Genomic DNA, 144,179 nt, shown 5'->3' with positions numbered 1-144,179 from the left:
ATGAGGGCCAGTAAGGATAAGTGATGATTGGGAGATAGAGACAGAGAGATAAAGACAGAGAGAATCAGAGGCAGAGAAAGACACAGAGAGAGAGAGAGAGAGAGAGAGAGAGAGAGAGAGAGAGAGAACATCGTAACATTGTTAGTATTGAGCAGAAAGAAGCAGAGCTACACTAGTATGAGAAGGAAGGGAGCAGGTGAAGCCATTGTTGAGGGAGAACACAATAGCATTTTTACTTAATGCCAGGACCATAAGCAGTAAGTGCATTAAGCTGGAAAGACAATGTTGTCCTTGCTAGTGTATGAGAGAGAGGACCCTTACAATTCAACCATAAGAGAGTGAAACAGTGTCAAGAATCAGTGATAAAGAATAAGGTGGGGGGGGCAGCTAGGTGATGGGGGCAGCTGGGTGGCACAGTAGATAAAGCACCAGCCCTGGATTCAGGAGGACCTGAGTTCAAATCCAGCCTCAGACACTTGACCCTTACTAGCTGTGAGACCCTGGGCAAGTCACTTAACCCTCATTTCACCACCAAAAATTAAAAAAGGCAATGGTAAGAATAAGGGAGGACTCTTTGTCTATTAAGATCAAAGTTTACAGTTCTACAGGGTTCCCTGGGGGTGTTTCCTTCACAGTGGATAAAGCACTGGCCTGGGAGTCAGGAGGACCTGAGTTCAAATCCAGCCTCAGTCATTTACTAGCTATATGACCTTAGGCAAGTCACTTAAACCCAATTGCTTAAAACATCTGGGGCCATCTCCAGTCATCCTGTTCTATATCTTACCACTGGACCCAGATGTCTCTGGAGAGAGAGTGAGGCTGGTGACTTTGCATGGTCCTCCCTCACTTAAATTCAACTCAGTGCAAGGCATGACATCACCTCCCAATGTCATGGTGCTCTTTGAGAATGAAGTACCAACAGCAACCTTCTAAGTGTGTAGTTTTCTAATGCAGTGGGACTTTCCCCCTCTTGGGAAGGTAATCCAGGGATGACTCTGAAACATCTATATTTGCAATGTCATAGAGGGAAAGAAAGAAGCAATATCATAATGAGCAAACTCTGCAGACAGGCTGTCAGAAGAAATAAGTGAACAATCAGATTTCCCAGGAAAATCCAAAGTTGGCTTTAATGCAAGTTATAGTAGTGAGGCATTGATGGGGTCTGGGGATAGGGATAGAGGTATCTCACTCTGTTCCAAGTAGAATATTGAAATAGAACACAGTGCTCCCCAACCACTGAGAACTCTATACCTCTTGCCACTCTTCCTCCTTTGCTACTTTGTTCACATTTACCGTGTGTGTTAGGTAATCAGTTCTGAAAATCATGGCAGGGGCACCCAGCCAGCATGGCACTGCAGTAGAATATAAGCTTGAAGGAAGGGACTGTTTCTGAATTTTTTCCCTTTACTCCCTGGACACTTCCTCACCAGCTTCCATGCCACCTGGGCCAGTGACTATGATGCAAAGGATTGAACCTGTTCAGCTTTGGAAGCCTTGTCCTGGACTCTCCGATGTCCTGATTGGGATTGTTTCAGAGAACCCCCAGTGTCTAGGCTGGCTTGCATCAGGCTGGATTTTACTCCCTTGTCACTTTCTTCACAATCAGCTCACGGGCATCCTCTGTTCCTCCACTTTTTCCCACCACTTCTAGAATTATCACTGGATCTGTACTGTAGTTCCTCCTAGAAATGTCTGTTGATCTACTCCCCTCTTATTCCATTCACTTTCCCTGTAGTGTTCCAAATAAAATACCTCTTTCTGACCACGATTCCTATATATGTGTTTTCTCCCCCATTAGAACATAAGCTCCCTGAGTGTAGTGGCTCTTCTTCTGTGTTTGTTTCTGCAGAATTTATCATAGTGGTTACTGCACAGTAAGTACATGATAAAAGCTGCTTTTATTCAATTTTTCGTATCTTCAACATGTAGCCCAGCGCCTCACAGTTATTATATGTTCAACGAAGGCTTGTTGAATTTCACAGCATGCAGGCAGCATCAATCCAAGAGTAAGAGCAGTTATGATGTAAAAGTAGTGTATATAACAAAGACAAAAATTAAGAAATGGAGCCATTTTCCTCTTTCTTTTTCCCCAGGTTTACCTGCACTATAAGTTTCCTCAGAGCAAACATTGACAAAATAAGTAGCCAGGGTGACAATGACTCTCTCTTTTGCCTCCACCTCAAGTTCACCATTGTGCTCTGTTCAAAATTATTTGGTTTCCTCAACTTTGCCTAGTCTTTTTTTTTTGCAGTCACCAGTGCACAAGCCCTATACATTTCACAGTGCTCAAAGGAGAAATGAGGCACCTTTGTGTCCCAGGACTCCCTTCTCCTCATCCCCTTCCTTCAGGAGTTGCATCTCCCACAAGGTCCTGTCAACCTCTCATCATCATCTGGTATATCTCTTTTTTGAATCACCACATTCTGGCAGGCATAAGAGTACATGTGAAATGGAGTCTGTGGTGTGAAAGGAAACTCTAATATTTCCCCAATGCCAGGTATTTGGGAGGAGGGGTGGAGAGAGCAAGTATTGGCAGAGAGCCATAAACATGCATAGCTTCAGCAAATGTTGGTTGAATTCAGTTGATTTAAGGAGGTACTGGTTCTGGCTATGTAGGACCATTCTCAGGGAGGGAGCTCTCGGGTTGGTGGCAGAGTGAAAGCCTGACTTCCCAGTGATTCCATACTCTGATGAGAGACAAACAGTCCCTGTCCTGAGGAAGTCCATGGCCTGATTCTATTGATGCTGACCATTCTTCATCTGGAAATGTTCTCCTTCACCTCTGACTTCCGATTTCCCTGAATCTCCTCAAGACTCAAAAGTGTCTTTTTCTGTATCTCCAGGCTTAGAACAGTTCCTGACACCCAGTATGCACTAAAATGAGATGAAAGATCTATTGCTCTGATAGAGGAGTGAAGAGCTTGATGGGGATACATAATCACTGCCCTCAGAAAGTCACCAGGCAATAACCAACAGAGGCATCTGATACAGGAAAATGACATATGTCTGCGACTTCTAGAGAAACACCAAGTGAAAGATTTGCCTACATTTCATGAAAGTACTTGATAAAGTGAGTCAATCTATTGTTATGGATATGCTAGAGAGAGGAGCCGAATTACATGACAGATGGAGTTAGAACTAGATGAGTGGTAAGACAGAAAGAGAAGTCAGTAATGACTGTGTTAATGGAGGAAAGAGCACGAGAGGGATTTTTATATGGTCCTGTGGCATTCAACTTTTTTTATTGATCACTTAGGTGACCACATAGGAGGCATTGTTGTCAGATGAAATGGTGACAGGAAGCTGGAAGGGATGTTATTGTTGTTTGTTTGTCCTTTGTTCTTAAATAGGACCATGGCATCCAGGTGATGTCATGATCTCCAGTGAATTGGATTGAAGTGAGGGAGAGCTGTGCAAGGTCACCAACCTCACTCTCTCCTCCAGAGCCATGTGGTTCCAGTGGCAAGATACATATCAGATGGAAGCAAAAGATATTGCATAGTCAGAATTGACAACACTTAGTGATAGATAGCATATAGGGGGTGAGGGAAAGAGTCATGGGATGATATAATCATAGATTTAGAGATATAAGGCAGTGGTGTCAAATTCAGGTAGAAATGGGAGCCAATAAACATATACATAAGGGAAAAAAAGATACATATCAGAATGACTGAAACAGACATGACGACTTTTAAGGTAATAGGTAGAAATCCCTGATGCCTAGAAATGTTTAATGACAAAGCTGGAGGAAAGAAGATTTTGCATGATCACTTGCTGTTTCCAAGGAGCAAAACAGGCTTTTGCCTCTGCTGTCATCTCCTGTCTGAGTGATAGAAACTTCAGAATGCACCAAATGATCCAAACTGGCGAAGTCTTCAGATTCCAGATTAGGAGCTTTTGTTTTTCCTGAAATATGTAATAGTACCTCAGTACCCCAGCAGAACATGAGACTGAGCAAAGGAACTAGCAGAGAATTGCCCTACACAGAAAGAAAATGAAAAGGCTCAGAAAAGAAGCTAGTGAAGAAACAGCCCTGCCCCTCAATGAATTGTTCAGACTTTCCCTGAAGCAGACAAAAGACATCAAGCCTATGGTAGAGAGCTTTGAGTGAACCTGAGAAAAATGTTTCTTGAGTACATGCCTCTCTACTATGGTTCATTATACCCACTCTCTTCTGTAGACAGCATGCATTTGGTGATACAAAATACCCCTAGTTTACAAATGGAATGTTAAATTATTAGTATATTTGCTTTGTCTTTTGCTGAGTCGATCTTTCTGATTAAGAGTCAAGTTCAGTTAGGTAATCTATTAAATAGGAAGCACACCAGTGGGGGTTCAGGAATAATAGAAAATGGCAACCCTGAGAGAGTGAGTTTGGTGACAACTGCCATCTCTGTGATTTCCTCTGCCTTGCTGGTCTTAGCTCAGGTTGAGTAAGTGGTCCAACCCAGAGAGAAATGAGATTTGATTTACATGCTTGCAGTACACAAAAATCAAATGGGTATGTATATCCTTAAGGAATAGTCAGGAGGAATATGTTAACTCCCTTGAAGTATGAAGAAAGGATTGCATTGTTCTACTTGCTTGCAGAGGAAAAATCTCAGAATGCTGGGTGGAAATAAGAGAAAGGTAGATTTACCTTCAATTCAAGAAAATGTTCTTAAAGCATGAACATTGTTCAGAAGTACAATGGGCTCACTCCAACAGTAGTGAATTCTGTCTTCAAGCAAAGGATGGATGACCACTTACTGATAAAACAGAAACTGGGGGCATCTAGAAATGTTTGGATTCTCACATCCTTACTGACACTGAGATGGTGTGATTATCAATTTCCCTAATGTATGAGTCTCTTGGAGATGACAAATTGAAGTTTCCTTCTGGAAAGTTTTATATAGTCACTGTTTTTATAACACTTTTATTCTATCAGGTCTATGACCTGATATTTTGGGGAGAAATTACATTTCACTCTTCAGGGAGAGTCTTGTTCTGTTTACTTGATTAAATGATGAATGAAGAATTTCCTTTGAACTCCTTCCATGAGAGAATGACTTCACCCTATTTCTTTCTTCCTTTCAGTTTTCTTTAAATAATAGAAGAATTTCTGCATCTTCCAGTCTTTCACATTTATGTAAGAATAGCTAGGACATATAATGCATGAAGGTCTTTACAAAGCATCTTACCCATATTCTCTTTTTGTATCCTTACTATCCCTATTTGGGGAATGTATAGGGAATTCAGGGAGGACTACCTATGGTGTGAGGGCTGCTTATCCCTTTTCAGGGTTGCTCATCCATCTTTGGTATCCATCAGTCACTCAACTCTCACTTGTGGCTCCAAGAAACTATATCATACATTGGGGCCACACCCTAGTAAAAACCATCTCATCAGACAGGCTAAACCAGGTTGAGGGTAGCCCACAGGCTTAAAACTTGTTGGTGCTCTAAGGGGATATCTACTCCAAGCATGTGAAGATTTTTCCCAGTGTAACGGGCAGACAAGAACAATTTGTTCCATCAGCCATTAAGGTAGCTGAAACAAGCATTGTGAAGCACTCAGAGCTTAAGACATTGAAGATTCCAGGTTCATCCACTGAATCCTGGGATATCACCAGTCATCCTTACTTTTGTCTTGCCACTGGAAGAGAGAGTGAGGCTGATGATTCTGCCCAATTCTGCCTCACTAAAATCCAACCCATGCACAAAATGAGACATCACTCATCACGATGCCACTTTTCTTCAAAATCAAAGGATGAATAACAGCAACAACAATATCCATTTTACAGAGGAGAAAACTGAGTCAGAGAGAATTTAAATAACTTGTTCGGGGTCACACAGCTAATATGTATCTTCTGACACTGGATTTGAACTCAGGCCTTCCTGCCTCCATGTCTGTCATTTCACCCTCTAGCTTCCTTATATGTATTTCCCAGGAGTCAGAAAAGATCCCTTACCCTAACTGGAAGGGAAATAGGAGTTGTATAGGGCATGCAGATGGCACAGTGGATAGAGGGCTAAACCTGTAATCAGAAAAATGACAAAATCCACACTTGGGCTGTGTCACCCTGGACAAGTCACTTAACCTATATTTCCTTCCTTTTCCTCACTTGTAAAATGGGGATAATAATAGCACCTATCTCCCAATGTTGTTGTGAGGATTAAATGAGAGAATAATTGTACCCCACTGAGTCTGGTGCTTAGAACATAGTAAGTGTTATGTAAACGTTATCCAGAAATATTATTTCTATTATTACTACAGGGTGCAAGGCCCAGAATTCTGGTCACTCAAGAGCCACCCTGGTGTGGACAAAATTTGCTCAGATTTCCACAAAGCATTTATCAGAATCCCTCATGTTATTCTTGTACACAAAGGGGAGAAGTGTGGGTGAGATGATTATAAATGTAAGGCAATTTGGAACTAGTGCAATAAGTAAAACCAAAAATTTCAGTGTGAACTTGAAAGGACATGTTCAGTGAATTGACCTAGGGATCTGTGGCTGGCTCTGGGCTCTTCAGTGTTTTTAGTAACAATTTGGATGAAGGCATGCTGGTGAGATGTGTAGATGATTCAAAGCTGGGAGAGAGAACAAATGATTTGAATGACTGAACCAGCATCCACAAATCAGTCAATTAATTAATTAATTAATTAATGTGTATCCCAGAAAGCGAGTTCCCTGAAGGTAGAGACAGGGCTTTTGCCTTTCTTAGTAGCATTTGTGCTTTGCACAATGCCTGACACATAGTAAGGCCTTAATAAAGGCTGGTAGACTGATTGACTATTAAACTTGGGGGATGCAGGAACAAAAATGAAATAATCATGCTCTCAAGTAGCTTATGTTCTATGAAGGCAGGCAACAGGTCCACATGTATAGATCCCATATCTTACACATAGTAGTTGTGTATTCCTGGGCAAGTCCTTTGACATCTAAGAGCAGCTGGGTGGCCCAATGGATAGAGAATCAGACCTAGAGTCAGAAGGATCTGTTCTACATATTTTTTCCAGAAAGCTGGTTGTTAAACATTTATGAAAAGACCCCTGTTGGGACTGTTGCAGGTGAATAGCAGCAAACATGGCTTGTTTGGATGGGCTAAAGAATATATGAAGGAGGAGTAGCTAGGTGGTGCAGAGGATAGAGCACTGGCCCTGAAATCAGGAGTACCTGAGTTCAAATCTGGCCTCAGACACTTAACACTTACTAGCTGTGTGACCTTGGGCAAGTCACTTAACCCCAATTGCCTCACTAAAAAAAAAAAAAAGAATACATGAAGGAGAAAAATATATTGACAGGCTGGAAAGCCTTCATTCAGCCCCTCAATAAATGCTTAATAATCACCAAGTATGTACTGGGTATTTTGAAAAGTTCTGGAGATAGAAAAAGAAACAAAGGAGTGTCCTTGCCCTCACAGAGCTCAAAGTCATTTATTAATAAGTTTGGACCAGGATCTCCATAAGCTAGAACAATAGCAGAATCAAATATGATTGAATTTGATAGGGATGAATTTAAACAGTGATATGCTGGTAAATGTTTAACAACCAGCTCCTTGAAAGAACAGGACTCACTTTTAAGCTTTATAGGCATTATTAACATTTTTGTCGTCACTTTTTGAAATCTAGAAAATTAATCAACCTATAAATTAAGTTGTGATTTGTAACATTTGTTTATTTCTAAGGTGTAAATGCTTCAACTGAAAGTTAAATAATCTATGTAGCCCATGAGACGTGGGCTCAGCATACCCCTACATGTGTGGTTTTATGTTTGGCTTCCAAAAAATAACTATATAGGGAGCCTCAATTAGACAAAATATCTTAGGAGACTCAGGGCTTCAGTGGACTACAAGCTCTATATGATTCAACAATGTGATATGTTGGTCAGCAACAGCTAGGCTGTTCTAGGCTGCACTATTACAAAAAGACATCCCCAAGTAAAGTCAGAACACATGTAGAATACCATATTCATTTCTGGTTACCCCACTGAGAAAACACACACAAAAGAGGACAACAAGGACAGTCTGGGGAATGAACACTCTGCCGTATGAGTATTTACCATAAAAAGTGGGGGTACTGGTCTTGGGGGCACATGGAAGCTGTCTTCCAGAATGGGAAGCTCTGTCATGTCAACGAAGGATTAAGCTTGCTTCCCCTTCACTCCAGTGGGCAGAATTAAAAGTGATAGGTGGAAGTTGGAGAGAGGCCAATTTAGGGTGGGGGTTAGGAAGGCCTTCCTAATTGTTATTAGAGCTGCTCTAAATTGGAGTGGTCTGCCTGGGAGAGGAAGAATATGAAGACTGAAGATTACGTTTTGCTGCAAGTGGGATACCTAGTTCTTCAAGCATTCAAATGTGAATATCCACTTCCATTGGAAGAGCTTTAGATGGAAGAGAAAGAAAAGGAAAATAGTATGCTAATAAAGAAGAAGGAATACTAAACTTTAATCTAAAGGCCCCGCCCTTCATTAGGATCCCAGGAGGCAACACTTCTTTGCTACTGATAAGAGTTGACAACAATTTCCTTCCATCCCTGGATGAATAATGTTAGGATCCTATAATTGTTATCTATAATGAGAATGTTAATATGCAACCTCTATAGAAAACAAGGAAAAACTAGGGAAGGAATGAACAAGTATAGGAGGATGTAACTGTCTCCTAACTTGGAAAAACTACTTACACTCATGACATCATGGTTCCATTAGACTAAAGAACCAGGGAGAAGGTGCCTTTGAGCAGACACTTGATAGGAATAGGAATAAGAACTGATATTAGCATTATGATTACATTGGTATAGGAATCTCTGGAATGTACATTCACTCTATCAATAAATCTCAGCATCTTCCCTGTGGCTTATTAAAGTAGAGGGTTGCATAGGTTACTGAGGGTAAATGACTTGCCCAAGGTCACACAGCCAGAGATGGGATTTAAACCTAGGTCTTCTCAGCTTTGAGCCCAACTTTCTATCCACATCACCATACTGGATTGGTAGAGAAAGTCTTATACTTGGATTTAAAACCCAAGTATAAAATCTGAGAGACTTGGTTAGACAGCAGGTGTTCTGGGGAAAAAAGATGCAGGGGCCTTAGTGGGCTACAAGATCAATCTGATTTGGCAAAGTGATATAGCAGCCAATCATAGACAACATTATAAGGGCCATAACTTCCAACAATAGGAAGGTGATAGTCCTACCATCTCCTCAGATTTCTCCTGGAGAATTGTGTTGGTTCTGATTACCACAATTTTAAAAAGGACACTGATCATGGGAAGAGTATTAGGAAAAGGAGGACAAGAATGATAAAGATTATTCAGTAAATGTCATGTGAAAATCCATTAAAAGAAATAAGGATAGGGGCAGCTAGGTGGCACAGTGGATAGAGCACCGGCCCTGGAGACAGGAGGACCTGAGTTCAAGTCCGGCCTCAGACACTTAACACTTACTAGCTGTGTGACCCTGGGCAAGTCACTTAACCCCAATTGCCTCACACAAAAAAAAGAAAAAAGAAAAAGAAATAAGGATGTTAAGCAAGGAAAACAGAAAACTATGGAAGAAGGGAGGCATGATGACTGTCCTCAAGTGTTTGAAGGGCTATTATCTGGAGTAGCAATTAGATTTGATCTGAGACCCCAAAGAGACCAGAAGCAAGGGCAATAGATGGAAATTATAAAGAAGCAAATTTAGGCTTTATGTCTAGGAACAACTTCCTAACAGAGCTATCTGAAAGTGAAACGGCTTGCTTCAAAAGGTTGTTGACTTCCCTTCCTTGCAAGTCTTCAGTCAGTGTGAAAACTACTTCTCAGGTGTGTTGGGGATTCTGGCCGTGTATAGGTTTTACTATAAGGTCAATGAAGCCCTTTCCAATTCCAATTTCATCATTCTGTGACATACCCTTGTGAAGCATTATTATCATTTTTAGTTTGCAAATGATGAAACAGGTTCCTAGGTAGGTTACAATACTTACTCATGGTCAGAATGCTTTGTAGGGACAGGGTGAGGAAGATTAAAACTCAGATCTCTTCTGAATCCATGTCCATCATTCTTCCCACTATACCATGCTGATTATAATAAAATCAAATTTAACAAGAATAATTGTGAAGCCCTATTCTTACATTACATGAGAATTTTACCTCAAAAGTACAAGATAGAGTATTTTTTCTGAAAAAGAACTGAGGCTTTTAACAGACAGGAAGATCAATGTTAATAAATAGTGCTGTCTCAAATTCCTCTCTTAGATTAAAAGTAAATTTGGCAGTTTGAGTAATGGTTGAAAATGTCTTACTGTGAAATACTTCTTCCTATAGAATCTGAGAGTAGTTCTTCCTATAATACTTTCTTCCTATAGAATCATGTTTTATCTGTGATCTGTGAGGATCTATAAGAACTCTATGGAGAAGATACAGAGGAAAAAGTTAAAGTAAAACTTTTTCTTCATCAGAACTACCCTAAGGATTATATCACAAAGAACCATTACAAAGAAAATTCTATAAAGAGTCTGTTAGGAGCTGGCAAATAAAATAAATTTTGTAAATATTGTTTCATTTGATTTTTGAAGCAACAAAGAGTAATTTAACTTATTTCCTGAGTGACTAAATTTTACTTTTGCCTTAAAAAGACATAAAAGCACTTGGTTGGGGGGCGGGGGGTGGGGGTGGGGCTAAAGTGAGCTCCATAATATTGGATCATATTCTTCAGAGAAGTGAAGAGAGTCATCAAGCATACTGAGATTTGCTGGTAACTCTGGCTGGACCATTAATTTAATCCAATTATGGTAAATAAGTTGCTTTGTTATTGCTTTCAGTTGTTACTAAATTATATTTGAGTAACTTATGGTGAAAGGTGACTTCTCCAATAATTAAATTATCAATATTTAACAAATTAGACAACAGCCTTGTTAATTCATAGAAGTTAATTATTAATGAGAAATTGGTTGCAACTTAATTAATAATAAATTATTTGTTCTTAACCATGTAGCTCAGGAAAATAAAAATTAAATATACAGTAAAAAGGCAGTTGGCAGATTGATGTAAGACATACAAGCAAGTGTGATGAGTCCATATGAAAAACCTAATGTTATTTCTAGGCTTCATTAAGAGAATAAGAATAAGGAGACGATAGACTCTCTGTATTTTTCCTGGTCAGACCACATCTGGAGTGTCATGTTCAATTCTCAGTGCTACACTTCATGAATGACATATCCAGAGAAGGTCTCTTCTGGTGGTTGAAAGAACTAGAAACTCATGGCAATGGCTGAAGATACTGTCAATTTTTATCCTGGAGAAGAGTGGACAGAGGAGACAGGTAATTATAATACAAGTATTTAAATAACTGCGATGTGAAAGAGGTATTTAACTTGACCTTCCTATAACCAGTAAAGAGAAGTAGGAAAAATCAGTGAGCATGCTCAGAGACAGATTTAGGTTTGATGTCACAACTTTCCTAAAAGTCTAAAAGTTGAATGGACTACCCTAAGAATAAGCAAATTCCCTGTCATTGGAGGTCAATGAGATGAATCTAGATGCTCATTTTTAAGAAAGTTGTACCAATTGAACTAGAGGCATGATCTGCAGTCTTTTCCACCTCTAAGTCTCTCAGAGACTGTCATTCTGTTTACAAAGAGCTTTCCTCCTAAGAACTCTGTGAGGCCCAGGGACAGTGTAACATCCTCACTCCTTATGACATCTGCTCCCTATCCCTTTCTCTCCTCATCTTGCCCTTGCACAGTTTTTCCCAATCTCTTATCACAAACTACCTGTCTTCTTCTTCCATATGATGAAGATCCCAGCACAGCTCAGCACCAGAATGATAACTGTTAGGAGACCCAAGGTCGTGACCAATGGACAGTGGGTTTCTCAGGGATTGTAGGGTGTGAAAGGCAATGAGTAAACAAGAAGTGTTTTTGAGAGGAGAGGCAACTGGAGAGCATGTCTAGTGAAAACTCTGCCCTGTGGAACATTACTAGGAGAGGGAAAAGGTTGACAACATTCCACTCCATGGCCCACATAGCTTGGGAAAACACTCATGGAGATACACAGCTGGCACCTGCAGCTTACTGTGCTCTACCCCACAGGTGTAACCTGTCCCTGAATCACTAGGAGGAAGTTCAAGTGTAATTTGGAGGTAGAAGGTGGCATCAGCATTGTGCAAGGTACTACTGAAGCTCTCTTGCCCCCACACACCCAGCTGCCCCCCCTTCTCCCAATACATCAGGATAGAGCAAGGGTAGAAGCCTGTGGCTGTTCAGTTGAAGGTGACTATCATCTGGAGCATCATGGTGAGAGACAATCACCTCAGGGGCCACTGAAGAGAGAAGTCAAGAGAGAAGGTACTAATTCCAAAGATCAGTAACTTTCTGTTGTTCCATTGTAACTTCTATACTCTATCTCATTTCCCATCCTTCCACATTATTCTATCCTCTATTTTTCTCAACCAACGATTAACTTTGGCAAACAATAGCTATTACTATTTTGGCTGCTGCAAAGGTGTCCTTATCTCTAGGACCAGTTTCTCAAATTGATGTCTCCTTTACTTCAATGCCTTTCACACATTAATAACAATTGCTTGCTGCTATTTGCAGCACTGTAAGTGTAATTGTTCCTGTGCTCACAGATCATATGTGTTCACTCCTTCTGAACCTAGAGATTTCTGAGATCATTAAAGTTTATGAATCCACCATCTCTGACAGTGTAACAAGATTTAAATGGATGATTCTAAGGCATCCAGTTGGGTTGGAAAAATTCAAACCTGCTGCCATGAAAGCATGCTTTAGATAAGGGCTTCTTAAACTTTTCCAACTTGTGATCCTTTTTTGCTCAAGAAATTTGTGCATGACCCCGGGTTTATAGGTATATAAAATAGATATACATGACCTTTTGCTGTTGCCAAATTTTTTGCGACCCTCACATTCAGTTACACAGCTCCATATGGGGTCACAACCCACATTTTCTGAAGATTTGCTTTATAGTATGTGAAGCCCAATGCTTATTTGTTAACATTGGCACCAGATGGTCCACTGGAAACCCACTACTTAAAATGTCCCCTTCAGGGGCAGCTAGGTGGTGCAGTGGATAAAGCACTGGCCTTGGATTCAGGAGGACCTGAGTTCAAATCCAGCCTCAGACACTTGACATTTACTAGCTGTGTGACCCTGGGCAAGTCACTTAACCCCCATTGCCCTAAAAAAAGTCTCCTTCCTTTTATTGCCTCCTGATTATACCCTAACCTTTACCCATTGTTTCCCCCAAACCCAGTATAATTTGATCCTGAGATCTATGTTCTTCTTCCCATATGTTGTGGGCTGATTCCTTGTAATTCCCCCTACTCACGTTTATATACTCTCAGAATGGATATGATTGTTCTCAGTGATCACTTGGGTTATCAGAGAGTTACAAACTGCAATCCTTCTGGTAAAATGGGTAATCACTGGGCTTTTCCAGTTTCACTTGCACTAAGCCCTACAGCCTATGAAGCCTGTGAAAACATGCTATGAACCCTTGGACCTTGCTGTCTGTCCTAATGAAGAATATTCTTAAATGTGCTATGTTCTCCAATTAGATAATGAATTCCTTTACAGCAAGGACTGTTTTGCTCTTATATTTGTACCCCACCCCTCCCCCTGCAAGTTTAGCACAGTCCTTGGCATATCATAAACACTCGTCAAATGCTTTTTCTTTCCTTCTTTCATGAATTCACTTATTCATTCTCCCATCAGATTCAAGGGACCCCTAAGCCACTTGAAGACTAGGGTAGCAACTTATACTTTGTACACTACTCAGTACCCAGGACAGTGCTTTGCATACAGTAGACTCTCAACAAACATTTGTCAAAAGTGATCCCTAAATCAATGCTTCTAATAGGTTAAGAATAGAATCTTGAATATTTTAGTACATGAAAGGATTCATGATATCATCAGTGTGGGTAATTTCTCACCTGTTACTGATTACACTCTTTCCATACCATAGCAAATTCATCTGCATAAGTTATTGTAGACTAGAAGAGTCATTGCCTGGTGTGATGAAATAATGGGATTTAGCAGATACTCAAAGACCCACCTGGAGATTAATCTATACTGATTGAATCAAGTGAGAGTGATTGACTGCTGATTAAGCCTACTTCAAGTTAACTGGATTGTAATCACACCTGGCTAGCCCTTAAGAAGGTATTGTTCTCAAAAACTAGACTGTGAACTCAAATTGAGAACACCTTCAAAGCCAATGGATTTGGAGGACAGCAACCAATCACAAGTATCTGTTACTGTCATACTAGATAGAGAATTCATATATAAGATAATGTGTTTACTTGCTAAAAGAAGGTTATGTAATAATGTCTAATATTATCAGTCATTTACATTCATTTATCATTTACATGTCATTGTGACTTTGTATACTGTGGGTATGGTTTCGGTTTATTGTATATATTATAAAAGGCGACCACAATTTAGATTTTAAACATCACACTGGTAAACCACTTCACTGTTGATGAAAATCTCCATATGTAGCCACACTGGTCCTCTGACAAGAAATGTCTCCCCCAAGCCCAAAGTTTTCTCAGCTTAATAAGACTGACCAGAGCCTGTTCTTTTCTCTCATAGCCTTAGAGAACCTTGTGCCCTGGGCAAGTTACTCACTTCTCTGGACTTCAGGTACATCTTTCAAAAGAAGTCAGTTGGTCACAGAGGTGCCAAAGAAGTTGCAGCAGACCACAAATCAGCTGTTATACTTCAGAGTTTGTCCCAGACCATATTGAAATGTAATTGAGAAATGCTTAACACAAAAAATAAAATTCAATATGCATAATGTTAATTTGTGGCTTTCTAAGTCAGTTGTGGCCTGCAGAGATCCATTGCTATTTGATTTTGATAGCCCTGGATCCCTAATATTCCTCCTACTCTAAGTCCTCTTGCTCTATTACTCGATAATCCCTTTTAGCTCAGAGCCCTACAGGGCATTGGAAAGCTGCTTTTACTGATTCTTGGGGAACTCTGAGAATGAAGATTCCCTAGCTGCTTTCAGCCATGTGACTCAGCACTGAAGGACTTGTTCAGCAATGCTGCTAAGAAATCATCGAATGACCCTACTGATGATTTTTATCCCTCATAGGTTGAAATGTTCCGATGTCTTGTTTTGATAATTAAAGGAGCATAGGTTGCTGAAGATGTTTTGCATAACTGCGCATGTATGACATATTGAATTGCTTGATTTCATAGGAAGGGCTGAGGAGAGAGGAAGGAAAAAAATTTAGAACACAAAGTTTTAAAAAATCAATGGGAAAATTGTTTTTTTTTTAACATGTAATGGGAAAAATTCTAAATATTTTTTTTAAAAAAGAAGATCATAAATGTAAAAATTCAGAAATAATTTAACTCAGTGAGGATATGTCCTCTATATTATACATCTGCCACTTAATGGGCAGCTAGGTGACACAGTGGCTAGAGCATTGGACCTGGAGTCAGGAGTTCACATATGGCTTCAGACACTTACTAGCTATGTGACCCTAGATGATTCACCTAACCCTGTTTGTATTAGTTTGCTCATCTGCAAAGTGAGCTGAAGAAGGAAATGGCAAACTGCTCCAGTATCTTTGTCAAGAAAACTCCAAATGGGGTCACAAAGAGTTGGACATGACTGAAAGGATGGTACAACAACATGCCACTTAACCTTTCTTTGTTTCAGTTTCCTCACCTGTAAAATGAGGATCACAATAGTACCTACCTCCCAGGGTTATTGTGAAATCAAATGAAATAATATCTGTAAAGTGCTTAGCACAATGCCTGGCACATAGTATGTGCTACATAAGAGCTAGTTGTAATGCTGATGATCTGAATGTCAGAGCAGGGCTCTTCCATTTTCCTCTTTACAATTATGGCACTGAGCACAGGGATTTGTACATAATAGACATTTTTCAAATGTTTATTATTAAATTTGAATTGAAATTTGAACTGGAAGGGTTGGGCCTTCCTGGGAATGCTATGAAAATTTTAAAGGATTGGGAATAGAAGGAAGATAAAAAAGCATGAAGACCCATTCTTCAGATAGCAGGGATGCTAATGATAAAAGATAGTTTGAAGGACCTCAACTTTCATTTTGTGTGTCTTCTCTACCTTAGAGAACCATCTTTACAAATGAAAGGATAGAATAAATTGGATAAGCATCATTGAAACCCAAGATAAGTGAGATGATAAGAGCATCCCTGGCTGTTCTCAATGGGTTAAAGTCATCAGATCTGGACAAACCACACCCCAAGTTTAACAAATAAATCTCAGGTGGCCTTGCTGAGCTTCTATCTGTAGTCTCTGAGGGATCATAGAAAATGGGATAGGCAAAACAGAAGTGGAGATGCATAAATGTCCTGATTTTCAAAAAGGGGAAGAAAGTGGTTTCTTACACACACACACACACACACACACATATTCCAGTGAACTATAATACACTTGAGGTAATATGTAGAATTAATTTTTCAAAGGATAGTTTAACAGTTCAAAATGGAAGTAATGACCCTGACAAGTCAATGTGGCCATAGCCAATATAAATCATGTGAGGCTAAGTTCATTTGATTTTTTTCTAGCATTCTGAGGATGATGGATTAAGAGGAAGGTGTAAATATAGTATGCTTAAACTTCAGTTGGATATTTGACAATATTTTTTATGTCATCTTTGAGGAGAAAATGGATAGGTGTCTACTATTGGATTCAGAACTCAATAAATGAATGGACCCAAAGTGTTGTCTTAAACTACTCAGTGTCAACCAGGAGTCAGGTACACCGTCCCAAGATTTTGTCTTTGGCATTATTCTGTCTGACATTTTTATCAATGTTTTTGTACAAGTGTACAGATAGCATTCTTATAAAATTTCAAGATAATATGGCACTGGGTGGTAGTTGGTATCCAATATGATCTAAATGGGCTATGGCAGGAGATAAAATTAAGTCAAATGAAATTTGATAGAGAAATATGCACACCTGTGAAATGGGGATTTGTGGGTGGTGTATATTGGGATAACTGAGAGTATAATAGTGTTCCTCTGGCCTACAATACTACTGAGCAAGAGTTAAATATTGCTATTTCCAGGTCCTTTAACTGGCCTCTATTCCCTAGGGGCCCACACAGATGTAGAACTAGGTAAGAAAGGGGCAGCCTCCAGATTCATTGTATGATGCCACAAGTTTTGAAAGGTCTCAGCCACATTTCAGGGCTATTTTATATATTGCCAGTTGCCTATTGTTTCTCTTTATCTGGAATCTGAGTGTTTGAGGTTGGTCTGAGTCTTATAGCCAGCAAGGAGGAGCACAGTCACAGTAATAATGATGGATCTGAAAGCCAACTCCAGCAGACACAACAAACCCAGAATTGTTCCTATTTCCAATGACTTTCTCTCTGTCTCCCACACACTTCCCTTTATAATGGAACTGGTTTCCTGCCAGCCATCTCCACAATCCAGAAAACAGTGCAAATGTGCTTCATTCCTCACTAACTCTAAAGAAGCACACCTGTCTTGTCCTCAGAAGTAATTACCACATACTTCTTCTCCCTGGCCCAAGAGAAACATTTCCTTCTAGCTTGCCTTGGTTAATCACTCGAGATACCTTAGGGTCAAAAAGTGATAATAAAATGGTGAAGGGGTGAGGTAACTAGTATTTTTAGAGCACCTAATATATGTCAAGCACTGTACTAAGCACTTTTTTTTTTTTTTTTTTGGTGAGGCAATTGGGATTAAGTGACTTGCCCAGGGTCACACAGCTAGTAAGTGTCAAGTGTCTGAGGCTAGATTTGAACTCAGGTCCTCCTGACTTCAGGGCCGGTGCTCTATCCACTGCGCCACCTAGCTGCCCCTGTACTAAGCACTTCTTACAGTTATTGTCTCATTTGATCCTAACAAGAACTCTGTGAGGTAGATGCTATAATTATCCTGATTTTAGAGGTAATGAAACTGAGGCAAACCAAGGATTTGCCCAGGGTCATGCAACTAATAAGTGTCTAAGACTAGATTTGAACTCTGATCTTCCTGACTCTAAGACTAGGATTTTATAAACTGTGCCAACAGTTGCTGATGGAGGTCCTGGTCAGCACCCTTTGACATTTCTGCTCTCCAGATTATCCCTAAAGTTTGTTAATCTCTATCTCCTTAATTTTTATCCTTAATTTCCTTTAAAACCTCTCCCAAATCTGGCTTTCTTAGTTCCAGTACATTTTAGGAAGCTCACTTTTGTTTTGAGGAAAGATTTTTCTAATTAACTCCACTTGGTTTAGGTCACTTGCAAACATCCAAAGCTCTGTTCAGAAGTTTGGATTTTATTTTTAATCCATCTACTTATATACTTGTGTCTTCTCTCTTTATCCTATGTCCCCATATGACCTATCCTTCCTGGGCACAGGGGCTCTCTCTCCCTCATAAGACCCCAATCTCATTTTGTCTGTCCTCCTTCCTTCATTCCCTTATATTTACTTACCTGCTTGGAGCTCATTCAAAGCAAACACACCTGGCACAAGCAGCCAATATGTGAATGGTTCCCTCTTCCTTCTCCTTTTATTCTCCATTTCTATTTGTAGACAGCATTTTTGTCTCAGCAGGAGTTAGTGGAAGTAGTGTCCAAGTACATATACACAGTGTTTCCCCATTCCTCATCAATGCTCAGATGGGTATTGTTGCTTCCAACACTCTGCCCTCCTGTCAATGCAAACCAGGACATTTGTCACTGGGCAAAATCCATTTTGGTCTGGTAGATAGAGGAACTGAAGGGAAATAGAGCCTGTGGTTAGGGCAGTTAACCTCAGAGTCTAATCCTCATCAGGTGTTGTTCCCCAGAATGAGGACTGGCACAATGCCATCCACATTTGTAAAGGTCAATTGAATTCCAAAGAAGAAGACAAGACATATCTTAGGGGATTACATGGTCCAATGAAGGAAACACATTACCAATATCTTTATGGAACCCTCGGTTTTATGAATGAATGGAAATAATTTATTAAGGGCTCAAAGCCTCGTTCTACATGTTGTGGATAAAAATAGAAAAATAAGACAAAACAGTAACATTCTAATGGGGGAGACAACACACAGGAGCTGTCATCTGGAAGTCAGATGGAAGGGTCCCAAGATCCTTGGAGTACAGTGGTGAAGCAGATGGTAATGCCTCTTCTTTGGTATAATTTCCGTTGATGAAATCATAGCCAATTTTGATGTCAAAACACCAGACAGTGCCGAGGGCTTTGGTGATTAAAGCCTTCATTTCTGAGTCTTCAGTATCTGTGACTGTTGGAAGAAGGGGGGTAGAACCTACAGAGGTGTTTGACAAGTCTCCACAGTACAAGATGTTTATAGGGACTGGGGTATTAGCTGAGTTGGTGGTCTGGAGAACATAGTTATTCCCAGTGCTATTGGGCTTACCTGTCCATCAGTGGAGGAGATGCCATCGCTCCCCTAAGAGGAGCCTTAATGTAAAACCATAGATACTTTTAGACATCTTTCCATATCTAACCATTTCTGCCAGCAAGGGACTGTGGCTCATTGATGTCAGCCTTCTAAGCACTGATGCTATAGAAGCAGATGCTGAGTCATCAGGGAAGGAGGTGCCAAATTAGTTTTACTTCTGAAGCCAAAGGTCCCATGGCTACATTGGATTCTAGTCAGTTTAATTCAACAAACTTTAAGCATCTACTACAAGCCTCAGTAGGCACATTGATAATAGGCACAATTATAACTAGAGGAAGCTCTCTTGCCAGTGCTCATTATTCCTACAATATGGGGTCTTTAAATAATCGGGTTATTTTCTAGGGCTGGACACTGAATCTCACAGGTAATGTTTGGAAGCTGACATCTCTTAGATGTGCAGTATGTCTCATGCTCATATCTACATCTGAGTGAATGCTTGGGCCTTAGGTGGCCCAAGTTACCTAGAGAGACTTGTCTCCTATTTGTCCCTGGGTTTGGCTACTACCTCCAAGCTGGTGATCACCTTCTCTATGTATTCACCTCAACTCCTCCATGCAGTGCAGTGCCTCTATTTCTAACTGCCTTGTGAGTATCTCTACCTGTATACCCCAGATGCTCTGCTCATGCAGATCAATCAACAACCAACCATTAAGCATTTGTTAGGCACTTAACACAAACCAGGCACTGTGCTAAGCACCAAAGATACAAAGGAAGTCAAAATAATTGCTACCTTCCTGAAGGTTACATTCTAATGGGGTAACAACAATATAAACCAAATCATATTAGGCAAATACAGAGTCAATGGAAGATTATTATTGTTTTTCTTGTTCATCCTTCATTCTCAAAGAGGACCATGACATCACCAATTGGATTCAAGTGAAACAGAACTTCACAAAGTCATCATTAGAGTGGATAGCACTGGTGACTGAGGGACCAGGAACAACCTCCTCGAGGATTGTTAAGGGATCCTAGAGATGCCAAGAGTCAGAAGCTGGGAGGATGGAAGATGGAATGTCATGTGCAAATAACAACAATGAGACCATTGTGGCTGATCATAGGATGTCTGGAATGTAGTGGAATGTAAGAAGTTTAGAAAGGCAAAATAGGGATCAGGTTATGATAAATATTAAATGGTGGCATATTTATATTTTTTCCTAGGAGTAATAGGAAACCACTGGAGTTTATTGATCAGAGAGAATTGACATAGTCAGACCTTTAGGGAAACACATGGACAGCAGATTATAGGAGATTTCCAAGTAGGAAAAGGCAGGGAAACCAAATGGAAGGCTATTGAAATAGTTGAAAGGAAAGGTGATGAGGGTCTGAACTAGAGTGGGGCAAGATTTAACAACGTGTAAGAGGGAGAAATCAGTTATGACAAATTAAGGCCCTGGATGATAGAAAGAATGAGGGTGTTCTCAGTAGTAATAGTGAAATTCAGAAAATGGGAGAGTTTGGGGGAAAGGTCATGAATTCTGGTTTGGACAAGTTGAGTTCGAGATGACAATGGGATGGGGCAGCTAGTTGGTGCAGTGGATAAAGCAACATCCCTGGATTCAGGAAGACCTGAGTTCAAATCTGGCCTCAGACACTTGACACTTTACTAGCTGTGTGACCCTGGGCAAGTCACTTAACCCTCATTGCCCCCTCACAGAAAAAAAAAGAGAGAGAGAGGGGAAAAAAAGAGATGACAATGGGATGTCCAGTAGGATGATGAGTGACTGGTGCACAGGACAGAAAATGTATGGGAAAACAGATTTGAAAATCATTTGTATAGTAACATAGGAGCTAGTGATAAAAGAGGAGCTAAAACAGAGGTCTGAGAGACATCCCCAATTATTGTGCATGACATAGATAAAAATTCAGCAAAACTTAGGAGTAGTAGTATAACAAGCAGGAGGAGAACCAGGAGAGAGGGAGTCACAGAAACCTGGAGAGAAAAGATTCTCAAGGAGAAGAAGATGACCCATAGTGTCAGAGGCATCAGAGACATCAAGAAACCATCTGAGTCAGCAGAGTAGAAGAGGAAGATGAATTTAATGTCAAGGGATCTGTATTCAAATCCCTATAGATTTTGAGTGTTTACCTGGATGTTTGCCCCCTGTGTAACCTCAGGCAAGCAACTTAACATCTCTGGGCTTCAGTTCCTCATTTGTCAGATAGGGGAATTTTCTAGATGACCACTGACACTCCTTCCAGCTCTAGATCTCTGGTCCTTTTGTTATTGTTGTTGTTGCTGCTGCTGCTGCTGCTGCTGCTGCTGCTGCTGCTGCTGCTGCTGCTGCTGCTGCTGCTGAGAAATTCCGGTCATGTCCAATTCTCCACGACTCTATGTGGAGTTTTCTTTGCAAAGATACTGGAGTGGTTTGCCATTTCCTTCTCCAACTCATTTTATAGATGAGAGACAAAAGCAAAAAGTATTAAATGACTTGCCTAGGGTCAAATAGCTAGTAAGTAAGTGTCTGAGGCCAGATTTGAACTCAGGAAGATGAGTGTTCCTGATGCCCTATCCCCTGCACCACCTAGCTGCCTTCTTTCATTTCATAGTCTCATAAATCCATCATCTTTAAGGCAAAACCTACTTCTCCTAACTTCTCTACTCAAATTGTTGGAGTCGCCAACCTCCCAGACTCATAAATCAGGAGCAGACTGGCAATTCTTCCTCTCAACCACCTCAATTATTCAATCATGTAACATGTTGGCCACCATGATATTCTGCAGGTCTGACCATTCTCTGACCACCTGAATTCCAAAAGCCCTTCTTCAACTCTGCATCTCATCTCACTTATTCTTTTGGAATGGTCTCCTGATAGGCTTCCCTACCTCTGTCATTCCTCTCATCTTACCATAGGCATTGCTGTGTCATCTTCCTTATATTCCACCCCATGCAAGTCATTCCTTTAACAAAAAGCTGTGGGGAGCTACCCATTAAAATGACTAACTCAAGCATTCAAGGTTTTTTTGTGGGGGCAGCTAGGTGGCTCAGTGGATAAAGCATTGGCTCTGGATTCAGGAGGACCTGACTTCAAATCCAGCCTCAGACACTTGATGCTAGCTGTGTGTTCCTGGGGAAGTCACTTAACCCTCATTTCCCCACCAAAACAAAAGTTTTTTTCTAGTGTAGTTTCAGTCTACATTTCTAGTCTTTTTACTTTCAGTTCCCTTTCACACATAGCATTTTCCCATATTGTGTTCTCATGCTGCCCTCTCCTGTTACTATATTTTGGCTAATGTTGCACTCATTTTGTGGGATGTATTCCCTTCTTCCTCCAATTTATATCTTTTGAGTGTCTTCCTTTCTTTACAGATTGAACTCATGTTCTACCTGTGCTGCCTGCCCCTAATACTGACTGAATAAAGGTGATCTCTCCCTCATCAAATTTCTCATAGCACTTTCCCCAGACCCCTTATACTTTCTCACTTTCCTTCATAATATAGTTATTTTTGTGCATCCTTTTCCCCTCCCTCCAGTAGGAGTCAAGTGACCAACAAGTGACTCTGAAACAATGTCAGAATTTTCTAGAAATTCCCTTGATCAATTCTTCCTCCTTGGACTTCCTCTTTGTACTCCCTGCTTAAAGCCTTAGATCTGACTCATCCCACAGCCACCTACTTGACATTTGGTTTTGGTCACTTCCCCAATAGTGGCCAACGATTGGCTCACCCCTAAAAGGCTTCTCTGTGATGCAATCCCCAACTCCTGGACTGACTCTTCAGTGTGAGAGTATAGCAAGAGCTCCAGGGAGCACAAAAACCCAAAAGCTTCAAATTGGAAGAGAAGTCTACATACCTACCTAGTAGATTATGTGGTAAAGAAGGGTAGAGGAGTATTAAGGAATGAAATAATTTCTTAGTGGATCAATGGATGACTGGGGATTTGAAGGCATTTTCTGTGAACTCTCTCCCCCTCCTTCAGAACCCATCATGCATGAGCACATCACCCTCCCCAACATCAACATAGGTTTGTGGTTTGAAGCAATGGAATTTCTCTCTGGAGATGTCTGGGCACATTGAGTGTTACTTATACAAAGTCTCTAATAGCCCAGTATGATGAACAATCATTCCTGAAGCCTATGACTATGAAACCAATTAATCATTTCCTGACCACATACTGTACTGTTGGAACTGAGCTAATTGCTTTAGGGGATATGAGAAAAAAATCAGTCCTTGTTAGTGATTCCCTTTGAATACATTATTGACCAGTGAGCATTTATTAAGCACTTATTATATTTCAGGTGCTATACTAATGCTGGAGATAGGCAGAAAAAAGCAAAATATAGTCCCTGCTCTTAGAGATTGCATTGCAATGAGGAAGGCAACATGCATAAGTATATAGAAAATAGTAGTAACTAACATGTATATAGTGCTTTATGGTTTACAAAGTGCTTTACAAATATCTCATTTGATCTTTACAAGAAACTTATGACATAGATACTATTATTATCCTCATTTTACACATGAGGAAACTGGGGCAAACAAAGGTTAAGTGATTTGCTCAGGTGCACAGAGCTATGAGATTTAAATTCAGACTTTCTACATCCACTGAGCTACCTACTTACAAAGTAGAATTGGGATAACCTTAAAGGGGAAAGCACTCATATTTAGTTAGTTTTTGATGCTTTGCTGTTTTTAAAATTATGTTCTTGTAGTCCCTAAATAAATTGATTGCCTGGTTCTGCTTACTTTACTTGACATCAGTTCATATAAGTCTGTCAGATTTGAGAAGACCAAATAGGCTGATTTCCAAGGAAGGCAAAGATGAGTTCTTCAAATGATTTAGTTCAATTCTTAGCAAAATTCTACAAAGTACAGGAGTTCTTAAAATTCTTAGTGTTATTTAAACACCAAGATTTTTGTGACAGCTAGTAATATTAAAGTGTAACATGTGGAGGCACATCCAACTCACATGGTAGGCTCTTCAGCTAAGCTACCTAAAGTTAAAGGTATTCTGTGTTTCCATTTCCATTCAAAGTCAGAGTTTGTGAACCCCCATCAATGTGATTACATTTACTAATCAACCAGAGGGAACATGTAGTTCAAAACAAAGGCATTTAATGAAAGTGCATAGTAAGAAAAGATGTTCTCCATAAAGTCAGGGCACATTTTCTCTCTCTCTCTCTCTCTCTCTCTCACACACACACACACACACACACACACGCACCGGAAAGAACCCATATAGAGAGCATATGTAAGGACACATATACACAGAATATACATGTAAAAGGAACATGAGTGGTCAATCACATTCAAGAAGAGGTGATCCATGACTAATGCTACAGTCATTTGTGTGTCCTAGTGAGAACATCATGTTGCTTTCCTGAGTGGCACACACTGTCTATTGTTTTTATCACCTCTGCCAATGAATAGTCTTTAATAAGTATTGGTGCTTGGTGATCCTGTGAGGCTGCTGTTCCTTCTTGACCCACATGTCCTCTGGACATTGTCAGTTGCTACCCACTGAAGTTCCACCATACATGTGCCTCTCTCTGCCTCCAGTTTCTGACTTTAGCTGAAGATCTCAGGTGGGCTGTTACCTCTTCCTCGTTAAGTGGATAAATACACTCTTCCCTTTCACTTTCAAATGTTTCAAAGGATTTCTTAAATGCCAGAAGCTTTTCCACAAAAATTATATTAAATAGGCAAATATCAATCTATCAATCAATCAACAATCATTTGTTAAGTACTTACTAGAGTGTGAGCCAGGAACACTAAGTGCTGGGGATGACAAGAAAAGGTGAAGATGGTCTCTGCCCTCAAGGAATAGCAGCTCTTTATATCACTAATAAAAGTGCACCTTATTGCTGGACAAGCCGTTTAACATGGACAGATATCGAGAAGCAACCACAATTTTAAATCAAGTACCCCTGGAGAACAGGCACTGCATCTTTCCCATGAGACCAAGGGCTTTCTAAATGTAATGGAAGGAGGACTGGTCAATGAGGGTTCAGTCTTTAAAAGAAGCACACCAGGGGCAGCTAGGTGGCACAGTGGATAGAGTACTGGCCCTGGAGTCAGGAGGACCTGAGTTCAAATTCAGCATCAGACACTTAACACTTACTACCTGTGTGACCCTGGGCAAGTCACTTAACCCCAATTGCCTCACCAAAAAAAAGAAGCACACTGTGCTCTGCCTGGTGCCACAGGGAGGACTGATGAGCTGTCTCTAACGAATGCACAATGGAGGAACACTTTCCTGGATTCATAGCAGTCCTAAGCATTCTATTACTTTCTTGATGACTTACTCCTTGGAGATGAAGTCTTTTAACTGGTTACTGATCTGGTTAGAGTAGGATATAAGAGGTTAGATGAGATGAACTCTACTTTCTTGGTGTTGAATGAAGCCAGAACTACTATGAGCTGTTAGTTGGGAAACAAAATGGAGGGGAGAATGTCCATGATGATATTTGAGAATTCTCAGCCCCATCAACTCTCCAGAGCTACCCCTCCAACCCTGATAGGAATAGGGTCACATACCCTATGAGGACCCAAATTGCCTGTACAGTGGTGGTTCAAGAGTTGAACATAAACATTAACCCAAACATTAGAACTTAATCTTCCTTATTAGATCAAGACTACTCCAAAGGCGTATTTTTCTTCCTCATCAACCCTGGGAATTTCCTAGGTAAATTTATTTCTACTAACATTTTGAAATACCATTAATGTTCCTGGAACTACATTAGTTCCTACTCTGGGTCTCTGAGGGTTTTCTGCTCTTCCTACAGGCTCCATTTCCACTCTCATGAGGAGGCTAATTATCTCTGGTGATGAGATGTCCCTTCTGGCAATGACAGGAGCGTATTATCCTGCTTGAGCCATCACCCACTAAGATGAGGATGAGGAATCAGGAGCCCTCAAGAATAAAGGAAGCACATTTCCCATGTAGACAATACTTGGGCTTCAAGGTTTGAGGATAAGCACTTTCCCTAACTGGAGTATTGATAAATAGGACAGAAAATGACTGTCGATAAAGAGCAAAGACTGAATCTCTTCCATCACAACCAGAGTTCAATATTTTAAATTGCTCCTCCCTTTTCTTCAGTGAAGCTCACCTGCCTCATTCTCAGAGCAAATATCCTTCGAATGAGGTGGCAGCATAATAATGACCCTCTTTTTTGCTTTCTTTTCTAGCTCACCACTCTCTTCTGTTGGAGATTGTTTGGTTTTCTCAACTTCAGGCCACTTGTTATAGCCACCAGTGCACAAGTCCTGTTCCTCTGACAGTGACTGAAGGGGAAATGAGATTCCTTTGTGCCCCGGGGCCCCCAACTCCTTATTCCTTTCCACCTGGGGTTGCCCTCTTGTCATCACTAGCTGGGACATCTGGGGTTAGAAAGAACCTGCCACATGGTGAATGTTTAAGAGTAGAAGTGAAAATGAGCCTGCGGTGAAGAGAGGAAACCATCCAACATAACCACCAGGTGTTTGGGGGAGGGGGGAGCACAGGTGAAGAGCAAGGACTGGCAAAGTGCCATGAACATAGGTGGTTTTTGAAAATGTTGGGAGAATTAAGTTGATTTGTTGTCATTGTTGTTGTTGAATTAGTTTTTTCAGTCATGTCCAACTCTACATGACCCCATTTGAGATTTTCTTGGCAGAGATACTTGAGTGATTTGCCATTTCTTTCTCCAGGTCATTTCACAGATGAACAAACTGAGGCAAACAAGATTAAGTGACTTGCCCAGGGTCACACAACTACTAAGTGTTTGAAGCTGAATTTGACCTCAAGAAGATGTCTTCCTGACTCCATGCCCAGAAATCTATGCACAGTGTCACTTAGCTGGCCTATAATTGATTTAAGGAAGTACTCATTCTGATGGTAGAGATCCATTCTCAAGGGGTTCTCAGTTTTGTGCTGAGCAAAAGCCTCAGTTTTCAGTGAGTTTATTCTCTGATGAGGGAGACAGTCCCTGTCCTAAGGCATCTTATGACCTGATGGTGGAGTCACAGTCTGTGACTGACTCTTCCTGAAAAATGGTAATCCATCTCTCTACCCTTTCATTTACTCTGGCTTTCCTCCATGTCTCTGACTTCAAATTTCTGAATTTCTTCAAAATTGAAAACTCAAATTTTGCCTTCTACAGAAAGCTTTGCTCAGCCCCTGCACCACCACTACCCCTATCCCTGGGTGATGACATTTACATTTTGTACATAATAGTTATTTGCAAGTCATATCTTACATTAGAATTTGAGCTCCTTGAGGAAGGGAGTTTCTGGCTCCTTCTGTGTCCCCAGGATTGAACATAGTTTATTACACTTAGTAAGTACTTTTAAATGCCTATTTTGGTGAGAAAAAATAAAAGGTCTATTGCTATGACAGGAGAGTAAAGTTCTTGATGGGGGCACTTAATCACTGCCCTAAGGGAGTAACCAAGCTAAGGCATTCAATATAGAAAAATGATAAAGTCTTAAAATTCTGATTAAAAGGGAAACACTCAGTGAATGGTCTAACTAGATTTCATGAAAGTGCTTGGCACAGTGGGTCATTTTATATTTGTGGTGTAACAATTGGAATGACGCCACCTGCTGGAGACTTACTGTAGAAGAGTTCCGCCCATGAAGCGAAGGTCTTTGAGGGCAAGACCAGGAGTCTTTTCTTTGGCGTCAGGAAGTGACGCGGGCTAGTGGGAGGAGGAAGGAAGAGACTGGCGTTCAGTCTTGTGCTCTTTCCTTTGGACTCTGGTGGAGAGCAGAGCTAGAAATGTGCTCTCCCTTTAATAGATAGGAATCTAGGCCTTTCTCTCTCTCTTTACCAAACTCTTATTCTCCTTAATAAATGCTTAAAAGTCTAACTCTTGCTAAAACTTATAATTTATTGGCGACCACTCATTAGATATTTTAGACAGTTTAGCTAGAATTTTAGCCCTTAACAGTAGATAATATAGAATAGTGTTTAAGTAAATTAAAGAAGTTAGGTGCAATTAAGAATTTTTTGAATGACTAGACTCAATGAGTAGTTACTAATCCCTTTCATCTATTTTAGATGTGGACAGCATAGCTAATGGAAAGAGAACAGAAATAAAGATTGTGAGAGAAACACACACACACACACACACACACACACACACACACACACACACACACACACAAAGCAGTTCCAGAGAAAAGGACCTTGTTCTAGGTAAAGATAGTAAAAAGTCCTATTTCTCAGTATCTGATTTGGATATGACCAGAGGTGATGGTAAATATTAAACAGCCAACTCTCTGAAAACTCACAACTCAACTTTAAATTCATTATGCATTATTAGCAATTTCTTCATCATTTTAAAGTCTAGGCAATCAAACAACAAATAAAGCCCTGTTTATTGACTTCCTGTGAATAATGCTCAAACTGAAAATTTACCAATTAAGTCTTTTTTAAAAATTTCTGCATTACTCATGTTGTGAAAGAAGAATCATAGCAAAAGGGAAAAACCCCCCAAAATGAAAACAAAAGTAGAAGCAGTATGGTTCAATCTGCTTTCAGAATCCACAGTTCTTTTATCTGGAAGTGGAGAACATTTTCCATCATGAGTTCTTTGGAATTGTCTTGGATCAACCAATTAAGTTCTGTGAGCCTATGTGCGTGCACTGGCTCCAGTGTATCTTTGTATAAAATTAACATTAAGACTTTGGAGGTAAGAGATAGAAAACTGATTCCTAGAATTGTTTTGTGACAAGGGGACAAACGTTTATTTCAAATTGTGATGTGATTGGCAGGACTGTGGTTTTTTGATTTATCACCATGATAAAGAGGAGAGTCACCTCAATGAAGAGATCCTATTTTTTGCACTGACATCTGTTGCTTGGAAGAGCAAACTGGAGGAAGAGATTTTGCTTAGCCACTTGCTGCTTGGGAGAGTTGCCTGGAGCAAGAAAGGCTTTTCCTGTGCTGCCAACTACTGCCTGAATAGTAGAAATTTTCCAAAGTCCAACTAAGTGAGCAGACCTGGTGAACTCTTCAGGTCCCAGTTTAGGGAGGTTTGCTTTTCCTGAAATAAGGTCATTGTGCTTCAGTAGCCAAGCCAAATAATGGTGACATCAGAGTACCTAGTAGAGGATTTACCCTGTTCAAAAGGAAAATGGAGAAGCTCAGAAAAGAAGTTCAATTGATATACCTAATAGAGAGATAGCCTAGCCCTTCAATGAATTTTTCACTCTCCCTGAAGCAGACAGAGGACATCAAGGGTGATAGTACAGCATTATCAGTTGACTTAGGCATATATGTTTCCTATACATGTGCCTCTCTGCTATATAATTCAGCATACCCATTCTCTCTCATGGACAATGTGCATTGGTGATACCGAACATCCCCAGTTTATACATGGAATGTTAAGTTGTTAGTATTCTTGCTTTTCTTTTTTTAAGTAAATGCTTCTGATTGAGAGTTGATAGCATTCAGTTGGCTAATTTGTTTAATTGGAAACACACCAGTAGGGGCTCAGGAACAATGGTAGACATCAATAAGAGTAGATTACCCCAATCAAGGTTACCTTTAGAACCCTGAGAGAGTGAATTATAGTGGTCGCTGCCATCTCTGTAACCTCCTCTTCCTTGTTAGCATCAACGTAAGTTGGGTGAATGACACAACACGGAGAGAAAGATAAGGGGTTTTGGCTAACATGCTTATAGTACACAGAAATCAAATGGAGATGCTTAAAAACTCTTTTGAAATGTTTGAAAGGAAGTGTAATGGAATCACTACAGAGCTTGTAAGTTCCTCCTTACTGGAGGTTTTCAAGTAACAGATGGACAAGCACTTGCTGATATTATAGAAATTGGAAGCATCTAGAAATGTCTGAATTCAAATATCCTTACTGACTCTGAGATAGTGTGATTATCAATTTACCTGAAGTACAAGGATTCTTATAGATAACAAATTGCAGTTTGCTTCTGGAAGGTTTTACAGTCACCATTTTTTTTTACCACTTTTATTCTATCAGTTCCATGACAGATATTTTAAATGGGCATAAATTACATTTTACTCTTCAGGGAGAATCTTGCTCTGTTTACTTGACTAAATGATGAATGAAGAATTTCCCAAGAGCATGACTCAATCCCATCCCTCTCGTCCTTTTACTTTTCCTTGAATAATAGAAAATTTCAGCATCTTCACCTTTCACCTGTAACAACTGGAGTGATGCCACCTGCCTTTTCCTCATGGCGGAGCTTTCCTATAGTGACTCTCCAGCAGGTGGTGTTACTCCAATTCTCACACACCTTTATATAAGAATAGTTAGTACATTTAGTGCAGTAAGTCTTTACAAAGCACTTACAAATATTCTCTTTTTGTATCCTTATATGTATTTTGAGGGGATGTGGGGTGTTCAAAGAGATCTAGCACCTCTGGTATGAGGACTTGCTGTGCTCTTTTCAAAGCTGCTCACCCATCTTTTATGTCCACCTGTCACTCAACTCTCACCTGTGACTCTAAGAAGCTGTAGCATGCACAGTGGCCACACCCAATAAAACCATCTCATCGGATAGGTTGAGGATAGCCTAAACACAAATCCTATTGGTGATCTAGGGGGATGTCAAGTCCAAGCATGTGGAGACTTCTCTTAGTGGAATGCAAAGAGGAGAACAATTTGTTTCAACATCCATGAAGGCATCTGAAGCATAGTGGAACACTTAGAATTTAGTAAGACATCAAAGATGCTATGGTCAACCACTCCATCCTGGGTTATCACCGGTCATCCTTACTTTTGTCTTATCACTGGACTTTGAGGACTCTGGAAGGGAGTGAGAGAAGCTAACAATTTTCCCCAACTCTACCTCACTGAAATCCAATTCATAAGCAAGACAACACTCATCATGATATAACTGGTCTTCTTCCAAAACAAAGGATGAACAACAACAACAATCTCCATTTTACAGATGAGAAAACTGAATCTAGAGAGTTTAAGTAACTTGTCCAGGGTCAAATAGCTAGTAGTGTCTTCTGAAACTGGATTTGAACTCAGGCCTTCCTGCTTCGATATCTATCATTTCACCACCTAGCTTCCTTAAATGTATTACCCTAATTGGAAATCGAAGTTGTAAATGGGGCATCTAGGTGGCACAGTGGATAGAACGGAGTCAGGAAGACTTGACTAAAATCCAGACTCAGACAATTATCTTAAGGAAGAGATTTAGGGCTTCAGTGGACTACCAGCTCTATATATTTCAACAATGTGATGTGTTTCTCAGCAACTTCAAGGTTGTTCTAGACTGCATTACTAGAAAATGATATCCCCAAGGAAAGTCAGACCACATACTTATTTCTTGTTACCCCACTGAGAAAACACACACAAAGGAGGACAATGAGTACAGTTTGAGGAATGAACACTCTGCCTTGTGAGTATTTACCATAGAAAATGGGGGTACTGTTCTTGGGGGCATGAGGGGCACATGGAAGCTGTTTTGAAGAATGGGAAGCTCTGTCATGTCAATGAGGGATTACTCTTGCTTCCCCATCACTCCAATGGGCAGAATTAAGAGTAATGAGAGAGACCAATTTAGGGTGGTGGTTAGGAAGGCCTTCCTAATTGTTATTAGAGCTGCTGCTCTAAATTGGAGTGCGCTGCCTGGGCAGGCAGTAGCTTCCCTTTCTAGAGGTCTTCACAAAGTGACTAGAAAAGGACTTGTCTTTCTTTTCACATAATTTCAGGTTTGGAAAGAACCTCAGGGGCCAGCAATCCAATCCATTCTTGGAAAGGAACCTTTACTCCAACATGTCTAACAAGTAGTCTGACATGGTCTAGAGAAGACTTTTCAGGTTCCTTTCAAAAACTCTTTAGATTTTTAGATTCTCTTAATGGGTCCCACAGGAGATGTTTTCAGCTTCTGTTCCCAGATTCCAGTGAGTCCAGGAAGGTGCTCAGTGTAATGAGAGAGGAAGAATATGAAGACTGGAAATTACATTTTTCAGCACGTGGGATGCCTAGTTGTTCTCAACATCAAAATATGAATATCTACTTCCAGTAGAAACATATTCATTGTCACAGTTTTAGATAGAAGAAATAGAAGAGAAGGAAATATTCAGAAAATACTAAGAAAGGAAAATTAAGAATAAACTTTAATCCAAATCCCCCACCACTCACTGGAATCCCACAAAGCAACACTTCTCTGCTGCTGATGAATTCACAACAGGTTCTGAAGATGTTCTTCTTGGGTCTGTTTTCAGACATCCAGATTTCCCTGATCTTCCTACACAAGCCATCCTTGACCAAAATTCCCAGGGACACACAGAGAGTGAAAGAACTCTGGGGCTCCTTTTTCTTACTGATTTCATCCTTCTTCAAGGATGAAGGGAGTGAATCTTCCTCTTCTCTTAAGAATATAATATTTTCTGCTACCCATATCCAGAGAAAGAACTATGGAGTCTGAATGCAGATCAAAGTAGACTATTTTCACTCTTTTTTTTTTTGCTTTTCCCTTTTTGTTCTATTTCTTCTTTCACAACATGACAAATGTGGAAATGTACCCAACATGATTGCACATGTATAACCTGTATCAGATTGTTTGCCATCTTGGGGAAGAGAGAGAGGAGGGAGGAAGGGAGGGAAAAAATTGGAATTCAAAATCCTATAAAAATGAATGTTGAAATCTTCTTATAATTTGAAAAAATAAAATACAATTTACAAAAAAAGGAAAATAACATGTTCTCAGATTCATTTTGGATATCCTGTCCCTACATTCCCCTTTACATTGATCATCCCTATTTCTTAGTATTATCATTTGGGAACTACCACCAGCATTTGAAGAAGTAAAATACTCAGTTCTCTAGAAAAAAGAAAAAGATAGAGACCACCAGTTCTTCCATTCAGCACCAAGGAGATCACAATTCAATTCAGTACTTTTCAGTGAAATTCAATTCAACAATAATTTATTGACCACTAGTTGCCAGATGTTGTTGTTCAATAATTTTTCAGTCTTGTCTGACTCTTTGTGACCCCATTTGGAGTTTTCTCAGCAAAGGTAATAGAGTGGTTTGACATTTTATTTTCCAGATTATTTTATAGATGAGAAACTGAGGTAAACAAGGTTAAGAGACTTTCTCAGGGTCACACAGCTAGTCATTGTCTGAGACCAGATTTGAATTTAGGAAGATGAGTCTTCCAGGCCAAGCACCCTATGCACCATGGTGCCACCTAGCCATCATATAAGATATTAGACATTAAAAAATTAAAAATACACACACACACACACACCTATCCCCAAGGAGTTTACATTCTTCTGGGAATTTGAGATGTGAAAATGAAATGGAAAGAGCACTGAGCTGGCCTTGGGAAACCCTATCCTTAGCACTACCATGTATGCCCTCTGTGACTTCTAGTGGTCCTGTCAATAGAAGCAACTGGTTGGGCTTCCTTATTGAATAGGGCAGCTAGGTGGCACAGTGGACAGAGGGCCAGTCAGGAAGACATCTTCCTGAGTTCAAATTTGACCTGAGACACTTATTAGCTATGTGACCCTGGTAAAGTTGCTTAACCCTGTTTGCCTCAGTTTCCTCATCTGTGAAAGGACCTAAAGAATGAAATGGCAAAACATTCCACTATCTTTGCCAGGAAAACCTCAAATGAGTTTATGAAGAGTAGGGCATGACTGAAAAGCAACTAAACAACAGCATTGAATGGAGATGCTATACCAAGCTGGAGCCCAGAGACTTGGGTTTCATTCTCAAATCTGTCCTCTCAACTTCAGCATTCCTTTACTTTGTGCCCAACTATGTGTTTGGACTCTGGGGACACCAGTGAATGTGTAGCCTTTATCCTTGCAGAGCTTAAAATCCTTGGGGGATGGGACTAACCAAGACTTCTCTAACAATGAGGGTACCGTCAAAGAAATTCAGTTATAAGGCCAAGTTGAATATAGGAAATCTGATGAGCTATGGAAGACATAAATTCCCACAGCTTGGGATAGAGAAAAGTTAAGCAATATTGAGCAACATTAGGAATATTGAACTTGGATCAGTGGAGATCTCTACCTCCTAAAGATAGCTGTATGATGCTGGGTAGGTACAATAATCTCTCCTGAGTGTCAGGTTCATTTTCTCTAGAATGAAGGTAACAAACCTAATATTACAGACACCCTAGGTCCGGTGGGAACATCAAGTGTGTTAAAAATAGGGTTAGAGCCTAGTCCTGTGTTTTTGCTGGTCTAAGGAACTCCCCTCATTTGACAAACAAGGAAATTAGGTACCAATGGAGGGAGATGACCACTTCAAGTTCACACAGCTAATTAATGAAAAGCAATATGGCACAAGGGAAAGAGCATTGCTGTTTGAATTAGAGAACCTGGATTCAAATTCTGTTTACTGGTGTGACCTTGTACAAATCATTTAAGCTCCAGGAGCATCAATTTCTTTTTTTTTTTTTTTTAGTGAGGCAATTGGGTTAAGTGACTTGCCCAGGGTCACACAGCTAGTAAGTGTTAAGTGTCTGAGGCCGGATTTGAACTCAGGTACTCCTGACTCCAGGGCCGGTGCTCTATCCACTGCACCACCTAGCTGCCCCAGCACCAATTTTTTCATCTGTAAAATGAGAAGTGTTGATGTAAATGCATCTGAATTCCCTTCTATTCCTAGATTGCTAATGTTATGAACCTATAATTGTTACCCGAATCTCCCAGTAAAAGACTCTTGACAAAACCACACTGGGCATCCTATGAATAGAAAGTGCTGAGGAATTGTTAGGGGAGGTAGAGATTTACATGGAGTAGTGAGAAAGCCAGCAGAAAGAGAACAGAAGAACGGTCTGGAGTCTTATCTCTGCCCTCTTACTTGTGATGCAACCTTAAGAAAGTGTCATCACTACACTGAGCCTCAGTCTCCTTATTTATCAAATGGAGTTAAAGCTTGAATTATCAACTTTGTAAACTGTAAGGCTTTATATAAAAATGAATTGTTATTATCATGATGAGATCCTCTATAGAGGATCTAAGGAAAAACCTGAGCAGGAATAATCTAGTGTAGGGGGATATGTCTATCTAGTGACTTGGAGGGACCACCTATACCCATGATATAATGGATCCATTGGATTAAAGAACCAGGGAGAAGGTGGCTTTGAGCAGAGACTTAGTAGGAATAGCAATAGGGACTGGGATTGGCACCATGACTACACTAGTATAGGAATCTCTGAGAACAAAATTCACCCTATCAATAAATCTTAGCATCTTCTCTGTAGTTTAGTGAATTAGAGGGCTGCATGTGGCACTGAAGGGAACTGATTTACCCAAGGTCACACAGCCAGGATGTGTTAGAGGTGAGATTTGAACCTATATCTTCTTAACTTTGAACCCAGCTTTCTATCTACAACACTGTGCTGTCAAGGGGCAGCTAGGTGGCACAGTGGATAAAGCACTGGCCCTGGATTCAGGAGAACCTGAGTTAAATCCCACCTCAGACACTTGACACTTACTAGCTGTGTGACCCTGGGCAAGTCACTTAACCCTCATTGCCCTGCCAAAAACAAAAAACAAAAAAAAAAAACAACAACACTATGCTATCTCTCTAAAGATAATAATAAATCACATTTATGTAATGCTCTATGGCTTACAGAATTATCTTCCTCACCAGAACCATGTGAAATAGGTAGTGTTATATTATTTTCAACATTTTATAAATTAGGTAATTGAGTCTCAGAAAGGCTAAATGAGTTGTTGATGGTCACCAGAATAATCTAGATCTAGGATGAAGACTTATACCTCAGCTCTTTTTTCCACTTCGGCAGCAGCAGCAGCAGCAACATAGTGCTTTAACATTTACAAAGAGATTTATGAATATTATCTCATTTGATCCTCAAAATAAGCCTGGGAGATAGGTGCTATTATTACTTCCATTTTATAGATGAAGAAATTGAAGTAGGCAGATATTAAGTGACTTACCTATGGTGACAGAGCTAGGAAATTTCTGAGGGAAGACTTGAACTCAGGACTTCCTGAATCCAGGCCCCGTGATCTATTCACTGAAGGAATTCCATAAACTTGAATAAGCAGCATTGAAGGAGGAAAGGTCACCCAAGTGGGAGCTGAAAACACAGGGAGCCTGATAGCAGTCTGGCCAATGTCAAGGGACTCTTTTATTTCCAGACAAAATCTTCTCCTGTCCTCCTGGTACAAGTTAACAGCTGATATATTGATCCATTGATCTACTGGGTCTCTGAGAACAGAAGGGCCATACATTTCAATATGCCTGAGTATTGTAGGGACCAATTTTTAATTGGGGAGTGTTAGCTATGTGACTCGCCACAATATTGGGGCAAGGAAGGAGACCAACAGCCTCCCTCAAAACTGAACAGGATTTATTAACAAGAATGAACTTAAAAAAAACACAAACAGGATCAATAGGATTAAGGGAAAGGAAATAAAATGCAACCTGACTAACACCACCACCAAGGAATCAGCTGAGAACACACAGCAGCATCCTGTCGTCTTCCAGCTTCAAGCTAGAATGACGAAAAACCTCCCTTCTTCCCAGCAGACCCCAGGCTGACAACACATAGCCCCCAGCCAATTGGCTGGCTGCTCTGACAGTCATATGACTGCCCTCATTGGGCTTCCAGTCATTATAATTTTGCCAGGCCCATGTAGACATTGGTGAGTGATGATGATGTGAGGTGCTAGCGCCATGGAGATGGCTACAACCAGTGGGTGAAGCACCGTGCAGTTTGCAGAGGCACTGTGTCTGAGCCCCAGGCCAGTTGCAAGCGCCAGGGTTTTTAAACTTCTAGCCAAAAGATAGGGTCATAAAAACTTCAAATAACAATTAATTCTTTACAGTATCCATATGAATACCTAAAAATACAGAATTTTCCTTTGCTTTATGGACATACAATAATCTAAACTCAAACAAAGGTTAAGAGCAAGACTTCATTTCCGTGTTCCACTTTATATTGGGAGACCTATCTTGATTACAGTTTAAGAGAGAGATAACAATTTTTATAAAATAAATGATAAAATGTTTTCACATATAATTAGGGAACAAACTAAAATGTTATTTTTTTTAAAGAAAGAGATCAGAGGAGTAGAATTTATATATGTGCCCATAGAGCCTCTTCAGTGCTCTTCCCCATTGATGGCTTTCTTCATTGTACAAGTCCCAACTCCCTTTATAGGGTCTTTTCACCATTCACTGTAGCATGCTCATGGATTCCATGACCTGAAAGAAAAATAAAGATAAATATAGAAGGCCTACAGGTTGTGAGGTGTCACAATATTAGAAAGGATAACTAATATGCTATGTAATGAAGCAGGGTTCTAATAGGCTAAAATATTGGGTGAATATAAAATGAAATCCAATAGAAAAAATATGGAGTCTCATACTTAGGTCTAAAATATTAACTTTTTAAGTATAAAATTTTAAAGGCATTGTTGGACAGCAGTTGTGTGTGTGTGGGGAGATTCAGGGGCCACAGTGGACTATAAGCCAAACCTGATTTGGCAAAATAATGTAGCAGTCAGTCACAGACTACATTATGAGGAACACAACTTCCAGCAATAGAAAGGTGATAGTCCTACCATCTTCTCAGATCTCTCCTGAAGATTTGTGTTCACTTCTGATTGCCACTCTTTTAAGAAGATTATTGATCATGAGAAGAGTATTAAGAGCAGGGGAACTAGAATGATGAAGGGTATTGAGTATATATCATGTAAGCATGCATTGAAAGAAGTAAGGATGTTAAGCTTGGAAAAGAGAAGACACTATGGGAGAGGGGAGGCATGATAATTATCCTCAACTCTTTGAAGAGCAATCATCTGGGGAAACAATTAGATTTGACCTTTGGCTGGAGAGAACAGAAACAAGGGCAGAGAATGGAAGTTACAAAGAATCAAACTTAGGCTTGGTGTCTAGGAACAAACTTCTAAATAATTAGACATATCTAAAAGTGAAATAGTTTGCTTCAAGATATTGTTGATTTCTCTTCCTTACAGGTTTTCACATGGAGTCTTGAAACTACTTCTCAGGTATGATATTGGAGATTCTTCTTGTGTACATACTGGACTACATGACCATGGTTCTTCTCACTCAAATTTTGTGATTCTGTGACATATCCTTGTGAGGTAGTATTATCACTTTTAGTTTGAAAATGAGAAAACTGAGGTTCAGGGAAGTTAAGCTATCCATTAATGGTCAGAATGTAAAAATATTTGGGACAGGATGGGTTGGACCAAAGGACAATTAGATGACCATCACATAGAGCACTAGGTCTGGAGTCAGGAAGACTCATCTTCATGAGTTCAAATCTGTCCTCAGACACCTACTAGCTATTTGTCCTTGGGCAAGTCACCTAACCCTGCTTTATTCAGTTTTCTCATCTGCAAAATGAGCTGAAGAAGGAAATAGACAACCACTACAATATCTTTGCCAAGAAAATCTGTCACAAAAAGTAGTACATGATGGAAAACAACTTAAGAGGAAGAGGGGAGGATTAAAACTCAGGTCTCTCCTGAATCCATGTCCAGCATTCTTTCCACTATACCATGCTGATTATAATATCAAATTTAACAGGAATAATTGTGAAGCCCTATTCTTTGTTGTTGTTGTTGTTTTAGTGAGGCAATTGGGGTTAGGTGACTTGCCCAGGTAACACAGCTAGTAAGTGTTAAGTGTCTGAGGCCGGATTTGTACCCAGGTACTCCTGACTCCAGGGCCGGTGCTCTATCCACTGTGCCACCTAGCTGCCCCATGAAGCCCTATTCTTGAATTAAACCAGAAATTAACTGCACATGTATGAGATGGAGGAAGTACTTGATCTGAAAAAAAAAAAAACCGAGGCTTTTAGCATACTGCAAGATCAATGTGAACAAAGAATGCTATCTCTAATACCTCTCTCATATTGATTGCAGGTCTGTGTGGCAGTTGAAAATGTCTTATTATGAAGTACTTATCCTATAGAATATGGGAGAGGGAGCATGTTTTACCTATGAGGATCTATACAACCTCTATGGAGAAGATAAAGAAGAAAAGGGTGAGGTAAAACTTCCTCATCAGAACTGTCCTAAGTGTTATATTACAAAGAGGATTGTAAAAAGAGTCTGTTATTAGCTGACAGATAAAGTACATTTTATAATTATTGTTTCTTCTGATTATTGAAGAGGCAAATAGAAAAGAATAATTTAACTTAATTCCTGAGTGACTGAATTTGACTCTCCTTAAAAATACATAAAAATGCTTTTGGGGAGAATATTTGGACCTGAATGATATGGGATCATTTTCTTCAGAGAAGTGAAGATTGTTATCTAGTGTTATCTTGAGATTTGATGGTGAGCCTAGCCATGACCATTTATTTAATCAAATTATTATAAATAATTTTCTCTGTTTTCTTACTGCTTAATTGTATAAAAGTAACTATTATGGGGGCAGTTAGGTGGCGCAGTGGATAAAGCACTGACCCTGGATTCAGGAGGTCCTGAGTTCAAATCCAGCCTCAGACACTTGACACTCATTAGCTGTGTGACCTTGGGCAAGTCACTTAACCCTCATTGCCCCGAAAAAACAAAACAAAACAAAACAAAAGTAATTATTATGGTGGAAAGTGATTTCTCCAGTTAAGTTATTAATATTTAATGAACTAGAGTACAGGATTCATGAGAAATTGGTTACAAGCTTATTAATTAATAAGAAACTATTCAGTCTTAATCCTGAGTTATGTATAAAAATTAAATGTATAGTATAAAGGGAAGTGGCAGATTGATATATGACATACAAACAGGTGTAATGAATCCATATGAAAAAGTGAATGTTATTTATAGGCTTCATTAAGAGAATAGGAATAAAGAGATGATAGAGTCTCTGTATTCTTGCTGGTCAGACCACATGTAGAATGTCATGTTCATTCTCAATGCTACATTTCAAGAATGACATATCCAGAGAAGATCTACTCTGATGATGAAAGAACTAGAAAAAATGTCAATGGCTGAAGATATTGTTAATTTTTATCCTAGTGAAGAGAAGGCATAGGAGGTGGGTGATTGTAATATAAATATTTAAGTAACTGCTATGTAAAAGGGTATTGATCTTCTTGTACCTGGTAAAGAGAACTGAGAGAAATTTGATGAGGTTGCTCAGAGGTAGGTGTAGACTTTATTTCAGGAAAACTTTCCTAAACGTATAAAGGTTTAATGGACTAGCCTAGGAAGATGTAAATTCCCTGTCAGCAGAAGTCAATAAGATGAGTCTAGATGACCATCTTTCAAGAAAGTTGTATCAATTGTACTAGAGGTAAAATCTCTGAGAGACCATCATTTTGTTTAAAAGGGCCTTCCTCCTAAGGACAATGTGAGGGCAGTGTACCATCCTCATCCCTTGTGATATCTGCTCCCCATCACTCCCTCTCCCTTTCATCTTGTACTTAGGCAGTTAGTTTTGCCCCCTCCCTCTTCATATACATACCTTTCTTCTTCTTCCACATGATGAAAGCCCCAACACAGCTCAACACCAGAATGATAACTATTAGGACACCTAGGGCCACAACCCACGGCCTCATCACAGTGGGCTTCTCAGGGACTGCAGAATGTGAAAGGCAACAAGTAAATGAGAAATGTTTTAGAGAGGAAATACTGAAGAGTATGGGCAGTGAAAAGCCTGCCCTACTCAAAGAGGAAAGGGGGCAAAACGGATGACAACATTCCATTCCATCACTTAGTTTCTGGAGAATAGACCCACATAGCTTAGAAAAAAAACACTCACCAGGATACACAGCTGGTGTCTTCAGAGTACTGTGCTCTACCACACAAGTATAACCTATCCCTGAATTGCCAGGGGGAAGTTCCAGTGTGATTTGGACGTAGAAGGTGGTATCAGCATTGGGCAAGGTTCCAGTGGAGCTCTCTTGCCCCCATACACCCAGCTGCCCCCCCTTCTCCCAACGCAGCAGGATAGAATGAGGGTAGAAGCCTGTGGCTGTGCAGTTGAAGGTGATTCTACCATCTGGAGCATCATAGCGGGACACTGACACCTCAGGAGCCACTAAAGATAGAAATGAGGAGAAAAGGTCTTACCTCCAAAGTTCAGTGACCTTGTCTTGTTCCATTTTTATTTCTGTACCCTCTCTCACCTCCTTTATTTCCACATTACTCTATCCTCTATCATTCTCTACCAAATAATAACTTTGCCAAACAGTAGCTGTTATTATTTTAGCAGTTCCAAGTGTCATCTTATCCCTAGGACCACTTTCTCAGAGTGTTGTCTCCCTCACTTTAATGCCTCTTTTCTCACACATTAATAAGTCACTTGCTGCTATTTACAACATTGTAAGTAGAAATGTTCCTGTGTTCACATATCATATTCCTTATTAGCCTAGAACCTTCTGAGATCAGAAAAGCTTATGAACCCAATATCTTTGACAAGTTGACAAGGTTTAAATGGATGATTCTAAGACAGCATGTTGGGTTGGAGAAATTCAAGCCTCCTCCCACAAAACCTTCCTTTAGATTATGTGGGATCCAATGCTGATTTGTTAGTATTGGAATTAGATGACTCATTGGAGCCCATCTTCCCAACATTCCTGCCAATATCTCCTTCCATTTATTATCTCCTTACTGTTCACTGACCTTCACCCATTGTTTCCCCCAAGTGATGAAGAGAACCTAGAGCCCTGGGGCAGCTAGGTGGTACAGTAGATAAAACACCAGCCCTGGATTCAGGAGGACCTGAGTTCAAATCTGGCCTTAGACACTTGACACTTACTAGCTGTGTGATCCTGGGCAAGTCACTTAACCCTCGTTGCCCTGCAAACAACAACAAGAACAAAAAACCCTGGAGCCCCACTATAATCTTATTCTTATGCCTACTCTCATCATATCATATGTTGTGGGCAGGTTGCTTGTAGTTCCCCCACCCACCCACTTTATATAACCCCAGAGTAAATGTGTCTATTCACAGTGCATGATCAGGGAGTTACAAACTACAGTCCTTCTGGTAAGATAAGGAACTACTGGGCTTCATCAATTTTCCTTCCTGTAGCCCTACGGCCCATGGAACCTGTCAAAGCACACTACGAACCCTTGGGCCTTGTTGTCTGTCCTAACGCAGAACATTCTTATATGTGCTCTGTTACCCAATTAGACCATGTGTTCTTTGACAGCAAAGACTGTTTTGTTCTTCCATTTGTGCCCCCAGAGCTTAGAAGTCCTTGGCACATTATAAACATTGATAAATGCTTTTTCTTTCCTTCTTTCATTAATTGACTTATTCATTCATTCTCCCCTCAGAATCAAGGGACCTCTAAGCTCCTAGAAGGCTAGGGTAATAACTTATGCTTCTTTGTACACTACTCAGTACCTAGGACAGTGTTTTGCACATAGTAGACTCACAATAAAAATTTGTCAAAAACGATCATGATTATATCACTAGATTCTTAATAAACTGTTCCAATGGGTTAAGAACAGAACACATCCTCATGATTTATTTTGAACTGGATGAGTTATCAACTGGTGACCACTCCACTGTCGATAAAAATCTCCACACTTAGCTAGACTGGTCCTCTGATAATAGACAGTCTGACCCAAGCTCATGCTCAGACTTTTTCAGCTTGATAAGAGTAATCAGAGCTGATGCTTTGCTGTCATGGTCTCAAAGAATCCTATAAGGAAATGGGGAGGCCTGGGAACTTACCTTTCTCCTTCACGCTTGAGTACTGCAGAATTTTCCTCATCATGACAAAACAATATAGCTCCATAACTTTCTCTATCCTTTTGATGCCCATCATAGTCTCTGCTAAGGGTCTTAAGTACTCTGCTTCAGGTTTCATGGCAATCCAGTGCTTAGTCTGCATATCTATCTTCATAAAATCTTCACCATCCATGGCAAACTGAATATGGTTGTCCATCTCAATGTCATTATCCAGTTCACAGTCTGCAAATAACTGTATGGTGTGATTCTCTGTAGAGAGACTAATGAGTCAGTATGATATAAAACAATCAGGACTGAAATTGAAGTTAGAAGAGCCAACAGGAATTTAATCTGCTATACCAGCTAACTATATAACCTTGAGTAATTCAGTTAAAACCTCAAAGTTCATAATGATGACGATTGCTGAACTGTATATACCTTAATATTTTTAAATACAGAGTATTATATATACATTATATACACAGTTATATATATTTATGTGTGTGTATGTATATGCACAGCCACACATATACATACATACATAAACACACATACTCTAGGCTCATATGCAATATGACATGTGAGCACAGGAACATTTTAAAATAGAGAGTATAATTATTGCTGATCTTCACAAGATTCTGGAGAGACAAGTGTTAGTATTATATTCATTTTAGAAATGTGGACCAGAGGCTGGATGATGTTAAGTAATTTTCCCAATGACTTGCAATGCAGCTAATACGTGTCTAAATTGGGATTTGTGATGAAATAATGGGATTTAGCAGATACTCAAAGACCCACCTGGAGATTAATCAAGACTGATTGAATCAAGTGAGAGTAATTGACTGCTGATTAAGCGAAGGTATTGTTCTCAGAAACTAGACTGTGAATTCAACTTGAGAACACCTTCAAAGACAATGGATTTGGATGACCCAACCAATCACCTTGAAGCAGTGTGTAAGGACCGCCTCTGTTCCAGACCTATAAAAAGCTTCCACAAACAGCTTGCAGAGGAATGCTGATTAAAACAGGCTGGTGAAGGAGTTCCTGATTAAGACAGGCTCGTTGAGGAGTTCCTGATTAAAGCAGGCTTGTGGAGGAGGACTTCAGGAAGAACCCAACCAAGCTGGAACTCTAGGCTAGGTAGGACTTCTTTTTCATAACCTTCTGAACTCTTTGTAAATATCGGTATGCTCTAATAAATGTTTAATGCCCAAAGACTGGTACTGAAGCCTTTTAATTTTTGGTGACCACAATTAAGATTTTAAACATCACAGATTCAAATACAAATCTTCCTCATTCCAACTCTAGAGCTCTCTCCAAGACTCCATTTTCCATGTTGCCTCCCAATGTATTTTAAAATGTATGAAATGTGCTTTGTATACCTTAAAATGGCATAATTATAACACATCACAAGGTTGGGTGGATAAATTTAGTTAGCATATATAAAACACTTTGCAAACCTTCAACTCCTTGGTAAAGCATAAGACTATATAGCAACTATATAACTATTATGCTCACATATATATTCCAAGTCTACCTTTATCCTCTAATAGTCAGAAGTATGAAAAACACCACCTATGCCCCTAAAGTATTAAGTTGGGATTTTTTGTTCTGGTCCAGACTGTAACTACAAGAATTGCTAGAAGGTGTGGGGACCAATTTTTAATTGGGGAGTGCGAGCTAAGCGGCTCGCCACAATATTGGGGCAAGGAAAGAGACCAGCAGCCTCCCTCAAAACAGAACAAGATTTATTTTAACAAGAACGCACTTAAAAAAAAAAAAAACACAAACAGGATCAGTAGGATCAAGGGAAAGGAAATAAAATGGGGAAAGGGAAATTATAATACCTGAAAAAATACCACTGCCCAGGAATAAGCCGAAAATATGCAGCAGAACGCCTGTCACTTTCCAGCTTCCACCTAGAATGCCCAATTCTCCTCCCCCAAAACCTAGAAACACCCCACACAGCCCCAGCCAATGGGATGGCCGCTCTGACAGTCACATGACTGCCCTCACTAGGCTTCCAATCATAATTTTGCCAAGCCCAAGTAGGCATCGGCAAGTGGCGATGATGTGAGGTGCCAGCGCCATGGCAACAGCTACAATCAGTGGGTGGAGCACTGTGCTGTTTGCGGAGCCCCAGGCCAGTGCTCGCAGAGGCATAAAAACCTCAAATAACAATTAATTCTTTACAAAGGGGAATGTGATGGAACAAAGAATTAGAAGAGATCTTAAAAACCATCCATTCCAATGCCCTCCTCATTTTACAGATGAGAAAGTTAAGGCACAGAGAGCTAAAATGAATTGCCTGTAGTTGAGCAACTAGTCAATGTCACTAGTGGGATTTGAATCCAGTCCTTCCTGACTTCCAAGTCCAATCCCCTATCCATGATACCTCAAGAGACAGAAGACTTTTTTATTGTTTATGTCAAGTTAACAGTTATCTATCTATCCACCTTAGTTACCCTCTCATCAGGGATTTACCAACTACTAGTACTAATCTTTTCTTCCTCTGGCCATTACTTCAAAATTTTATACATAATGGCACCTATGGAGTCATTTCATCATTCCCTTGAACACAAGATGCTTCAACCTCCAGAGATGGTTCAGGTACAGTGGATAGAAAAGAAGCTCCATATCCATTAATTGCATGGCTCCACTTTTAAAAAGCTTTATTGGAAGAAAAAGTAGGATCAAAGAAGGGATAAAGCCTTTTGGGGGGCAGATGGCATAATGGTAACTGATAAAAGAGAGAGAAGGTAATGTTCAATTCATATTTTGTTTCTGTTTCTTCTTCAAAAGAGAATGAACTTTAGGGGCAGCTAGGTGGCGCAGTGGATAAAGCACCAGCCCTGGATTCAGGAAGACCTGAGTTAAAATCTGACCTCAGACACTTGACAATTACTAGCTGTGTGACCTTGGGCAAGTCACTTAACCCTCATTGCCCTAAAAAAAATAAAAATAAAGGATCATAAGATGGCTGTCAGACATTACAAACTAAACATAGATTTGTGACAGACTGCATTTATTTTCTAATTTGATAGTATTACTAAACTTATGAAAGAGGGAAATGTTGTAATGTAGTTTATTTAGAGTTTGGAAAAGTTTTTTATTAAATATCTCATGCTATTCTTGTGGAGAATATGAAGCGATATGGATTATACCATAATGCAATCAAATGGATTCAGAAGGTACTAAATGGTCAGACTCAAAGAGTCTATTCAGTGTCAATGTGACAGGAAATTTTTTTTTAAAAATATTTTGTTTTGTTTGTTTTTTATTGTTTTTGGTTTTTGCAGGGCAACGAGGGTTACATGACTTGCTTAGGGTCACACAGCTATTAAGTGTCAAGTGTCTGAGGCTGTATTTGAACTCAGGTCCTCCTGAATCTATGGCCAGTGCTTTATCCACTGTACCACCTAGCTGTCCCCCTGACAGGAAATTTCTAGTGAAATACTTCAGGGATTTGTTTGGCAATGTGCTGTCTAATAATTATGTCAAGGATAAAGTCACAGAATGTATATTTATCAAATTTGCAGAAGACACAAAGCTGGAAGGGTTTAATTACATAATAGATTGCAGAATCAGGATCCACAAGGATCTTAAAAGGTTAAAGTACTGGGATGTGCCCATATAAAATCTTGTACTTGGGTACAAAATATGAACTACAAAAATATAAGTTGAGAGAGATACAGTTAGATAATAGTTTTTTAAGAATGTCAGGATTTTAATGAACTTCAAGCTTCATATGAGTCACTGGTTTGATACAACAGTCAAAAAAAGGTTCATGTGAACTTGAAATGTAGTACAAAGGACATCTATTTCATGAATAAAGAGGCGACAATGCCAGTGTATGGGCAGCTGGTGACACATTAGATAAAGTTCTGGGCCTGTAAACAGCAATTCAAATCTGGCCTGAGACACTTACTATCTGTGTGATTCTGGGCAAGTCACTTTTCTGTTTGCCTCAGTTCCTCATGTGTAAAATGAGCTGGAGAAGTAAATGGCAAGCCACTCCAGTATTTTTATTTATTTATTTATTTATTTAGGTAAGGCAATTGGGGTTAAGTGACTTGCCCAGGGTCACACAGCTAGTAAGTGTCAAGTGTCTGAGACCAGATTTGAACTGAGGTCCTCCTAAATTCAGGGCCGGTGCTTTATCCACTGCGCCACCTAGCTGCCCCATCCACTCCAATATTTTTGCCAATAAAACCCCAAGTGAGATAAGAAAGGGTTGAAGCCAACTGAAATGACTGAATGAAAACAACAAATATCATTGTGTTCTGTCCTAGTCAGTCCTCATCAGAAATATTGTGTTAATTTCAGGGCACCATGGTTTAAGGTTATTGATATTCTGGTGAGATTCCATAAGAGGTCAACTAGGATATTGAAGGAACTGGGCATGTTATGCTTGGATAAAAGACTTGGTGGAAAGAGGAGGGACATGATAGTTGTCTGAGAATTTGAAGGGCTGCTACATTGAGGAGTGATTAGATTTCTTTGGTTTGGAGGTCATAATAAGGAGTAATGAGTCAAAATTGCAAAGAAGGAAATTTAAGTTTTTCCTAACAACAATTACTGTGGTAGAATGAGATGCTTCAGGAGATAGTGAATTCATCCTTCTAGAATGTTTTCAAACAGGGGCTGGACAAGCACTTATTGGGTATGTTATAGCACTTATTGGGTATGTTATAGCACAAGCACTTATTGGGTATATTCATGAATAGATTGAACACATGGCCACCCAGGTTCCTTCTAACTGATTGTGTGGATTCAATTTGTCTCACTTACTTTCACTCTTGGTGACATTCTGTATAAAGAACTTTAGGAGCCACTGGAAATCCTTCTCCAAGTTTGCAATAATTCCCTTCTTATGTTCAATGTAGTCTTTCCCTAGTGCTTCAGTGATCCATGCTTTACCGAAAACAGTTTTCTTCTCTTTATCATAGTAGTATACCTTCACATCATCAATAGCATGAATTATGCTGAAGTTGAAGAGAGAATATTTTGTGCCCACTCCAGTGGAAAGCATCTCATGTATGTGGTGGCCTGCATGACAAGAAAGAAGAAAAAAATAAGGAGACTTCCATATATGGTCCTCCAAACTCCATTATGTCCTCCCACTAATCTCTTTTTCCCCTCACTGTATCAGTAAGCTAACTATGACAATTGCCCCTGGGGAGAATCATGAAGCATGACTTGGTACTTAGGATTGTACTGAGTACATGGCAAGGCTAGGTAATGGATCTCTTAACAGATTGGTTCAGACATTATTTCTTGGTGTTATAAGTACTTTTTCCAGTCCTAGTCTTCTGCTTTACCAAGGAGTAGATTGGGCTTTGTATATATCAGAGGTGTTAGTGCAGACAGAATGGTAACCAAGCATATATGTGGGAGTGTTGAAGGAGCAGGCACAGGTAGAATACAGCAGCATTTTCACCCATTCTGGGCTCATCTACCACCATTGAATTTAAGGATGAGAAGCAATGCTGGTGTACAAGAGACTAGCATATTGCATTCTGCAGCTATAGATTAATGAAGTCTGGGGAAACAAAGGGAAAGAATCAGGCAGGACTCTCAGGGCATTCAATTAACATACCTTGCAGTGTTTTGGGTTCTTCGGGGTTTTTTTCCACAAGAGTAGGTTCTTGTGCCTTACTAGTTTTTTTTTCCTCTGAAAAGAGAAACAAGGGCATGTTTCATTAGTGATTCTTCCATACATCTCATAAGCTTACAACTATTTCTCTAAAATATCTAGAGCTTTGAACCTAAAGGTCCCTCATTATTCCCAGGACCCCAATACTTCAGTGAGTCACTGAATTAACACTCTGTATATTAAATTTCCACCCTCACAGAAGGAAACTACATCTTGCTAAAAGGTACTATAGATAATGAAGTAATATCAATACTAAACATGTATGCACCAAGTGGTATAGCATCCAAATTCTTAGGGGAGAAGTTAAATGAGTTACAAGAGGAAATAGACAGTAAAACAATACTAGTGGGGGATCTGAATCTTTCTCTCTCAGAATTAGATAAATCTAACCACAAAATAAATAAGAAAGAAGTTAAAAAGGTGAATAGAATATTAGAAAAGTTAGATATGATAGATATCTGGAGAAAACTGAATGGGGATAGAAACAAATATGCCTTTTTCTCCATGGTATATGGCACATACTAAAAAATTGACCATGTATTAGGGCACAAAAACCTTATAGTCAAATGTAGAAAGACATAAATAGTAAATGAATCCTTCTCAGACCATGATGCAATAAAAATTACATGTAATAAAGAGCCATGGAAAGGTAGATGGAAAATTAATTGGAAACTAAATAATCTAATTGTAAAGAATGAGTGGATCAAACAACAAATCATAGAAACAATCAATAACTTCATCCAAGAGAATGACAATAATGAGGCAACATACGAAACCTATGGAATGCAGCCAAAACAGTGTTTAGGGGAAATTTTATAGCTCTAAATGCTTACATGAATAAAAAAGAAAAAGAGATCAATAAATTGGGCATGCAACTGAAAAAGCTAGAAAAAGAACAAATTTAAAATCCCCAATTAAATACTAGATTAGAAATCCTGAAAATCAAAGGAGAAGTTAATAAAAGTGAAAGCAAGAAAACTATAGAATTAATCAATAAAACTAAGACCTGGTTTTACAAAAAAGACAATAAAATAGATAAACTTTTGGTCCATTTGATTTAAAAAATGAAAGAAGAAAGCCAAATTACCAGTATCAAAAATTAAAGTACCACCAATGAAGTGGAAATTGAAACCATAATTGGGAGCTATTTTGCCCAACTGCATGCCAATAAATTTGACAATCTAATATTTACACAAATACAAATTGCACAGGTTAACTGAATAAGAAATAAAATCCTTAAATAGGCCCCTTTTAGAAAAAGAAATGGAACAAATAAACTCCCTAAGAAAAAATCTCCAGGGCCAGATGGGTTTACAAGTGAATGCTACCAAACATTTAAAGAACAATTAATTCCAATACTATACAAACTATTTGGAAAAATAGGTGAAGAAGGAGTTCTACCAAGTTCCTTTTATGACACAGATATAGTGGTGATACCTGAACCAGGCAAAGCCAAAACAGAGAAAGAAAATTACAGACCAATTTCCCTAATGAATATCAATGCAAAATCTTAAATAAAATATTAGCAAGGAGATTACAGCAAGTGATCACCAGGATAATACACTATGACCCGGAATGCAAGGCTCGTTAAACATTAGAAAAGCTATTAATATAACTAACCACATCAATAACAAAACTAACCAAAATCATATGATTATCTCAATAGATGCAGAGAATGTGTTTGACAAAATACAACACTCATTCCTATTAAAAGCACTAGAGAGAATAAGAATAGGTGGAGCTTTCTTTATAATAATAAGCAGTATCTACCTAAAATCATCAACAAGCATTATATAAAATGGAGATAAGTTAGAGACATTCCCAATAATATCAGTGGTGAAACAGGGATGTCCATTAACACCTCTATTATTTAATACTGTACTAGAAATATTAGCTATAGCATGCTATAAGAGAAGAAAAAGGACTTGAAGGACTTAGAATAGGCAAGGAGGAAACAAAACTTTCACTCTGTGAAAATGATATAATGGTATACTTAGAGAATCCTAAAGAATCAACTAAAAACTGCTTGAAACAATTTACAACTTTAGCAAAGTTGCAGGATATAAAATAAACCCACATAAATCATCAGCATTTCTATACATGACCAACAAAGCTCAGCAGCAAGAGATAGAAAGAGAAATTACATTTAAAGTAATGGTAAACATAATAAAATACTTGGGGGTCTACCTGCCCAGACAAACTTAGGAACTCTATGAACACAATTACAAAACACTTTTCACAAAAACAAAATCAGATCTATGTAATTGGAAAAATATCAATTGCTCATGGATAGGCCAAGCTAATATAATAAAAATGACAATTCTACCTAAATTATTTACCTGTTCAGTGTCATACCAATCAGACTACCAAAAATGATTTTACAGAGTTAGAAAAAATAATAACAAAATTCATCTGGAAAAACCGAAAAGTCAAGAATATCAAGGGAGCTAATGAAAAAAAAATGCACAGAAGGGTGGGCTAGCCATACCAAATATGAAGTTATACTATAAAGTGGGAGTCATCAAAACTATTGGGTACTGATTAAGAAATAGAGTGGTGGATCAATGGAATAAGTTAGTCACAGGAGACACGGTAGTAAATGACTATAGTAATCTACTGTTTGATAAACCAAAAGACTGCACCTTCTGGGATAGGAACTCAGTATTTGACAAAAACTTCTGGGAAAACTGGAAGATAGTATGGCAGAAACTAGGTATAGATCAACATCTTACACCTTATACAAAAATAAGGTCAAAATGGCAGCAAGATTTAGACATAAAGGGTGATACCATAGATAAATTAGGAGAGCAAAGAATAGTTTACCTCTCAGATCTATGGAGAGGAAAACAATTTCTGTCCAAACAAGAAATAGAGAATATTATGAAATGCAAGATGAAAGACTTTGATTACATTAAATTAAAAAGTTTTTTGTACAAACAGAAGCAATGCAGCTAAAATTAGAAGGGAGTCAGAAAACTGGGAAACAATTTTTACAGTCAGCATTTCTGATAAAGGCCTCATTTCTAAAATATATAGAGAACTAAATCAAATTTATAAGAATCCAAGTCATTCCCCAATTGAGAAATGGTCAAAGGCAGTTTTCTGATGAAGAAGTCAAAACTATCTATTGCCATATGAAAAAGTGCTCTAAATCACTATTGAGCAGAGAAATGCAAATTAAGACAACTTTGAGGTACCACCTCACATCTATCAGATTGGCTAATATGACAAAAAAAAAAAAGGAAAATAATAAATGTTGGAGAAGCTGTGGAAAAATTGGAACACTAATGCATTGTTGGTGGAGCTGTGAACTGATCCAACCATTCTGGAGGGCAAATGCTCAAAGAGCTATGGGCCTGTTCATACCCTTTGACCCAGTGGTACTACTGATAGTTCTGTATCCCAAAGAGACCATAGAAAAGGGAAAAGGACCCACATGTACAAAAATATTTATAACAGCTCTCTTTGTGGTGGCAAAGGATTGGAAATTGAGGGAATGCCCATCAATAGGGGAATGGCTAAACAAGTTATGGTATATGAATGTAATGGAATACTATTGTGCTATAAGAAACGATGAGCAGGAGTTCAGAGAAACCTGAAAAGACTTACATGAACTGAGGCTGACTGAGAGGAGCAGAACCAGGAGAACATTGTACACAATAACAGCAACATTGTGTGATGAAAATGGTGATAGACTTAGCTCTTCTCAGTAGTGCAATGAACCAAAACAGTTTCAAAGAACTCATGATAGAAAAGGTTCTTAACATCCAGAAAAAAGAACTGTGAATTATGAATGCAGATTGAACCATACTGTTTCTACTTTTGGACTGTTTTTTTCTTCTTTTTTGAGGTTTTTTTCCTTGTTCACTGATTCTTCTTTCACAAGATGACTAATGTATAAATATGTTTAATGTGATTGTACACATACTACCCATATCAGACTGCTTTCTGTCTTGGGGAGGAGAGAGGGAACGGATGGTGGGAGAAAAATCAGGAACTAAAAATCCTGTGAAAACAAATGTTGAAAACTATCCTTATATGTAACTGGAAAATAATAAAATACTTTAAAAATGTAATTGAGAAATGTTTAACACAATAAATAACAATAAAATACAGCATACACAATGTTAATCTGTGGTTTTCTAAGTCAATTGTGACCCTCAGGGATCCATTGTTACTTGAGTTCAATATCTCCACATCACTTAGATTCCTCCTATTCCAAGCCCTCTGGCCCTATGACTTAATATATTTTAGGACCCTTTTTAGCTCAGAGCCCTACAGGCATGTACAAAACTGTTTTTATTGATTCTTGTGGAACTCAGAGAATGAAGATCCCCCAGTTGCTTTCAGCCATATATGACTCATCACTTAGCAATGCTGCTAAGAAATAATCTAATGGCCCTACTGATGATTTCATGTCTCATAGGTTGAAATGTTATTACATATCTGATTTTCATCATTAAAGAGGCAAGGGTTGGGGCAGCTAGGTGGTGCAGTGGATAGAGCACTGGCCCTAGATTCAGGAGGACCTGAGTTCAAATCTGGCCTCAGACATTTAACAATTACTAGCTGTGTGACCCTAAGCAAGTCACTTAACCCCAGTTGCCTCACCAAAAAGAGAGAGAGAGAGAGAGAGAGAGAGAGAGAGAGAGAGAGAGAGGCATGGGTTGCTGAAGCAGAGGTGCTAGAACCCTGAAAGAAAGGTATTATGGCCATCTCAAGTTTCATGAGAGATAAGAGGAATATCAGGTAACATCTGGCAAGTAACTAAGTTTTGGGAGGATTTATTTGAATGAGCTGAGAGGATAGGTAGGATTCCATAGACTAGGATTCTACAGGGGAAATTGTTTTAAAAGGAATGGGGTTCCATGATGGAGGAAATAGCTCAACATCTTGTGATACATGAATGAATGGAATATTATTATGCTATTAGGAAATGATGAATGTGAAGTATTCAGAGAAGCTTGGGAGGACTTAAATTAATTAATACTGAGTGAAGTAAGGAGGACCAGAAAAGCAATGTAGACAATAACTACAACAATGTAAAGAGAAAAAAATGTAAATAAAATTGAACATTGTGTCATGCTAATATATATAAGAAGAGAGGAGAAAGAATAATACTTCCCCAACCTCTTTGCAGAGGAGGGAACTAGGGGTTTTAGATATACTCTTAGACAAGGACAATGTGCCATTTATTTTTGTTAAACTACTTTCCTTCTTTTGATTTTATTTTTTAGATTCACTTAATTTTTGACAAACAAGCATATCCATAACATAATATAATAAAAAGATGATTTCATGCAAATCTACTGTGTACAACTTGCTAGTCCTTTTAAATATGTTGTGGGCCCAGAGTACCCCAGAAGTTCTCTGGGGCACATCAAGTAATCTTCTTCTTGATAAATGGAACCAGTTTGGACTGAGCTAGCTCCAAGACCCCCACCCTTCATTCTAGTCTCCCTCAACCCTGGGGCGATAAAATTAGGTGTGGCCACTTCCTTTGTGTCCTGAAGAGATGGCTTGGGAGATCTGCAGCCACCCCTCACCCAACTCCTCCAGACACCACCAATGGGGGATGGTCCTCCACCCCTCACCCAATTCCCCCAGCTACCACCAGTGGGGGATGGTCCTCCTTCACTAAAGGAATTTTCCATAGTCAGATGGTCACCCCCATCAGTCCTCTATAAAAGTACCTGCCAGTCTCCTGCTTGAGGAGATTGGTATCTCAGAGCCATGCTCTATGCCTTTCTCCCCATGAGAAGTCCAAAGATTTCTCTTGGTTTCCCTTCCCTTCCCATCCCTTCCTCAGCCCTGAAATAAACTACCATCTTATTCTAACTGCTTTTGCGTGCAAGAGGGTGTAATTATTTAAAGAATACATAACCCCAACCCCTACCCCATTTTCCCCATGACAAATATATAACAAAGTTATCAATTAAATGTTTTCTTCCCTCCCTCCCTGCCCTAGAGATAGCCACCATCAGATACAAATGGGTATTTATATGTAAAAGTATTCTATACATACTTCTATTCATCAACTCTTTCTCTGGATGAAGATAACATCTTTCTTCATATAGTTAATTTGGGTATGTGTAATGTCAAAATAACTTATTCATTCAAAGTCATTCTTAAAACAATATTGTTGGGGCAGCTAGGTGGTGCAGTGGATAAAGCACCAGCCCTGGATTGAGGAGTATTAAGTTCAAATCTGGCCTCAGACACTTGACACTTACTAGCTGTGTGACCCTGGGCAAGTCACTTAACCCCCATTGCCCTGCAAAACAAACAAACAAACAAAAAAACCAATACTGTTGTTACTGTATATAACATTCCTGGGTTCTGCTCATTTTACTCTTCATTATTTTGTGTGTCTCTCAAAGTTTTTCTTAGATCATTGAGCTCAGTATAGCACAGTAGTATTCATAATCACATACCACGACTTGGTCAGCCATTCCCCAATTGACAAGCATTCTGTAATTTCCAATTCTTTGCCACTACAAGGAGAGCTGCTATAAACATTTTAGGACATCTAGATTCTTTTCATTTTCCCCCAATTACCTTTGGAAATGGACCTTATAGTGATGTTTCTCAGTCAAAGGGTATAGGTAATTTAATAACTCTTTGGGCATAATTCCAGATTGCTCTCCAAAATGGTTGGATCAGTTCATAATTCTGCAAATAATAAATTAATATCCCAATTTTCCACATCCCCTCCAATGTTTTTTGTTTTCCCTGTCAATCATTTTAGACAATCTGATAGTTGTAAAGTGATAGCTCAAGGTGTTTGATTCACATTTCTCTATTAAATAATGATTTAGAGCATTTTTCATATCACTATAAATTATTTTGATTTCTTCATAAGAAAACTATTCATATTCCTTGACCATTTATCAGTTGGGGAATGACTAGCATTCTTATTGATTTGACAAAGTTCGTTATATATTTGTGATATGAGACCTTTATCTGAGAAGCTGTTTATAAATTTTTTGCCCAATTTTCTCCTTTCCTTCTGATCTGGACTACATTTTTTTTTATTTGTACAAAACCTTTTTAATTTAATGTAATTGAAATTATACATTTCATACCCCACACTATTCTCTATCTCTTATTTATTCATAAATTGTTTGCCCATCCATACGGGTGATAATTAATGTTACACGTTCTAATTTTCTTGAAATCTCTCTATATATAGTGATATACCCATTTCAACCTTATCTTGGTAAATGGTGCAAGATATTGGTTTATGCCCAATTTATGCCATACTGTCTCCCAGTTTTTCCAACAATTTTTACCAAATAATAAATTCTTATCCCAAATTTTGTCTTTACAATTGTAAAATAAAAGGTCATTATGTTTATTCGCTGTCATAAATTGCATGTCTACTCTATTTCGTTGATCTACCTATTTATTTTTTAGCCAATACCAGACAGTTTTTCTAATTACTGGTTTATAATATAACTTAAGATCTAGTACTGCTAAACTTCTTTCCTTTACATTTTTTTCATTATTTCCTTTGATCTTCTTGAATTTTTGTTCTTCCACATGAATTTTGTTTTTATTTCTTCTAATTCAGTAAAATATTTTTTGGTAATTTAATTGGGATGGCATTGAATATATAAATTAGTTTAAGTAAGCTTTTCATGTGTATTATATTGGCTCTGCCTACCTATAAGCAATATTTCTCCAATTTTTAAAAATCTGATTTTATTTGTATAAAAAGTTTTCTATAAATTTGTTTATATAATTTCTGGGTTTGTTCTGGCTGGTGTACTTCCAGGTATTTTATATTATCTAGAGTTTATTAAATGGAGAATCTTTTACTATCTCCTCTTTTTTTTTTTTTTTACTATCTCCTCTTACAGAATTTTGTTTCTGCCATATAGGAATGCTAATGATTTATATGGTTTACTTTTTTATCCTACTACTTTGCTAAAATTATTGTTTCAACTAACTTTTTAGATGAGTCTTTGGGATCTTCCAAGTATATCATCATATCATCTACAAAAAGAGACAGTTTATCGCCTCATTCTCTATTCTGATTCCGTGTGTGTGTGTGTGTGTGTGTGTGTGTGTGTGTGAGACACTTGGGGTTAAGTCACTTGCCCAGGGTCACATAGCTAGTAAGTCTCACTGATTCCTTCTATTACTTTTTCCTCCTTGTTATTTCTAGGATTTCCAATAGAATATTGAATAAGATTGGTGACAGTGGGCATTCTTGTTTCATATCTGATCTTACTGGGAAGGCTTCTAGTTTATCCCCATTACAAATAATGCTTGCTGATGGTCTTAGATAGATGCTTTTTATCAATTTAAGAAAAAATCCACTTATACCTATACTAAGTACAGATGGGATTCTTATTCAAGATAATATGACCCTGAATGGTAGTTGGAATCCAATGTGAAATAAATAGGCTATGGCAGGGGGTAAAATTAAATCAAATGTAAATTAATAGAGAAAAATGCACACTTCTAAAATGGGATGTGTAGGGATGGTATATATTTGGGATAACCAAGAATATGACAGTTTTCTTCTGACCTACAGTACTGTTGCTGAACTAAAGTTGTGTATTGGTATTTCTACCTTCTTTAGTTGGCCTCTATTTCCTAAGGGCCACACAGTCATAGAACTAGTTATGAAAGGGGCAGCCTCCTGATTCATTTTATGATGCCACAAACTTTGAAAGACCTCAGTCACATTCCAGGGCTATTATGTAGATCTTCCAGTTGCCTACTGTTTCTCTTTACCTAGTATCTGAGTGTTTCAGGCTGGGTTGAGCCTTCAGGAAGGAGGAGCCCAATCACAGTAAAAAATGATGGACCTCAGAGCTGAACCTGGAAGACACAGCAAATCCAGAATTGTTCCTATTTCCAATAAATCCCTCCCTATCTCCCACATGCTTCCCATTATTATGGATCTAGTTCCCTGCCAGCCTCCTCCACAATCCAGAAACCAATGCAGATGTGTTTAATTCCTCACTAACTCTAAAGAAGCATACCAGTCTTGTCCTCAGAAGACATTACCACATACTTCTCCCTGGCCCAAGAGAAACACTTCCTTCTGGCCTCCCTTGATTAATCACTTGAGATATCTTAGGGTCAAAAGTGATATAAAAAGTGATAATAAAATGGTGAAGGAGGAAGGTAATCAGCATTTATGGAGCACCTACTATATGTCAAGCACTTTTTACAGATATTATCTCATTTGATCCTCACAAGAACTCTGAGGTAAACACTATGATTATCCCCATTTTACAGTTAAGGAAACTGAGCCAAATCAAGAATTTGCCCAGGGTCATTCAACTAATAAGTATCTGAGACCAGATTTGAACTCAAGTCTTCTTAACTCTAAGCCCAGGACTTTGAAAACTGAGCCAACAGTTGCCTCTGCACAAAGAGATACAAAACTTTTAAAAATAATAAAAATAGGTAGAGAGCTGAGGTTCCAGTCAACAACCCTTAACATTTTTGCCCTCTAGACCCTAGCTTCTTAAACTATGACTTGCAAACCCACATGGGGTTGTATAACTAAATACAGGGGTTGCAAAAAAATTGGCAACAGTAAAAGGTTTCTGTATACCTGTTTTATATACATAGGTACCTAAGGTCACATAAAAATTTCTCAGGTGAAAATGGTTTGTGAGTGGAAAAAATTTAAGAAGCCCCGCTCTAGGGGGCGGCTAGGTGGCACAGTGGATAAAGCACCTGCCCTGTAGTCAGGAGTACCTGAGTTCAAATCCGGCCTCAGACACTTAACATTTACAAGCTGTGTGACACTGGGCAAGTCACTTAACCCCAATTGCCTCACTAAAAAAAAAAAAAGAAGAAGCCCTGTTCTAGATTGTCACTAAAGGTTGTAAATATCTCCTTATTTTTTCTCTTTTGTTATTTTTAATGCCTCTCCCAAATCTGGCTTTCCTACTTCCTGTACATTCCAGGAAGCTCACTATTGTTTTTAGGAAAGATTTTTCTAATTAACTCTACTTGGTTTATGCCACTTAAGAAATATCCAAATATGTGTTCAGAAGGTTTGGATTTTGTTTTTATCCATCTACTTATATGTCTGTGTCTTCTCTCCTTATCTTATGTCCCCATCTGACAAGCACTCCCTGGGCACAAGGACTCTCTCTCCCTCATGAGACCCCAATCTCATTTTCTCAGTCCTTCTTCCTTCATTCCCTTAGACTTACCTGCTTTTAGCTCATTCAAAGCAAACACACCTAGCACCAGCAGCCAATATGTTAATGATTCTCTTCTCTTCCTTTGATTCTCCATTTCTATTTCTAAGAAAGCTTCTTTGTCTCGGCAGGAGTTAGGAGAAGCAGCATCCAGGTATATTTATATATACAATGTTTCCCTATTCCTCATCCACGCTCAAACAGGTATTGGTGATTCCCAGACCCTGTCCTCCTGTCAGTGCAAACCAGAACATTTGTCACCAGGCAGAAGCTATCTAATTCTGGTAGGTGAATAGAAGGGAAATAGAGACTGTGGTTAGGGCAGGAAACCTCAGAGTCTAATCCCCTTCAGGTGTTGTTCCCCAGAATGGGGACTGGCACAGTGCCATCCACATTTGTAAATGTCAACTGAATTCAAATGAAGAAGACAAAAGCTATCTTAGGGGTTTCATGGTCCAATGAGGGAAACAAACTCCAAATCCTTATGGACCCCTTGGCTTAATGAATAAATGAAAATAATAATGGATTACTATGTATGAAATAACATTCTGTGGGCTGTGAAGAAAAGTAGAAAAATAAGACAAAACAATAACATTCTAATGGGGTAGACAACACACAGGAGCTGTCATCTGGAAGTTAGGTGGAAGGGTCCCAAGATCCTTGGGGTATGGTGGTAAAGTAAATGGTAATGCCTCTTCTTTAATATCATTTTCATTGATGAAATCATAACCAATTTTGATGTCAAAACGCCATTTGGTTATGAAGGCTTTTGGTGCTTAGAGTTTCTTTTCTGGGTCTCCAATACTTGTGATTGCTGAGGAGCAGGGGAGAGGATAGAATTTATAGAGGTCGTTGACAGGTCACCTCTCCACCACGGGATATAGTTGTGGGGACTGAGCTATTAGCCGAGTTGGTGGCCAGGAAATATAGTTATTGCCAGTTCTCTTGGGCTTCTCTGCCCATCAGTGGTGGAGATGGCACCCTCTCCTCAAAAGGATCTTTAATTTAAAACGATAGATGCCTTTAGATGTCTATCCATGGCAATGACTTATGCCAACAAGGGGCTGTGGCTCATTGATTCCAGTCTTCTAAGTACTGATGCTATAGAAGCAGGGCCCCAAGTCCCTAAGGAAGAAGTTAGCAAATTAGTTTACAAAGCCAGAAGTCGACTGACTATGTTTAATTGAATTCAATCCATTCAACAAATTTTAAGCATCTACTATGTACAGGGCACAGTAGGCACAGTAATAACTGGACGAAGCTCTCTTGTCAGTGATCACTATCCCAACAATGTCAGTCCCTGACCTAATTGGGTTATTTTGCAGGGCTGGGCATTGAATCACACAGGTAATCTTTACATGCTGGTGTCTAACTGTCTCAGAGTCAGGCTTTCTCTTAGAGCTGTACTATGTCTCATCCTAGTGTATGAATCTGGGGGAATGATTGGGTCTTACGTGGCTGGTCCTAGAGAAACTTGTCTCATATTTGTTCCTGGGTTTGGTTGCCACCTCCACATTGGTGATCACCTTATCTATGTGTCCACCTGAACTTCTCCCTGCAGCTCTGCACTTGTAGTTCTAACTGCCTTGTGGGTATCTCTCAAGTGCTCAGCTCATGCAGAACAATCAACCAGTAAGCATTCATTAAGCACTTAACACATACCAGGCACAGGGCTATGTACCAAAGATACAAAGGACATCAAAATAATTGCTACCCTCCCGGAGGTTACAGTCTAATGGAGGAACAACACATGTAAACCAAAACATATTAGGCAAATACAGTCAGTGGAAGGTGGTGGTGGTGGTGGTGGTTGATTCTTCATTCTTGAAGAGGACCATGATATCACCAATCGGATCTAAGTGAGACGGAACTTCACAAAGTCATCTTAGAATGGATGGCACTAGTGACTGAGGGACAAGTAATAATCTTCTGCAGAATTTTTAAAGGAACCCAGAGATTCTAAGAGTCAAAAGCTGGGAGGGATGAAAGATGGAATGTCACATGCAAATAACAACAATTAGGCTATTATGTCTGGGTCGTATGTCTGGGATATAGTGGAATATAAGAAGTTTAGAAAGGCAGGATGGGGGTCAGGTTATGATAAATATTAAATTTTGTCATATTTATATTTTTCCCTAGGAGTAATAGGAAACCACTGGAGTTTATTGATCAGAGAGAGTTGATATAGTTAGACCTTTAGGCAAACACTGGAGAAGCAGATTGTAGGAGATTCAGAGTAGGAATATACTTTGGGCATTAAAACCAATTAGAGGCTATTGCAATAGTTCAGAGCTGAGGTGATGAGGGTCTGAACTAGAATAGGGCAAGATGTAAAAAAAGGATTGGCTATGTGATTTGTGTAAGAGAGAGGAATTAGTGATGACACGTTAAGACCCCGGGTGACAGGAAGGATAGAGGTGTTCTCAACAGTAATAGTGAAATTCAGAAAAGGGCAGGGTTTTGGGGGAAAGGTAATGAGTTCTGGTTTGGACATGTTGAGTTTGAGATGGCAAAGGGATGTCCAATAGGAAATTAATGGTGAGGAACCGGTGCCCAGGAGAGAAAGAGGATGGAAAAATGGATTTGAGAATCATTTGTGGAGTGAACTGAACACAGAGGAACAAGTGATAAAAGGGGAAGGGGGCCAAAACAGAGGCTGGAGAGACGTCCTCAGTAATTTTCTGTTTGACATGGATAAAAATTCAGCAAAACTGAGAAGCAGCAATATAATAGGAGAAGAACCAGGAGAAAAGAGAGTCTTGGGGGCAGCTATGTGGGGCAGTGGATAAAGTACCAGCCCTGTATTCAGGAGGACCTGAATTCAAATGTGACTTCAGACACTTGACACTTACTAGCTGTGTGACCCTGGGCAAGTCACTTAACCCTCATTGCCCTGCAAAAATAAAAAAAAGAGAGTCTCAAGGAAAAGAGGGTGATCCACAGTGTCAGAGGTTGGAAACAGGTCAAGAAAATGTTCGAATCAGCAGAGAACAGAAAGATGAATGAATTTAATGTCAGAGAACCTGTGTTGAAACCCCTGTAGATCTGGGTGTTAAACTGGATGTTTTCTCCCTGTGTGACCTCAGGCAAGCAACTAAATATCTCTGGGCCTCAATTCACTCATTTATCAAATAAGAGGATTGAACTAAATGACCATTGAGACTCCTTCCAGCTCTAGATCTCTGAGCCTTTTGTTGTTGTTGTGGTGGTGGTGGTGGTTGAGTCATTTCAGTCATGTGCAACTCTCTGTGATCCCATTCAGAGTATTCTTTGCAAAGAAACTGGAGTAGTTTGCCATTTCCTTCTCCAGCTCATTTAAAGATGAGAAATGAAGGCAAACAGGATTAAGTGACTTGCCTAAGGTCACACAGCTAGTAAGTGTCTGAGGCTATATTTGAACTCAGGAAGATGAATGTTCCTTATGTGCTTATCCATTGCACCATCCAGCTGCCCTCTCTGATTCTATAGTCTTACAAATTCATCATCTTTATGGCAAAACCCATGTCTTCTTCTAACTTCTCTACTCAGATTATTGAAGTCACCAACCTCCCAGGAACAGGCTTTCAATCCTTCCTCTCCACCACTTCAATTATTCAATCAGTCATCGTAATGTATGGATTCAGCCACCATGATATTGTGCATGTCTGACCACTCTCTGACCACCTGAATTCCAAATGCCCTTCTTCAATTCCTCATCTCATTTCACTTATCCTTTTGTAATAGTCTCCTGATAGGCTTACCTACCTCTGTCACTCTTCCCTCTTACCATAGGTATTACTACATCATCTTCCTCATATCCCGCCCCATTCACGTCATTCCTTTACCAAAAAGCTGTGGGGATCTACCCATTAAAATTACCGACTTGAGCATTAAAGGTTTTATTTTTTCTAGTGTGGCTTCAGGCTACATTTCCAGTCTTTTTACTTTCTGCTCCCTTTTACATACATTCTAGAAATAACTAGCATTTTCTCTATATCGTGTTCTTACCCTACCTTCTCCTGTTTCTCTATCTTGGCTAATGCAGTCCTCATTTTGTGGAATGGACTCCTTTCTTCCTCCAATTTACATATGTTGAGTGTCTTCCTTTCTTTAAAAGTTGAACTCATGTTGTCCATGTGCTACTTGCCCCTAGGACTGACCAAGTAAAGGTGATCTCTCCCTCATTTATTTTCTTATGGCTTTTCCCAGACCTTTTGCACTTTCATTCATATTATAGTTACTTTTGTGCATCCCTTTCCCCTCCCTCCAGTAGTATTCAAGTGACCTATAAGTGATTCTGAGACAATGTCAGAAATGTTCTATAAATTCCCTTGATCAATCCTTCTTCCTCCTTGAACTTCCTCTTTGTATCCCCCCCACTCACAGCCCAAGGTCTGGTTCTCCTCCCACAGACACCTACTTGACATTTGGTTTTGCTCACTTCCCTAATAGTGGCCAACAATTGGGTCACTCCCAAAAGGCTTCTCTTTGATGGCATCCCCAGTTCCTGCACTGCTTTTTCAGTGTGAGAGTGGAGAAGATCTCCAGATACCACAAAAACCAAAAGGTTAAAATTTGAAGGGAAGGTTGCATATCTGGATAGGAGATTATGAGGTAAAGAATGGTAGAAGGATTATTAAAGAACGAAATCATTTCTTAGTGGATCAGGGGATGACCAGGAGTATGAAGGCGTTTCCTGGGAACTCTCTCCTTCTCAACCACCTTCTCTCCCACTCCTCCAGGACCCATCATTCATGAACACATCACCTTCCCCAACATCAACACAGGTTTGTGGTTTGATGCAATGGAATTTCTGTCTAGAGATGTCTGGGCACATTGAGCACCACTTATACAAGGTCTGTAATTCCTACTGTGTGAGTAATCATTCCTGAATCCTGTGACCTTAATATCAATCATTTCCTGACCATGTACTGCATGTTGAATATAAACATTAACTTAGATGTTATGACTTTATCTCCCTTGTCAGATTGAAACTACCTCCAAAGCATGTTTTTTCTTCCTCATCAACCTTGATAATTTCTTAGATAAATTTATTTCTACTAACATTTTGAAATTCCTAGGACTATATTGTTCCCTGCTCTAAGCGGTTAAGGCCTCTAAGGGTTTTCTGCCCTTCTCAAAGGCTCCATTGCTACTCTTATGCCTACCAAGAAGAAACTAATTCTCCTTGGTGACAAAATGTCCCCACTGGAAATGATAAGAGGGTAGAATCCTGGTTGAGCCATCACTCACTAGGTTAAGGATGAGGATTCAGGAGCCCTTGAGATTATAGGAGCCACATTTCCCCTGAAAACAATATTTGGGATTCAAGGTTTGAGGATAAGCCATTTCCCCAAATAAAGTATTGTTAAGTAGATCAGGAAATTGCCTACAGAATAGAAATGGAGAGTCATGGAAGGAAAGCAGCTCATTCATGCACATTCTAGCTACTTATGCTTAGTGTGGTTCCCTCAACGAGGCCCAGCCAAGTAAGTCAAGGAGGACAAAGGTAGGTAAGAAAAAAGAAGACTGAGATAATGACCTTCTAGGTCTGATGGGAGAAAAACAACCCTTCTCAAATATCCCCAGGCTAGATAGAGGAGAGAAAATTGTACTCAGATGATACATACATAGAGTGTGAAAAACAAGGACATAAGCTGAAACATTGGGAAAGGGCTGGGAATGATTCTGAAGTGAACTCAACCATTTTGAGATAATCAGAAAAAAATTTTCATAATAAAGTAAGCTGCTAATGTCCTGAAAGGGGTAAGGAGTTACTTTAAAGAGAATGGAGTACAGACAAAGGAGACATAACCAGTAGGGCAGAGTCTAGATAGTAGAATTTGAACTGGACTTTCCCTTCACCCTTAAGGCCAATACACACGGTTATTTGTTTAGTTTTTCTTTATGAAAATTTCCCACTTCCTTGATTATTAAGTAAACCATTCATTTTTATCTACATCTATATTCCATGATTCATCCAGGCAAGCTATAAGGGAGATTTTTCTTCTGGGCTTTAGTCCTTTATGAGTCCCTATCCAATGTGTTCCTTTCAATATCAACAACAGATTTGAAAAAAACATTTCTAAAAGGAAAAACTATTGTCAGAAGAGACATAAAAATGCAATAATGTTAAAAGAAAACACAAATTCTATTATGCTGAAACAATTGACCTTGAAGATAGGACATACTTGGAAATTTGAGGATGATAGGTCTTTCAGAAGAAAACAAACAAAAAAATCAAACTACAATTATAATGTAATACAACAAACTTGCCTAGATTATAAAATATAGACAGCAAGCCACAGATCAAAAGAATTCAAAACACTCTCCCAACTCCAAGATACATGGTGGTTCAATTTAACAGTTTCAATGACAAATGCATTTTGAAAGTGGCAGGAAGAAAGATGTTCAAATAGAAAGGAAAGGCAATTTGAAGACCTAATTACTTTGTATTCCAAAGGGAATGGAATAGTGTATTATGTCAACAAAAAACCAGGAGTTGATTATACACCTAAATAAAGGTAACTTAAGACATATAAATATGAACTATGAAGACAGAATTTCATATATTTGAAAAATAATATATACTTATGATACATAGTTTTATCATATATCAAAAGCATATCAGGAGATAGCTAGGTGGCACAGTGGATAAAACACTGGCCCTGGATTCAGGAGGTCCTGAGTTCAAATCTGGCCTCAGACATTTGACACTTACTAGCTGTGTGACTCTGGGCAAGTCACTTACCCCTCATTGCCCCACCAAACAAAAAAACATTCAGTGGAAAGAACACAGATTTTAATCTCAAATCTGCTATATGAATCAGAGCAACTCCCTTTCCCTGGGCCTTAATTTCTCCACCTGTAAAATGAGGGGACTGGACGAGATGGATTCTATGCTTTCTTCCAGTTCTTCAAAGCTTGGAAGGGACCTCAGAAGCCTTCTTCCCCAACCCTCTCATATCCTCATTTAGAGGAAGCTGAGACCCAGAGAAGTGAAACTACTCGTCCAAAGTCCCACAGAGGCAGAGGCAGGATTTCAATCAGGCAGGTGCTATCACTCCAAGCTCAGCATCCTTCCCACTCCACCCTATAGACTTACATCCCTGTGATCATTTTTGCTAAACTGGATATCTAAGATGGAGCCCAGGTGGTAGGCATCCATGGTTCCCAGGTAGGGAATCATGATCCAAGGCACCAGTGTTTTCTGGTTGGTCCTTCCAAGCAGGTGAAGCTTTGAGTATGGCTTGTATAACAAATCAGATGCTTATCACCACTTGTAGCCAGCTTAGACATCTCCTGGTATGACAGACTCAGAATTTCAGACTGTATAAGGACCTCACAGGCCACCCCATACCTGAAAAGCATTTCTGTCTAAAACATTCCCAATAGTTGTTCATCTAGCCTTTATTTGAATACTGTAATGAGAGGGAAACCAATTCCTATTCTTTTTTTTTTTTTTGCAGGCAATGGGGGTTAAGTGACTTGCCCAGGGTCACATAGCTAGTAAGTGTCAAGTGTCTGAGGCCGGATTTGAACTCAGGTCCTCCTGAATTCAGGGCCGGTGCTTTAACCACTGTGCCATCTAGCTGCCCCAACCAATTCCTATTCTGACAGTCTGTTCCAGATGTTAATAGCTCACCATCAATAATGACGATAACTTAACTAATAAGAATTTATAAAGCACTTAGTATGTGCCACGCACTAGGCTAAGTACTGGGAATTTTTTTTAAATCAAAATTGTTTTTGCCCTCGTGGGGTTCCTATAGTAATTAAGAGAACTGCATGTAAATAGCCCAGTGCAAGATATAGAGTTCATGGAAGAGTACAAGGAAATACAGTGTACAGATCCTAATGAGTGTTAGGTATAATGCCTTCTCTCTTGCTTTCTTCCCTTAGTGCTTTTCTGAGGTGTCTGTGTCCTGCCGTGATTCCCCCAATGGCACAATCACCTTCTCCTGCTTTGGCACAGGCTCCTAGCCCAGATCCATCACAATATGGGAGAAGACCATATGGATACTTTCTCTCTCTGAGTCACCCTGGAGCTCCCCCTAGGGGACACAGAGGCAGGTTACACTTGTGTGGTAGAGCCTAGTGAGCTGGAGAAACCAGCTGTTGTACCCTGGTGAGTTTTTCAGCCAAACTGGTTGAGCCAAATCCTAGGGAGTGAGTCTGTAGAATTCTCCAGTCCCCTTCCCATGTCCATCCATGTTGGTGAGTGGCCCAAGAGCAGATGTCCCACTGGACACATACCCAATCCCCATGACAAAAATTGTCTTCCTTCACACTGATTGATTTGTTGGGTCATTTTCTGCAGTTGCTGGAAAGTCCTTGGACTGTCACCCTGAGCATCCTGGCAGTCTTTTTCTTGGTGCTGAGCTATGCTAAAATCTTCATAACATGAAAGAAGAGGAAGACAATATGTTTCTGTGGACAGAGGGAAAGGAGTGAAAAGGGGAAATCACCAGGGGACAGAACCAGTTTCCATTTGGGGGTGCTATTCACAATACTGCACTTTCTAGAAAGAATCCCAGAAGCACAGGTTCTTAGGGATGGAAGGGACCTGAATGGCACTTTAGTAGAAACCATATAAAAGCAGAATTCTGCTACTCAAGAATCCCTGGCCAGAGATCAGACACCCTCTGCTCAGAGACCTTGGGTAAGGGGGAGCTCACTACTTTATGAAGCAGCTCATTACACCTTGGATCAACTTTGATTGTTATGACATATTCCTTATAGAGAAGGAACCTCCAACTGGCCTATCCCTCTAAGACATGGGGCACAGGAGGGAAATTCAAAGCATCACCATTAAATGTGGGATATACAGAAGACTAATGGGAGCATCTCTGCCCAGTGCCAGGATCATAAGTAGCCAATGTATTTAACTGGAAATACAATACTGTCCTTGAAAGTCAGTGATAGGGTGGATTCTTATGCTTCTGCAATCAGAGAGTGAAATAGTGCCAAGAAAGGATGGTAAAGAATAATGGAGAACTCTTAGTATAATGAAGTCCTGCCGTACATTTATACAGGGTTTTCTGGGAGTTTCCCCAAAATTTGTTACAGTGTTTATTACATGGTAAAGGCATATTCAAAGTTCCTTATTCATTTCTTTATATCTCTAGAATCTGTCATAGTGCCTCACAGTTATTATATGCTTAACAAAAGCTTACTGAATCCAATAGCACATTCTCCATTCCCAGACAATTCAGGGGACATCAACCTAAGAGTAAGAACATTTAACTTTGATATAAAATTAATGTGACAATGAAAGGAATTAACAAACAGAAATGGTCTCTTCCCCTATCAAAAATTGGTTCAATCTCCATGACTTTGTAAATGAATGATAGAGGAGGAAATTTTGGGGAGAATTTACAAAAGGTGGGTAATCTTCCCTTTAGAATGTGGACAGATTTGGGGAAGAAACTGTCCATCTATGTCCAGTCCCTTCTCAGTTCATTGAGTGTGTGTGTGTGTTGTGTCTACATCTCTTCTCCCCATCAGATTAATAGTCACTTAGAGTCATGGGCTATGTCACCCACATGAGTCTAGGTGGTCATTAAGAGCAAGGACTGGGCAGCTAGATGGCGCAGTGGATGGAGCACCAGCCCTGGAGTCAGGAGTACCTGAGTTCAAATCCGACCTCAGACACTTAACACTTACTAGCTGTGTGACCCTGGGCAAGTCACTTAACCCCAATTGCCACAATAAAAAAAAAAAAAAAAAAAAAAAAAAAGAATTAAAAGAGCAAGGACTAAGTCTCCTCCATCACTAGAGTTTAATAGTCTAAGCTCTTCCTCCCTATTTTCAAGAAGGCTCGCCTGCCTCATTTTCTCTCAGAGCAAATATCTTAGAATGTGTAGCCTGAATAAGAATGGCCCTCTCTTTTGCTTTCTTTTCTTATGCTGAAGATTGTTTGGTTTCCTCAACTTCAGCTCAATTTTTGTAGCTACCAGTGCCCAAATCTTGTTCCTTTCACATTGCCTGAGAGGGAAATGAGGCTCCTTTGTGCCCCAGGGCTCCCAACCTCTTATCCCCTTTCATTTGGGGATGAGTCTAAGTCTCTGCTGTCCTATCACGTCTAGCTGGGACAGCTGATGTTAGAAAGAACCTACCATGTACTGACAGGTATAAGAGTAGAAATGAAATGTGGTAAAGAAAGGAAACCATACAATATAATAACCACCATGTGTTTGGGGAGAGATGAAGAGCAGGGACTGGCACAGTGCCATGAACATAGGTAGTTTTTGCAAATGTTGGTTGAATTAAGTTGATTTATCTTTTTGTTGTTGTTCATTTTTAATTTTTTAGTCAAATCCAACTCGTCATGACCCTATTTGGGGATTTCTTGGCAAAGATATTGGAATGATTTGCCATTTCTTTTTATACCTCATTTTATAGATGAGCAAACTGAGGCAAACAAGGTTAAATGACTGGCCCAGGGTCACTTAGCAAGGCTGGATTTGAACTCAGGTCCTTCTGACTCCAGGACTGGCAATCTATCCACTGAGCCACATAGCTGCCCCGAGCTTATTTAAGAAGTAATAATCCTGACGGGGTAGATGCATTCTTGGGGAGCTCTTAGTTTGGTGGGAGAGTGAAAGCCTGATTTCTCAGTAAGGAAAACAGTGATAAGGAAGACAAACCCTGTCCTGAGGAATCTAATGACCTGATGGAGGAGTCACAATCTGTGACTTCCTCTTCCTCAAAAATGGCAATCCATTTCATTTATCCTGCCTTTCCTCCATGGCTGCTCCAACACTCTTCTTTCACCTCTGACTTCTAATTTCTCTGAATTTCTTCAAGATTGAAAACTCACATTTCACCTTCTACAGAAAGCTTTGCTCAGCCCCCACACCACCCCTACCCCTAACCCTGGATGATTACCTGACATTTACATTTTATATATTTCAAACATAATAGTTATTAGCAAGTTGTATCTCTTATTGAACTCCTTTAGGAAGGGACAGTTTCTGGCTTTTTTCTGTGTCTCCAGGATTTAACACAGATCATGACACATAGTAAGCACTTAATAAGTGTGTGTGGTGATGAAAGGATGAAAAGTCTATTGCTACTATAGGAAAGTGAAGTGCTTGATGGAGGCACACAATCACTGCCTAAGATCCACCTAGATACAGATAAAATTTACCTAGATTCCAGAGGATAAAGCTCAGAGTGCTAGGTGGAAGGTGCAGAGAGGCAGATTTATCTTCACTTAAAGAAAAGGTTCCTAAACATGCATATTGCCCAGAAATTCATTGGGCTCACTCCAGAAATAGTAGATCCCTTTTATTGGAGGTCTTCAAGCAGATGATGGCTGGCCATTTTATTGATATTGTAGAAATTGGGAGGAGCTTGGAGTATTTGTGCTCTGAAATCTGTTATGAATCTGAGATTGCATGGTTTTTGATCTCCCTGATGAATGAATCTTCTGGTAGAGAACAAATTACATTTTACTTCGGGGAGGTTTTGAACTTTCATTAATATATGCAATTTTTATTCCACAGGGCCTACAAGCTAATATTTTGAGCAGAAGTTATATTTCACTCTCCAGGGAGAAATATCTTTGTTTACTTGACTAAATGATGAACAAAGAATTTTCTTTCAACTCCTCCCCTAAGAGAGAGAACTCATTCCAAGATACCTCTTCCTTTTAGTTTTCCTTGAGTAACAAAGTAATTTCTGCTTCTTCCAAAATGTTCTCATTTTCACCTTGATATAATAATAATAAAATGAATGAATGAATAAATAACATTTTAAGACCTGCAAAGCACTTGACAAATATTACTTCATTTGATTTTCAAACTTGGAAGTGGGGGTGCTATTGTTATCTTCATTATACAGATGAGAAAAGTGAGGCTGAGGGAGTTTAAGTGACTTGTCCATCATCACACAACTAGTAAGTTTCTGAGCTATACAGCCTGGACTCCTGGTCATTCAAAATCCACCTAGATTTCAGCAAAGCATTTGTCAGAGTTCCTCTTGCCATACTTGTGGATGAAATGGAGGAATGTGAGTGAGATGAAAAGAAAGATAAGTGGATTTGGGACTGTCCAAATGTCCAGATGCAAAGAAATCTATATGAACTTGAAAGGACACATCTTATGAAGAGGCTTAAGCATCTGAGTTTGGGTCTGGACAAGTTAACATTTTATCCATGATTTGGAAGAAGGAATGCTGGTGAAATTTGTAGGTGATGGGAGAGATAACTAACTCTTAGGATGACTGATTCCATATCCATAAATTAATCCATCAATAAGCATTCTTTAATTATGAATTATTGGTCTCACAACGTGAGCTCCCTGAGAGGAGAGACAAGGTTTTGCCTTTTCTCTGTATCCTTTGTTCTTAGCACAATGCCTGACACAGAGTAAAGGTTTAATAAATGCCTGTTGACTAAGGGACTGCTAGGCTCTGGAGATAAAGAGACAAAAATGAAATAATTGTGTCTTCAGGGAGCTTACATCACATAAGAGTAAAGAATATACTAATATTTAAACATATACAGATTCCACCTCTGACACATGCTAGAAACAAGTCTTTTAACATCTAAGGGCAGTTTGGTGGTCCAATGGATAGAGTGCTGGACCTTGTCAGGAAGATATGTCCAGCATACATTTATTTACAGAGAGCTGGTTGTTAAATATTTACCAGCAGATGCCTGATTGGAGTGTTATACACATACAATAGCAAAAAAGTTCTCTATGTGGGAGTAAAATATATAATTGAGTTGGAAAGCCTTTATTCAATCAGTCAGTCAATAAGCATTTGTTGAGCATGTACTTTGTATCAGGCACTGTGCTAAGCACTAGGGATATAAAAAGAGACAAAATAAAATCCCTGTGCTCAAAGATTTCACAATCATGTATAATAAGGTTGGACCAAGACTTCAAGAGGCCACATAAATGAGCAGAAGTAAATAAGACTGAATTTAAGAGAGATGAATGTAAATGGTGGGATGCTGGTATAAGGTTAAGCAAGTAGGTGCCTGAAATCACAGGACCCACTTTAAAGTTTAATTTGCATTATTAACATTTTCCCCACCACCTTCTAAAATCTAGAGAGTCAATAAAACAATAAACCATGATGTGATTTATAGCATTTCCCTATTTCAGAGGTATAAATGCTTACAATAAGAAACAAATTAAAAATCTGTGGAGCCCATATCACCTGGCTTCAGTATACCTGAATACAAGGGCTTATGATTGGTTTCCAAAAATAAACTTAATTACAATACAGGGGAATCCTGTTTAGAGAAAACATCTTATGAAAATAACCTAGGGCAGCTAGGTGGCACAGTGGATAAAGCACCAGCCCTGGATTCAGGAGGACCTGAGTTCAAATCTGGTCTCAGATACTTGACACTTACTAGCTGTGTGACCCTGGGCAAGTCACTTAACCCTCATAGCCTTGCCAAAAAAAAAAAAGAAAAGAAAATGACCTGAGGCTTCCAGTGAATTACAAATTCTCTATGATTCAACAGTGGGAAATGCCAAGACCCTTCCAGGTTACATTAATTGAGAAATACAGTCATGAATAGAGGTGATAGCTTTATTTTACTTCTTGCTGTAGAATATTCTATTCAGTTCCAGTTACCCCATTGAAGAACACACCTAAAAGAAGACAACTGGGATAGTTTGAGGAACAAACATCACACCATATGGTGTCTACTGTAGAAGGTGAAGATGTTTATCCTAAGGGTTGTGTTCAAGCATGGAAAGGTCTGTCATGTCAAATAGGGATAACATTTGTTTCCCCTCCTTTCCTGTGGGTGGAATTAGGAGCAATGGGTGAAAGCTGGAGAGAGGCAGATTAGGGATGGATCTTAAGAAGGCCTTCCCATTCTTATTAGAGGTGTCCTAAATTTGAGTGGGTTACCTAGGAACACAGTGTCTCCCCCACCCCACCCCGCCACGCCTTCCAAGTGTTCACAAAGTGACTGGAAGAGCATTTGTCAAGGATGTTGGTAATTTCTGTTCCTGGAATCACAGAATCTCAGATTTGGGAGGGACCTCAGTGACCATCAAATCCATGCCATTCTTACAAAGGAATGCCTACTACAATATGCCTGACAGGTGGTCAGGTATAGTCTGGAGTAAATGATCTTTCTGGTCCTAATTCAATTCAAATTAGTTCATTGAAATTCAATTCAACAATCACTTATCAAGTGCCTACTAGGTGTCAGATGGGGAGGGGAGGGGGGAACCACTCTTGCCTTAAAGGAGCTTCTATTATACTGGGAACTTAAAAGTGAATATGTAGGGGCAGCTAGGTGGCCCAGTGAATAAAGCACCAGCCCTGGATTCAGGAGTACCTGAGTTCAAATCCGCCCTGAGACACTTGATACTTACTAGCTGTGTGACCCTGGGCAAGTCACTTAACCCCCATTGTCCTGCAAGAAAAAAATGAATATGTATAGGCAGGAGTACTGAGTTAGCTTTGGGAGACCTGGGCCCCAGCCCTGGTATGGCATTAATCACTTCTCTGACCTCCCGTGGTCCTGTCAGTAGAGACAACTGGTTGGGCCCCTCTATTGAATAAAGAGGCTACCCAATGCTAGAGTCAGGAGACCTGGATTTTAGTCTCACTTCTGTCATTTTGAATTTGATCAAGCCTTTATGTTGCACCCAGCAGTGTGCCTGGGCTGTGGGTGATTTAGGAGAAGTCACAGTCTGTGCCACTTTGGAGTTTACATTTTTTGGAGGGATCCAAAGTTTAATCACATGGAGCAGTAAGAGAACAATCCGGGGCAGCTAGGTGGCGCAGTGGATAGAGCACCGGCCCCAGAGTCAGGAGGACCTGAGTTCAAATCCGGCCTCAGACACTTGATACTTGCTAGCTGTGTGACCCTGGGCAAGTCACTTAACCCCAATTGCCTCACCAAAAAAAAAAAAAAAAAGAAAAAAAAGAGAACAATCCAAGGTATCCAGCTAGAAAGATCTAAGCTGAATGTCATAGGAGCAATCATCTATGGAAGATGTCCATTTCTACAGCATGGCATATGGGAAATGGAGACAATACGGTGAAGTGATAAGAATGTTTAACTTGGATCAGAAGCGATCTCCACCTCTGAGGGTAACCAGAAAATCCTGGGCAGGTACAGTAACCTCTCTGAATCTCAGGTTCATTTCCTGTCGAATGAGGCTAATAAACCCATTCATTGGCTCCTACCCCATAGGTCTGCTAGGAAGATCAAGGGAGTTATTCCTTCTTCCAATGTGGGTCTGTCATATAGTCATGATGCAACCCTTTGTTCCCTAGACAACCCTCTAAATTGCCCAGATGATATTGATGTGCACTTGAGTTCAGTCTTCCTGGCTCTGAGGCCATCTTTCTATGCACCTTATCATTCTGCCAAAATGAGGCAGACTTTAGAGGCCATATGACAAATGGCAAACTGTAATATGGACATCAGCTATTATTATCCAAAAATTCTGGAATGGACTTTACAGCTTATCTAGTCCAAATTCCTCATTTGACAGATAAGGAAGGTGAGCACCAGGAGGGAGAAATGACCTCCTCAAGGTCATGCAGCTAACCAATGACCAGAAACCCAGAATTAAAGAGGACTAACTGAAATTAAAGAAACTTGGTTCAAATCCTATCTCTAATGCTTCCTTGGATGTAAATTTTTGGTAGGGAAGGAGAGTAATCCCATTTAGCAGATGAGGAAATTGAGGGCCAAACAATGAGAAAACTTTCTTGAGGTTATGTTGCTAGTAAGAGGGCACAGGTAGGATCCCAGATCAGGTTTTCTGACTTTTTCTAGAAGCTTTCCCACTACTTTAAGTGGATTTTGACCTCCCCTGAGAGACCCCTATCCCCAGCACAGGAGCCCTGTGATAATTGGAGTGATGCCACCTGCTGGAGAGTTACTGTAGGAAAGTTCTGCCATGAGGAGAAGGCATCTGAGTACAAACCATATGGCTTGGAAGGTCAGTTCCTTGGGGTCAGGAAGTGATGTTTGCTAGTGGGTGCTGTCGATCAAAGCTACCAGCTAATTAGCTTGGAGGTGTGTGTGTGTGTGTGTGTGTGTGTGTGTGTGTGTGTGTGTGTGTATGGGATGTTCCCAGTTTCACAGGAGGCTTGTGGGACAAAGAAGGCTCTCTCTCTCTCTCTCTCTCTCTCTCTCACCAGGACCTCAGGGGGAGTGGAACAAGAGATACAGACTCCCTGAGATAGATAGCTGAATCTAGGCTTCTTTCTCTCTCTCTTCACCAAATTCTTTTGCTCCTTAATAAATGCTTAAAAGTCTAAACTCTTGCTAAAGTGTCTAATTTATTGATGACCACTCATTAGATTTTTTAGACAGTATAGCTAGAATCTTAGCCACCATACAGATAGCAACTTTACAGGCCCAATGTGGAGTAGTAAGAGATGCAGATACCAAACTTAGTACTCTAATATCATCAATCTAGAGCTCGAAAAAGGACCTCAGAGGCATCTATTCCTCTCCTCTCATTTTACAGACAAGGAAACTGAGTTCCACAGATATTAAATATGAATTGTTATCATACTGAGAATGTTAATATGGAACCTCTGTAAAGAATTTTGGAGCAACTCAGTGGATAGAATGCTGGGTCTAGAATTAGGAAGACCCGAGTTCAAATCCAGCCTTAGACACTTACTAGATGTGTGATCTGGGGCAAGTCACTTAACCTTGTTTCCCTCAGTTTCATCACCTCTAAAATGAATTGGAGAAGGAAATGGCAATCCATTCCCATATTGTTGCCAAGGAAACCCCAAATGTGATTACAAAGAACCAGACATGACTAAAATGACTTAACAACAAAAATAGAGAATTTAAGGAAATTGATGAACAGAAATTACCCAGCAGGGGTTTGTGTAGCTGGGTTGTGACCTACACCATTGGAGAAAGCACACATACCTACATCATGTACCCACTGGAGAGTTAAAGTACTATGATAATCATAGGATTAAAGCACCTAGGAGGAAGTGGTCTTGAACAGAGCCTCAATAGGGATAGGAAGTGGCACTGACCTGTGATTACATGGCAACAGGGAACTCCTACACAAGTAAACTGTCTCTACCAATGCAGGTCAGCACTTTCTCTTCAAAATATTGTTTATTCTTGTTCTCCAAATCCCAGTCTTAGAGTACTGCCCAGAGCACTGAGAGGGAAAGTTACTTGCCCAAGATCACACAGCCTGTGTCTTCCAGAAGTAAGAATTGAACCGAAGTCTTCTTGGCATTGAGCTCAACTCTCCATGCACTACACCAATGTGTCTCTCTAAATCTAATCATAAATCACATTTATGTCATACTCTAAGATTTGTGGAATATTGTCTTCACTAGCCATGTGAAATAATTAGGGTAGTCATGTTATTTTCACAATTTCATAAACCAGGAAACAGAGGCTCAAGCAAGGCAGCTGTCCATATTCATAGGAAGAATTTGTGGCAGGTCTAGGATTAAGACTAAGGTATCTTGACTTAGAGCTCAACTCTGTTCCCACTAAACTATATTTTTGCTATACGTTTAGATGAGTGGCTGAGGAAGGGAAAGGCTTCCAGAAAGGGACTGACTCTGAGCTTACAGCCTGCCCTGAACAGACTAATGGATGACCAGGGGTCTCCTTTCTAGGTAGAATTTCCTCTTGTCTTGATGGAACAGGTAAATAGCAGATCCATTGACAACTTTGGGTCTCTGGAAGCAGCAGGGCCATACGTTTCAATATGCCTGAGTGTCCAGCTGAATACCTAAAAAGAAAAATATTTTTTTCCTTGTTCTATAGACATATGAAGAGTTGTCATTATTTCCTCCACCCAGAGAAAGGCTAACAGTAATAATGATACTAATATTAATAATGACAGCTAACATTTATATAACACCTACGGAGTGCCAGGCTAAGTGGTGTAGTGGGTGGATAGAGCACTGGGCCTTAAATTGGGAAGATCTAAGTGCAAATCTCACCTCATAAATATGGACAAGTCACTTCAGCACGATTTGCCTCAGTTCCTCATCTGTTAAATGGGGACATGCTGGAGAAGGAAATTGCCAACCACTCCAGCATCTTTGTCAAGAAAACCCTGTTGACAAAGTCCACAGGGTCACATAGAGTTGGACACAGCTGAACAACTTAACAGCACATGCCAGGTAGTGCTAAGCACTTTACTAACATCTCCTTGGAGCATCACAACAAAACTGGAAGGTAGGTTGAGTCAACAGGCAAATAGAGGTTAAATGACTTGCCTAAGGTCACTCAGCTACTGTCTGAGCTGGGATTTGAACTTAGGTCTTCCTGACTCTGGGTCCATCATTCCATCCACCGCCACCTCCTTGCCTTGGGGCACATTCGTGCTTCCATTTTTCCTTGGGGGACATCCTGATCAAAAATAGGGAGTGAGCTAGAGAACAATCTGCAATTATGCCCAAAGGGCTATAAAGCTGTGCATACCCTTTGACCCAGCAATACCACTTTTAGGTCTTTTTCCCAAAGAGATCATAAAAAAGGGAAAAGGACCCACATGTACAAAAATATTTAAAGCTGCTCTTTTTCTGGTAGCAAGGAATTGGAAATTGAGGGGATGCCCATCAATTGGGGAATGGCTGAACGAGTTGTGGTATATGAATGTAATGGAATTCTATTGTGCTATAGGAAATGATGAGCAGGAGGAGTTCAGAGAAACCTGGAAGGACTTTCATGAACTGATGATGAGTGAGATGAGCAGAACCGGAAGAACATTGTACACAGTATCATCTACATTGTGTGTTGATCAACTGTGATGGACTAGATTCTTCTCACCAATGCAATGGTACAGAAGAGTTCCAGGGGACTCATGATGGAAGAGGATCTCCAAATCCAGAAAAAAAAACAATTGTGGCGTATGGATGCTGATTGAACAATACTATTTCTTTTGTTTTGGGGGCTATTGTTTTTCTATTTTGAGATTTTTTCCTTATTGCTCTGATTCTTCTCTTATAACATGACTAATTCAGAAAAAAATAGGGAGAGAGATTAAGCTACTAGAACTTACATAAACCCAGGTAGACCCTCCCCAGAGTTCTTCAGAACTGATAGCTTCCCTCCCTCACGTCAAACCCCTATACAGGGACCTCTCACTATCCATTGTAGTGTTCTTCTGAGTCCTCTGACCTGAGAGACAAATAGATATTTAGAAGTCAGGTTAGGGGTCAAGCGATGTTCCTTCATATCATCTCAGCCTCTGTGTTCATCCAGGCCCACCATGGACCTCCATCATTAGGGTGCAAGGATGATGTCTCTCCTGAAATTTGAAGTTCCACAAGGATGAGAATTGTTCCCCATTTGGATTTTAGAGTTCTCTGGGGCTCTGTCCTTGCCTGGACATGAAGTCGGGACAACCTGGATTCAAACTCAAGCATTAGTTATGGTAGCTGACTAGATTACTTAGGCTCCATGAAACTCAACATTTCCTCACCTGAAAAACTGAAAAGGTTGGAACTGAAAACCTAGAGAGACAAAAGTATCGAAAATAAAAAGGTGATCAGCAGCATCAAAGACTGCAGAGAGATCAAGAAGAATCAGGCCTGAGAAAGAGCCATTAGATTTAACAGTTTTGGAGAGAGAGCAGTTTTGGTTGAATGATGAAGTCATAGTAGGAAATGAAGAAGAGAATGAGAGGAAAGGAAGTGAGGACATTTATGTTAGGTGGTCTTTTCAAGACTAAAACAAAAGTGAAAAGGATTGTTAACATGTATGGCAGGCTCAGATTCACAAAATTTCTCTATATGGTAGAGTATGGAGTCACCCTAAAAATCATAGCTAATATGTATCTGTCATCACAAGCATCAAAAAGGGTTTTTTATCTTTGATCTTTTTGGGTTTTCACAACAGGAAATAACTGTGCTTGGTTCTTTATGATTTAACTTTAAAAAAAAAATCAGTGACGGGGGGGCAGCTAGGTGGCACAGTGGATAAAGCACCAGTCCTGGATTCAGGAGGACCTGAGTTCAAATCTGGCCTCAGACACTTGACACTTACTAGCTGTGTGACCCTGGGCAAATCACTTAACCCCCATTGCCCTGCAAAAAAAAAGATCAGTGATTGGGATAAAGGTACAGATAATATGTTCCTCATATCTTTAGTTGATACATATCTGGGAGAAACAGTTAACACTCTGGATAATAGATCTAAGAACCAAAAATATCTTGACAGCCTAGAGCATTAGGCTAAATCTAATAAGATGAAATGTAGTACAGATAAATGAAAAATCTTGTACTTGAATATAAAAAATCCTCTTTACAAATGTAAGATTGAGGAGACATGTAAATATAGTAGTTACTCTAAAAAATAAATCCTAGGAGAGGGGGAGTAAGCAGGCTTTGTAAGGATTGGAATGATGCCACCTACTGGAGACTTGCTGTGGGAAAGCTCCACCATGAGGAAAATGCCTCAGAGGCATTGTGGCTTTTCCTTGGCATCAGGAAATGACATTTGCTCATGGGTGCTGTCTATCAAGGCTACCAGCCAATCAACTTGAGGAGCCTCCTATGGTCTGGGAGGAGACAGGAAGGAGGAAAGGGAGCCTGCACGGAGAGCTCTGGGGCTTTTTGGGTTCCTGACTGGATGGTGGTGGCAGCAGAGGACTTCACAGGAAATTTGAGGAAAGATAGGTCCAGAGGAAATAGGCAGTTCCCTTTTGATAATCCCACTGATCAGTTAAATGCTTTGGGACTCAGTCTTTGTAAAGTATCAGGAGATGGAAATTGCCTTTTTAGGGCTTTAGCAGACCAGCTAGAAGGTCACTGTATGAATCATCTCAGACATAGACAAGAAGCTGCTTCTTACATGATTAACCATAGACAAGAGTTTGAGTCTTTTAGGGTAAATGACTCCCCTTTTGAAGAATATGTTGATGAATTAAAGAAATTTGGAAAGTGGGGAGGAAATGATACAATTGTAGCATTTGCTAAGCAGCATCAGCTGAATGTGGTAGTTCATCAATTAAATCAGCCTTTATTGAAAATCAGTGGCACAGACAAAACTGATGCTAGAGAACTCCACATTTTCTACCATAAAGAACATTATGACAGCATTGAAATGTCATTTCCTGACACCAAGGAAAAGCCACAATGCCTCTGAGACATTTTCCTCATGGTGGAGCTTTCCCACAGCAAGTCTCCAGTAAGTGGCATCATTCCAATCCTTACACTATGTGACTTTGGGCAAGTCACTTAACCTCTGTTTGTCTAAATCCACTGGAGAAGGAAATGGCAAATAACTCCAGCCAGTGTCTTTGCTAAGAATATCCCATAGATAGTGTAGTCCATGGGATCAGAAAGAGTCAGACATACCTGAACAACAACAACAACACAATCAATACAATGACCATTCATAATTCCACAGGACCGATGATGAAACATGCTATCCATTAGAGAAAGGGGACAGATTTAGGGGTGCAGAATAAGTTATATGTTTTTGCATATGAACATTGAGAGATGTGTTTTTAATAACTTCATATTTGTTACAAGGCATTTGTTTTTCTTTTTCTTTTCCTGGTGTGGTGGAAGTGAGTTGTAGGAAGAGAAAATACCTTTCTGTTAGTTTAGGTTTGGGGTGTTTTTAATGGAGAGGGTAGTTCCTACAGAAGGGAAATGTCACATGCACTTTCAGATGTGATCATTGTATTACTAATTTTATTTTAACTGATCTTTCATGATGTGAAAGTAATATTTAAATAATTGCAATACAAAAACAACACATATCAATAAAATTTCAAACCCCACCAAAATCGTTAAATCCAAGATAGTTTGTGGAAGGGAAAGGGCACTAGAGGGGTATCTTTAAGTTGAAGCTAGGTGAACATTTTTCAGGAAATCTGTAGCAAGTGGACTAGAAAGCCTCCACTGTCTCTTCCATCTCTGAGAGGCCAATGTTCTGTTTAGAGAGGGCTTTTCTCCTTAAGAACCCTGGGAGGTCATGGGATAGTGTTATGTGCTCACTTATTGTGATATATTCCTCCATTTTCCTTTCCCTCTTTGTACCTGGGCAGATCATTTTTCTTCTCTTCCCTCTACATGTACACACCTGTCTTCTTCTTCCATATGATGAAGGCCCCAACACAGGTCAGTAATAGGATGAAAGCTAGCAGGATGCCCAAGGCCTTGGACCAAGGCTTCTCTGTAGGGAGAGGCTTCGCAGGAACTGAAAGAAATAAAGGTCACAAATGAATGAAAGGGGGAGTTTTCCTGGAGGATTATACACTTGGGGATTATATCTAGTGAAATCTGAGAGAAATTATTTCTATTACATTAATAACCAATTATTAAATTAGGATTGAGGCCTCCTATTTCCTCATTTAGGTACCAGCCCTTGCATGTCAGTCAGTCAGTCTCTGAAGGACATTGCTGATGGGATTGCCCAGATCCTCTGGGTATTCATTCTGTCATATTGGGTGGGACCCCTCCCAACTGGAAGACCTTACAAACAGAATCTAATCTATATAAATTCTTGCCCTTAAGAAATGAGCCCTCAGGGCAGCTAGGTGGCACAGTGGATAGAGCACCAGCCCTGGAGTCAGGAGTACCTGAGTTCAAATCCAGCCTCAGACACTTAACACTTACTAGCTGTGTGACCCTGGGCAAGTCACTTAACCCCAATTGCCTCACCAAAAAAAAAAAAAGAAAAGAAAAAAAAAAAAGAAATGAGCCCTCATCCTTGGAACCCTCAGTTATAATTTAGGGTGTCCCAACTTATAAAGAAGAAAACCAACTGGGGTAGTCTGAGTAAAAATGGATTCCTCTGTCCAGATTGCTAGAGAAAGCTGGGTCTCATGATTAAGTCACCTTCTCAGCATGAGGAGCTGAAGACTCTTAGTATAGCTCCTCATTGATATATCCACCCTCTCATTAATTGTTCACTAATATGGGTTGATGTTCACCTACCAAGGGCACCTCCTTTTCCAAAGGTATTTAAGCATTTAGGGACCTCAATGGTTTTGTCTTTGGTTTCTGAGAGAGATGACTGACCATCAATGTATTTATCATTTCCTAGCATAATTAATAAAATTTTCTGAGACCCCTTCCCTCTAGAAAAATCAAGAGCAGATGTCAACACTCCATGGTCTAGAATCTTAGAGATAAACCCAGCCAGCTTGGGAAAAACACTTACCAGGGTATATAACTGGCATCTCCAAGGCACTGTGCTCTACCATACATGTATAGTTTGTATCTGTGTCATTCAGAGGGATCTCTAGGGTGACTTGAAGGTAGAAGGTGGCATCAGCATTGGGCAGAGTGCCACTGGACCTCTCTTGCCCCCACGTCCCAAGCTGGCCATTTTTCTCCCAGTGCAGCAGGATGGGGCGGGGGTAGAAGCCTGTGGCCAAGCAGGAGAGAGTCTCATTGCCATTCAGAGCATCATGTCGGGACACAGTCACCTCAGGAGGTACTAAGAAGACAATACAGGAGAGAAGGAATCATGTGCCACTTGTGTCCATCTGCTCTCACTTCCTTTACGAGGGTAAAATTTATCCATTTGCTTTCTAGTCTTCTCCCCCAAACCAAAAATTTGTCAAATGGTTGTTGTTGCTTAGTCATTTAGTCATTTCTGACTCTTTGTGACCCCATGGACTTTAACATTTTAATACAGTCCATGAGATTTTCTTGTCAAAGATATTTGAGTGATTTGCTATTTCCTTCTTCAATGAGTGACCTTTTGTCAGAACTCTCCACTATGAGCTCTACACACCTATGCATTACCATCTAACCTGCATATATACCCTAATGTCACCTGAGCTCTCTCACTCTGAATCAGTCCCCTAAGGACCACTGGATCTTGCCACCCATCCTAAAGCTGAATGCTCTTTTGTATGCTCTCTCCCCCATTACAATATGAGCTCCTTAAAAAAAGAGATTGTCTCATTTTTTTTTTTACATTTTTGTTCCTAATACTTACCTCAATGCTTGTCATTTAGACTGTCCCAAACATACAACTAGTTCTCAGTTTGAAAGGAACTTCTAGTGCTTGGAATATATTCTTACGGTCTTAGAGAAGTGAGGTCATCTCCACAACCATATGAGTACTCTCTGCTTGAGCAAAGTCACAAAACAATAATACCACTCATTTCTATGGAGCTGATTGGTTTTCCTAATGAGGCAGATGTAGAAGTTTGATGTTAATGTTTAACAACTGGCTCTCTTAAAAAATACACTTTTAAATATTTTCTCCATCCATTTTTTAAGTCTAGGCAATCAACCAAACAATGAAGCAAACCCTGTTTTGAACCATTTGCTGACTTCTGAAGAATAAATACTCTTGTGAAAAAACAGCTCTCATAAGCTGGTTCAAAATGGCCCTAGCACACCCTTGGTTGGATGTGACCTGGGCTTAGTATCTGGGCTACTGCTTTGTACACAAGCTTCTGGGCAGAAGTAAGGGGTGGTGGCTTTGACTCCTGGGAGGATGTAAAAGGAATGAGGACTCACCATTGTCTTTTACACTTGAGTACTGCAGGATTGTCCTCATCATGTTGACACAATGTTGGTTCATGGTGCGTTTCCTCAGATCTGCCCAGTAATGACTTTCTGCAAAGGATATGAGCTGCTTTGACACAGGCTTCATGAAAACCCAGTGGCCAACTTGATCATCTACCTGGAAGAAATCTTCTCCATTTATGGCAACATGGACTTGACTCTTTAACTTGATGTCCCTATCCAGTTCACATTCTGCCAACACCTGTATTGTATGATTCTCTGTAGAGGGATATTGAGAAGCAGTGAGATGAGTGGGATAAGTATTGATTTTGAGTATCTCAGTAAAAATCACAGAATTTGGGAGTTGGAAGGGATATGTGAAAGGAATACCTACTATGATATAGCTGAAAATTGCTCATCCAGCCCCTACTCAAAGATCTCAAAGGAGAGGGAATCCACCACCTCTCAATATAGCTTATTTCATGTTTTCAGGGCTTTTTTTTTTAGGGAATTATTCCTGACAACACATTGGCATCTTTTCAACTATGCAACCCATTGTGTATCATTCTGCTCTCAGTGGCAAAAAAAAAAATTCTGATCCCTTCTCCACATGACAATGCTTCAAATATATGAATCCAGCTACCAAGTCCTCCCCTCCAAATATGTACACACACACACCAGGACTCTTCTCCAGGGTAAACACGTCCACTTTCTACCACTGAGCTTCATTCTACATGCACACAAGGCCACTGTAACAATTAGAATGACGCCACCTGCTGGAGACTTACTGTAGGAAACCTACGCCATAAGGAGAATGCTCCTGAGGGCAAGACACGTGGCTTTTCTTTGGCGTCAGGAAGTGACATTTGCTTGTGGGAGGAAGAGGGAGCGAGGCTGGCTTTCTTTCTCTCTTGTCAGGACTCTCATGGAGAGTGGAGCAGGAGAACTGTAGCTCCCTGAGATAGATAGATGAATCTAGGCCTTTCTCTCTCTCTCTTCACCAAATTCACCAAATTCTTATTCTCCTTAATAAATGCTTAAGAGTCTAACTCTTGCTAAAGCTTATAATTTTTTTTTTTAGTGAGGCAATTGGGGTTAAGTGACTTGCCCAAGGTCACACAGCCAGTAAGTGTTAAGTGTCTGAGGCTGGATTTGAACTCAGGTACTCCTGACTCCAGGGCCAGTGCTCTATCCACTGCGCCACCTAGCTGCCCCTAAAGCTTATAATTTATTGGCAACCACTCATTAGATATTTTAGACAGACTAGCTAGAATTTTTTTTTAAGTGAGATGATTGGGATTAAGTGACTTGCCCAGGGTCACACAGCTAGTAAGTGTTAAGTGTCTGACTCCAGGGCCAGTGCTCTATCCACTACACCACCTAGCTGCCCCACTAGCTAGAACTTTAGCCCCTTACACCACTCACCATTCTGTTGTTCTCCAGTCACCCTCCAGCTTGCCAATGTCCCTTTTAGATCATGATCCCCAGAAAAAAACATAATACTCCAGACTGGGTCTGACTAGGGAGGGTTAATCACCTCCCTTTTCCTGGTAACCAAACCTCCCTTGATGAATCATTCCATTGCATTCCCTCTTTTGCCTATCACATCATAGTGACTCCAGCTCTTGACTCTGGGCATTTTGGGGAGCTGTTCCCAGTACCTGAAGTGTTCTCCCTCTTCATATCTACTTCTTGGGTTCCCTGGCTTCCTTCAAGTTCCAACTAAAATCCTATCTTTTTCAAGAAACCTTCCCTGATCCTTCTTTATCCTAGTGCCTTCCTTATGTTGATTATTTCCTGTTTTGTATGGATATAGCTTGTTTGTGTATATATGTTTCTTTGTTATCTTCCCCATTAGATTCTGAGCTCCTTTAAGGCAGAGACTCTCAATTTTCTCTTTTTGTATCCCCAGTGCTTAGCACAGTGCCTGGCACCTAGTTGGTTGTTTGGTTGCTGTCCTTTGTTCTCAAAGAGGACCAAAATGACTGATCAGACCAATATGGGCTCAGAATGCTTCATCACAAGTCAGGCACAAATAATCCATGTAAACATTTGGGTTGGATTCTCTAAATTCGTGCATCTTGCATTTCTTTTGAGCTACTTCAATTCTACTTTGCTCATAGAACACAACACCATCTCTGATAAGGGCATACCATGCTGGATGATCCTGTGTCAGTGTCTCCAATGTCATGCAATCAATTCCAAAGTTCCTTTTTTTATATTTTTTTCTATTGGACAATAAGGGGTAAGTAACTTGCCCAGGGTCACACAGCTAGTAAGTGTCAAGTGTCTGAGGCCAGATCTGAACTCAGGTCCTCCTCAATCCAGGGCTGGTGCTTTATACACTGCACCACCTAGCTTCCCATTAATTCCAAAGTTCTTAAGAAAGACTTTGAGAGTGTCCCTATATCACTTTTTCTGACCACCATGTGAGAGCTTGCATTCTGTGAGTTCTCCCTAAAATAGTCTTTTAGGCAAGCATACATTTGGCATTCAAACAACATGGTCAGCCCTTCAGGGTTGCTCACTCTGCAGTAGAGTTTAAATGCTTGGCAGTTTAGCTCAAGAGAGGAACTCTGTGTCTGGTGTCTTATGCTGCCAGGTGTGAGAACCAGGGGCCCCTCCCCTTGCTGAGAATGCATGAGGTCGAATTGGCAACCTGGAAGTTGCCTCACAATTCATGAGTTGCCTTCAATCATGTCAATTAATGGACTTGAATGATACCAGCCAATTAGCTTACAGCTGTGTGTAAGGACCACTATCCTTCCTGTCCCTCAGGGAGCTTCCACTCAAGGAGACTCAAGATCATTTTTGTTTTTCATGGCTGGGACAAGCTCGTGGTGTCAGAAGAAGCAGACCAGGGTAGATAGGTTTTTTCCTATCATTCTGAACTTCATGTGTTCTCTCTTTACCATGCTTTAATAAATGCTTAATGCCCAAAGTGGGGTGCAAAGCTTCTAATTTAAGGCGACCACAGATTTAGTTTTAAACATCACACAGGTGATCTTCAGAAACTTCCTAAAGCAATTCAAATGGAAGCGATTTAACTTCCTGGCATGGTACTTGTATACTGCCCAGGATTCACAGGCATACTACGATAAGGTCATCGCAATGGTTCTGTAGACCATCAGTCCGGTAGTCAGTCGAATACCTCTTCTCTCCCACACTTTCCTTTAGAGCTAGCTCTGGCAATGCATGCATCAACCTCATTACCAATATGTACATCTCTCGAAAGAATACTGCCAGGGTAAGTGAATTTATTCACAGTATTCAACACTACTCCATTTTCTGTAACCGATGGTTCCACATATGGATGGTGTGGTGCTGGCTGATGCAGCACCTGTGTTTTCTTAGTAATAATTGTTACACCAAAATGATCACAAACAGCTGTTCCTTGCTTTTAATGAGGATCAGATTTTGGATAGTTTTTCCTTGTTGGTTGCTCCAAATTTTTGAGGATGACTTAAGCTAAGACAGAAAATTCTTAGCTGCCATGATTTTGGGAGAGAGAGAATAGCAGCTGGACATTTCCTGGCTCAGATGTTTTCTAAGTATGTCAATTTGGACAATGATTTAACCTCTCAAACTTGATAATGGTGATGACGACTGATGGTGGTGGTGGTGAAGATGTAGAAGATGATGGTGAGATGCCAATGATGATTTCTGCAAATTGATTTACAAATATTATCTTATTTGGTTCTTACAGCCTTGTGAAGTAGGTGTGATTATTACCTTCATTTCACAGATAATGTACTTGAGGCTGAGAGAGGTTAAGTCATTTTCTCAAGTTCAGAAGTGCAGTATTCCTGCTTTCCAGTCCAACAGCCTGTCAGCTGCACCACACTATCTGCCATTTTATGTAATAATGTATATAAACTGCTCCGCAAAACTTGAAGAAATTATTATTATTAAAACTCAGTTTTTCATCAGTATAACAGGAGTAGTAAATTAAGGTAATTAGGGAAATAATTATTTTTAAAAGTGCAGAAAATGGAAAAAATAACAAAAGAAACTAAAAGGAAGGAGAAGAAGGGCTATTTTACTTTACTTAACTGAGAGGAAAAAGAGAGAAAGAATTACATAACTAGATAAAGGGAAGAAAAAAGAGATTGCTATCAACAACAAAACTAGAAAAGGGGGGCATCTAGGTGGCGCAGTGGATAAAGCACCAGTCCTAGATTCAGGAGGACCTGAGTTCAAATCCAGCCTCAGACACTTGACACATACTAACTGTGTGGCCCTGGACAACTCATGTAATCCTCATTAATAAAAGTTTTGGGTTTTTTTTTTAGCAAAAGAGGAAAAAAAGGAAACCAAATTGATAGAAACCAGAGATATCAAACCAACTTCAATATTAAACTTACATGTACCAAAATCTTTAGCATCTAAGTTCAAAAAGGAAAAAAAAGACCCTGAATTATAAGAAGACAAACAACAATATGATAATAGCAGGAGACTTTAATTCCCATCACTATTTCCTACAAATCTAACTGAAAAATGAACAAAGAGGGAAGTACAGAATTGAGCAAATTGCCACAAAAACTAAAAGATTTTAATATCTCCTAAATGAGCCTGTCAAAGAATATCTGTATTTCTCAACCATGGATTGAAATTTTGCAAAAATTCACCATGTATGAAAGCACAGAGATTCAGAAATAGTAAATACCCTCTGTGAATTATTACAATAGCAATATTAATCAGTTCAGGGAACACAAACAACAGAAAAATGAACACTTAACAAGGAAATCCTAAATAATGAGTGGTTCAAAGAACAGATTAGAGAAAAAAATCATATGTAAAAGAAAGTGAAAATATGAACATACCAAAAATTTGAGGATTCAGCTAAAGTAGTGCTCAGAGGAAAAATTATGTCTCTAGAATATATATTAGCAAAATACCAAAGGAGAGGATTAATTAGCTGAATGGGAATCTTAAAAATCAGAAAGTTAACAAAGAAACAAACTCCAAATAAGTATATCATTAAAGGAGAGATAGATACATTGGAAAACAAAATATATAGAGAGAAGTTATAAACAGAAAGCCTTGTTCTTGGAAAAAAAAGATTTTTAAAAATACATAAATCTTTAAAGAACATTATTAAAAAGATGGCAGAAAACTAAATTTACAATCCAACCAGTTGAAATCACAACAAAATCAAAAGAAATATAAAATACAGATATGTAGCTATATACCAACAAACCTGAGAACATAACAGAAATAGAGGAATACTTTCAAAAACACAAAATACTCCAAAGTAACAAAAGACCAAATAGAGATCTTAAAACAACCTAATATCAAAAAAGTAAATAGAGCTAGCTATGAAGGAACTACCAAAGAAAATCCTGATTTATACTATTGATTAGAGAAATGCAAATTAAGACAGCTCTGAGGTAACACCTGACACCTATCAGATACGCTAATATGACCAAAAAAAAGAAAATAATAAATGTTGGAGAAGCTGTGGTAAAATTGGAATACTAATGCATTGTTGGTGGAGCTGTGAACTGATCCAACCATTCTGGAGAGCAATTTGGAACTATGCCCTAAGGGCTATAAAGCTGTGCATGTACCCTTTGCCCCAGCAACACCACTACTAGGTCTTTTTTTCCCCAAAGAGATCATAGAGGAGGGGAAAGGACCCATATGTACAAAAATATTAAAACTGCTCTTTTTGTGGTGGCAAGGAATTGGAAATGGAGGGGATGCTCATCAATTGGGGAATGACTGAATAAGTTGTGGTATATGAATGTAATGGAATACTATTGTGCTATAAGAAACGATGAGCAGGCAGAGTTCAGAGAAACCTGGAAAGACTTAGATGAACTGATGCTGAGTGAGACAAGCAGAACCAGGAGAACATTGTACACAGTATCAACAACATTGTGGGTTGATCAACTGTGATAGACTTGACTCTTCTCAGCAATGCAATGGTCCAAGATAGTTCCAAAGGACTTATGATGGAAAATCATCTCCAAATTCAGAACAAAAGAACTATGGAATCTAGATGCAGATTGAACTATACTATTCCTTTTTTAAAAATTTCCTTTTTTGAGGTTTTTCCTTTTTGCTCTGATTCTTCTTGCGCAGAATGACTAATGCAGAAATGTTTAATGTGATTGTACATATATAACCTATATCAGATTGCTTGCTGTCTTGGGGAGAGGGGAGGGAGGGGAAGGAGGTAGAAAAATTTGAAACTAGAAATCTTATAAAAAACAAATGTTGAAAACTATCTTTACATGTAACTAGAAAATAATAAAATAATTTTATGAAGAAATAAAAAGAAAATCCTAATTTATAAGGGAATTCTATCAAGCTTTTAAAAAGAATGACTAACACCAATATTCCACAAACTGTTCTCATAAATTAAGAATTAAGACTCTCTACCACACTCTATGAGACAAATATATGCCTAATGTTTAAATCAGGAATGGATTAAACAAGGACAGGGAACTACAGATGACTATCATTAATGACTATAGATTCAAAAGTTTTAAATAAAATCCTATTAAATAGCCCATAGTGATTTATCCAATAAATCATTATGATCAAGTTGAAATTATATCAGATATAAGGATGGTTCAACATTAGGTGGGGAGGGGGCAGAGAAATCAACTTAATCATATTACTTTAAAAATCCAAAACCACATTATTATCTCAATTAATGTGGAAAGAGCCTTTGATCAAGTACAACACTCATTTATACTAAAAAAAAAAAAACATGCAAAGGATAGACATAGAGGGAGTTTTTTAATATCATAAAAGTACATATCTAAAACCAAAACCAAACATCATTTGCAATGGGTAGGAAGTATCCATCCATCCATCTATCCATCCATCTATCTATCTATCTATCTATCTATCTATCTATCTATCTATCTATCTATCTATCTACCTACCTACCTACCTACCTACCTACCTATCTTTCTGTCTATCTATCTTATAGTCTCAGAAAACAATTTTAGTCAGATATTTGTTTCCTTCCCAAATGTACCTTTCTCTACCCTAAATTTCCCTACCTTTAAATGGATGTAACAATAAAACACCACATGGCCTGTCTTCCATTTTTGCCCTCAGAATTCCTTAGGAGTGTCTTTTAGGTTCCTTCCAATGTTATTCTTTCTACACACATAAATCAGCAAAAGTTGGTATTGATCATCAAATTTATCAAGCTTCTGAAGATCCTCCTTCATGTGCTTGTTCCTTGGAAGGAAAGTTCTGACAAATATGGACAGCATACTAAAAAGCAAAGATATCCCTTTGCCAACAAATGTCTGTATAGTCAAAGCTATGTTTTTTCCAGTAGCAATATATGACTGTGAGAGTTAGACTATAAGGAAATCTGAGTGTCATAGAATCAAGATCTTCAAATTGTGGTTCTGGAGAAGACTTTTTAGAGTCCTTTGGACAACAAAGAGATCAAATCAGTAAATCCTTAAAGAAATTAATTCAAGGGGCAGCTAGGTGATGCAGTGGATAGAGCACTGGCCCTGGAGTCAGGAGTACCTGAGTTCAAATCTGGCCTCAGACACTTAACACTTACTAGCTGTGTGACCCTGGGCAAGTCATTTAACCCCAATTGCCTCACTAAAAAAAAATTAATTCAAGCTATTCACTGTAAAGTCAAATACTGAAACTGAAGATGAAATACTTTGGCTTCATAATGAGGAGACAGGACTCATTGCAAAAGATCTTGATGGGAAATATTGAAGGCAAAAGGAAAATGGGACTGCAGAAGATGAAATAAATAGTTTCATAGAAACAATGCAAATGAACTTGGACAGACTTTGAGAAATAGTGGAGGGAAGAAGTGTCTGGTGTGCTGTGGTCTATAAGGTCATAAAGAGTCAGACACAACTGGTTGAACAACAACAAAATAAAAGCTCCTCTGATTCATTTTTTAAATCCTATTCAAACTGGCCCAGACTGATATATCTAGTCTTATTGGACATTATTCTCCTTCCCATATTCTGCAGACCAGTCAAGCTGGCTTCTCTTTTCCTCAAACATGAAATTCAATTTCCTCTCTTTGTACCTGTGAACTGGTAGGTCCACAAGCCTGGAATTGACTCCCTTCTTACCTCTGTCTTGTAGAGTCTCTCTCTTCCTTTAAGTTGCAGCTCACATGCCATCTTCTGTGTGAATCATTTCTTCATCCTCCCAACCACTACTGTCCTCCCTCTCAAATTCCCTTATATTTAACTTCTTTGCCTATGGTTGTATTTGTTCATTTGTTTTTGTGATTATATATATATATATAACATATATATAATATATATATATTCTAATGTGTACTTAATAAATACTGTACTTATTGATTAATCTTTAACTCCTCACTCACACTGACCCCTTTTATCCATATGTTGTTAATTCTTGTTATTTGTTTTCTTAAGATCTCTTTTATATGTCTCATTTTCCTTAAAGAAGTCTTAATAGTATTTTATTTTTTCCAGTTACATGTAAAGACAGGTTTCAACATTCATTTTTATAAGATTTTGAATCCCAAACCTTTCTTTCTTCCTCCCTTTCCTCTCCCCTCCCCAAAATGGCAAGCAATCCAACGTAGGCCATATGATCACAGTCACTTCAAACACATTTCCACATTAGTCATGCCATGAAGGAAGAATCAGAACAATTTATGTCTCCTTTTCTCTCCTCACATGACCACCACACTAGAGCAGGTCCTCATGGACTCTCAGTAGGACTATTGCAATAGCCTCCTAATCATTGGTCATCCTGCCTCAAGCCTCTCACCCACTGAGCTGCCAAAGTGATATTCCTAAAATCTAGGGTTGGTCATGTCACCCAGTTACTTGCTAAATTTCAGTGGCTTCCTGGAACTTCCAGGATCCAATACCAAGCCACTCAGCATTTCAAACCCTTCACAACCTGGCCATTCCTCCCTTTCCAGTCTTCTTATACAGGATTTTGATGTCACATTCTATAATTCAACTTCACTCAACCATTGGCTATTCCTTGAACTAGACACTGCATCTCTCCACACTCTCCTTTCATACTGGATGTTCCCCATGTCCACAATGGCATATTTCCTCATTTCCACCTTTTGGCTTGTCTGGCTTCCATCAAGTTCTCCTCAAATCTCACCTTTTACTAAAGGCCTTTCCTGGTCTCCTTCAGTGCTGTTGCCTTGTCTTTATCATGACTTCCCATCTACTCAAGCTGTATCTGGTACATATGTAGACATTTGCTTGTGGTTTGACCCATTAAAATGTGAGCTCCTTGAGGAAGGGCTGTGATTTTACCTTTCTTTGTATTCCCACAGCACCTAGCAGAGTGCCTGGAATATATTAAGTGTCTAATAAATTCTTACCAACTAACACCCTTCCATGCTCCATCCTCTAAATACAAGTAAGAATTCCCTTCTGCCTCTGTACAGGGTGTCCCAAAAGTCTTAGGATTCTTAAAGCCATTTAGTGCTGCCTTGATGCCCTGCATTTCTTTTTTCTTCTTGCTTTCCATTCTAAGTAGCATGATTTTTAAGAAGAATATTTTATTTCTCCCTGAGAACCTCTAGGATAAAGATTTGTTACTCTAATCCTTTTAATTTATTTTCAAGGATGAAGACCTTCATATATAGACTGTGCATATATAGATGTTAACTCTGTTCTGGCAGAAACACAAATAGCATGTACTGCCTGAAGATCACAGCAAAATTGTCTTTGCCCTGATGGCTTCTTCCAGTTATGAGTCTTTTTTTTTTTAAGTGAGGCAATTGGGGTTAAGTGACTTGCCCAGGGTCACACAGCTAGTAAGTGTTAAGTGTCTGAGGCCGGATTTGAACTCAGGTACTCCTGACTCCAGGGCCAGTGCTCTATCCCCTGTGCCACCTAGCTGCCCCCAGTTCTGAGTCTCTTATCCTGTGATCCAGACTTGTGTGAAGCAAATCCACAGTCCAGTCTAATCCAATTCATCAAACATGAACCAAGCACTTTCTCTGTGTTAGGTGACAGAGATATAGAGAGATCAAAAAAGTGCTTTGTTGGCTAGTCCTTAGGACCATTTGCTGTGGCAAACTTTGTGAAACATAAAACATGAGATAGGATTCTAATACAGCCTACACAGTATGTTTGAACTTGTCACTGATATATAGTGATCTACTTCCTTGGATCCTACTCCTCTCTACACCTGGGGTCAGGAATGGGAATGGCAGATATTTATTGGACAGACAAAACTTAAGTGCAAGCATAGGACTCAAGCTATATGACACAAGATAAAAATACAATTATTCAGAGATTTATCCATATTGTGGTTCAGATTCATTTCCCCAGGAAAAAAGTTGGAGTGGTCTCAGCCTTTGCATATACTCAGCTGAAAGGTATGGAGTTGTTACTTGTATGACCTAGAGCAGGTCACTTAACTTTCCCCGGGCCTCAGTCTCCTTATCTGTAAAATGATAGGGTTGGGGGGCAGCTAGGTGGCGCAGTGGATAAAGCACCGGCCCTGGATTCAGGAGTACCTGAGTTCAAATCCGGCCTCAGACACTTGATACTTACTAGCTGTGTGACCCTGGGGAAGTCACTTAACCCCCATTGCCCCGCAAAAAAAAAAAAAAAAAAAAATGATAGGGTTGGACCAACTGACCTCTGAAGCCCCTTTCAATACTAGATCTATTACCTTTTGGTCCTGCGATTCATACTGATGGGACCATTACTCAAGGAAGGGAGAAACTAGGTTAGAGATCAAAAGGAATTCAGGTGAAATTCAATTGATCTGACTTACCTACACTCTTGATGTCATTCCATGAAAATAATTTGAGAGCCAATTGGAAATACATTTCACTTTCTGAAATCGCTTTTGTCTGATGCTTAATAAATTCTTCCCCTAATGCCAGAGACATCCAGGATTCTTTGAACACAAGTTGCTTATTCTGCTTGTCATAGCTGCACACATTCACATCATCAATAGCATGAAATATGGTATAGTCCAAGAGAGAAGTTTTCCCCAGAGCAGTAAACTGTATTTCATGCTTGTGGTGAGCTGCAAAATAGAAGGGGAGAAGAGAGTATTGGAGTTGAAATATGTGGTCCCCAGAACCCTAACTGATGTTCCTATATAAACTCCTCCCCTTCCCTGTATTAGTAGGTTAACTAAGGTTGAGCATCCAGAGTGATTGTCCCTGGAAACAATGTGGAATGTTGAAGGAAGTTGAGATTTCCCCAGGACCTAGACTAGAACTGTGCACCTGTCAAGGCTCAATATTTCATTCCTTTCAACAAATTAGTTTAAATAGAGATTGATCCTTCATGCTACACACATTTGTGCCAACCCTAATTTTCTTTTTCTGTGAGTAGGGTGAGCTGCGTGAATTACACAGGTGTTAGTGTGGAAAGGGAGGAAATATCACTCCACTATGGGAGTGATAAAGGAACAAGTATAGACAACATACTGAGTACATACATCTATGCTGGGGTTATATTCAATCAGTGAATTTAAATTGGAGAGGCAATATTGGTGTAGACAAGACTGTTCCACCAAACTTCTGAAGATACAGAGTAATAGTCTAAAGTGAAAAAGGAAGGGGTCAGGGAAGACTCAGTAAAGGGAGTTCACATACTTTGTAGGGCTGGGGGTTTTCCCAGACTTTTTTCCATATGGGTATGTTCCCATGCTCTGCTGGTACTGAGTCCCTCTGAAAAAGAAATAATGACATATGTCATTGGCATTTCCTCCAAATAACTCATAAGCTTGTCACTGGTTTGCTAAATTGTCTCAAAATCTAAGTATGTGTAACATTCAAGGTCTTTGAAGCTCTCCAGACAATAGATACAAGAATTCATTTCCCTTCCCCTTTGGAAAATCAGAATATATATATATATATATATATATATATATATACACATATATACATATATATACATACATACATATATATATACATATATATACATACATACATATATATATACATATACATACATATAAACTTTGTTTAAAGGTTATTTTTGCCACAAGAGAAGGTTCAAACTGGAGCAGGGAAGAGAATTACCCTTGTAAAGGCAAAATTACATGAGTAAAATGTTTTCAAATATTAATCACTTCAATGAATATTGATATCAGTCGAAATGTTGATGTTGATGTCAATCCAAAATGTCACATGGCAGACAAATACAGCTAATGTCATCTCAGGCTGACTTAATAGAAACATTGTGTCTAGGACTAGGGGGATGATCTCCAATTCTTTCTCCAAAACAAAGAGGAAAAAGGTAAAGGGATCTATCTATACCAGGGTCAAGGTAAGTGAAGGGCTGGCTAATCTACCACAATAGAGTAGATATGGTGACTGAAATAGGACGTGTATCCTCCTAAGCCCTGTAGCAGCTAGGTTGAGCAGTGGATAGTGTGCTGGGCCTGGAGTCAGGAGACTCTGGGTACAAATACAATTTCAGATAGTTACTAGCTGTGTGACCCTGGGTAAGTCACTTAACCTTGTTTGCCTCAGTTCCTCATCTGTAAAATGAGCTGGAGAAGAAAATGTCATACCACTTCAGTATCTTTGCAAAGAAAATCTTAAATGGGATTACAAAGATTTAGACATGACTGAAATAACTAACAACAATACTTCTAAGCCCTAGGATGAGTCAATGAGGTCTGGGGTGAATAGAGAAGTGAGAAAGATACATAGGAGGATGAGCAGGCCCATTTGGACACTGACTCCTTCTTGATATCTTTGTTTTTCACAAAAGCATTTCTAGAACTGGCCCCCAGATCCCTATTGCCCCTGGTCACAATTATATCACTGCCTCTAGTCAGCATCTGAGTGCTTGGTCCTGGGTTGTACTCTACACTGAGCAAGGAGGAGATGAAGCAGAGTAAGGGATGACTGTGGCAAACATAACAAACCCCAAATTGTTCCTGTTTCCTAAGAAACCTTAGCTGGCTCCCACTTCTCCTTTCATGGGGCTGGTGCCCTGACAGTCACCTCTACAACCTAAAGTCCAATAGAAATGTAGTGAATTTCACCCTCACTCTAAAGAATTACTATGACTTTTCAGTCAGAAGAGATTGATTTTAAATATTAAGAATCTTAAAATACCACCAGATAGGATCAGCAACCCTTTTGCATGTGATGCCTGAAATTCCCTTTGTCTGTCTAGCATTCGTGGGATACCCAACATAAATGCTGCTACCAAATACTCTCTGATTTACCCAAGGCTCAGAAGAAACATTTTCTTTTTGATCCACCTTGATCAATTACCGGCTACACATTAGTGTTAGAAAAGAATGAACGATTTATACAACAAAAGGTGGACAAAACTAAAAAAAATAATGATGACTACAATGGTGATGATATTATATATGTGTAGATAGATATGTATATAGATATAGATGCTATAGATATAGGTAGATATAGAACTAAGCTCACAAATTAGCAACCAATGAAATTTTTGTCCATTAGACCCTACTAACCTTAAAAGTCATTTCTCTACATCTCCTTGTCCTTTCAAGGACATTGGCATTCTTTTTAAATGTCTCTGATTAACTCAACTTCGTTAGGATTAGTCAGTCAACAAGCATTTTTTTTTGGCAAGGCAATCAGGGTTAAGTGACTGTTCCTAGGGTCACACAGCTAGTAAATGTCAAGCATCTGAGGCCTCCTGACTCTAGGGGAGGTGCTCTATCTACTTCCCCACCAGCTGCCCCCACAAGCATTTATTAAACACTTATTATGTACTAGATGTTGAGCTAAATGCTGGAAGAAATGTTAAAAAAAACCAACCCTTGCTTTCAAGGAACTCATATTCCAGTAGGGGCGATAACATGCAAATAACTAGGTATATATAAATTAAGGGGCAGCTAGGTGGCATGGCAATGGATGGAGTGCCATGCTTGGCATAAGGAAGATTCATCTTCCTAAGTGCAAAACTGCTCTCAGACGTTTACTAGCTATATGACCCTGAGCAAGTCACTTAACCTCTGATTGCCTGGCAAAATGAATCCACTGGATTCAGTGGAGAAGGAAATGGCAAACCACTCCAGTATCTTTGCCATGATGGTGTCATAGAGGGTCAGACATGACCAAACAACAAAAAGGCATGGTAGAGAAGATATCAGCAGCTAAAGGCTCTGGGAAAAGCCTTTTCCAAAAGATTGGAGTTGAGCTAAGTCTGGAAGGAATCAAGAGAAACCAAGAGGTGGTGGTGAGAGGGTGGAGCAGAACATTCCAGAAATGGAGGCAAGACAGACAAAGGAAATGGATGGTCATTTTCCAAGAAGAGCAAGCAGGCCAGAACAGCTGTATGGCTAGGTCATGAAGTTTGTGGGAGGGAGCAAGGTAAAGTACGAGGCAGTTGGAAAGAGGACAGGTTAGAAATAACTTTTTTGTGCATGCATTTTTATTGATGTCCCTTTTCTCATCCTCATGATTTTTCACCATAGCCATCCTCCTTCCCAAACCATCCCAAACAAATAGTATTTTTAAAAAGAAAAGTAAAAAGGAGGAAAAATCAACACAACTGATAAATACATTGGAAAAGCAAAAAAAAAAAAATGTATACAATATGCAACACCTGGGGATCTGCCTCTTCCACAAAGGGGTAGCTTGGAAGAATCCTCTCACATATGTTCCTTCACATCATGCTTAATCTTACAAAGAGCCATACATGTCAAAAAGAGGCATTTGCATCAGGTCCTGGGCCATTTCAGAATCATCCCCAGCTCCGTTCAGATGTTTTCAATTATGTCTATCTCTCGTTTATTTTTTTATATCTTACTTGCCCATCATACTAGGGTATCCCATGGGCACAGGGACTATGTCTACCTTATCAAACACATCATCAAAAATGATGGGCCCTTGGGGCAGCTAGGTGGCACAGTGGATAAAGCACTGGCCTTGGATTCAGGAAGACCTGAGTTCAAATCTGACCTCAGACACTTGACACTTACTAGCTGTGTGACCCTGGGTAAGTCACTTAACCTTCATTGCCCTGCAAAAAAAAAAAAAATGATGGGCCCTCATTCTCTCAACCCTCCCCCCTATCCTGTCCCCATAGACTCACCTATCTCATATTCCCTCAAAGCAAACACACAAAGAATAAGCAGCCAGGAAGTAAATGATCCTTCCTTCCTTCTTTGGTTGTCCATTTATATTCTGTAGGCAGATTCTTGGTCTCTTTGACAGGTCTCAACTTGATCTCATCCAAATCCCATAACATTTGCAGGTCCCCAAAATAAAAAGAAGTCCCTATATACTTAATGGCTCTCTATTTCTTATACATACCCAGACTGGGATTGGCTGTGACAAAGCCCTGTCTTCCTATCATTGCCTTCTAGGATATCTGTCACCAGGCAGAACCTGCTCTTGAGTGGTGGGTATGAGTGAGGCTGTGTGTGAAGACAGGAAACCCCAGAGCATAATCATTGTCAGGTGTTGTTGGGGAGGCAGGGATCAGTGACTGGGGGAGGCACTATGTCATTCACACAGTTGGCATTTGTAAATGTCATCATTCAATTGATGTAAGAAAGCACTAAGACTAATGGAGAAGATGAGAGCACATGCTCAAGGAGTCCACAATATGATAAAGGAAATATAGTTCCAATCCTAAGGAAGGCCCAGCTTGAATGAATGAACAAATGGATGAATGAATTAAATGGCATTCATTAAATATTTACCATGTGGAAAGATTGGTGTTAAGTACTGGGGCTATAAATAGAAACAGAAGACACTTCCTACTCTCAGCAACTCATATTCTCAGAAGGGGAGACAATACATGCAAGTTAGATGGAAAGGCCCTGAGATTCTTAGGAATTGGCAGTGAAGCGGATGGTGGTAATAAACTTTCACTAATATCATCTCCATGGGTAAAACCACAGTTATTTCTGATGCTGAACCATCAGACCTTGCCAAGGACTTTGGTGGTGGGAATTTTCTTTTCTGGGTCATGAGCATCTAGTTAATCAGTCAATAAGCAAGAACTTACTATGTTCCAGGGGCCATGGTAAGCATTGGGTATACAAAGAAAGGGAAAAGAAATAGTACCTCAAGTAGCTTGCATTTGAATGGGGAAGATAACATGCAAATGACTAGGTGTACAAAATATAAACACAAGAGAAAGTAATAGCAGCTGGGGGACTCAGAAAGGCCTCTTAGAGAAGGTAGGACTCGAGTTAAATGTTGCAAGTTGGGGAAACCAAAAAGCTGAAGTGAGGGAGAAGAGATTTTAGGCATGGGGGAATAATCAAGACAAATGCTCAGAGATGGGAAATGGAGTGTTGGATTTGAGAAACTTAAAGTAGGCTAATAGAGCTGGATGATAGCGTGTGAGGGGAATAAAATGTGAGAAGACCAGAAAAGTAGGAATGGGTCGGATTATAGAGATCTTTAAGTGCCAAATAGAGGAGCTTAGATTGGATCCCAGAGGCAATAAATAGGGAAACACTAGTTGTCAGGGGACTGAAAATGAAGGATATATAATAGTCAGGCTTCTCTTGAGAAGCTGAGTGAAGGATTAATTGAAATGAAAGAGGAGACTTGAAGAGGCAAAACAAATTAAATTGCTATTTCAATAGTCTAGCAAGAGGCATGTACTAGGCTGTTGGCCATGTGAGCAAAGAGAAGATAGCAAATATTTAAAAAGGTATCATCTACTTCCAGTCTTACCATTTGTAAACCAACAGTAGGGTATCCTTGAGAAGTAACAGCAAAGGTACAGGTAAGACAGTGACCAGAAGGGTGTGGCAGCATTTCAATTCACAAATCCCATGCCCAAGCACTCTGAGATCCCTAGCAGTGAGACTTGAGATACCAGAGAGGGCCCTGAATAGCCATAACTCTGAACTTCAAAGATGCCAGGTGACTAACTCCAGGAGTTGGAGGTTAACACAAGAACTGAGAGGACCCAGGTCAACACAAAGTAGAACTGACCACCACACTATGATATATAAAAAGTTTGAGACATAGTTTCTGGGTAATTAATTGTTTTATTAATAATGCTAGCTTAAGGGGGCAGCTAGGTGGCACAGTGGATAAAGCACTGGCCCTGGATTCAGGAGTACCTGAGTTCAAATCCAGCCTCAGACACTTGACACTTACTAGCTGTGTGACCCTGGGCAAGTCACTTAACCCCCATAGCCCCTCAAAAAAATAATAATAATAATGCAAGCTTATTATTAATAATGGGATGGTCATTTGGCCATCTCTCTTAGATCAAAGACCCCTCAGGAAACCCACTCAACACTTATATGCCCTTAGAAGAGGGAGTGTTCCTAAGGATAGAAATCAAATCTGATTAGTTAACAATTAATGAGAGGTGAACCTATTCTAATGAGGGTCTGGGGTGCATGACTCTGATCACTTGGTTTTGGTCAAAGAGAATTATCTATGTCCATATCACCCATTTGACAAAAGGGAGAATCCACATTTTTCCCAGACCTGTCTGGGTAAAACACAGTTGGCCAGAATCCATCAACTCACCTAACTTTAACTTTTGAAGCCATGAGTTCTCCCTCTCAGTATCAGCCCTGCACTTTGAAGACTGCCTGAGTAACCTGCTGGGACTGAGTTCTGAATGGAGAAGTAGAAAGCCTTGGTCCTAATTCAATAATTAGTTATTAACTACAAGAAAGAAATAATCATTTCTCTCAGTACCCCAAATACAACAATTTGAGCATTAAAGCTTTAGAAGTGAGCAAATCAAACCCTGACCAGTATCAGGAATTATTGCAAATCTAGAGATTCACCCAAAAGAAGGAGAAGGTCAATCCATAACTGCAGGCAGAGACTCTCCCATTTCCACATCTTCTCTTGGTCTGCTCTCCATTCTCTGGAATTAACTCTTTCTCTCTCTGCCCTTGGTTAGATTTTGAACTTGGGTCTTTCTGACTCCAGGTACTATTTTTCCTTCACTATGTTACCTAGCTATTCCTGGAACTCTCCATGCCTCAGTTTCCTAATTTGTAAAATGAGTGGTAGGGAACTTAAAGGTCCCCAAAGTCCCTTCTAACTGTAAAACTATGACTAAGACAACACAGTATTCTCATTACCTAGAACAATGTTTTGTGTTTAATTGAGATATTGCTCGATGTGGTAGGAAACCAGCCTGACTTGCAATCAGGATCAGAGATTCAGAGATGGAAGGCCATCTGGGCCAATCCCCTCACTCTAAGTCCCTCACTGAGGCCCAGATATATGAAATGACTTGTTTACGGTCACACAGCCAACAAGTTCCAGAGCCAGACTTTCACCCCAGGCCCTCCAACTCTAAACCCAGCATTCGTGAAAAGTGAGACAGTTAAAAAAAACTACCTGAGTTGCAATCCCTCCTCAGATACTAACTAATCCTGTGATCCAGGACAAGTGACCTAACCTTTCTCAGACTCAGTTTCCTCCTCCATAAAATGGACATAATCATAGCACCTAGCTCCCAGGGTGGTTATGAGGGTGAAATGACATCATTTCAAGAATTTTCTAAATCATAAAACACTACATACATTCTAGCTATTGCTATTATTGGTGGCAGTTTCAAGTAATAAAATTGTCTGATGACAAAATGAATCCTGGAGCTTGGTGATATAACTGGAAACATATTAAGACTCCCAAATACCCAAGATGTGGAGAATAAGGATGAAATGATTAGCAAGTGACTCTGGGACAACATTATGATCTTCCATGGATTTCCTTAATTAACTCTTCTTCCTCCTTGGGCTTCCTCTTTTCACCAACTTCTCACTGCCCCCAGTCTAAGGCTGGGTTTTCCTCCCATACCCAGCTACTTGACATAATGGTTTTGCTCACCCTGGCCAGAAATCAGTAAGCACTTATTCATGAATTTGTGCCAGATATTGTACTATATTCCAGAGATACATATAAAAAGAAAAGCATTGGTTTCTAAGCTGTGGAGTTGACTGGCATATAACCAGGGACTTGGCCAGGGTGTCACAAAGTCCTCAGGGTCTTTGTGGTCCCCAAACTAGCTCTCTATCTACTATACACCACAGGGAGAAGCATCAGTTACAGCTCTGGCCATTTAATCTTCCCTGCTTAGAACCATTTTGCTCACAGGGCCATCTATAGACCTATCTGTGAGGTCACTATTGTCTTTGCCATCAAATGTCAAAGTCCATTCAAGTCAAGTGAAATCAAGAAGCACTTATTCAGTGCTTACTATGAAGTAGGCACTGACAAATATAGAAAATCCAAAATTGTTCCTCTTTCCTAAGAAATCATGCCTGGGTCTTACTTCACATTTTTGTGGGGCTGGTAATATGTCAATGGGAAAAAATGGAAACAACCCCGCCCCAGGGGTTGTCTTTTCATCATTCAATCCTTCCACTCTTCTATGTCATACTCCATTATCTTGCTCCCTCTTATGGTAGGAAATGGACACTGCATCCGGACCCATCTTCCTAGCCATGTGGAACAAGAGGCTATTCACTGGGTTATGGGTCACTCCCAATTTTGCCTCAGTAATTCTTCCCCAAACAATAAGGAGTCAATTTTCTTGCACCTACACCTATGCAGTGATCAAATGCTTCTCATTTATGACAAAGTTAATCCTGACTGGCACACATCAGGAGAAGGGAATGGCCTCAAAGAAACATTATTAGGTGGGGTCCTAGGAGCTTACAAAGTCATCTAGTTCAATTACCTCATTTTATGGATTAGGAAGCTGAGACCCACAAAGTTGTTGTGACTCCAAAGTCACACTACTAATGAGTGGCTAAGCTAAACTTTGAATACAAATTTCAGGGGGGCGGGGGGGCAGAGCCAAGATGGTGGAGGAAAGACAGAAAGACAGTAACTTATTGGAGCTCCACACACAATCACGCCAAAAACCTCCAAATAATGCTATAAGACAATTACAGAACCCACAAAAGGACAGTGTGAGATAATTTTCTAGTCAAAAATGGCTTCGATGTCAGCAGAAAAGGTCCCCTGTACCAGAGTGGGAGTGGAGCTCAGCCCCTCAGACTCACCGACAGAGATCCAGCCCCAGGCAAGCCATGCCAGAGAAAGAAACCTTGAGAGACCGTTCCAGCAACAAAGAGCGGGAGGGAGGGAGAGAGCAAGCAGTACTTCCTGCATTTGCCAGGAGACCGGTCCTTCAATCTGATTAGTTGAAGGTGATCTGTGTTGATGTCATAGTCCACTGAGAACACTCCCTCTTGGGAGTCAATCAGGTGTGGTTTTAATCAAGTCAACATTAAGTGAGTTAATCAGCAGAGACAGTCTCACTTAATTCAATCAATTCAAATCTATCTGCCTTTGGGCATCTGCCAAATCCCATTATTTTCTCACATTTCCCCCTCCCCCTGCTTCTTTAAGAAAGAGTTTCCTTAGGGGCAGCTAGGTGGTGCAGTGGATAGAGCACCAGCCCTGGATTCAGGAGGACCTGAGTTCAAATCCAACCTCAGACATTTGACATTTACTAGCTGTGTGACCCTGGGCAAGTCAATTAACCCCAATTGCCTCACCAAAAAAAAAAAAAAAAAAAGAAAGTTTCCTTAATGAAGCAATAATATTACAGATACTTATGACTAACAATGTAAAGGGAAAGAGAGAAAAGAAATTGAGCTATGCATTGGCAACAAACTAAAGGAAGCACTCTCCTTTATTAGGTGGACATTACAAACAAAGAAAAACTAAAGGGGGCAGTTCCCTTTAGTAGATGGACATTACAAATAGCATATGCAATGGGAAAAGGAAAACAGAAAAATGTCCATTTAAGTCTTTGGAAGTCTTTTCTTAGATGACTCTTGGGATGTCCTCTGGGTGTAGTTATGCAGTGAAAGTTTTTCAGGTGTGGATGCTGATGATGGGCTAGCCAGTCTCAGCTGGAGAGTTTTGGGTGTGGTTGTAAAGTCTCTCAGGTGTTTCAGATACTGATAATTAAGCTGGAAAGTTTTCTACAAAATTGATTGTAACACAACTTTATTTTTTTTATTTTTATTTTTTTGGTGAGGCAATTGGGGTTAAGTAACTTGCCCAGGGTCACACAGCTTAACACAACTTTAAATAGCTTTGCCACTAACCAAATGAAACAAGAGTTCCCAAAAATATGTCTAAGGAAATTCAGAATCTTGTAGAGATATAATAAAAACAAAAACTGTAGTTTTTAAACTTAATATTACTGTAAACAGCCCTGTGGGGAAGAAATTGAGAAGACAATTGTGTTAAGAAAATAACTTTTTATCCTTGTTTCCTCACTTTTTGTATAATCTGCCTAATTATCCTCATGCCATTAAGAGTAATTAAAGAATCTAATATAACTGGTAACAGATGTCAAGGCCAAATCCAACATTGTGTTTTATCATGACACCTGAGATAATTATGGGGTTACCATAAAAGAACAGAGAAGAGAAATGAGCCAAACTTGGTGGCTCTGCAGACAGCCAGTGAAATATATGGAGGGGAAACTGAGTCAGGCTTAATCAGCTCCATGAGATTGAGATATCCATGGCATCAGGCAAATAGGATGAGGATTTGAGGTCAGGCATAGAATGAGATGGCATTGCCTGGCTGTCCCATGCTATGTGTGTGTGTGTGGGGGGGGGGAATTAAACCAAGAGAATCCAACTGCAGCTCTTGTCAGTGACAGCTGTTGTATGTATTCCTCCCATGGATGACTGGCATCTTGGCTGCTCAAGTTCTGATAGCTCAGAATAAAGGCAATTAATGTCTCAAATGATAAATTCCCATAATCCAAGGCTGATATGCATTTAGCAACTGAGGATAATGATGACAGCAAAAAAAAAAAAATGTGAATTTTCTTTCAATCAGAATAGAATATACAATATGCAATAATGCCAAATAATAACTTAAGTATACAATTACCTTTCTGAAAAATCAAAACATTTTACTACAAGTTAAAGCATAATCTTAAAAGAATGAAAATCTCTTTGAAAATAACTTTGTACTTCCAGTATACAGGAAGCAACAGAGGTATCTCCCCCCACCAGTGATGTTTATACTGGGGAAAAAGGTTTTGCTTGGGTAGGGGGGGTGGCAAAAAAGCATGTGGAAAGGTGATATATGTAGTTCTCCTCTTGTCCAGCTGTGCAGATAGAACAGTACCATGGGTAGAACATCAGGCCATCAGGTTTTCCCTGAGACCCCAACTACATTTAGAGATCCAAGCAAGAGATATACATTCAGGGTCAGGTTGGCTCATTAGGACTGATCTTGAGGATCCTGTATCAATCATAGTAAGTATCCCCAACCCTAAGCGTTACATGGGGTTTATTACTCTGGGGAGGGGAATGGACTGGCACAAAAGGGCTAAAGATCTCAGGGTCTGGAAAGGTAAAAATCATCAGATTCCACCATCCTTTCCCATCCCCTACACCATCAGTGCTCTGTATATCTCTGAAAGGATCTATAAGTGTTTTGATTCTGCCCCTCTCTACTTCTCTGAGAGGGTCTTTAACTTTTAAGTTCCTTTTGCATAATCCTATAGTACTGCATTGTGTGTCCCCATCTATCGCACTAATAGCAAAATCAACAGGGGTTGATAAACATTCTCAACTGCCTGACTCTGCTGTACTGTAATGGAGCTAAAGTGCTCTGTCTGTTCCTTTCTTCCCTCTCATTTCCTTCATAAATATATGTTGCTATTTCTTTAATTCCGTCATTACTCAGGGCATCCCTGTCTGGAAACTGCCTTTCAAAATATTTCCACATTTCTAGCAAGGATTGATAAACAAAATGATTAGAGATAAAGTGTGCATCTCTAGAATCTAATGGGTCCAATTTCGTATATTGTGTGGCACTCTTCCACAATATATCATAGAATCTATTAGGTTCCTGAATGGTATCTATAAATTTTTGCCAATTATCAGTCTCGCTGGCACAGGATTCCATGGACTTCAACAATGCATCCCTTGCTTCTTGCAACTTATCAAAATGCTCAGGGATATTGGGGTCCCAGTCAGGGTCTTCTAAAGGCTATCAAATAACCGCTTTTCCTGATGTTTCCAAGGAGTTCCCTGCAACTAATATATCAGCTCCTTCCCCTGGGGATAATATTGTTTGCATGAGATCAGTAACATCAGCCCAAGTGGGCTGATATCCTCTGAAAATTGCTCTAAGCTGGATGACAACTGAAGTGGCATCCTCAAATTTAGGAATATCTCATTTCCATGAACTCAACTCTTTGGGCCCAAAAGGTGTGTGTTGTCTGAGCTTTACTACAGTCCCATTGATGTAGGAGGTGAAAAAAGTGTTAAATAGAAAAACCTAAGATCCAAGCTTTAATTCAAATATGAGCTGCAAAATGGAGTTAGACCCCAATTAATGGATAACTTATGCTAGGTTCTTGTAGCCACAGAAATCAGTGTCCATAATGGGAACAGAGGGAGAGAGGCCATGATGACCTTAGACTAAAATGACAAGGCTATAGAAATTCTCAAGAAAACTGATTATATTTTGAAACTAGCCATGGGAACCAGAAAGAGACATGCAGAAAAGGCCAAATTTGTCCCCAGATTCACCTTATGACATGTAACTCCCCAAAACACACCTCCACTGGAAAAGGTACCCACCTTGGGGGTTTGGCTTAGGACCCTCAGGAACTCCAAATTAGGATAAGCCCTCCCTTGTAACACCCCTAGGTGGAGATTATAATGAATAGGACAGGCCCTCCCTTGTACCTCCCCAAGGTGGAGATTATAATGAGAGTGATAATCAATTTATCTATACTATAAATATAATTGTATTTTCTTTCCCTATTCAAGAGATACCTTTCCAATATTCTGGTTCTCTCCCTGTGGTCACCCACAGTATTGCAATAAAACTTGGGAAACTGAGTCACTGAGTCTTGTAATTCTTTTGGGATGACTCATGATCAATTTGACCCCAAATTCCAGCCCACATCACCATTTAGACCATGGGTGAGGATCTTTTGAAGGGAAGAATTTGGGGCTTTCTGTCTCTTCTTATGGTAAATTTTCTGAGGTTGGCATAGAAGAAATAGAGGTACAGGATATAGAATTTGAGCCATTTGGTGTTCCAGCCTGAGAAACAGGCTCAGATTCAAACTTAGGCTTGGATCCCCCTTCTCTTGTATCACCTTGTATAAGTTGTCTGCTTACTTTGCTCCAGACCTTCCAAAAAGGTAAATCAATAGGTGGCCAGTGGCATAGGATTCTTTGCAAAGGCCTCAATGTTTCAGAATTAAATGACCCATATTCTGGCCAGTCTTCCTCTAATATGCTATGACACATAAAACACAGGCTGATAAGCTTCCCCTTCATCATGTTTGATGTCACTTTAAGTTTTTCCTCATACCAATTCATGAGTAGCTTTCCTAATGGAGAGTCCTAGGGAATTTCACTGGGTGTACTATTTCTATTCCTCTTCTTGACATTCACAACTTTCTTTACCACAACACAAAGCCAGGCAAAAATAATAATTTAAAAAAATTCATTAAATTCAAAGTGACCATGTGTTAACATGATCTTTGACCTTCCTTCTCTGATTAACCAGGCTACAGTTAGAAAAGTAGTACTCCCATTTGAAAATTTAAAGGGAAAAAAGCAGGTACTTAGCAGGTACTTTGAAATTTAAATGGAGAGGCACATAGGAGAAATGTAAAATTTCTTACCCCACTTGTTTTCCAGTGAAGATCAGAAGATTTAGGGGTTCAGCACCCCCTTCATGGTCAGCCAAACTGTGACAGGAAAACTAAATGTGTGGTTACCTTACCTGTCTCCCAGTGTGGAGAAAGCTAGCTAGGATTTACTTATAAATTAGAAGCTTCAGCAACAGTTTAGGCATTAAGCATTTATTAAAATATACTAGAGGTTAGCAAAGAGAGAACAAGTGTCTCTTAAATAATAGGAAATCCCAGTGAAGATATATGGGAGTGAGAGTATAAAAAGCTGCCTCCACCTAGCAGACCCAGGCTACCAAGAGGAAGATCCTGTGTCTCTCCCAGAGTAAGCTCCCTGCAGGTCAGGAAGAAAAGGCTGTCCCCACACACTGCTCAAAGCTAATAGGCTGGTAGCATTCAAGTCCATTGATTGACATGACTAGAAGGCAGTCCATGAGCAGAATGTGCTGAGGTCATAGTTCAGATTCTCTGTTCGGCACAAGGTTTTATGAGGTAACTTCCAGATGCTGTATTGACCTCAAAAAGGTTAACCCAAGGGGTAGCTAGGTGGCACAATGAATAGAACACTGGTCCTGTAGTCAGGAGAACCTAAGTTCAAATCAGGCCTCAGACACTTACTAGCTGTGTGACCCTGGGCAAGTCACTTAACCCCAATTGCCTCACTAAAAAAAAAAAAAAAAAAGAAAGGTCAACCCATGCTCTCTCAGCAGGTTGGGGGCCCTGGTAATAATATTCTCACAAGAGTAAATCAATTTCCTGACCCAATTCTAGCCTGTCTTCTCCAGCAGATTGACCCCTTCCTTTATCATCCCACTCTCTTACCAGGAATTTTTATAGCAAGAAAAACCAAGAAACAAAGTGATTACTGATCAATTGGAGAATGGCTGAAGAAATGATAAGTATCAGAATGCCATAAAATATTGAGGAGTAATGACAAACAGCAGGATTTCAGAAAATTCATTGCATTTATAGGATTTTATAAAAAGGATGAAATCTGGGATGTTTAGAAGGCTTATCTTTTTTTTTTTTTGGTGAGGCAATTGGGGTTAAGTGACTTGCCCAGGGTCACACAGCTAGTAAGTGTAAAGTATCTGAGGCTGGATTTGAACTCAGGTCCTCCTGACTCCAGGGCCTGTGCTCTATCCACTGTGCCACCTAGCTGCCCCTAGAAGGCTTATCTTGTTAATTAAATCTCTTAAGTTTTATCTCCAGCATGACTGTTCCAAAGTATTCAACTGTGAGCTGTAGGTGAAGCTCTTTCCACAACCACTGCTTTTATACCCCTGCATTCCAGTATCAATTTTGTCTACTCATCACCCTCCTTCAGACAAATAGCCTTGGGCACATTAGTTAAGTCTTTTCTCCACAGTGAATCCTCTGAGATAAAGATATGGTGTCTGCCTGAAATCCTTCCCACACTGAGTTCATATACAGCTGGTCATAAAAATGACTTCTCTAATTTTGAACAAGCTCTAAACATATAATAGGAATTCTCAGATGGGAAATAATAGAAGATTATGGCCTGAAGGTCTTATCACATTGATTATACTCCTAATGTTTCTTTGCAATGTGGATTCCCTGATGTGCAGCAAGTCTGGAGCTGCATCTGAACTTCTTTCCACACTAACTACATTCATAAGGTTTCTCTCCAGTGTGGATTCTCTGATGTGCAGCAAGACTGGAACTCAATGTGAAAGCCTATACACACTGATTACATTCATAAGGTTTCTCTCCAGTATGGATTCTCTGATGGGCAGCAAGCCTGGAATTCAATGTGAAAGCTTTTCCTCATTGATTACATACATATGGTTTCTCTCCTGTGTGGATTCCCTGATGTGCAGCAAGCAGTGAGTTGTGTGTGAAATCCTTTCCACACTGATTACATCCATAAGGCTTCTCTCCAGTGTGGATTTTCCTATGCCTAGCAAGACTAGAATTCATTGTGAAAGTCTTTCCACACTGATTACATTCATAAGGTTTCTCTCCAGTGTGGATTCTCTGATGGGCAGCAAGATATGATTTCTGTGTGAAGGCCTTTCCACAATAATTACATGCATAAGGTTTCTCTCCAGTGTGGATTCTCTGATGGGCAGCAAGACTGAATCGTACTGTGAAAGCCTTTCCACACTGATTACATTCATAAGGTTTCTCTCCAGTGTGGATTCTCCTATGCACAGCAAGATTGGAACTCAATGTGAAAGCCTTTCCACACTGATTACATTTATAAGGTTTCTCTCCAGTGTGGGTTCTCTGATGGGCAGCAAGACTGAATTGTGCTGTGAAAGCCTTTCCACACTGATTACATCCATAAGGTTTCTCTCCACTGTGGATTCTCATATGCTTAGCAAGACTGGAACTCTGTGTGAAAGCCTTTCCACATTGATTACATTCATAAGGTTTTTCTCCAGTGTGGATTCTCCTGTGCACAGCAAGACTGGAACTCAATGTGAAATTCTTTCCACACTGATTACATTTATAAGGTTTCTCTCCAGTGTGGATTCTCTGATGTACAGCAAGATTGAATTGTACTGTGAAAGCCTTTCCACACTGATTGCATCCATAAGGTTTCTCTCCAGTGTGGATTCTCTGATGTGCAGCAAGATTATAGCTCTTTGTGAAAGTCTTTCCACATTGATTACATTCATAAGGTTTCTCTCCAGTGTCAATTCTCTGATATGCAGCAAGACTGCTTATTCCATTGTCTTCCTTTCCCAACATCTGCCCTGCAATTTGAGGGAACAAAGAAGGAACAATCAGGATAAACTCACTATGCCTGGCAGGATTAGGAACAGCAATGAGCTACCATGTTAGTAGCTCAGAGTAACCAGAGAGAGAAGGTCCTTACCCACAGAAATCAGATTCTTGAAATTATCCAGCATGACTTCCTTGTACAGCTCTTTCTGATTACGGTCCAAGAAGCACCACTCCTCCCTGGTGAAATCCACAATCACATCCTTGAATGTCATCAACTCCTAAACCATGAAAACTCACATAACTTAGAGCTGAAAAAGACTGCAGAATTCATCTAGTCCAACCCTCATCCACTTAGAGAGAGAAACTGAAGCACAGAAGGAATTTGCCCCAAACTCCTCTAATCTTCATGAGTGTCAGAGACAGCACTTGAGACCATATCCAATAAGAGCCCAAGGGAATATTGAGCATTGTGTATGTGAAGTGAGAATCATTTTGGAATAATAAAAGTTGGAGAAAATGTCTTACTATGAAATGCTTCTTCCCATAGACTCAGAGAGAAGGTATGTACTCAATGAATGAGGTATGAGGGTCTATGGAGAAGTAAGCAAGGGGTGTGAAATTTCTCCTCACCAGAAGGGATGTTACATGTCATAAGGGGCATGTTAAGAATGTTTTATAATAGAGTTTGTGAGAAAACCAACCAAAATCATATGATTATCTCAATAGATGCAGAGAAGTGAACAAGCTTTTAGGTCTTTTTCCCAAAGAAATCATGGAAGGGGGAAAGGGACCCACATGTACAAAAATATTTATAGCTGCTCTTTACATGGTAGCAAGGAATTGGAAGTTGAGGGGGTGCCCATCAATTGGGGAATGGCTGGACAAGTTGTGGTATATGAATACAATGGAATACTATTGTGCTGTAAGAAATGATGAGCAGGAAGAGTTCAGAGAAACCTGGAGGGTCTTACGTGAGCTGATGATGAGTGAGATGAGCAGAACCAGAAGAACATTGTACACAGTATCATCAACATTGAGTGTTGACCTACTGTGATGGACTATATTCTTCTCACCAATGCAATGGTACAGAAGAGTTCCAGGGAACTCATGATAGAAGAGGATCTCCAAATCCAAGAAAAAAAAAAGAAAGAAAGAACTGTGGAGTATAGATGCTGATTGAACCATATTATTTCTTTTGTTTTGGGTGCTGTTGGTTTTTTTTCTTTCTATTTTGAGGTTTTGCATCACTGCTCTGATTCTTTCTCTTGTAACAGGATTAATGCAGAAATAGGATTAATGTTATGTGTATATATATATGTGTGTAAATATATCTATATCTATATGTATATGTATAGAGATATATAGATATAACCTATATCAGATTACCTGCTGTCTAGGGGAGGGGGGAGGGAGGGGTGGGAGGGAGAAAAATCTGAAATTGTAAAGCATGTATAAACAAAAGTTGAGAACTAAAATAAATTAATTAATTAATTAATTAAAAAATAGAGTTTGTGAGAAATTATCAAATACTGTGTACTCTGGGGTGAAAAACATGACTAGTAATCAAAGGCTGAAATAATTATGAAGGGGATTTTTACCACCTTTTTTTTTGCTGGTCAATGAGCGTTGTGTGACTTGCCCTGGGTTATGTAGCTAGTAAGTGTCAAGTGTCCAAGGCTGGATTTGAACTCAGATCCTTATGAAGAGATTCTTAAGAAATATTATTTACAGGGTAGGTAAGTGGCATAATATACAGAGTGCTGGCCCAGGAGTCAGGAGGACCTGGGTTCAAATCTGGCCTCACAACGTGACACTTACTAGCTGTGTAACCCTGAGTAAGTCACTTAATAATCACATAATTTTTTATTGACTGGGTTTGGAGATGGAGCTAATCCATAAGACACTGACAATTTATTTAGGAAAAACAAATTATCTCAACATATCCCTAAAGCTTTAGAACATTTAAGACCAAGAGTCAAAACAAACAATTGAGAAGCAGACTGATGAATAACACACAAGAGAGCAGCTCCATCTGCAAATCCTTTGATACTTGGGAGGGGTCATCTAGTTTTCCAATGGGCTACATGCAGAATCTGATTTTGGCCAATGCACCTGGTTTTTGAGGCTCTTCCTTTTCAATCAGAACGTTATGATCCACTCTTTGAGGTTCTGTTATTTTGGAGCAATTCCTTTTGTTCTCTTGTTAAATAAATATATTTATTTATTTATTCAACCTAAAATTTTCAATCTCTATTTGAATATCTATTTAGTTATTTACTTGTTTTGTGGTTGCTAGCATCTAGTTCCAAATTCTTCCCCTCCTTGTCTCCCTACCTCCCTGAGGCAGCAAGCCATTAGATATAGGTTATACATGTGCAAACAAGTAAAACCATTACTATATTAGTCATTTTGTATAAGAAAGCATGAATAGAAAATGACTGAAAAATAGCATGCTTCAGTCTGTGCTCAATCAATCTGATTCAATCAGTTTCTTTGGAGGTGGAGAGTATGCTTTATCCTTAGTCCTTTGGGATTATTCTGGATCATTGTGTGCAGCAATTCTTTTTCACACAGATAATAACATCTTCATTTTGCCATTTTTATTTTTTCCTCAAAATATATGACTGTGGCACAGTAAAGCACCCACCCTGGATTCAGGAGGACCTGAGTTCAAATCCTACCTCAGACAATTGACACTTTCTAGCTAAGTGACCCTTAGCAAGTCACTTAACCTTCCTTGACCCACAAAAAACCCCCAAAAATGTAATTTATGTCCTACTTGTAACCTATATTTCTCATTGTTGTCTCCCAGTCCTAGGGAACTTTATGAACAAAAAAAACCTCAACTAGTTATACAGACAATGGGGGAAAGGAAGGAGGAGATAGCCAAAAAAAAAAAATGAAAAGGAATTCTGATGATCTTTGCCAGTCTCACTGACCACATGTTCTGCCACAGCAATTTGAAGAACTGAGTGGGGCAGCTAGGTGATGCAGTGGATAAAGCACCAGCCCTGGATTCAGGAGGACCTGAGTTCAAATCCAACCTCAGACACTTGACACTTACTAGCTGTGTGACCCTGGGCAAGTCACTTAACCCTCATTGCCCTGCCAAAAAAAAAAAATGAAGAACTGAGTGAGCACTGAATGCCAAGTGCTTACTTTATAACATTAATGGAATTATCCTGATTGAATACTGATTGCCAAGATTTTGTCCTTCCTTTCCATAGTGATTACAATTATTCTTAAATATCCAATTAATTTCAATATGCATTTAACAAGTGCCTACTGAATGTAAGGCACAGTGCTAAGTGTTAATGCTACAAAGATGGGAAAAAAAAAACATAGTCCTTATTCTTCAGGAGTTGCTTATTGAGTAGGACTGCAAGAGAGTGTGAGCCCATACACAAACAAGTATAATACCCAAATGGATCTGCGATCTCATCAATATGGTTATTCCCTCCAATGATATGGATTAAAGTTCATCTCTGCCTATCTTGTGCAACTCTTGTCCATCAGATCCTGTAAGTTTTCCAGAAGGAATCCACCCAAAATGCTGGGGGCTCTCCTAATTTTCTCTTGACATGAGGATACCAATAGCTGGCCATAAGTGACTCCTCACTGTCACCACCTAACTAACCTATGTTTTTTATCATAAATTTCTTCTTCTTCTTCTTTCTTTTGGGGGGGCAATGGGGGTTAAGTGACTTGCCCAGGGTCACACAGCTAGTAAGTGTTAAGTGTCTGAGGCCGGATTTGAACTCAGGTCCTCCTGAATCCAGGGCCGGTGGCTTTATCCACTGCGCCATCTAGCCACCTCATAAATTTCTTTTATGACAAAAAAAAATGTTATTGTGGCACAGTGGATAAAGCACCAGCTCTGGATTCAGGAGGACCTAACTTCAAATTAAGACTCAGTCACTTGACACTAGCTGTATGACCCTAGGCAAGTCACTTAACCCTCCTTGACAACCAAAAAAATGCTAAAAAATATGTAATTTATGTCCTATTTGTAATCTATATTTCTCATTGTTTCTTTTATTTCTATTATTGAAATTTGGAGCAATTAAGGAAGAGTCTTTGACCATTTTTTTTTTAGCTTGCCCACAAAACTACCAAGTTTCCTTTTCAAGGGGAGTCCTGTGTTATGATTCTTCACACAAGTTATGAACAATCATGGAGGAAGGCCACCATTTTATTGATTGATAAATAATCTATTAAACCCATTAATCTATCCAATCCCCCTTTAAATCTATGAAATCCTTAACTCATTATTATCAGAAGCACTTCCACAACTTTTTCATTCTCCATCCTCTCTTTCTCACTTCACCACCATGCGGGGGATATCATGTACTCCAAACCTCCACAGAAGGAGAGGGTCAGCTCACACATCTCCCTATTGCTTGCCTGGGTGCACTACTTTGGGACTTGTGACTGACTTCCCCATGTCCCAGTATCTGGTGTCTCCTGCCAAAAATTGGTTCCTTTGGTGTGTTGGCTTCCCCTTGAAAATGAAAACTCCTTAAGGACAGGACAGTCATTCTTCTTTTGTATTTTACTCCCCAGGACTTAACCCAGTGCCCAGTACATAGAAATTGCTTAAGAAATGCTTATTGAGGGGCAGCTAGGTGGTGCAGTGGATAAAGCACCAGCCCTGGATTCAGGAGGACCTGAGTTCAAATCTGGCCTCAGACACTTGACGCTTACAAGTTGTGTGACCCTGAGCAAGTCACTTAACCCGGATTGCCTCACCAAAAAAAACAAAAACAAGAAATGCTTATTGACCAGTGATTACCCAATCACACTCATCTGAGTAATATGCCTCTAATTTTGTTTCAGAAGCCCATAATAAAAAAATGTATATAAACTAAAAAAAGAAAAAACCATCATGACCTACATATCACCCACTATTTCTATCTTCTCCTACCTTACATCACCTCCTCTCTTTCATCCAATGACAAAGGTCCTACTGCCAGGCCAGGAGGAAGACACTCTATGCTCCAGGCACCTTCTCTGGCTCTGAAAGGCCTGGAATGCCCTGCTTCCTCAATTCCTTCAAGTCTCAACCCAAATCCCACCTTTTCCAGGAAGTCTTTCCCAGCTCCTCTAGATGGTGGCTTCCTTCTTTTAATCCCATCCTATTGACCTGTCTGTAGCTTGTTTGTACACATTTGTGTGAGTGTTGTCTCCCCCATGAGACTGTGAGCTCCTTGCGGCCAGACATTGCTTTTGCCACCTTTGAGTACAGTGCCTGCCATAGAGGAGACACTTACTGAGTGTATATTGAATAACTGCTCACATTCTCTCCTTATGAAACCCACTTCATGTCATCTTACAGTAGCATCTTTCCTCCATTCTCTAAGAAAGAGGAAACCCTTGTCTTTGCAAAGACAAGCTGTTTTGCAACCATCTACACTGGCATTTGATCCCAGAGCATCCCCTCTTCTCCAACAATTTTGACCCTCAATATCTCAAATTCTCAACCTTTCCCTATTAGAGGATCCATTTTCGACTGACTTCAAACATACTAGTGTTCCCCAACTTTAGGGAGATCTTCACTAACCCTTTCCCAGCCCTTGACCTATCGTTCTGTCTCACATCTTATTGTAAGGCAAACTCCTTGAAAAATCTGTCTGAACTCCACGTTCCTCTGTCACTCCCTTCCAGATTGCCTTTCCTCTTCAATCTCCTCAAAGTGCTCTCTCTAAACTTACCATTGAACTCTTCATTGCCAAACCCGATGGTCCTGTTTCAGTCCTAACTCACCTCTCTTCTTCAGATATCACTGTTGACCACCCTCTCCTCCAGGATCCTCTCTCCTATGGGGGCTCTCTCACCTGCTTTACCTCCCACATGTCTGACCACATTTTTCAAGTCTCTTTTCATGGCCCAGGAACCACACCACAACCTATACTGGTGCATATTCCTCAAGGCTCTGTTCTAGACCCTCTATTCTACCTCCACACTCTCCCTTTCTTGGATCCAATGAATTATCTCTGCAAGTCACTGCCAAATTTCTGCAACCAGCCTCAGCTCAGTGAAGCTCCCATCAGACTCCATTACATTAACCGAGCATCAGGGCACACCTGGCCTTCATTGTGGCTATGAGAAATCGGGGGAACATGAAGCCAAACCAAGAGCCCTAGGCTTTAGTTGCCTGAGCCACCTATCCTCCACCAAAGTCTCAATAACTTTTTAAGGGAAAACAATCCAGCAACAGCAGATAGAATGAGAAATTCCAGCTTTCCTATCTACCCTGAATTATGCAATATTTTCCTTTTGTGTTATATTTTCCACTGCTAGTTGTGCACACTAATCCACTGTGGGTGGAGTTGTGAAAAGATCCAGTGATTCTGGAGAGTAATTTGGAACTATGCCCAAAGGGCTATAGAACTCTGCATACCCTTTGATCCACCAATACCCCTGGAGTGGTCTGAGGCAGAAGGAAATGAGGTAGATCCAGGTGGACAATGTCGGCTCTGCTGACAGCACTGCAGAGGACAATCTGTGTTTCACAGGATAGAGCTTCCTTGGCTCTGTTGGATTCCACCTTTGCTGATGCTGGTCAGCTCTGTGGATGGACTGCACTCACCTGGGATGAGGGTCTCTGGGTCCCAGAGGACATTCTCTCTGGCTCCAGGCTCTCTCCTTGGAATAGGCTTGGGTCATGCGCAAGCTGACCTGGGGAAGGAGAAGGATCTCAGAGTGAGGGAGACATTGTCTTTGCCTATTCTTCCTAGAATGGACACAGGCCAACCCAGAAATTACAGAGCTTGAAGTCTCTGAGCACTTACAAAGGCCCTGCCCTCTGAGGACAGACTCTAAACAGAATGGGAGGGCAGAAGAGTGGGTCAGGTTTGGAAGTGAGCTTGGTTTGAACAGGAAGGGGACTTGCCACCCTCTCTAATTCCTTCCTTTGGCTCTCATGCCCCTGTCCCATCCCCCTGAAGAGACACAGGAGGCAGAAGGGGCTTGGGATCCCAGATGGGAAGAGACCTGGCAGTGCCTCATAGACCCCAGACCTAGAGTTCTACCTCCGTCTGATAATAGGGGTGAGATATGTAGGTCAGGCAACTGTGACCTCTGGAATTTAAAATTATATGTGGTTGCCTTATTTTTGTCCAAAGTTTAGGGAAAATTAGGTGGGATTTCTATTATATTGCTACTTATAAATTAGAAGCTTTTGGGGGCATTAAGCATTTATTAAGGCATACCAAATATTAGTCAAGAGAGAACACTTGGCTCAGAAAGTTAAGAAGGCCTATCCACCCTAGAGGAGAGATAGAGCTCAGCCTGGTCTCCTTTCTCCAAGTCCTCTACCATGAGTAAATCTGAGAGCCTCAGTACCTACCTCCCACTCTGAAGGAGAGAAGGCCCTTCCATTCAACTCCAAGCTAATAGACTAGCTTCCTTGGAAATCTATTGGTTTACTGGACATAAGGGTGGTCCATGACAAAAAAGTACTGAGGTCAGAGTTCAGAGAACACACCCTCTGAGGGCAAGGGTTTCAGATAGGTGTGCTTTTAATTGAATTAACTTTAAGTGAGTTAATCAGCAAAGTCAATCCAATCAATCTTAATATTATCCCCTCTGGTGAGGGTCTCTGGGCATCCCAAAACCCATTATTTTCTCAAAACTGCCCCCCACTCTTTGTTCTTCTATAAGAAACATAGTTTCCTTAAATGAAGCAGTAATATTACAAATATTTATAAAGGCTTCTATTTTGACTACCAATGTAATAGGGAATGAAAAGATAAGAGAATTTGAGTGACACATTGACAAAAGACTCAAGGGGTCAGTCCCCTTTAGGAGGTGGATATTACAAATAGTATACGCAATACGAAAAGGAAAACAGGAAAATGCCCCATTTAAGTTTTTGGAATTCTTTTTTCAGATGATTCTTGGGATGTCATCTGGGTTTGGGGGCTTTTCTGTCTCCTTTAAAAGCAGATTTCCTTCTGTGATTGGGGTAGAGGAAATAGGCGGAGAAACTGGCCTCTCCCCTTGTGTGAGCTCCATGCTCAATCTACTCCAGAGTTCCCAATAAGTTAAATCTTTGGGGCACTTAAGGCACAGGATTAATTGCAAATCTCTCAATGTTTGGGGATCAAAAGATCCCGACTCTGGCTACTGGTCCTCTAATAAGCTAAATTTTGATTTGAACTCAGGTACTCCTGACTCCAGGGCCTGTGCTCTATCCAATGCACCACCTAGCTGCCCCTAAAATATATTTTTGTGCCACCTAAAACACAGTTCAGTAAGCTTTCTTTTTGCCATGCCTGGCTGAATGGGTACCTTATAAGATTCCCATGCTGTGAGTATCCATTCTAGGGGAGACCCCTATATTATATAGTAGAGTTTGGTATTTTTAGTGCCCCTATTTTAATTAAAAATTTGGCTGAATAAAAAAACAATAAATATAGAAATGGAAATAGGAAATGCACAAAAACAAAGCCTTAACATGACTTATGAAATTACAGCCTAAAATTGTCTCAAAAAACTTTTCTTCCGGGGTGGCGCAGTGGATAGAGCACTGGCCCTGGAGTCAGGAGGACCTGAGTTCAAATCCAGCCTCAGACACTTAACACTTACTAGCTGTGTGACCCTGGGCAAGTCACTTAACCCCAATTGCCTCACTAAAAAAAAAAAATTGATGTCAAAAAATTTTTCCTCCTAAGAAAAGGTAATTGGGGAAAGAAGAAACACACGGGAAAAGTGGGAAGAGCAGGCCTTTGGCAATTTAGAGAGACAGGCATATAAAATCAGTTAAAGTAGGAGAAATGTACAAATAGACTTTCTTACCCAGTTTGTTTGCAGAGAAGATCAGAAGATTTCAGGATGCAACATGCCCTTCCTGTTCAGTCAAACTGTGGCATTTAAAATTATATGTGGTTGCCTTATTTCTGTTCCAAGTTTAGGGAAAATTAGGTGGGCTTTCTAATACATTACAGCCTGGCCTGCTTCTCCCTCCAATTCCTCTGCCACCAAAAGTGCCTCTGAGAGAGTCTAACTCTGAGTAAATGTGTATGGAAGCCTTTTATGGGTCTGGAGGAGAGGCAGTCCTTCCACACTGCTTCAAGCTAATGGGCTACCATGAAACAAATCCATTGGTTCACTGGAATTGAGGGTGGTCCCATGCTGATGTCAGAGTTCACACCCTCTGAGAATACCCCCCCCCCCAGGCAGGTATGGTTTTAATTGAATTAACTTTAAATGAGTTAATCAGCAAATTCAGTCAATCCAATGAATCTTAATCCAATCGATCCCCTGAGGGAGGGCCTGGGGGCTTTCCAAAACCCTATTATTTTCTCATACAAGTCATTCCCCAATTGAGAAATGGTCAAAGGATATGAAGAAGCAGTTTTCAGATGTAGAAATCAAAGCTATCTATTGTCATATGTAAAAATGCTCTGAATCATGTAACGATTGGAATGATGCCACCTGCTGGAGACTTGCTGTAGAAAAGCTCCGCCATGAGAAGGCCTCTGAGGGCAAGCCATGGGGTCAAGGTCCTTGGCATCAGGAAGTGATGTTTGCTCGTGGGTACTGTCTACCAAGGCTACCAGTCAATCAACTTGAGGAGCCTCCAATTTCTGGGAGGAAGACATGAAGTAGGAAGCGGATGCTTATGGTGGGGTTCTCTCTCTTTTGGTTCCTGACCTCGCCATGGTGGGTCGGATGATGGGCTCTTAGAAATGGTTAGATTTTTACCTTTCTCTCTGATCCTAATGCTCTTTAATAAATACTCAGGGGCAGCTAAGTGGCATAGTGGATAGAGCACCAGCCCTGGAGTCAGGAGGACCTGAGTTCAAATCTGGCCTCAGACACTTAACACTTACTAGCTGTGTGACCCTGGGCAAGTCACTTAACCCCAATTGCCTCACTAAAAAAAAATTTTTTTTTTTAAATGGATGGCTGGAGTAGAATTTGTTTTGCTTCAGTGGTGAAAAAAAACAACACAGGGATAACAATTATGATCTCAGAGACAGTTATGGCTAAAATGGAGTTAATGAAAAGAGATAAAGAGGGTGACCACATTTCAACAAAAGGAACCACAGAAAATGAAGCATTATCAATACTGAACCTATAGTCACCAAATACTAGAGCATCTAAATGTTGTTTTTTTTTAATTTTTATTTTTTTACGGGGCAATGGGGTTAAGTGACTTGCCCAGGGTCACACAGCTAGTAAGTGTCAAGTGTCTGAGGCCAGATTTGAACTCAGGAACTCCTGAATCCAGGGCTGGTGCTTTATCCACTGCACCACCTAGCCGCCCCTAAATGTTTTTTTTAAAAACCCAAATGAATTTCAAGGGGAGATAGATAGCAGTACTATAATAATGGGGGGGTCTTTAATCTTCCCTTTGTGATGTTTAAAATCTAAATTGTGGTCGCCTTGAATTAGAAGCTTTAGCACCAGTCTTTGGGCATTAAGCAATTAAGGCATACCAGGTATTCATGTGGAGTTCAGAAAGTTAAGAAAAGGCCTATCTAGCCTAGATTTCCAGCATGGTCTGGTTCTTCCTCAAATCCTCCACCAAAATCAGGAACTCTCCAGCAAACTGATTGTGGTCCTTACACACTGCTTCAAGCTGGATTGGTTAGCATCGTTCAAATCCACTCCAGTTAAGTTCAAAGTCTAGCTTATGAGAACAATACCTTCTTAAAGGATAGCTAGGTGTGATTACAGTCTAGTTAACCTGAAGTAGGCTAATCAGCAGTCAATCACTCTCACTTAATTCAATCAGTTTAGATTAATCTCCAGGTGGACCTTTGAGTATCTGCTAAATCCCATTATTTTATCACACCTTCTTAGAATTAGCTAAATCAAACAAAAAATAAATCATTGAAAAGTCAAGGAAGTGAATAGATTTTAAAATCTGCTAGATATGATAGCTATCTTGAGAGAATTGAATGGAAATAGAAAAAAATACAAAGGAAGAATCTAAAGGAAAGGAAGTTTGTGAGTACCAATATCATAAGGCAGTAATTATCACAAAACATCTGGTACTGGCTAAGAAATAGAAAGGTAGATCAATGGAATAGAGTAGGCATGCAATGTACAGAAAAAATAAATGTAATAACCTTGTATGTGACAAGCATCTGACTTAAGATTTTGGGATAAGAATTCATTATTATTCATTATTACTGAGGCCCTGCCCCCATGGCAGTGGCTTGAGCTCCAGAGGCTTCTCTTCCTCAGCTGTGGCCATGTGGGCCCCCTTGCAGCTTTGAGGAGGTCGGAGATGGGGCTATGGGGTGCTTGTCTGTGCTGAGGCCAGGTACTCTCCTGCTACGGCTGCCTCAGGCTGCTACAATGTCATCATTCTCAAACCTCTTGAGGGGCCGGAAAGTGGTCCTATCAGCCCTGGGCATGCTGGCTGCAGGAGGTGCAGGACTTGCTGTGGCCCTGCACACTGCTGTAGGTGCCAGTGACCTAGAGCTGTACCCACTGAGCTACCCCTGGTCTCTCCAAAGCTACCTCTCCTCCTTGGACCATAGAAGCATTTGAAGGGGCTTCCAGGTGTATAAGCAGGTGTGTTCTTCCTGCCACAGCATGGACTATCTGGCTTATCACCATCACACACCATATCAGTGTGTGCTACACTGAAGCAGAAGCCAAGGCCTTGGCAGAGGAGATAGAGGTTCAGGATGGTCCTAATGAAGATGGAGAGATGTTCATGAGGCCAGGGAAGCTTTCTGACTATTTTCCCAAGCCCTACCCCAACCCTGAGGCTGCTCAGGCTGCCAACAATGGGGCAATACCCCCCTGACCTCACCTACATCATCCGAGCCAGGCACGGCAGTGAGGATTATGTCTTTTCCCTGCTTACAGGATACTGTGACCCACCTGCTGGAATCTCTCTTTGAGAGGACCTTTACTTCAATGCCTAATTCCCTGGCCAGGCCATTGCCATGGCTCCCCCTATCTACAATGAGGTCCTTGACTATGATGATGGTACACCAGCCACTATGTCACAGACAGCAAAGGATGTGTCTACCTTCCTGTGTTGGGCATCTGAACCAGAGCATGATCATCACAAACTCATGGGACTCAAGATGCTGCTAATGTTTAGCTTGCTAATCCTTCTCACTTACACCATGAAAAGGCACAAGTGGTCAGTGCTGAAGAGTCAGAAGCTGGCATACTGGCCCCCTAAGTGATCACACCTTCATGTGGACATCTTCCCCCACTATTGGGCTTGATTCACCTCAGCCCAGCCTGGCACATCTTGTTCTACAGGCACAGTCAGCCTGATCATCAGGTCCAGCTCAGTCTGGCCACTCCTCTTGGATGGGCAAGGGTGGGGGTGAGGCAGAAGAACTGGCTTTGCCCCATCAGCACTGCCAGACCCCTCCTCCCCCTCACCAGAAATAAATAAAGTTTCTCAGTATTAAAAAAAAAAGAATTCATTATTTGGAGGAAATTGTTGGGAAAACTGGAAAGTAGTATGGCAGAAACTAGGCATAGACCAATATTTCACACTATTTACCAAGATAATGTCAAAATAGAAGCATGAACTAAATATAAAGAGAGATTTTACAAGAAAATTAGAAGAACATGGAGCATATTATTTATCATACTTGTAGATAGGTGAAGAATTCATGAATAAGAGATAGCAAAGTCAGGACGAAATAGATAATGTCAATTACATTAAATTTTTAAAAGGTTGTGCAAATTAAACAAATGTAGCCAAGATCAGAAAGAATGCAGAAAATTAGAGGGAGAATAAGAATAGAGGCAGATGTTTGAAAAATTAGGAACGCCTAACAAAAAATAAGTATATTAAGCTCAAAATGGATATGGTACCTGAATATTCAAGTTCATACCATGAAAAATTAGAAGAAAATTGGATCAGATTTCTTTCAAAACTTTGTGTGGTGGTCAGACATGACCAAGGGAAAGCTTATAGGACTGTGCTGTATGTGGCATAGCTTATTAGAGGAACAGTGGCCACAATATGGGTCATTTGATCCCCAAACATTGAGGAATTTGCAAACAGTCCTGTGCCACATGACCCCCAAATATTTACCTTATTGGGAACTCTGGAGTAGGATGAGTCAGGAGCTCACACAAAGGGATTCACCAGCTTCTATCCCCTCTCCCTCTATTTCCTCTATTCCGACTGCAGAAGAAAATTCACTTTTAGAGGAGACATAAAAACCTCAAAATCTTCCCCTTCAAGAGAACCTCACACATGATTGAAAGGGTGCTGTAGTGAGGTTCAGACAATACACACCCTTTGGGCCCAAAGATCTGAGTTCATGGAAGTGAGATCTTCCTAAATTTGATGAGTATCCCACAACAGTTATCAGCCAGTTTAGGGCAATTTTTAGAGGATATCAGCCCACTTTGGGTGATGTTACTGATCTCATGGAAATGATATTATCCCCAGGGGAAAGAGCTGATGTAATAGCTGCAGTGAACTCCTTAGAAACATCAGAAAAAGCTGCTATTGGATGGACCCTAACTGGGACCCCAATATCCCTGAGCATTTTGATAATTTCCAGGAAGCAAGGGAAACATTGTTGAAGGCAATGCAATACTGTGCTAGCAAGACTGATTACTGGCAAAAAAAATTATAGATACAGTTCAGGAACCTAATAGATTCTATGCTAGCTTCTTTAAGCGTGCCAAACAATGTGCTAGATCAGACCCATGAGATTCTAGAGATGTGCATTTCATTTCTAATCACTTTATTCATCAATCCTTGCCAGAAATATGAAAACATTTTGAAAGGTAGTTTCCAGGCTGGGATGCCCTGAGGACTATCAACCCCCTAGGTTTTGCTGTTACTGCACTAGACCTGGACACACAGTGTGGGACTGTAGGATTAGGCAAAGGAAATTTAGACAGATGATGACTGATGAATTTAGAATCCCCTTCTGAGGGCACAATCAAGACAGTTATAGATGTGAAGTCTTATAGCCAAGCAGATCCAATGTGTAGGCTGGGATATCTAGGAGCTTATAGGGAGTTCCCCTGAATTAGAAAAGTCACCAAGGAAGGTGCTGAAGGAACTGAGTAAATGTGGCCTCTCAAAAATCCCTAAAAAGACAGTCCTTTTAGGGAACAAATTAAGTGAATAGAGAGAACCTGAACCCTGTTTATACTGACAGTGAGAAACCTGAAAGGAAAAAAAATGTTTTCTGTCCTTTCAGTGCTTACCTGCCATTATCTGGGAAGAACCAGAAAGTGATTGAAATGGGATAAAATATTTTGGGATGAATGAGTTTTGAATTTGGGTATAATATTCTGGTGGATTCTTTTAGATTTCCAAAATGGTTACAGGGGCTAAAATCATAATGGAGGATGCCATGTATTCGAAATCCCACTCCCCCTTCCTGAGTGGCAGTGTCTGCTATGGGCAGAGGTGAGGGATCTGGTACACATCTAGTGCCTAAGATTTTGATCTATTAAACATTTTTTGATGTGCACAAAAATTGTTTTAAAATTATTAGAGTTGATTAAAGATAAGGACGAACCAAATTGGCCTATTGGGACTCATTTGACTGGTCTAAATTGGGTTGAAAAAGAAAGTATATGGGATTGTTTAAAGAATGTCTATATTGTCTTGTCTCTGTGTAAATGTGTGAGATAGTCTCAAGTTCCTGTTGAAAATGGAAGTTAATAATTCTTTAGGCATCATTCCAGATTGCTCCACTGGATCAGTTCAAAATTCTACCAAGAAGGAATGTGTCACAATTTGTCCCAACATTTCCTCCAACATCTGTCACTTTCCCCTTCTATCATTTTAGCCAATTTGGTAGGTTTAAAATGATATCTCATGGTTGATTTAGATTTAGAGCATTTTTTTTATATGACTATGAATTGTTTTCATTTCTTCATTGAAAAACTGCTTATTCATATCATTTGACTATTATCAAATGGGGGATGACTCATTCTTATAGATTTGATGAAGTTCTTTATATATTTGAGGTATGAAACCTTTGTCTGAGAAACAACTATAAAATTCTCCCTCTAGTTTTCTGCTTTCTTTCTGATCTTGGCTACATTTGATTGGCAAACCCTTTTCTAAATTTAATGTAATTGACGTAATCTATTTCATACCTGACTTTGTTTTCACTTATTCATAAATTCTTTACCTAGCTACAAGTATAATAAATAATATGCTCCATGTTCTTCTAATTTTCTTGTAAAATCTCTCTTTATATTTAGTTCATGCATCTATTTTGATCTTATTTTGGCAAATAGTGTGAGATATTGGTCTATGTCCAGTTTCTGCCTTACTACTTTCCAATTTTCCCAACAATTTTGCCCAAATAATGAGTTCTTGTCCCAAAATCTTAAGTCTTAATGCTTGTCAAACACAAGGTTGGTACATTTATTTTTTTGCTGTAAATTTTATGCCTTCTCTATTCCATTGATCTACCTTCCTATTTCTTAGCCAGTACCAGATGATTTTATAATTACTGCCTTATAATACTCAAACTTCAGTTCCTTTGCATTCTTCCTTTGTATTCTTTTCTATTTCCATTTAATACTATTTAGATAACTATCCTGCCTGCCTCTGCAACCCAGCCAAACTCTTGCCCCCAAAAAAGGACCATGCCTCAGCAGATTCTCCCAGAACCTCTAAACAGGGCCATACACACACACACACACACACACACACACACACACACACACACACAGCTCCAAACTAATTGGCTGGTAACTTTGACTGACAGGCCACACAGGTGGCAGACGTCACTTCCAGACACTAAAGTCACATGTTTTCTTTTCAGGCTAGAGGTCACTATATCCTTCCCAGCAGGTGGTGTCTTTCCAATTCTCACACCACAATTAAATACTAAATTAGGAATACTGAAAATCAAAGGAGAAATTAATAAAATTGAAAGCAAGAAGGGGCGGATAGGTGGCGCAAGGGGCGGCTAGGTGGCGCAGTGGATAAAGCACCGGCCCTGGAGTCAGGAGTACCTGAGTTCAAATCCAGCCTCAGACACTTAACACATACTAGCTGTGTGACCCTGGGCAAGTCACTTAACCCCAATTGCCTCACTAAAAAAAAAAAAAATTGAAAGCAAGAAAACTATAGAATGAATCAATAAAACCAAGCTGGTTTTATGGGGAAAAAAACAAAAACAATAAAATAGATGAACCTTTGGTTAATTTGATTAAAAAAAAGAAAGAAAGAAGAAAACCAAATTACCAGTATCAAAAATGAAAGTGGTGAATTCACCACCAATGAAGTGGAAATTCAATCAATAATTAGGAGCTATTTCACCCAACTTTATGCCAATAAATTTGACAATCAAAATGAAATAGATAAATATTTTAAAAATACAAATTGCCCAGGTTAACTGAAGAGGAAATAAAATACTTAAATATGCCCATTTTAGAACAAGAAATTGAACAAGCCATCCATGAACTCCCTAAGAAAAATCTCCAGGACCAGATCGTTTGACAAGTGAAATTCTACCAAACATTTAAAGAACAGTTAATTCCAGTACTATTCAATCTATTTGGGAAAAGAGGTGAATGAGGAGTTCTACCAAATTCCTGTTATGACATAAATATGGTCTTGATACCTAAACCAGGCAGAGCCAAAACAGAGAAAGAAAATTACAGCCCAATTTCCCTAATAAATATCAATGCAAAAATCTTAAATGAAATATTAGCAAGGAGATTACAACAAGTGATTACCAGGATAATACACTATGACCAAGTGGGATTTATACCAGGAATGCAAGGCTGGTTCAAAATTAGAAAAATTGTGAACATAATCAATCACATCAAAAACAAAACTAACCAAAATCATATGATTATCTCAATAGATGCAGAGAAAGCATTTAACAAAATACAACACTCATTCCTATTAAAAACACTAGAGGGGCAGCTAGATGGCGCAGTGGTTAAAGCACCGGCCCTGGATTCAGGAGTACCTGAGTTCAAATCTGGCCTCAGACACTTGACACTTACTAGCTGTGTGACCCTGGGCAAGTCACTTAACCCCCATTGCCTTTAAAAAAAAAAAAAACACTAGAAACCATAGGAATAGATGGAGCTTTCCTTAATATAATAAGCAGTATCTAACTAAAACCATCAGCATATATTATATGTAACAGGGATAAGTTAGAGGCATTCCCAATAATATCAGGGGTAAAACAGGGATGTCCATTATCATCTCTATTATTTAATGTTGTACTAGAAATGTTAGCTATAGCAATACAAGAAGAAAAAGGAATAAAGGGAATTAGAATAGGAAAGGAGGAAACAAAACTTTCACTCTTTGCAGAGGACATGATGGTATACTTAGAGGATCCTAAAGAATCAACTAAAAACAGCTTGAAATAAGAGTTTTAGCAAAGTTGCAGGATATAAAATAAACCCACATAAAAGATCAGCATTTCTATACATGACCAACAAAGCTCAGCAGCAAGAGATAGAAAGAGAAATTCCATTTAAAGTAATGGTGGACAATATAAAATACTCGGGGGTCTACCTGCCTAGCAAAACCTAGGAACTCTATGAATATAATTACAAAACAATTTTCACACAAATAAAATCAGATCTATGTAACTGGAAAAATATCAATTGCTAATGGATAGGCTGAGCTAATATATTAAAAATGATAATTCTATCTAAATTAATTTACTCATTCAGTGACATAACAATTAGACAAAATAAAAAATTATTTTATAGAACTAGAAATATAATAAGAAAATTCATCTGCAAAAACAAAAGGTCAGGAATATCAAGAAAACTGATGAAAAAAATGCACAGGAAAGTGGGCTAGCCATAACAAATTTGAAGCTATACTATAAAGGGGCAGTCATCAAAACTATTTGGTACTGGCTGAGAAATAGAGTAGTGGATCACTGGAATCAGTTAAGCCCAGGAGACATAGTAGTAAATGACTTAAGTAATCTATTGTTTGATAAACCCAAAGACTCCAGCATCTGGGATAGGAATTCAGTATTTGACAAAACCTGCTGGGAAAACTAGAAGATAGTCTGGCAGAAACTAAGAATAGACCAACATCTTATACCTTATACAAAAATAAGGTCAAATGGGTTCAAGATTTAGATATAAAGGGAGATACCATAGATAAATTAGAAGAGGAAGGAATGGTCTACCTTTCAGATCTTTGGAAAGGAAAACAGTTTATGACCAAACAAAAGATAGAGAATATTGTGAAATACAAAATGGATGATTTTGATTGCATTAAATTAAAAATGTTTGTACAAATAGAAGCAATGCATCCAAAATTAGAAGGGACACAGAAAGCTGGGAAACAATTTTTATGGCCAGTACTTTCTGATAAAAGCCTCATTTCTAAAATATATAGGGAACTAAATCAAATTTATAAGAACCCAAGTCATTCCCCAATTGAGAAATGGTCAAAGGATATGAATAGGCAGTTTTCTGATGAAGAAACCAAAGCTATCTATTCCTATATGAGAAAATGCTCTAAATCATTATTGATTAGAGAGATACAAATTAAAACAACTCTGAGGTACCACTTGACACCTATCAGATTGGCTAATGTGACAAAAAAGGAAAATAATAAATGTTGGAGAAGCTGTGGAAAAATTGGAACACTAATACATTGTTGGTGGAACTGTGAACTGACCCAACTATTCTGGAGAGCAATTTGGAATTATGCACAAAGGGCTACAAAGCTGTGAATACCCTTTGACCCAGCAATATCATGTTTGGGTCTTTTTCCCAAAGAGATCATGGAAAAGGGGAAAGGACCCACATGTACAAAAATATTTATAGCTGCTCTTTTTGTAGTGGCAAGGAATTGGAAATTGAGGGGATGCCCATCAATTGAGGAATGACTGAACAAGTTGTGGTATATGAATGTAATGGAATACTATTGTGCTGTAAGAAATGATAAGCAGGAGGAATTCAGAGAAACCTGGAGGACTTGCATGAACTGATAATGAATGAGGTGAGCAGAACCAGGAGAACATTATACACAGTTTACTCAATATTATGTGTTGATCAACTGTGATAGACTAGATTCTTCTCACCAATTCAACAGTACAAGAAAGTTCCAAAGCACTCATGATGGAGAAGTCTCTCCAAATCCAGAAAAAAAAATGGAACTGTGGAATATGGATGCTGATTGGACCATACTATTTCTTTTGTTTTTGGTGCTGTTGTTTTTCTTTTTTGAAGTTTTTCCTTTTTGCTCTGATTCTTCTAATATAACAACACTAATGCAGAAATATGTTTAATGCTATTATATATAAAACCTATATCAGATTACCTGCTGTCTAGGGGAGGAGGGGAGGGAGGGAAGGGAGAGGAGGGAAAAAAATTTGAAATTGGAAATCTTATCTAAACAAATGTTGACAACTAAAATAAATAAATAAATATTTTTAAAAATGAATTCTCTAATTTTGAACAAGCTCTAAACAACTACTGAGCGCATTTCCTCATTTGTCACAGGGAAAAGATTTCTATATAATAGGAATTCTCAGATGGGAAATAAGAGAAGATTATGGCCTGAAGGTCACATCACATTGATTATACTCTTAATTTTTCTTTGTAGTGTGGATTCCCTGATGTACAGCAAGACTGGAATGCTGTGTGAAAGTCTTTCCACACTGATTACATTCATAAGGTTTCTCTCCAGTGTGGATTCTCTGATGTGCTGCAAGATGTGATTTCTCTGTGAAGGCCTTTCCACAATGATTGCATTCATAAGGTTTCTCTCCAGTGTGGATTCTCTGATGTGCAACAAGCCCGGAATTCACTGTGAAAGTCTTTCCACACTGTTTACATTCATAAGGTTTCTCTCCAGAGTGTATTCTCTGATGTGCAGCAAGATTAGAACTCTTTGTGAAAGTCTTTCCACACCGATTACATTCAAAAGGTTTCTCTCCAGTGTGGATTCTCTGATGTGCAACAAGCCCGGAATTCACTGTGAAAGTCTTTCCACACTGTTTACATTCATAAGGTTTCTCTCCAGAGTGTATTCTCTGATGTGCAGCAAGATTAGAACTCTTTGTGAAAGTCTTTCCACACCGATTACATTCAAAAGGTTTCTCTCCAGTGTGGATTCTCTGATGTGCAACAAGCCCGGAATTCACTGTGAAAGTCTTTCCACACTGTTTACATTCATAAGGTTTCTCTCCAGAGTGTATTCTCTGATGTGCAGCAAGATTAGAACTCTTTGTGAAAGTCTTTCCACACCGATTACATTCAAAAGGTTTCTCTCCAGTGTGGATTCTCTGATGTGCAGCAAGACTGGAATGCTGTGTGAAAGTCTTTCCACACTGTTTACATTCATAAGGTTTCTCTCCAGAGTGTATTCTCTGATGTGCAGCAAGACTGGAACTCCGTGCAAAAGTCTTTCCACATTGATTACATCCATAAGGTTTCTCTCCAGTGTGGATTCTCCTATGCTTAGCAAGACTGGAACTCTCTGTGAAAGTCTTTCCACACTGATTACATTCAAAAGGTTTCTCTCCAGAGTGTATTCTCTGATGTGCAGCAAGATTAGAACTCTTTGTGAAAGTCTTTCCACACTGATTACATTCATAAGGTTTCTCTCCAGTGTGGATTCTCTGATGTACAGCAAGACGGGAACTCTCTACGAAAGCCTTTCCACACTTATTACATTCATAAGGTTTCTCTCCAGTGTGGATTCTCTGATGTGCAACAAGACTGGAACTCCATGTGAAAGTCTTTCCACATTGATTACATCCATAAGGTTTCTCTGCAGAGTGTATTCTCTGATGTGCAGTAAGACTGCTCATTCCATTATGAATGCTTATTCCATTCTCTTCCTTTCCCAACATCTGCACTGCAATTTGATGGAACAAAGAAGGAAGAATCAGGATCAACTCACTATGCCTGGCAGGATTAGGAGCAATGAGCTATCATGTTAGCAGCTCAGAGTAACCAGAGGGAAAAGGTCCTTACCTACAGAAAGCAGGTTCTGGACATTCTCCAGCATGACCTCCTTGTAGAGCTCTTTCTGACAATGGTCCAAGAGGCACCACTCCTCCCTGGTGAAATCCACAACCACATCCTGGAATGTCACCAACTCCTAAACCAGGAAAATTAATATAATTTAGAGCTGAAAAAGACTGCAGAATTCATCTAGTCCAACCCTCATCAACTTAGAGAGAGAAACTGAAGCACAGAAGGAATTTGCCCCAAACTCCTCTAATCTTGATGGGTGTCAGACTCAGCATTTGAGACCATATCCAATAAGAACCCAATGGAATACTGAGAAAAAACATTTTGTATTTGAAGTGAGAATCATTTTGGAATAATAAAAGTTGGAGAGGGTCCAGGGTCAGCAGGAAAAAATGGTGCCACGGGTGAATGTCTCCCCGCTCATCAACGTAGAACGGTATTCGGCCCTGCTCTTGGGTGTACTCTACTGATCAAAGCGCTAAGCTTACCTAAAGCCCTAGGCAGAAAAAGAACAGAAGCTAGCGGCCAAGTAGAAAAAGAAGGACGAAGAGATGAGGAGGGTTCAGCAGCAGTTGGAAGAAGCTCGAGGCGACACCATATTGAAATAAAAAATTTGCTGTTTTCTTCTGCAAGAGTTATGGTCTAATAAAGCTTTCTATAATGTAAAAAAAAAAAAGTTGGAGCAATGTCTTACTATGAAATGATTCTTCCCATACTGAGAGAGAAGGTATGTACTAGATGAGTGAAGCATGAGAGTTTATGGAGAAGAAATCAAGGGGATGTGAAATTCCTCCTCACCAGAAGGGATGTTACATGTCATAGGGGGCACATTAAGAAATTTTATTAAAAAGTTTGTGAGAAATTATCAAACACCATGTACTGTGAGGTAAAAAAATTACTAGTAATCATTGAGAAGAGAGCAAAGAAAAATACCCTAGTTAATTTCATAAAAGACTGAAATAAAGTCATACCTAAGTATAAGGGGGATTTTACCCCCTTTTTTTGTGCAGGTCAATGAGGATTAAGTGACTTACCCAGGGTAACACAGCTAGTAAGTGTCAAGTGTCTGAGTCTGGATTTGAAATCAGGTCCTTATGAAGGGGATTCTTAAGAAATATTGTTTATAGGGGATCTGGGTGACACAAGAGATAGAGTGCTGGCCCAGGATTCAGGAGGACCTGTGTTCAAATCTGGCCTCACAACGTGACACTTACTGTGTGACCCTGAGTAAGTCACTTAACCTATATTGCCCCTATATATATATATATATATATATATATAAAATATATTATATTATATATACATATATAAAAAAAACTCTGTGCTTAAGAGCATTATGGGACTATTTTCAGAATAGTGAAGAAAAGATATCTATTGTAATATTGAGAATGTGGGGTAACATGGAGTATTATGTGTCAAAGCCAAAGATATCTTATGTCTTTGCTTTATGATTGCTTTTAGTAAGTAATGAAATATATTCATTCATTTTAATATTTATTTATACAGAATTAATAACTATGATGGGGAAAGGACAATTCATTTATCCATTAAAAATAATTTTTTATTAACTGGGTTTGGAGATGGAACTAATCCACAAGACAATGAGAATTTATTTAGGAAAAAGAAATTATCTCAACATACCCCTAAAGCTTTAGAATATTTGGGACCAAGAGTCAAGACAAACAGTTGAGAAGCAGACTGATGAATAACACACAGGAGAGCAGCTCCATCTGCAAATCCTTTGATCCTTGGGAAGGGGCATCTATTTTTCCAGTTGACTACATGCAGAACCTGAGTTTGGCCAATGCACATGGTTTTTGATGCTCTTCCATTTCAATCAGAATATTATGATCCACTCTTTGAGGTTCTGTTATTTTGGAGCAATTCTATTTTATCTTGCTAAATAATCTGTACTAAAATAATATATTTATTCAACCTAAATTTTTCAATCTCTATTTGTTTAGTTATTTACTTAATTGTTTTGTGGTGGTTAGCATCTTTATTAAAATTCTGAGTTCCAAATTCTTCCCCTCCTTGCCTCCCTCCCTCCCTAAGGCAGCAAGCCATCAGATATAGGTTATACGTGTGCAATCATGTAAAACTATTACTATATTAGTCATTTTGTATAAGAAAACATGAATAAAAAGAAAATGTAAGTGAAAATAGCATGCTTCAGTCTGTGTTCAATCAATAGGATTCAATTAGTTTCTTTGGAGGTGGAGACTATGCTTTCTCCTTAGTCCTTTGGGATTGTCCTGGATCATTGTGTGTAGCAATTTTTCACACAGATAAACATATCTTCACTTTTTTGCCATTTTTATTTTTTCCTCAATATGTAATTTGGCACAGTGGATAAAGCACAAGCCCTGGATTCAGGGGGACCTGAGTTCAGATCCAGCCTCTGACAATTGACACTTACTAGCTGTGTGACCCTAAGCAAGTCACTTACCCCTCCTTGACCCACAAAAAAACCCACCAAAAATATATGTGATTTATGTCCTATTTGGTTTTTGGGTTTTTTTTTGCGGGGCAATGGGGGTTAAGTAACTTGCCCAGGGTCACACAGCTACTAAGTGTCAAGTATCTGAGGTCAGATTTGAACTCAGGTCCTCCTGAATCCAGAGCCAGTGCTCTATCCACTGCGCCACCTAGCCGCCCCGATTTATGTCCTATTTGTAACCTATATTTTTCATTGTTTCCTTTATTTCTATTATTGAAAATTGGAGTAATTTAGGAAAAGAATTTAACCATTTTTTTTAGCTTGCCCACAAAATTAACAATTTTCCTTTTCAGGGGGAGTTCCATGCCATGATTCTTCATACAACTTATGAACAATCATGTAGGAAGGGCACCATTTTATTCATTCGCAATTTATCTCTGAAACCCATTAATCCATCCAATCCCTCTTTGAATCTATTAAATCCCTAACTTGTTCTTATCAGAAGCTCTGCCACATCTTTTTCATTCTCCATCCTTCCTCATTCTCACTACAACACCATGGGGAGAGATCACGTACTCCAAACCTCCACAGAAGGAGAGGGTCAGCTCATATATCTCCCCATTTCTTGCCTGGGTGCACTACGTATTTGTACAAAAAACATTTATAGCAGCTCTTTTTGTGGTGGCTAAGAACTGGAAATCAAAGAAATGCCCATCAACTGGGGAATGGCTAAACATGATGTTGTATATCATTTAATATTATGGTACTATAAGAAATGATAAGCAGGATGGTTTCAGAAAGGCCTGGAAAGATTTGTATGAACTGATGTACAGTAAAGTGAGCAGAAGCAAGAGAACATTGTGCTCAGAGATAGCAATATTGTTTGATGAAGAACTGTGAATGATTTAACTATTCTCAGCAATGCAATTATCCAAGAAAATCCCAAAGGACTTATTAAAAAGCATACTATCCTCCTCTAGAGAAATAGCTGATATTAATGAAACACAGAACAAAGCATGCTATTTTTTACTTTCATTAATTTTTTTTTTAGTGAGGCAATTGGGGTTAAGTGACTTGCCTAGGGTCACACAACTAGTAAGTGTTAAGTGTCTGAGGCTGAATTTGAACTCAGGTACTCCTGACTCCAGGGCCAGTGCTCTATCCACTGTGCCATCTAGCTGCCCCTACTTTCATTCATTTTAAAAAATTTTATTCAAATTTTCTTATACAATGAGTAATATGGTAATCTTTTACATAATTATACCTGGATAACCTATATATAATTGGTTGCTTACCACTTCACAGAGGGGAGGGAAGGAGGGATAAATATTGGAACCCAAAACTATAAAGAAAAATGATGAGTATCCAATTCTTTGGGTGAACTACCCTCTCCCCCAATCTAGGTCACAAGTCCCAACACTAATGGTGCCAAAACTCAGGAAAAGTCATCAGACAGGGTAAAAAGGAGGGTTGCAGATTTGGCTCTTGGATTCCCCAACTGGGGTGTATACTGTCTTTTCTCCTCTTAGGAGCCTCATTCTTGGTAAGCAGCTCCCACTGTCTGAGGTCTGCATAGCCAGGCTTCTTCTGGATTCTCTTTTCTCTACAGTCAGATGACTTTCTGACTTGAGAAACTCTCAGGATTTTGTTGGCACCCACTTGGAGAAAGGTGTGGTCACCATTCCCTGAGGTCTAGCCCAACCCCCATGACAAGGAACAAGGAGAAAGCATTCCCTGTGTCCCTCCCCCCTTGGATGTATCCTCAAAAAGATGGACAAAACTGGACTTAGGTGAAAAGAAATGAATGATTTTCTATTGTAACACAAGATCCATGATGAACCAGCAATTCTTTGGGTGAGCTAGTCCACAGATCCAAGTCACAACCCTCCCCCCACCCCCAACACTGGCTTCCTTCCCATCTCAGCAAAAACCTTTCCTGAAAACAAGCTTTTCCTGGTCCCTGACACTGCTAGAGCCTCAGAGACACCTTGTATGCACCCAGCTGCTGCCATTTTATCTCCCAACTAGACAGTGAGCCTCTTGAGGGCAGGGTGTGTTATTGTTTAAACCTTCCTTTCCACCCAGTAGTTGACACAGGAGCCACAGTCTAAATGCTCATTGATTTGACCTAAGAATAACAAAAGAGAGAGACAAGGCAAGACTGGGATGGTCTGAGGCAGAAGGAAATGAGTAGATCCAGGCAGACATTATCTCCTCTGCTGACAACACTGCAGAGGACAATCTGTGTTTCACAGGATAGAGTTTCTTGGCTCTGTTGGATTCCACCTTTGCTGATGCTGGTCAGGTCTGTGGATGGGCTGAACTCACTTGGGATGAGGATCTCTGGGTCTCAAGGGCCATTCTCTCTGGCTCCAGGCTCTCTCCTTGGAATAGGCTTTGGTCATCTTCAAGCTGACCTGGGGAGAGAAAAGGATCTCAGAGTGAGGGAGACATTGTCCTTGTCTTTTCTTCCTAGGATGGACACAGGTCAACCCAGAAATTACAGAGCTTGAAGTCTCTGAGCACTTACAAAGGCCCTGCCCTCCAAGGACAGACTCTAAACAGAATGGGAGGGCAGCAGAGTGGGTGAGGCTTGGAAGTGAACTTGGTCTGAACAGGAAGGGGACTTGCCATCCTCTCTAATTCTTTCCTTTGGCTCTCATGCCCCTCCCCCATCCTCCTGCAGAGACCCAGGAGGCAGAAGGGGCTTGGGATCCCAGATGGGAAGAGACCTGGCAGTGGTTGATTGACCTCAGACCTAGAGCTCTACCTCCATCTGATATTAGGATAGAGATATGTAGGTCAGGGAACAGTGGCCTGTGAAACTTAAAATTATATGTGGTTGCCTTATTTCTTTCCCAAGTTTAGGGAAAATAAGTTGGTGTTTCTAATATATAATAGAAGTATTAGCACCAATTTGGGGCATTAAGCATTTATTAAAGCTTACCAAATATTAGTCAAGAGAGAACACTTTTTTTACTATATTAGCTCTGCCTATCCATGAGCAATTGGGGAATAGCTAGACAAGCTGTGGTATATGAATGTAATGGAATACCATTGTACTGTAAGAAATGATGAACAGGAGGAGTTCAGAGAAACCTGGAGGGTCTTGCATGGACTGATGATGAGTGAGATGAGCAGAACCAGAAGAACATTGTACACAGTATCATCAACATTGTGTGTTGACCTACTGTGATGGACTATATTCTTCTCACCAGTGCAATGATACAGAAGGGTTCCAGGGAACTCATGATGAAGGAGGATCTCCAAATCCAGGAAAAAAAGAAAAAGAACTGTGGAGTATAACTGCTGAATGAACCATACTATTTCTTTTGTTTTTGGTGCTGTTGTTTTTCTATTTTGAGGTTTTTCGTCAGTGCTCTGATTTTTTTCTTATAACATGACTAATGCAGAAATATGTTTAATGTTATTTTATATATATATATATATAAACTCTATATCGGATTACCTGCTGTCTAGGGGAGGGGGGGAGGGAGGGGAGGGAGGGAGAAAAATCTGAAATTGGAAAGCTTGTATAAACAAAAGTTGAGAACTATCTTTACATGTAACAGAAAAAACTCAATGATTTTAGAAAAACATGGAATGAATTCAATGAAATAATGAAGAGCAAAACGAGCAGAACTGAGAGTAAGAGCAATGTTTTAAGAATGGCTTTGGGCAGCAAAACTCACAGAAGAATGTGCTGAAATCATCTTCTAACCAAGAATGGCTTGGAAGGTCAGAAGGAGGGAGCTGCTGTGCTGAGGCAGGAGTGCAGCCCAACCCTACAGTCACCCTGACACAGATCCAGTCCCAGGAAGGCCTCTCCAGAGAAGAAGACCCCCCAGAGCCTCTTCATCAGCTGAAGCACCAGTATTGTCTGGAACTAAGCTCACAGTCTGGTGAGTGGGCTGAGCCCTGGGCAGGGGGGAGACTATAAGGGTTTATGCTGCTGCTAAGGCAGAACTTGGATTTTACACCCCTGCTGAGAACAAGGAGGTAGGCTTCAGTAATAGTGGCCCAGGTGGGGGAGGGGCACAGGCTTCTCAGAGCTAACAACCACAACACACAAAGCTTGTTGATTGGCAAGTTGGTCTGGGGTCATCTAAGGACCAGAGAACAGGCCGGTCAAGGGAAGAACCTGATTCTCCTTAAATCATACCACCTGGGACTTCTTAAGCTTGGGATACTGCAGCCTGGAAACAGTGCCCCACTTTAAGGAGCAAAAAGTCTAGTTAAAGAAAGGCAAGATGAGCTGACAGAGAAAGGTGAGGACCATAGAAAGTTTCTTCAGTAACAAGGAAGACCGAGGGGGCACCCTCAGAGGAAGTTGTCAACATCAGGGCCCCTATATCTAAAGCTTCCAAGAAAAATACGAATTGGTCTCAGGCCATAGAGGTGCTCAAAAAGGACTTTGAAGATAAAGTTAGAGAGGTAGAGGAAAAAATGGAAAGAGAAATGAGGGTGATGCAGGAAAGACATGAGAAAAAAGTCAACAGCTTGAAAAGTCAAATTGGCCAAATGGAAAAGGAGGTACAAAAGCTCTCTGATGAAAATAATTGCCTAAGAATTAGGATTGAACAAATGGAAGCCAGTGACTTTATAAGAAACCAAGTCACAATAAAGCAAATCCAAATGAATAAAAAAATAGAGGGCAATGTGAAATATCTTCTGGGAAAAACTGCTGACCTGGAAAATAGGTCCAGGAGAGATCATTTGAAAATTATTAGTCTACCTGAAAACCATGATCAAGGAAAGAGCTTAGACATCATCTTCCAAGATATTCTCAGGGAAATTGCCCTGAAATTCTAGAAGAAGAAGCTAAAATAGAAATTGAAAGAATCCACCAATCACCTCCAGAAAGAAATCCCAAAAGGAAAACACCTAGGAATATTATAGCCAAATTCCAGAGCTCTCAGGGCAAGGAGAAAATATTGCAAGCTGCCAAAAAGAAAGAATTCAACTACTGTGGAGCCCCAGTCAGGATAGCACAAGATCTAGCAGCTTCTACATTAAAGGACCAGAGGGCAAGGAATATGATATTCCAAAGGGCAAAGGAAATGGGATTACAACCAAGAATCACCTACCCAGTGTAACGATTGGAATGACACCACCTGCTGGATACTTACTGTAGAAGAGTTCTGCCCATGAAGGGAAGGTCTTTGAGGGCAAGACCAGGAGTCTTTTCTTTGGCGGACTAGTGGGAGGAGGAAGGAAGAGACTGGCGCTCACTCTCGCTCTCTTTCCTTTGGACTCTGGTGGAGAACGGAGCTAGAAATGTGCTCTCCCTTTAATAGATAGGAATCTAGGCCTTTCTCTCTCTCTTTGCCAAATTCTTATTCTCCTTAATAAATGCTTAAAAGTCTAACTCTTGCTAAAGCTTATGATTTATTGGTGACCACTCATTAGATATTTTAGACAGTTTAGCTAGAATTTTAACCCTTAACAGATGGCTGACCACGAAGAGGAAAGCTGAACCTTACTTCTGATCTTCTGGTTGGGTAAGAAATTTCCCCTACCCTCTCCCTTTAACTGCTAAGTACTGGTGCACTGGCTGTGATTTTCCCTTTAAATTTTTTCAAATGGACCTTTTAAACTCCCTAATTACCCTATTTTTTATTTTAGTCTGTTTAACCAGACAAATGGGAGATAAGATCATGTTAATGCTTTGTTTTTCTGGATTTTCTATTTTTCTTTTTATTTTTGTTAAAAGAGCCAGCAACTTACTCACACAAGGAAATATCTCCCCCTCTCCCAACCATGCTTTTTCAGAGAAACCTGAAGAGATTCCTACAGTTTTTCCCAGTTCTAACACTAATTGTTGCTTTAATTTTGCATGCCTAGAGGCAATGACCCACCCTCTAGAAGCTTTTAATCCCCTAGCACCTGGAGGCAAAGTGGGGGAAGAGGAATCCAGGCCTGAGTTCAAAATCAAGTCTGATTCAAATTGCTCTGGTCCCTCCCCTCCTCTCCAGACCCCACCCTCTACTCCTCCCATGGCCAAGCCCATTGTTTCCCCAGCCTGGGAAGTCCAGAGATCTAATGCACATGTGCAACTTTCTCTTCAGGCTCAGCCCTTCCCCAGCCTGGCTGTGCTTCTGAGACAACCTTAGAAAACCCTTTAAATTCCAGATATGCTCGATTTGTTCATAATTTTGCTAACCTGCTTTTGTCTTTAATTAGTAATCTTATAAAGCATTTGTATGGTGAAAAGACTGACAGACAATATAGAGGGGTTAAAGAAGAAAAACTTAAGCTGAATAAGAATGACAATCATCAACATAGTTCAAGACTCTGCTTCTTTTGGCATGGAAGGGTATATATTGTACAGAAATGTAGAAGTAAGCAGCAAGGTATTGATATGAGTATTGGGGATTTTAGATATCGGAATCAAAAGTGTTCTGAATTCACTCAGAGTAATTGTATCAGTTCAGAGGTTACATAGGATTTCTATGCTATTAGATCTACATTTTGAAATTAATGGTAATGGGTTTATTTTCATAGAGATTTTCATGCTTTTGAGATTGTGTCTTATACTTAGTTTTTAAAACAAGGAGAATATTTGTAAAAGCTTTTTATAGTCATGTGATCAAGTTTATATTTTATAATACTCTTATTAATATTAAGTTCACATTCATTTAGATTTAGTTTGAATTTCATTGTCTTTTATTGTTCCATGTGTATTTTCTTCTATCCGTTTATCTAATTTTGAAAAATTGCAAGATGGTTTTGATTTCATAATACAATGTTAATTCTAGGAGTATTGTGCTCCCATATTCTGAGTTGTTTGTTTTTGTTATTTTTTTTCCTCAACTGATTATTTGATCAAACTCTTTAAAGCATTTCCCTGGCAAATTGTTTGCCATGGCAAGTGTAAATTGATTCTAGAAGTATTATTTTTGATAAGCATATTCCAAAAAAAAAAAAGAGGGGAATGTTTGTAAAAGTTTTCTTTTTTCAAAAAAAGTTTTCTTTGGGATTGTGTTGTGCTTTAACTTGTATTTAAATATGTTCTGATTTTTCACAAAAGTAATTGTATACTAAGTAAAAAAAAAGGTATTATTTGAAATTGTTGCATAATTTTATATTCTGAGTCAAAATGTATTCACATTTTTTGTGATCATTTATTATCCTCAATTTTTAAATCCATATGAGACTTGGATTATGGGAACTTATCATTTAAGGTATTAATTGTCTTTATTCTGAGTTATCAGATGCCAGTTGGCCAAGATGCCATCCAATCACAAGAGGAATACATGCAAGAGCAGACACTGAACTGTCACATGAGGGGAGACATGCATGAAGTCAAGGTATGGCCGAGGGAACGGCTTTTGACAAATGTTGAGGTTGGATTCTCTTGGTTTAATATTTTATTCTCTTTTTCCCCACAATATTGTACAGATGGCTGGAAGTATTCATCCCACCCATCTCACTTCTACACCTGGCTTCTATGCTCCCTCCTATATGCCTGATGCCATGGACATCTCAATCCCATGCATCTGATTAAGTCTGACTCAGTTTCCTCCAATATGTTCTGTGGCATGGACATATATTCCATCCATCTATTTTAAGCCTGGCATACTGTATGGGCAGTACATATTGCTCAAGTGTGGGAATGCTCATATCCCATCATTTCTCTGTTCTTTTATGGTAACCCCCATAATTATCTCAGGTGTCATGATAAATATAGTGTTGAATTTGGCCTTGACACCTGTTACCAATTATATTAGATTTTCTAATTTCTCATAATGGCATGAGGATAATTAGGCAGATGATGCAAAAAGTGATGAAACAAAGATAAAAATTATTTTTAAAAATTAATATCACAGCAATTGTCTTCTCAATTACCCTCCATAAAGGGGGACTATAATAATAATATAATTTTAAAGAATGGTTCAATTTTTGTTTTGTTATATGTTTCATGTGTAACAACTAAGATTCTGAATTCCCTTAGACATGTTTTTGAGAACTTTCATTGTTTGATTTGATTATTGATAAAGCTATTTTAAAGTTGTGTTAAGCTCAATTTTGTAGGAAATTTTCCTGGCTGATTTACCAGCATCCACACATCAACCCCTGAAAAGACTTCCATTCTACAATTACACCTAGAGGACATCTGAGAAAAGACTTTCAGAGACTTTAAATGAACAGTTTTGTTTTGTTTTTTTTCTCTTTTCTTTTTCGGTTATAATATACACCATCTGTAATATGTACTCTCTGCAGAGGCCCTCCCTTTGCAAGACCAATGTCAAAGCATCGGTTCATGAGGACAAAAAATCGCCCCTCTGGACAAAACTTTCCTCTCTTCCTTTTCTATATTGTTGTTCACATATTATTAGTTAGCAATAGTTATTATATTCTTTTTACTGTTCTGTCAAGGAAACATTTTGTTTCTTGAGGAACAACGGGGGACTGTAATGATTGGAATAACGCCACCTGCTGGAGACTTACTGTAGAAGAGTTCTGCCCATGAAGCGAAGGTCTTTGAGGGCAAGACCAGGAGTCTTTTCTTTGGCATCAGGAAGTGACGCGGACTAGTGGGAGGAGGAAGGAAGAGACTGGCTCTCACTCTCGCTCTCTTTCCTTTGGACTCTGGTGGAGAGCGGAGCTAGAAATGTGCTCTCCCTTTAATAGATAGGAATCTAGGCCTTTCTCTCTCTCTTTACCAAATTCTTATTCTCCTTAATAAATGCTTAAAAGTCTAACTCTTGCTAAAGCTTATAATTTATTGGCGACCACTCATTAGATATTTTAGACAGTTTAGCTAGAATTTTAGCCCTTAACACCAGCAAAACTCAGCATTATCTTTCAGTGGAAAAAAATGGGACTTTAATGAAAAAGAAGACTTTCAGATATTTGTGATGAAAAGACCTGAACTGAATGGCAAATTTGACTTTCAAATACAAGACCCTAGAGAACCATAAAAAATTGGAGCTGGGGGACATACCTGGGGTCATACAGTGGGCAACTGCCTTGTGTCTGAGGCCGGGTTTTGGCTGGGATCCCCCTGGGTCCAGGGGTAATGATTTGTCCACTGTGTCACTTAGCTAGATGATAACATCTTTAGGGTTAAATTCAGGGGTGAAGGGAATTCACTGGAGGAGGGGGAAGGGCAGAAGTGAAATCCTACATGAAAGTAACAGGAAAAGGCTTATGGAGTAGGGGAAGAGAAGGGAGAGGATCAGCAGAGCAGTAAATGAATTTTACACTCATCAGAAAAGGCTCAAAGACCTTAAACTGATCAGAGCTGCCTCAAGGAGGGACTAACCTGATTGGGTGGAGTAATCTATTTAATCTGGGCAGTAAATGAGCCTAACACTCATCAAAATTGGCTCAAAGACCTCAATCTCATTAGAATTGGCTCAAAGAGGGAATCATGTACACACTAAATTGGGTGGAGTAATCTCTCTAACCCTACAAGAAAATAGGAGGAGAATGGGATAAAGAGAGAGGGGCAAAAGAAGGAAGGGCAGAGTGGGGGAGGGGACAGACAGAAGCAAATCCCTTTTGAAGAGTGATAGGATGAAAGAAGATGTATAATAGAATAAATATCATGGGGAAGGGAATAGGATGGAAGGGAAACAGTTAACAATAGTAATCATGAAAAAGAGAAAAGGGGGAAGAATTGTACAAAAAAATATTTATAGTAACTCTTGGTGGAGGCTAAGAATTGAGAATCAAGGGAATGTCCATCAATTGAGGAATGATGGAAAAAGCTGAGTTATATGATTGTAGTGGAATGGTCTTGTGCTACAGGAAATGACAAATAGGATGATCCCCGAAAAACCTTAAAAGACTAATGAACATCAATGTATAGTGAAGCAAGCAGAGCTGGGAGGACATTGTGTGTAGTGACAGCAGTATTGTTCAATGAGCAATTGTGAATGACTTAACTACTCTCAGCAGTGCAATGATCCAAGACAATCCCAAGGAACCAATGAGGAAGCTTACTATGTACCCCTATAGAAAGAACTGATAAAACAACACTTGTAGATTGTACATATATAACCTGATTGCAATCTTGTGGAGGGGGGAGGAAAGAGAGGGATAGAGGGAGAAAAATTTGGAACTCTAAATCTTATGAAAATGAATGTTGAAAACTACCCTTACATGTAAATGGAAAATAAAATGAATGTTTGTTGCTGAAATAAAAAGAAAAAAAGAATGGCTTTGGGTGAATGTCACCCCTGTGGTTGACCTAATGCCCTCTGGCCTCTGGTAAAGGTGGCATCCATCATCACAACTGAGGTTACTACAGAAGCCATACTTCTGCCACCAAATTTTGTCTTGTGTTTCTAGTCTCCCTCTTTACAATTACACTCTGCTATCTCTCCCTGGACATCATGCCAACAACTTAGAGCCAGTTCAACACATA

General features: G+C 39.6%; 4 protein-coding genes and 1 pseudogene across 4 annotated transcripts; 1 reads left to right on the top strand and 4 right to left on the bottom strand.

Annotated features, from left to right (window-relative positions):
- Positions 1-37,390: 37,390 nt before the first annotated feature.
- On the bottom strand, positions 37,391-58,901 carry LOC122739611 (zinc-alpha-2-glycoprotein-like). Its single transcript, XM_043981281.1, has 7 exons — positions 58,817-58,901; positions 48,573-48,647; positions 47,765-48,022; positions 42,977-43,243; positions 41,051-41,329; positions 40,754-40,867; positions 37,391-37,519 (listed from the first exon to the last, which is right to left on the bottom strand). Exons 1-7 carry the CDS (start codon positions 58,899-58,901, stop codon positions 37,470-37,472), a joined length of 1,128 nt encoding a protein of 375 aa, XP_043837216.1. The 3' UTR covers positions 37,391-37,469.
- An 82-nt stretch (positions 58,902-58,983) lies between these two features.
- LOC122739610 (major histocompatibility complex class I-related gene protein-like) lies at positions 58,984-98,305 on the bottom strand. Its single transcript, XM_043981280.1, has 8 exons — positions 98,221-98,305; positions 94,779-94,853; positions 93,944-94,201; positions 83,216-83,482; positions 81,900-82,178; positions 80,817-80,933; positions 67,040-67,213; positions 58,984-59,036 (listed from the first exon to the last, which is right to left on the bottom strand). Exons 1-8 carry the CDS (start codon positions 98,303-98,305, stop codon positions 58,984-58,986), a joined length of 1,308 nt encoding a protein of 435 aa, XP_043837215.1.
- Positions 98,306-109,557: 11,252 nt separating this feature from the next.
- Positions 109,558-121,672, bottom strand: LOC122739609 (zinc finger protein 239-like). Its single transcript, XM_043981278.1, has 4 exons — positions 121,609-121,672; positions 117,053-117,141; positions 110,619-110,741; positions 109,558-110,343 (listed from the first exon to the last, which is right to left on the bottom strand). Exons 1-4 carry the CDS (start codon positions 121,670-121,672, stop codon positions 109,558-109,560), a joined length of 1,062 nt encoding a protein of 353 aa, XP_043837213.1.
- Positions 121,673-121,713: 41 nt separating this feature from the next.
- LOC122739608 lies at positions 121,714-122,624 on the top strand (annotated as a pseudogene).
- A 7,347-nt stretch (positions 122,625-129,971) lies between these two features.
- Positions 129,972-131,498, bottom strand: LOC122743574 (zinc finger protein 658B-like). The gene is made up of 2 exons (XM_043988632.1): positions 131,365-131,498; positions 129,972-131,245 (listed from the first exon to the last, which is right to left on the bottom strand). Exons 1-2 carry the CDS (start codon positions 131,396-131,398, stop codon positions 129,972-129,974), a joined length of 1,308 nt encoding a protein of 435 aa, XP_043844567.1. The 5' UTR covers positions 131,399-131,498.
- Positions 131,499-144,179: the final 12,681 nt, after the last annotated feature.

The sequence above is a fragment of the Dromiciops gliroides genome, chromosome 2 (genome assembly GCF_019393635.1).
Source record: "Dromiciops gliroides isolate mDroGli1 chromosome 2, mDroGli1.pri, whole genome shotgun sequence".
NCBI lineage: Eukaryota > Metazoa > Chordata > Mammalia > Microbiotheria > Microbiotheriidae > Dromiciops > Dromiciops gliroides.
This window is presented reverse-complemented; position numbering and strand designations above follow the sequence as displayed.

What these genes read in the sequence shown, in the direction of transcription:
- LOC122739611 (XM_043981281.1), bottom strand. Translation starts at nt 58,901, where the DNA reads ATGGAGAATCAAAGGAAGAGAAGAGAATCATTAACATATTGGCTGCTG. An exon ending in CTCAAGCGTGAAGGAGAAAG is followed by an intron (nt 41,330 to 42,976) that starts GTAAGTTCCCAG and finishes TTCTATCTTTAG; the next exon opens with TGGCTCCTGAGGTGTCAGTG. An exon ending in GACACCAGCTGTGTATCCTG is followed by an intron (nt 40,868 to 41,050) that starts GTGAGTGTTTTT and finishes CACATTCTGCAG; the next exon opens with TCCCTGAGAAGCCCACTGTG.
- LOC122739610 (XM_043981280.1), bottom strand. Translation starts at nt 98,305, where the DNA reads ATGGACAACCAAAGAAGGAAGGAAGGATCATTTACTTCCTGGCTGCTT. An exon ending in CTCAAGTGTAAAAGACAATG is followed by an intron (nt 82,179 to 83,215) that starts GTGAGTCCTCAT and finishes TTGTCTTCTTAG; the next exon opens with TACCTCCTGAGGTGACTGTG. An exon ending in CATATGGAAGAAGAAGACAG is followed by an intron (nt 67,214 to 80,816) that starts GTGTGTACATGT and finishes CTCTGTCCACAG; the next exon opens with AAACATATTGTCTTCCTCTT.
- LOC122739609 (XM_043981278.1), bottom strand. Translation starts at nt 121,672, where the DNA reads ATGGCCACAGCTGAGGAAGAGAAGCCTCTGGAGCTCAAGCCACTGCCA. An exon ending in GCCATGGGGGCAGGGCCTCA is followed by an intron (nt 117,142 to 121,608) that starts GTAATAATGAAT and finishes CTCCTTCCCCAG; the next exon opens with GTCAGCTTGCGCATGACCCA. An exon ending in ATTTCAAGAATCTGATTTCT is followed by an intron (nt 110,344 to 110,618) that starts GTGGGTAAGGAC and finishes AGAATCCACACT; the next exon opens with GGAGAGAAACCTTATGGATG.
- LOC122743574 (XM_043988632.1), bottom strand. Translation starts at nt 131,398, where the DNA reads ATGCTGGAGAATGTCCAGAACCTGCTTTCTGTAG. An exon ending in CCAGAACCTGCTTTCTGTAG is followed by an intron (nt 131,246 to 131,364) that starts GTAAGGACCTTT and finishes ATCAAATTGCAG; the next exon opens with TGCAGATGTTGGGAAAGGAA.